At 41.8% G+C, this 109,925-nt stretch overlaps 20 protein-coding genes across 25 annotated transcripts; 9 read left to right on the top strand and 11 right to left on the bottom strand.

Moving 5' to 3' along the window:
* Positions 1 to 369: 369 nt before the first annotated feature.
* On the top strand, positions 370 to 6,290 carry LOC102721149 (probable inactive poly [ADP-ribose] polymerase SRO1). Of its 2 annotated transcripts, XM_015835347.2 has the most exons (8): positions 370 to 620; positions 1,203 to 1,431; positions 2,818 to 4,077; positions 4,182 to 4,423; positions 4,514 to 4,590; positions 5,254 to 5,439; positions 5,530 to 5,625; positions 5,933 to 6,290. In XM_015835347.2, exons 3-8 carry the CDS (start codon positions 2,984 to 2,986, stop codon positions 5,999 to 6,001), a joined length of 1,764 nt encoding a protein of 587 aa, XP_015690833.1. In that variant the 5' UTR covers positions 370 to 620; positions 1,203 to 1,431; positions 2,818 to 2,983; the 3' UTR covers positions 6,002 to 6,290. The 2 variants fall into 2 exon arrangements, with proteins under 2 accessions (XP_015690833.1, XP_006650923.1); XM_006650860.3 differs by lacking the exon at positions 1,203 to 1,431.
* Positions 6,291 to 10,138: 3,848 nt separating this feature from the next.
* Positions 10,139 to 11,539, top strand: LOC102720864 (probable xyloglucan endotransglucosylase/hydrolase protein 30). Its single transcript, XM_006650859.3, has 2 exons — positions 10,139 to 10,685; positions 10,769 to 11,539. Exons 1-2 carry the CDS (start codon positions 10,371 to 10,373, stop codon positions 11,537 to 11,539), a joined length of 1,086 nt encoding a protein of 361 aa, XP_006650922.2. The 5' UTR covers positions 10,139 to 10,370.
* Positions 11,540 to 13,537: 1,998 nt separating this feature from the next.
* Positions 13,538 to 18,054, bottom strand: LOC102712246 (heat stress transcription factor A-1). Its single transcript, XM_006651976.3, has 2 exons — positions 17,420 to 18,054; positions 13,538 to 15,166 (listed from the first exon to the last, which is right to left on the bottom strand). The coding sequence occupies exons 1-2, from the start codon at positions 17,696 to 17,698 to the stop codon at positions 13,934 to 13,936; spliced, it is 1,512 nt and encodes a 503-aa protein (XP_006652039.2). The 5' UTR covers positions 17,699 to 18,054; the 3' UTR covers positions 13,538 to 13,933.
* A 4,461-nt stretch (positions 18,055 to 22,515) lies between these two features.
* LOC121053946 (protein NUCLEAR FUSION DEFECTIVE 2) lies at positions 22,516 to 23,378 on the top strand. Its single transcript, XM_040522617.1, has one exon. The coding sequence runs from the start codon at positions 22,606 to 22,608 to the stop codon at positions 23,152 to 23,154; it is 549 nt and encodes a 182-aa protein (XP_040378551.1). The 5' UTR covers positions 22,516 to 22,605; the 3' UTR covers positions 23,155 to 23,378.
* Positions 23,379 to 23,559: 181 nt separating this feature from the next.
* Positions 23,560 to 27,096, bottom strand: LOC102720588 (RNA-binding protein 34). The gene is made up of 6 exons (XM_006650858.3): positions 26,514 to 27,096; positions 26,367 to 26,425; positions 25,143 to 25,212; positions 24,903 to 25,025; positions 24,661 to 24,789; positions 23,560 to 24,376 (listed from the first exon to the last, which is right to left on the bottom strand). Exons 1-6 carry the CDS (start codon positions 27,030 to 27,032, stop codon positions 23,927 to 23,929), a joined length of 1,350 nt encoding a protein of 449 aa, XP_006650921.1. The 5' UTR covers positions 27,033 to 27,096; the 3' UTR covers positions 23,560 to 23,926.
* Positions 27,097 to 27,234: 138 nt separating this feature from the next.
* LOC102720312 (exosome complex exonuclease RRP46 homolog) lies at positions 27,235 to 30,080 on the top strand. The gene is made up of 7 exons (XM_006650857.3): positions 27,235 to 27,553; positions 27,635 to 27,735; positions 28,085 to 28,105; positions 28,587 to 28,659; positions 28,722 to 28,789; positions 29,256 to 29,385; positions 29,718 to 30,080. Exons 1-7 carry the CDS (start codon positions 27,334 to 27,336, stop codon positions 29,819 to 29,821), a joined length of 717 nt encoding a protein of 238 aa, XP_006650920.1. The 5' UTR covers positions 27,235 to 27,333; the 3' UTR covers positions 29,822 to 30,080.
* A 732-nt stretch (positions 30,081 to 30,812) lies between these two features.
* LOC102711964 (probable ADP-ribosylation factor GTPase-activating protein AGD9) lies at positions 30,813 to 34,567 on the top strand. 2 transcript variants are annotated; one of them, XM_006651975.3, is made up of 7 exons: positions 31,105 to 31,292; positions 31,369 to 31,487; positions 32,060 to 32,510; positions 32,663 to 32,923; positions 33,347 to 33,469; positions 33,672 to 33,776; positions 34,134 to 34,563. In XM_006651975.3, the coding sequence occupies exons 1-7, from the start codon at positions 31,224 to 31,226 to the stop codon at positions 34,236 to 34,238; spliced, it is 1,233 nt and encodes a 410-aa protein (XP_006652038.1). In that variant the 5' UTR covers positions 31,105 to 31,223; the 3' UTR covers positions 34,239 to 34,563. The 2 variants fall into 2 exon arrangements, 1 of the variants encoding a protein (XP_006652038.1); XR_001549939.2 differs by having other exon boundaries at positions 30,813 to 31,292; positions 33,347 to 33,776; positions 34,134 to 34,567.
* Positions 34,568 to 35,952: 1,385 nt separating this feature from the next.
* LOC102711690 (putative gamma-glutamylcyclotransferase At3g02910) lies at positions 35,953 to 36,845 on the bottom strand. The gene has a single exon (XM_006651974.3). The coding sequence runs from the start codon at positions 36,789 to 36,791 to the stop codon at positions 36,237 to 36,239; it is 555 nt and encodes a 184-aa protein (XP_006652037.2). The 5' UTR covers positions 36,792 to 36,845; the 3' UTR covers positions 35,953 to 36,236.
* Positions 36,846 to 37,076: 231 nt separating this feature from the next.
* LOC102720032 (protein BCCIP homolog) lies at positions 37,077 to 40,032 on the top strand. Its single transcript, XM_006650856.3, has 8 exons — positions 37,077 to 37,252; positions 37,345 to 37,463; positions 37,556 to 37,828; positions 38,244 to 38,453; positions 38,581 to 38,646; positions 38,841 to 38,933; positions 39,022 to 39,078; positions 39,700 to 40,032. Exons 1-8 carry the CDS (start codon positions 37,123 to 37,125, stop codon positions 39,793 to 39,795), a joined length of 1,044 nt encoding a protein of 347 aa, XP_006650919.1. The 5' UTR covers positions 37,077 to 37,122; the 3' UTR covers positions 39,796 to 40,032.
* A 680-nt stretch (positions 40,033 to 40,712) lies between these two features.
* On the bottom strand, positions 40,713 to 43,151 carry LOC102719753. The gene is made up of 2 exons (XM_006650855.3): positions 42,975 to 43,151; positions 40,713 to 41,629 (listed from the first exon to the last, which is right to left on the bottom strand). Exons 1-2 carry the CDS (start codon positions 43,078 to 43,080, stop codon positions 40,950 to 40,952), a joined length of 786 nt encoding a protein of 261 aa, XP_006650918.1. The 5' UTR covers positions 43,081 to 43,151; the 3' UTR covers positions 40,713 to 40,949.
* A 137-nt stretch (positions 43,152 to 43,288) lies between these two features.
* Positions 43,289 to 46,528, top strand: LOC102719473 (transcriptional repressor ILP1). 2 transcript variants are annotated; one of them, XM_040521882.1, is made up of 2 exons: positions 43,289 to 43,370; positions 43,471 to 46,528. In XM_040521882.1, the coding sequence occupies exon 2, from the start codon at positions 43,521 to 43,523 to the stop codon at positions 46,398 to 46,400; it is 2,880 nt and encodes a 959-aa protein (XP_040377816.1). In that variant the 5' UTR covers positions 43,289 to 43,370; positions 43,471 to 43,520; the 3' UTR covers positions 46,401 to 46,528. The 2 variants fall into 2 exon arrangements, with proteins under 2 accessions (XP_040377816.1, XP_040377817.1); XM_040521883.1 differs by having other exon boundaries at positions 43,296 to 43,370; positions 43,475 to 46,528.
* A 3,532-nt stretch (positions 46,529 to 50,060) lies between these two features.
* LOC102711420 lies at positions 50,061 to 60,355 on the top strand. Of its 3 annotated transcripts, XR_005811469.1 has the most exons (7): positions 50,061 to 50,852; positions 53,197 to 53,252; positions 53,352 to 53,544; positions 54,331 to 54,739; positions 55,427 to 55,512; positions 57,803 to 57,868; positions 59,649 to 60,355. XR_005811469.1 is itself a non-coding variant. In XM_006651973.3 (4 exons), the coding sequence occupies exons 1-4, from the start codon at positions 50,130 to 50,132 to the stop codon at positions 54,685 to 54,687; spliced, it is 1,329 nt and encodes a 442-aa protein (XP_006652036.3). In that variant the 5' UTR covers positions 50,061 to 50,129; the 3' UTR covers positions 54,688 to 55,333. The 3 variants fall into 3 exon arrangements, 1 of the variants encoding a protein (XP_006652036.3); XR_005811470.1 differs by lacking the exons at positions 57,803 to 57,868; positions 59,649 to 60,355 and adding an exon at positions 55,907 to 56,097; XM_006651973.3 differs by lacking the exons at positions 55,427 to 55,512; positions 57,803 to 57,868; positions 59,649 to 60,355 and having other exon boundaries at positions 54,331 to 55,333.
* LOC102711145 (protein Brevis radix-like 4) lies at positions 55,413 to 61,799 on the bottom strand. Its single transcript, XM_040522771.1, has 4 exons — positions 61,627 to 61,799; positions 56,721 to 57,194; positions 55,964 to 56,397; positions 55,413 to 55,797 (listed from the first exon to the last, which is right to left on the bottom strand). Exons 1-4 carry the CDS (start codon positions 61,750 to 61,752, stop codon positions 55,719 to 55,721), a joined length of 1,113 nt encoding a protein of 370 aa, XP_040378705.1. The 5' UTR covers positions 61,753 to 61,799; the 3' UTR covers positions 55,413 to 55,718.
* Positions 61,800 to 75,455: 13,656 nt separating this feature from the next.
* Positions 75,456 to 76,849, bottom strand: LOC121053848 (tetraspanin-9-like). Its single transcript, XM_040521833.1, has 2 exons — positions 76,316 to 76,849; positions 75,456 to 75,719 (listed from the first exon to the last, which is right to left on the bottom strand). The coding sequence occupies exons 1-2, from the start codon at positions 76,847 to 76,849 to the stop codon at positions 75,456 to 75,458; spliced, it is 798 nt and encodes a 265-aa protein (XP_040377767.1).
* A 2,526-nt stretch (positions 76,850 to 79,375) lies between these two features.
* On the bottom strand, positions 79,376 to 81,131 carry LOC121053847 (tetraspanin-3-like). The gene is made up of 2 exons (XM_040521832.1): positions 80,511 to 81,131; positions 79,376 to 79,651 (listed from the first exon to the last, which is right to left on the bottom strand). The coding sequence occupies exons 1-2, from the start codon at positions 81,129 to 81,131 to the stop codon at positions 79,376 to 79,378; spliced, it is 897 nt and encodes a 298-aa protein (XP_040377766.1).
* Positions 81,132 to 84,147: 3,016 nt separating this feature from the next.
* Positions 84,148 to 85,858, bottom strand: LOC102710292 (tetraspanin-3-like). The gene is made up of 2 exons (XM_040521831.1): positions 85,343 to 85,858; positions 84,148 to 84,432 (listed from the first exon to the last, which is right to left on the bottom strand). Exons 1-2 carry the CDS (start codon positions 85,856 to 85,858, stop codon positions 84,148 to 84,150), a joined length of 801 nt encoding a protein of 266 aa, XP_040377765.1.
* A 2,022-nt stretch (positions 85,859 to 87,880) lies between these two features.
* LOC102710011 (tetraspanin-3-like) lies at positions 87,881 to 88,920 on the bottom strand. The gene is made up of 2 exons (XM_006651968.1): positions 88,282 to 88,920; positions 87,881 to 88,147 (listed from the first exon to the last, which is right to left on the bottom strand). The coding sequence occupies exons 1-2, from the start codon at positions 88,918 to 88,920 to the stop codon at positions 87,881 to 87,883; spliced, it is 906 nt and encodes a 301-aa protein (XP_006652031.1).
* Positions 88,921 to 93,114: 4,194 nt separating this feature from the next.
* Positions 93,115 to 94,098, bottom strand: LOC102709731 (tetraspanin-3-like). Its single transcript, XM_006651967.1, has 2 exons — positions 93,544 to 94,098; positions 93,115 to 93,366 (listed from the first exon to the last, which is right to left on the bottom strand). Exons 1-2 carry the CDS (start codon positions 94,096 to 94,098, stop codon positions 93,115 to 93,117), a joined length of 807 nt encoding a protein of 268 aa, XP_006652030.1.
* Positions 94,099 to 95,088: 990 nt separating this feature from the next.
* Positions 95,089 to 98,105, top strand: LOC102719189 (cleavage and polyadenylation specificity factor subunit 3-I). Its single transcript, XM_006650853.3, has 5 exons — positions 95,089 to 95,268; positions 95,427 to 95,524; positions 95,612 to 95,657; positions 95,752 to 95,901; positions 96,163 to 98,105. Exons 1-5 carry the CDS (start codon positions 95,122 to 95,124, stop codon positions 97,798 to 97,800), a joined length of 2,079 nt encoding a protein of 692 aa, XP_006650916.3. The 5' UTR covers positions 95,089 to 95,121; the 3' UTR covers positions 97,801 to 98,105.
* A 1,572-nt stretch (positions 98,106 to 99,677) lies between these two features.
* On the bottom strand, positions 99,678 to 106,773 carry LOC121053846 (tetraspanin-4-like). The gene is made up of 2 exons (XM_040521830.1): positions 106,360 to 106,773; positions 99,678 to 99,950 (listed from the first exon to the last, which is right to left on the bottom strand). The coding sequence occupies exons 1-2, from the start codon at positions 106,771 to 106,773 to the stop codon at positions 99,678 to 99,680; spliced, it is 687 nt and encodes a 228-aa protein (XP_040377764.1).
* Positions 106,774 to 109,925: the final 3,152 nt, after the last annotated feature.

Below are 109,925 nucleotides of genomic sequence, written 5' to 3'. Positions count from 1 at the left end.
TGTACATAATTTGATAGGTGGTGCGTAGCAGTGATTGTTCGGCGGAGCTATTGTGGACTTCAATTAAGATGGAGCAGCCCAACAGGCCAGGCCTTCTTCACATATGGGCCTATAAGGCCCAATTAGAAAAGACAACAGGCCTACTAGAAAGAAAGACCCGACCGATAAGCTTGGGAGATGCCACGTCACGTCACGTCACGTCACATCACATCGTGCGAGTCCACGGCCCCCTCTGCAAGAAAGAGAAAAAGAAAAAGGCCAAAATTGCTTGACGCACCCGCACCGCCCACAGGATGCGGAACCGACGGTCAGATCTCCATCCCCCGCCTTCCGGCCGCTCGCTATACGTACCCAGCCTCCTCGTACCCAGCTCCTCGTCTCGCCCACCGGAAACGAGCGAGCCCCAGGGAAAGGACAGCCGCCGCCGGAATCTCCCTTACCCCCACCGCCGCCGCCCCCCGCCGGCCCACGGGAATCCTCCCATACCCAGCCTCCTCTTAAGAAGGCCTATCCCTATCTATCTATCTATCTATCTATCTGGTTTCGATTCAACCACAAATCGAATCCGACTGACCGACCGACACATCGATTCGATCTCCACCCGCGATGAGCTGCCACCGGTACTGCATGCTCCCAATTCCTTCTTCCTCTCTGATTACTCCACCTATGCGCTGACTCACCTCGATCCGTGGTTGTTTCTTCGGGGATTGATTAATTTTAGGTTTTTCCTTTTCTTTTCTGCTTGTGCTTGATTGCTGTCATACTTGTGTGCTCAGAAATGATCGGTGTTAGTTGGGGTTAATAACTGTAGGGTGTAGAGGCCTATAGCTCCTGCAATTTTTAATTTCTTGTGTGTACCTTTGATCATTCTTAGTATGACTTGTGGGTCTAGGTGTGCTGCTGCTCTGTTGTTCCTAGTCTGTTCATCCTAAGTAGTTAGTATGATTCACTCCTTACATGTGATCCAACTAATAGATGTTTGTGTAGTTTCAGCGCAATCATATATGCTCAAAGTCATCTTACATGTCCTAAAAATTCTATCTTTTCCCCCCTATGCTAGCCATTTTAGTGCAAGTATTGTACTGCTGGTGTCATAAATAAACCAAGGCCACAATGAACACTTGCTAACCAAACCATTCGCAAAATGATTTATTCAATGCTATTGTGCTTATTTACTTGGCATAACAAGCTTTGTGCGTCAGGGCTCATCGGTCATCATCCAGCTATATCACATCTCATGTGATGGATGCGTTAAGGTGCTTCCAGAGGCATGGGATTATATTGTGGCCTTCGCGTTCGCGTTGATTTCTCCACCACTATGCGTGGGGAGGAACCATGGGGGGCAATGCGATGTTGTTGCTGCAGCAGCGTTGTCTTCTTCTCCCATTATCTTCTGTTGCTGCCTTCTTGTCTGCCCACCAACCACCATCAGTAAGCACAAGTTGGTTGGAGTGATGATGGCAAGCAGAATTGTGCCATTGATTTCAAAGCACGCCGGAAAACCTCCTCTATTCAGATTTATAGTGCCGCCAGCAATGATGAGTACCATATATGCTAATCCTATAGCCCCTCTAATAGCAAGGCACTAACAGAGGAGTTTAATTTAATGCACTCTATGGGTATTATTTTTGAAAGGATTGATTTCATAATTAACATTGTCATTACTCAACCAGGATCCGTGTTTTAAGAAATATAACATGATTGTCATGTTAAACGCTTGATGCATTATTGTCATATTTCTTGATGAGTTGGGTCCTGAAGAGGCCCACACTTTTCTGCCATATTGGCGATTCAGTTAAAATAGCTTTCATAAAATATACCTTTTCTTTTATCAAATAAAAAATGAGCTATGGCTGAGAACATTTCCATGTTCTTAATTGCAGTCTGGAATGCTTTCTTATCTCTTAAGCTAGAGGTGGTCACAGTAGTTTAACATAATGTCCATCTAGTATAACAAGAAGTTCCTTTTTTTTTTTAATAATTGATGTTAAGATTCATATAATTTCTTTTCTTTGTTGTTTTACTTAGGCAGCATTTCTAGCCTTCCAAACTCAGTTCAACGTATCTTACTTCGAAAATAAATGACCTGATATCTGAGGAGGTGTATGGACTGTGAAATTTATTCACCTGTGGTCAATGTTATCTAATCGTCCGATTAATCGCGATTAATCGTGATTAATCGGGCTGATCGGTCCCCTGACCTCGATCAGGGCATTCTAAACGATTAGGTCAATCAGGTTTCTGATCGTCCGATTAATCAGCAATTAGGGGCGATCAATCGGCCGATCAGGATGTTTTGGGCCAGCCTGGAAAATCTTTTGTCACTTAGAATTTTAGTTGGGCCGGCCCATTATTTGTAGGGTTTCTTTCCCTCAAAGGTAAGTACCATCTAACCCTCAAATAATATTTCTATTGTTGCATGTTATGGTGCACACTAAATAGTATATAGAATTATTATGGTCCGGTAAATATACCGCACTACTGTACCGATCAGCCTCGATTAATCGGGCTGATCGACGATTAATCGTCTGATCGACCTGATCGGTGCCATGGCGATCAGGTCCGATCGGCCGATCAGACAACATTGCCTGTGGTACAAAATTTATAGTTAGAATCCTGTGGTTACTGGTTTGGCTATGAATGATGTTGTGCAAAAATATATAATAAATCATGTTCCACACTGTTAAATAATACATAGATTAAATGTTGTCTTTCTCATGTAGTCTCTCTCTCTCTCTCTCTCTATATATATATATATATATATGTATATATACATCTTTATGCCATTTTTATTCTTTTTTTTTCTTCTTGGCTCAGGTCCGTTTCACTTACTCTTTTGGATAGCATGGCTTATATCGGAACTACCTTTATGCTAACATTGTCTAGGTGGCATTAGCTAGACTAACTTTAACTGTTTTCACCTAGTGGTGTTAATCTGTAAAGAAAATGAATACCTGGTCTTAGTTGAGTCTTGTATAAAAAAATGGAACCAAAGAATGCAATGGCCCTGGATGAGCATGTGCTGGAACCTACTATCCGCAAGAGGAAGCGTGTGGGTGCTACTCAATGTACTGAGGCCAATGATGCCCTCAATCTCTCTCGGGATGGTCCAAAACAAAATCTCGCTTTGTTTCATGATTCCACTGGACATAAGAAGCCCAAGATGATGTCCCCTGCTACGGACATTCTAGAGAGGTACAAGAACTTCAAGATAAGTGGTATGCCTGTTCGTGTGCTGTCTTACCAACATGGTGGATGGAGAGACTTCCCAGAGGATGTTGTCAATCTGGTACAGCAGAGCTTCCAGTTCAAGAGGCCAATTACTAGTGCAGTATTCCAGAACCGGCATGTCCTGTTGAACTTTATGGAGATGATTTGTTTAGATTCTGTGATGGCCATAAGCACACCAATTGCTTGGATCGATGATCATGGTAAATCCTTCTCACCGGATTCATGTCCTGGAGTGATACCATCTGAACCTCTGCAGCATGGAAAAAATGAGTTTTTCAAAGGTTCTTGTGGTTTAAACAGTAGTTATGAAGCTCATGAGCATGATGAGATGTCTGCAAGTCCAGCTGAAAGCTCGAGTTCAGCATCTTTTGATGTAGTGCCTTCTGATGTTCAGGAGGTTAATAATGTAGTGGAGGACGAACAAAAGGTACACAATGAAAGCGGTAGAAATATAAAGGGGCATTCAATCGATTTGAATGAAGCTGCTGATGGGACCATGCAAGCTGCTTTTACTAATCAAAGTGGCCAGCGTGCTGATTCAGCAGTTCGGAATTTGTTGTTCCAAGGATCAGGCCATCTATTTACTGAAAAAGACATCATTGGTATTTATAGAACCCCTTTGCTAGATCAACATGGGAGGTCCCGATATAGTCTCTTCCAAAAGGAGGTACAAGCCATCAAAAACCAACGCGGAAATGCAAACGAGCGTTATGCATGGCTTGCTTGCACTAAGGATACTATGGAGGAGATGATGATGCAGGGTGCTCTGGAAATTGCAAAACCTCTGCAGGGGCCAATGTATGGCGTTGGGGCTCATCTTGCTCCAGCAAACTGCTCCAATATCTGGTAAATATTATTTGTTTCTGCCTTCTTTGTTCTATGTGCTCCAAGGAATGCTTTTCTTTTGGACATATAGTAGCCTCTCTGTCTTACTTGAAGTTTATCCACAGTGTTGGCTATTCGGATATCGACGGAAACGCAATCATAAGGATGATGTTGTGTCGTGTTATTATGGGGAATGTTGAGGTGGTTTTCCCTGGATCAAATCAATGTCAGCCAACCAGCAAAAGTTTTGACAGTGGTGTTGATGATCTTCAAAGTCCAAAGCATTACATCATATGGGATGCTAACGTGCATAAGCACATATATGCTGAATATGCTGTTATTGTCAAAGCACCTTCCATGAACAATGGTACTAAACTATGTAGTTATTATTATTCTTTTAGCTTTATGTGCTGTTATTTTAAAATCACCCTATGTAACTTATGTTCTATTACTGCAGGCAATTTGGCTACAGGAGATACTGCATCCAACATATCTGAGATAAGAAATTCCAGTGCACTAGACTATCCGACCAAGGTATGCATACTATGGTTTAGCTGTTGTGCTGTTGTTCAACGAAACATAACTCAGTTTTGTCATGTCGTGTGTTTTGTGCGAAAATATTGGATGTGTGTCTCACCAAGGCTTAATGATCTATTACTAGACTTAAATGCATGCTTTTGTTCATCTCTTTATGGAATTTGCTTGCTTTATTAAAAATTTTGCCTTGGCAGTTAATGTTCCAATTTATTACTCTTTCCGCAGTTAGTGTTCTTTGATCGGAAAAACATAAAGATGCTCATTACTATATCGCTTGATATTTTATGGCCTATGGCAGCTCCTTATTGATTTCCACTTGTGTAATGTTTAGCGGCTTGATGTTGATGACATTTTTTTGGTTAATGAGAACTATTTAGTGTCTGATTGCATATGGTGGCTGTGAACAATAGGGGTGGGAAGATCAAATAACTTTGCTTTGTTATGTGTTTCCTTCTTGCTGATGCTCTTTGGATGTACATGGGGATTACTGAAATGGATTCAGGTTCTGTTAGCCCAATTCCCTTGTTTGGCATAATTTGCAGAAAATAGTTCCTTTTTTTCTAAAAGAAAAACTTAATGACTGAGCTTAGGTCAACCTTGATTTTTATACGACAGTTGCAGGAAAAAAAATCAGCTTATCATTTTTTTCCTTGTGAGCAGGATGATAGTCTCCAGACCATAGCATCGTCAGCTGATCAGCAACAAGCATGTTTGCTTGGGCGTGCTCCAAGTCCAAGGTCTCCTAGTTCACCTTGGATGCCCTTTTCAATGCTTTTTGCTGCCATTTCTGCTAAAGTACCCCATTCCGACATGGATTTGGTGCATAGATATTATGAAGAATTCAAGGTTATTTGCCCTTTCTTTGGAGATTTTCAACTACATGCAATATTTGCTGGCATGCTAACTATGTTATGGCTTTTGATGATGTTAAAATAGAGGAGAAAGATAAGCAGGGCTGACCTAGTGAAGCAGCTGAGACAGATTGTTGGTGACAAGCTATTGGTTTCTACAGTAGTGAGACTTCAGCAGAAGGTATTTCTTTTTGTCTGTGCTAATGCTTTGCATAGTTCTCATAGTATTGCAAGTCCTCGATCCTGCCTCAGTGTGAAGCTCGTTGTGTATAATTGAGGAAGCATAATACACGGAGACAAGGAATTATGCAATCGCCTAATTGATTTTCTTTCCCAAAGGATATGCTTTATTGTGCAACATGGATCCTTAGCATTGTTTATCGTCGTCCAATGCTTGAGTTTGCAATTTACTAGTTTCTCATATATTGTTCATGCTTATTATGTGTGCTTGCTGTAATGTTTTTGCTGACGATTGATGCCTGCTGCAGTTGCCACCAATGGCAGCAACTGAACAAGCACCGAGAGCACATGGAAAGGGAGGAGGTACTAGTCCCTAATTGCATGTCTATTTGCCGACATAACAGGCTGGAGTTGGTTTGAGCAAAAGAGAGCTCAAGGAAGTGTGTTAAATGGCTGTGCTTTAGCTGATGACGAAAGCCAAAACTAGTCTAAACTCCTTCGTTCATAACAAACCTGTTGTTTGGTTGTGTAAACCTTGCATTGTATTCTCGTCTACCGGCTGTAATGGTGTTCGTTGTCGCCCTCAAATGTAGCTGCGGCATGAATTCATCAATATCTCCTGTGGATATTTCTTGCAGCTTGTGTGCATGTTTGCCCTTTGATTCTGATCCTAGTGTGAACTTGTTGGAACGTTGGCTGTGACCTGTGAAGAACCGATTGTCGTTTCAGAAGTTAGCTGGAAGGAATATGTTAGAGTATCTTCAAGAGATGTCTAAAATTTATATCTAAAACTAAATTTTGAGAATTAGACTAGAAAATATATCTTCAACAGATTACCAAATACATTTATAATATTTAGACATGTCTAAAATTAGCTTATTTGTATCTTAAATTTGAGGAAAAATATAAGTTTTTAATACAAGTTATTCATGTTGTGTAAATTTTATATCCAATATTATTTTAGATAAATCTAATACAAGTAAAATATTAGTATTCTCTCGAAAATGCTCTCAATAATCGAAGACCCGGGCATCCATAAATTATCACCTGATACAGTGATATGTCAATGGATACAACTGAAACAACTACTGCTCACATGCTCTGCCGCAGCCAGCCAACAAAAATGTCAATTTTATATGTTCTCAGGGAATGTTTTTTGCAGGAGTACCGTAGTATTAATATTTAATCTTGGTGAGGTGATCAATTTAGAGCTGGATTTGCCTGAACTATTCAACACACTCTACGTATATATCCATCCAAATATGAATGAATGAATGAATGCATATGTATGGGCCAATGACAACCTAGCTTATGTTGTGCAGGTATACCTACCCTAAGCTAATCAGGACGATGGTTGCACCATCACATCCGTAATTATACAGCCACCGTACGTACCATACAACTCTACATATACAGCCTGTTAAACTGTTCATCTTCTGCATGTGAAATGCCAACATACACCTGTACGATCGACCTGCAGCTGCTTCATTTCATAATATACATTTATGCCGGTCTCTACTATTCCACTTTCTCCTTCATATATGTTATTACTTATTAATGGTACTCGTACGTACTAATATATGTGCTGAATGAACTAAATGATGCACAGGAGTTGTGTGATTAATATTAATATTAATATATAGATGGACTAGTGAACTAATCGCACATGCAGCTTAATGATACTTCGCTAGCCAGCTAGTTTGCTACAATATAACAAGTTCACTTCATCATTTGTTCCTTACATACACATATAGATGATGGGGAAACATGTATTGTTATAAGATTATCACTACATGTATCAGGTAATTTTATTTCTGGATATATGCTTAACCAAAATGAAGATACATGGTGGCCAATTAAGCCAGGTGCGTGGATGGATAAGAGAGAGGACATCCTGACAGTGGTAGGGGCCATGCATGAAAATGAAATGCAGAGAGGACATCCTGATAGCTGCAGGGCATATATGCATATGCAATACAATGAAGCAGACACACAAAGAGACAGACAGACAGACAGACAGACAGACATGCATCGATATGGAGGCGCAGAGAGATATAGGATCCATCTGATTCCATTGATCATCATCGATCCCATGTTACACCAAAATTGGTCTCTCTGTCTGAATGTCCTCTACTACAATTGGCACCTTGGCAGGCAACGTTTTCTTTTCTCCAACCACTCTAATAATCTCTCCGTCATCTTTCATGTGGATGTGGTGGTCTGATGAGATGAGCAGCAAGCAGCTGCTGCAGCTTGTTAATAATCAGTTTGCTACCCTGCCGTCAACGGTTGAGATATTATTATTAACTACCATGTTCAGATAACAAGTATGTTGTCCTTGTAGTATATACAGTATAGCCGTGGTATACAAGCTACTAACTGCAGATATATATGGGTAACAACTCTCAAGTCGTGATCAATGCAAGAACAAGCGAGATTAATAATTAGCTTTTATATGTTTGGTACTGGAATTGGAACAGCCGTTTCGTTTACCTCCATCGAATTAATTTTGACAATAATAATAATAATAATAATACACTTAAGGTTGTATCCACTTGGCCGATGAAAGAATATCCGATTTATAGTTATTTAATCCTATAAACGATGAAATTAACTATTATAAAATCAAATGTCCATCTTAAAAATATAATATGATAAACTTTATATAATTTTATATATTTTAGGTAATTCAGAAACATGCACGCAAAAAGGCAATAGTAAATTGGCAACAAAACTTAGCCTTAGTGCTAACAAGATACCATAGGGGTGAATGGGTTATATTTTAATTTTTTCATGTAAAAAGCTGACAACATATTTATATAAAAAATTGATTTGTAAATAAACTTTTATATATGTGTTCTTAGCTATCTAAAAATTCGAGACTAAAAAATAAACTACTATAAAAAATAAATAAACTACTATAAAAAATCTAAATTTAAATTTAAGATTTATAAGCATATGCAAAGCTATCTGGTTGCATGAGTGAGCGAGCGAGCACGTCAGTAGTACGTGAGAGGTGAGGCCCGTGACGGTAGGTAAGGTTCCCTTTCTCGTCAATCACAATAATAATTAAGTTAAACCCAACAAATCAAACAACCTCCCTTCTTTTCAATTTACTTTGCACTGCGTGCTTTCCTTTCTGCCAGGGAATTAATAAGGATCATCCAAGTAATTGCCACTACATTTGGTAGCTACTAGCATGCACTTCTGTTTAATCTACCTGCCCAACTAATTAAATGGTCACACTGTTATTAGGTGATTAACCCAGCTACAATCCAATTCGTTATGCTAATTAAACTCTGTGGTTGAAAGGATATATATTGGCAATAACTAGCTAGAGATTGATGTGTGTTTCGACCATATATCTTGTCTCTGCTTGGATATATCGATTTGTATAGATCAATTAATTAATGTTCACCTTGTTGATTTACCGATGATGAGCAGAGGCAAACCGTGTGCTAAGCTAATAATTAACCATGACGTACTGTATAGTACTATGCATTTTTCTCGTAATAAATATAATAATTATGAATTGGAAAGAAAAGCAGAGGAGCTAGCTAGCTAAGCTGATGGGTAGTACACGTAAGTACGTGACAGGGAACGATGATAAAGGAAAGACGGCGACTGCACAACGGATTAAAATTGATTGATGTATTAAGAAGCCTCGCTGGCGATCGATTGACTCACTACTAATTCCTCTCATCGATCGATTTGAATCAAACGATACGATATGGTCATAGACATTTTGCATACACGGCACCACTCGAAATAATCCTGAGAAAAAGATCAAGAACATTGGTCGTTTCGTTAATTCGTACTACCTACTACAAGGAACATCAACCTGTGACAGAATTAATGTTACTATTGCACCAGTAAATAATTAATACTATGATCTAATTAATTAATTAATTAATTAATTAATTAATCCGGTAGCAAGTGGGTGCCGCCTAGTGCCTACCAGCTTCGGAGCTTCCTATCAGGTACAGTACTCGCTGAAATGGAAATAGGCGACTTACTCCTACCTATAATTCCGGTTGTTTCGAGTAATGATATATTCTTTTAAATCAATGATTTTTTATTAAAATAAAAATAAAAATATATTTATTGAAGTACTCTTTATGACTTGTCCGTATATGCTGTTTTAGTGTTTTTAAGCTAAATATTTTAAAATTATTAATAATAAAAGTTTTAAAAGTTTGATCGTACCTTTTTTTTACCTAAAACGATAAGAATTATGTAACTGGAGAGCATTCATTTTGTCTGAACCAATATATTATGTATAATATATATCGTTCTTGCATGCATCAGCTCACAGATTAACAAAGTAACTAGATTACTAGTTGTTATTAGTATTAATTATTATTCTACTGCTTCCCTCGCACACTCAATGCAAACCTCTAGTGTGCCTATCCATATAGAGTGATATTGTCCTTATTAAGTTGGAGGAATAATATATATAGCGTCGTTTGTTGGATTATATATTCAAGAAATATTACAATATTATGTATAGATAGATAGATAGATATTCGTGTTCCATGCATCACACAGAGACACGTACGTAGGATATATATTCGGATTCCATTTGATGTGTTCGATGAGCTGCTTCTCTTCTGCATCCATCCTTTTCCTCCTCCTCCACTCACCTACTCTTCTTCTTCTTCGATCCTCTTCTTGCCTAACTTTACTCTCCACTCCATTGCTCCACACATTCAGCTCGATCGATCTTCAACTGCGATCCTAATTAGGATGCATCCTCGACGACGACGATCGATGGCGGCAGCGGCGGCGGTGTGGGTGTGGGTGTGCATGAGCATGGTGGCGGTGAGGAGCGCGGCGGATGGGCTGGAGGACGTGCCGACGATCGCCTTCGAGGAGGGGTTCTCGCCGCTTTTCGGGGAGGACAACATGGAGAAGTCGGCGGACGGGCGCACCGTCAGCATCACCCTCAACCGCTACACCGGCTCCGGCTTCATCTCCTCCGACTACTACCACCATGGCTTCTTCAGCGCCTCCATCAAGCTCCCCAAGGACCACACCGCCGGCGTCGTCGTCGCCTTCTACGTACGCATATATACATAGATAGCTAGCTAGCTGGTAGCTGCATGCTGATCAAGTGATGATGGACCAATCAATCGATCTTGCAGCTCTCCAATGGCGACGTGTTCGAGAAGACGCACGACGAGCTGGACTTCGAGTTCTTGGGGAACCGGTACAGGCACGAGTGGAAGATGCAGACGAACGTGTACGGCAACGGCAGCACGGACCGCGGCCGGGAGGAGAGGTACCTGATGCCGTTCGACCCCACCGCCGACGCCCACCGCTTCTCCATCCTCTGGTCCTCCCGCCTCATCGTCTTCTACGTCGACGGCGTCCCCATCCGCGAGGTGCCGCGCTCCCCGGCCATGGGCGCCGACTACCCCTCCAAGCCCATGGCGCTCTACGTCACCATCTGGGACGGCTCCACCTGGGCCACCGACAACGGCAAGTACAAGGTCAACTACAAGCGCGGGCCCTTCACCGCCGTCTTCTCCGACCTCGTCCTCCGCGGCTGCAGGGCCCGCTCCGACATCCGCCTCGCCAGCGTGAGCGCGGACGAGCAGGACAGGTGCGCCGCCGAGGAGGAGGAGGAGCTGATGAGCGCCTCCTACGCCACCATGACGGCGCGGAAGCGACTGGCGATGCGGCGGTTCCGGCAGCGGCAGATGCTGTACACGGTGTGCTACGACACCAACCGGTACCCGGAGCCGTTCCCGGAGTGCGACGTGAACATGGCGGAGCGGCAGATGTACTGGCAGTGGGGCGAGTCCAAGGTTGTCAGGCCGCGCGTCCGCCCCCGCCCCGGCCGCCGCTCCAAGCGCCGCCCTTCCCCATTCCCGCCGCCGCCCGTGCTCGTCTCCTTGCAGCAAGCCGACTAGCTCATCATTCACTCATTCATGCATGCATGAAAAAACTCTAGCTATTCGATTCGAATCGATTCTATTCATTCTTTGATTGCTCGCTCTTGCTTCTTCTTCACGTACATCTCATCTCATAGATTAATTAATTAATATTGTTTGTTGTTAATTACACTCCAATTGCTATGCTTCTTAATTTACGACGGTCAATTAGTGAATTAAGAAATAGCTAGCAAGGCTCAACTAATTGGGATGATTGTTGTTCATGTGGGAGTTGAGGTGAGGTGCAGCCTGCAGGGGGTCGTTGGGGCATCTATCCAATCCAATCCAACTCTCATATCGATCAGATAATGGAGTGAGCGAGCAAGGCAGCAGCAGCAGCAGCAGCAGCAGTTGTTGTGGTTGATGATGATCATGGCATATATAGATAGATTCCATCTATCTATCTGCCCTGTAAAGTAGTACACAATATATGATTATTATGATGATGATGCAATTCATCCATTATTGGCAACCAATGCAAAATAATTAAGGAGCAAGTAATCCCATGCGCTGGCTGTGGCTGGTGCATGCTTTGCTGTATTCCATTTCCTCCTCCTTTCCTTTTTCTTTTCTTTATATTTCTGTTGTTGTTTGGCTCTAGCTAAGCTAAGCCTAATGCGCGTTTCACTTGGTGTTATTATGCGCACCGAAAGCAAAGCTAGCTCATTATTTCATCTTCATGTACACTGATTAAAGACAACGCATACAGACCAGATGCACTAATCCATCCATCCCCATGATCCTTCCTATATGCTATTCCTTCGGTTAAATTCTTCCCAAACACATATGTGCTTTATACTATGATGATTGGCTCTATAATGAAAGTGATGATGGTGATAGCTACCATACATGGGATTTGTAATCTGTGTCCCAGGCATGGCATATTTGACAACACGAGACAGAAATCTGAAACCACTTCCTGTTTAGTTAAAGCCCTGTCTGTCTCTAGCCTGGACCATATGCGTCCTATCCTGAACTACCCTTCCACATATCAATAACCTTCGTTTGTTAAAACTAACATAATGCCACATACAGTTAATTATCTCTCTCTAAATTCTCGCATCCCAAACAGCCTTAATTAAAAAAAACTCATGTTCTAGTAATTGTACCTACCGTCGTTTGTGCGAAGAAATTAAGACCGAAATATGAACTAGTACGCGTTGTCCTGTGAAGAACAGAAGAGAGTCCTTGTATAGGATGTGCACTTGATTCTCCTTTTTTATCTCTGCAGGAAAATGTTGGCCGGAGCGGCACCTAACATCATCCTTTAAGAAAAAAGTTAAACTGGGAGAGACGAGGCGAATTATCAGCAGGGCAGACAAGAAAACAAAGAGCATGTGACGACTGCTTACATTTTCGCGACGAACGTACACCACCTGTGACAACCAACCCAGCATTTCACAAATCATTCAATCAGTTCATGCAGTACCAGACAAACCATCCCACACCTTTACTTACCAATACATTGACTCACGCAAAGCACTTGCTATTAGCAGGTCAAAAAAGAAGGCGATTCCTGATGAATTGTCCATGCTACTTTTCCCAAAGTTTAACCAAAGCACCGGAACAATGACCCTTGGTCATGGAAATGTAGAAATGAGCTCTACATAACTACAAAGACAACGAAAATCGCAGCCACCATGCTACGAGTACCATAAACAGGTGGTTTCCAGAGTAAATACATATTGGCCATGGCCTGAAATCGACCTATACTACCAGGTCAATGCGATGAACAGCATGTGCTACTTAAACATGACATCATCAGTTGAAAAAAATGCATCAATCGTTCAGAAACAAAAAAAGGGAATCAAATGATATCTTATGCAAGTGGGAAATACAGCAGAATAAATGTAAAAGAGTTTTGCAATGACCTGTCTTATTAAGCATATATCATGTAAGTTGCAGAGTTCAGTGAAGTTATGAAAATTGCCCTCACTTTCCCGTTTGGCTACACTGGAATCAATCAATGCCAGAATCTGAAACAGCCAAAGTTACTTATATTTGGAATCAATACAGCGTGGCAGACTGCCAGTCCTACCAGAAGTTAGTTGCAATCAGATAGAGCAGGGTAGAACAAAAAACTATCAGTAGCTACAATACAAGGTAGCTATCATACAGATTTGACAAGTCACCATTGATCCATTCTTACGCCTGCCAAACCTAGATACAAGCAGCTGGTAAACCCCTCAGGCATACCAAGTTCCATAGGTGGAATATTAACATCCTCCCACATATAGGTTGATGTTTCAGTATTCTTTGGGCAAAAGATAGAACGTAACATAGACTTAAGGGTAGGTAATGATGTGCGAGTTTATTACCAAGGTCCCAGGGTACCTTGACAAATGGTGGCTACGTATGTCCTACTGTACCTCATCAGACTATATGGTTTGACGACAGGAGGCCCATTTGTTCTGTAAGGTTAGCCATGTTTTCAGCTTTGGTCCATCCATTCTCCTGTAGTGTTTCCTTCTGGTCTAGTACACCTGAATCGACTTCATCATTATCAACAGATAGAGGACTAGCCACCAGGAACTGTTCCCAGAAAGAATCGATGATAGCAGGAAGTTTCTGGGTGTCATCATTGTAGAAAATCTCATCAGTCTCAATGGGAACACTATCATCACCTTCTTCAGGCAAAGGGAATACACCCTCAGGACCAGGCATTTCAAAGCCCCCTCCAGGCATATTAACATTTTCTCCAGTTACTATATCTTGCAAATCTGGGAATTCCGGAATTTTGATATCACTTGGACCTGGAGCCACAGCCTTTGGAACAGAAGGTACCGCACTCATGTTCGGAAGTTCTTTGGATATGCCACTGTCCAAAACAACCGGGCACTGAATCTGCGGAGTTGAAGATGAACAAATAGCTGAAAGTCCAGAGCTTGTAGCTACATATGGCAAACCTGAGTTAGTTGGGACCTCTGCAAGGGTGACACCAGAATTCCTAGTTGATGAAGAGCTGTCAAAACCTTGACCGGTTGGCATATAATTCTCGAGTAGGAAATTATCTGAATTGCCCATGGATTCAAACCTATGTGAAGGATCTAGCTTTAGGATCTTCCTGAGCATTGCTTTGGCTGCTTCATTGATCATAGGTTGATACTTTACTATTTGCCCATCCAATGAAGCACTTTCAGAGTCAAGGGAGCCATCTTGCTTTGGTAACCTCCTTTTCTTGTTACTAGCAACTATTCTTCTTCTGTTGTTTTCGTTCTGCTGTACAAATTGTGCTAGGAAGCCAGGACTATGCATTGCTTTAGCCAGGAAAGACATCATTTGTTGTTGACGTTGCTCCATACCTTGTAGACGCTTGCCCAAAGTCTGCAGCTGATGATCGGTTGTCTGCTGTTGCTGTCTCAGCCTGACAAGCTCCTGCATTAAAACATTTTTATCCCTTTTAAGCATTTCAATCTCTTCTTCCATCCCAAACTTCCCCACTTCTACACAAGCAGGTACAGGAGCAGTTGGCAACTGGGGCTGCTGCACTTGGCTATTCCCATGAGTTGGTTTCCTTCTGTTAATGGTCTTCAGTAGATGTTTTTGTCCTCTCAGAAAACCCTCGTTTGCAAACTCCCACCTATCTGGATCAACTTTCCTAAATCCCTGCTCATAAGTACACCAATGAGATCATTAGAGAGCTAATGTATAAAGCACAATGTATATGTTTGGGTTAAGTGCTTCTGATTGTTTCAGGATTAGCAGCAACACTAGAGAGCTAATGTACGTAGCCTATCTGCTTGGCTTAAGTGCTCCTGAGCGTTACAGGATTGCAGATTTAGCAGCAGCATTAGAGGCTCGATGTACCTAGCACATTGTATCCATTTGGTTATATACTTCTGAGTGTCACAGAATTAGCAGCATTAAGGAAAGTGGAAGCAAAGAATAAACAGGCTAGCCAACCAATGCAAATTGTCTACGGTTCACTTGGAACCATCTGTAGTTCACAAGGAACCAGCAGGCTGTGCACATTAAGGACAGGAAACTACCACAGGATGCATTAGCAGTATGGATGTAAGAGATATATTTGCAAACGTCATAAAAGCCCCAGCCAACTGAAGAAAAGCAAAATATCAAGTATAAAGTAGCAGATGGCAGACATTAAGTTGCCCTGTTCAATAACCATAAACTGCTAGCTGCATAATTACATATCAATCGTGCACTTGTTAATTCAGCTTTATAAACTTTAATTGGCAAGAAAAAAGTTATCTGTCTTGACTGGTAATAAAGTTAGAAAGATCCCGACTTAACCTCATATAGGCTCACCAATCCAGTAACATGTAATTACATCTGAATCAGCAATCATCAGAATGACATGAAGCTACAAACAATCTCATAAAAACCATCTACCTGTAACAGAAATTCCTTCACAAGAGGTATCACGAATGGTGATTCTGAAGCAGCGGTACTTGGACAATCACTAGTTCAGAAAGTAAAGCTGAAAAAGATAAGTATGCTAAACAACAAATCTAGTGTGTGTTTTTACAGCAATTTTTTTGCTACAATCCACATAGTTATGAAGTGCAAAGAGTTCGCTGGAGCAAAATAATTATTTTAACAGGTTACATCAGTAATCATGCCCTTGGATATGATTAAATGCTTCAGAAACTAACAGCCCATATATCATTTTAATAAAGCATGCAGCTTCATCCTTCACTCCTAGCTATCTGAGGACCTATTCAGATGACAAAACAAGAATATCTATATATGCGTAAAACCATGAGTTTTTAACTAGCATGTGGCACACTGCCACCTGCTTCATGTGAGGATACTATGTTCTCTGTCTACTAAAAACTAACTTCGTTCTGGTTAAAAGAGGACATAAAACAATTAAAAGGTATATGCTGCAATTGTGCATGAGAAAGTCATATACTTCCACACCTCTGCAGAACTAACTGGAATAGATGAGGGCTTCTATTTGGTTCTGACTTCTGAGTATAACATATCTTAACAGTTTATTGTAAATAAATCTGTCGTGTGGTTTGGGGACAAAAGCTTAAAACTCAAACTGAGAAAATATCAACAAAGGTACAATTGCCTGACCAAACAATGATGCATCAATTAATCTAGTATTAGAGACGCATTAAAACTATGCTGGATCTTTTTTTTTTCAAATCCTCTGATCAACCCTTGGCACTGATCAGACGATTAAATCATCAATCAGTCCGATGAATTGACCATACTTGGTCCTATGCTTTTGTAATATTGAATTAATGAAATGATGACAGATTTTATCTATCTTTTAGTATTGTTAGTTTGTTATGTTTCTGCTCTTTTATGTACGTTTACCATGTGCATATAAGATGATCTAGAGATTCAAAAAGGCGCCTTCTTGTAGTATATAGTACAAGTTAAAACAATAATAATTTCCCATCCCTAATTGGAGAATTAATTGGATGATCGAGTTGATTGCACCTCATTGGAGTCAGGGGACCAATCAGGATGGTTAATCGGATGATGAGATAACATTGTGGCGGATTATAGTAGTTATGAATTCCCTAGGCGACTTCCAGATCTAGCGAGTTGTATAGGTAAAGTATAAATCCAGTCGATATGTATTGAACCCCAGACTATGAGTAATGACTAACTGGTATCGAAGTATTGAAGGTAGCAAAGTAAACCAAAGCAGTCTTGTAGAAATTGATGATGAAATCCCCGGTGTTGGATTGTGCGAAGAAGCAAGTGGAAAAGTAAACTAGTGGTATTGTAGAGTACTCCAATTAGGATTAACATGGAAATCCATCCAGGCAGGTCAAACTAAAGTGTTAAACCATTAGTAGCATGGTAGATAGATAGAGCAGGGAGGGAGGGGGATGGAGAAGAATCGGAAGGGGAGAGAGAGAGAGATGGGCGACGCACGTAGGTGTTGAGCTGACGGACGAAGGAGGAGAAGTTGCTGTGCTTGAAGTACTTGGGGAGGAGGTCGCGGGCGAACTCGGGCGTGTTCCAGACAACGAAGCTGTTGTTGCCGGGGCCCCAGGAGACGACGGCGTCGGTGGCCGGGTCGTCCACCATCTCGTACGTCTTCATCAGGAAGGGCGGCGGCGCAGCGCTGACCCCGTTGCTGACCGCCGCAGCCGCAGCCGGAGGCGCGACCGCCATGGTGACCGTCCCCGCCGCCGCGGCCGCGGCCTCCATTAGAGCCGCAGGTAGTCCCGATCCGTACGACGGGGGTGGGTGGGTGGGTCGACAGGGCAGGGCAGGTCAGGGCACCATGCGGGGAGAAGTAGGGTTGGGTTGGGATCGATTGGAGGTGGGGAAATTGGAGTTTGGGATTCGAGGCGGCGCTAGGGCCAGGGCCAGGGCCAGGGCTAGGGCTCGCTCCTCCTCCGTGTCGTGGCGGCGGCGGGCGGGGGTGGTGGTTGCTTTCTCAGCAGCAGGAGGGGATGGGGAGGGAGATGGTAGCAGGCAGCAGGTGAGGCGAGGTGAGGGCGCAGGCAGAGGCAGGAAGGAGGAAAGGGGAACAACCCACCCAACAACAAGAGATAACACACTGCTACAGCCCAGCCGTACTCCTACGGTACCCAACTACTAGTGGAGTAGTAGTATAATACAGCGGCTTTCACCCGGCGTACGACCATGATTGTGTATTCTTTTGCCCGGTTTCTTTTAGTGCGATTGTTACCTTCTTCTTCAAATAAGTCAATTTTTAATATTTATTTTTTACTATAAAGTATGCATTTTTAATCTATTCGGGGATATAGGATTTTTTTTCTTTCTTCTTCTCGTCAGTCATTATTGTATAGAAATATCATATACTCCCTACGTTTTTCTTTGAGTCATTCACTTTTCAATAGTTAACTACTTGGATTATTCAGAAGGTTACATGGTTATCATTATTTTATTATGACTTGTTTTGTCATCAAGTTAATTTAGTCATAACTTATGCTATATTTGTAAAAAAGTAAATAAGAAAAATGATCAAATATCTCTATTCCTTAAAATCAAAGTCGATCGTCCTCCTCTTCATCCATATCTACGCAAAAGTCATCGCTTTAAAAACCAAAAAAATCTAAGTGATTTTAATACATTCATTGCTTTTTCATTGACCATATGTAGTCCATCATAAGTGGTATGGACGGTTTCTTTTCTCTATGAGCATGTATAATTCATTGTCATTTGTTAATTGTATGAACTTGTTGCAATATATAGGCATATTATTAAGTATAGATAAAGGCTAATGGTGTCAATCATTAAGTGAACTTAATCATAGAAAAAAACTAAATGGTTTCTTTAAGAAATTTGTTTTTTATGAACATGTGTAGTCCCCATCATCAATGGTATGGACCATTTTTTTTTCTCTAAGAGTATGCACAATTCATCGTCAATTGTATTTGCAATATACAAGTATATTACTGGTACGAATAAAAGTTAACAGAATACATCTAAGGTAGGACTTGCCTCCAGATATAAGGGATTGACTTATTTTGGGTTAGGGTGAGCAACAACTAGTAGCTTGTTGTAATTTTTTACTGTAAGCATATCTACTGCATCGGTTTGCATATTTGCACCCAGTTAGTCAATCAAAATAGTCTGATTTTAATTGAAAATAAAATGATAACTTGTTGTGAAAGGGCTAAAGAAAATATGAGCTTCTGCAGGGCGGGGAGAGGTTGCATTGCACCAAGGAATGAAAAACGAAAGAGGAACGAGGGAGCCAACCTGACCAGCAAAGCGTATCAGTATGGCCGGGCAGCAGCAGTAGTAGTACGAGTAGTACGCAAGTACTCCGTACGTATTTGTCCTTATTTTTCTTCCTGTAAAAGGGATTTGCCGTATATACCCGCTGCGAGTGATTGTTTGATTTTTTTATAAAAAAATTAAATGATATATTTATAAACAAAAATAATTTATAAATAAAAATTTTATAAATGCATTCTTAGCAAAAGCTAGTGATGAAAAATAACCTCGGTAAAAAAAATCTCAAAATTAACTCTAAATTTAAGATTAAAAATTTTAATTTTAGATATAAGCATAAGCGAACGATGAAGTGCCAGGAAACAGACTCTAGCAACCTTCGATGTGTTCTTTTGTTATATGCAAGAATAATCACTCAAGGAGGTGATTGTTTGGGTTATTCATAGAAAAAACCAAAGAGTGTATTTGAAAATAAAAAATAATTTATAAATAAAACTTATATATACATATTTTTAGTAATCTAAAAGTTGTATATAAAAAAATAAAATATGGTAAAAAAAAACTCTAAAATCAACCCTAAATTTGAGGTTAATTGCTTATATTTTGACTTATAAGTAAAAGTAAAAATGAAAAGATGAGGTATAAATAACCCTATTTTGCACCGAAGAAAAAGTTGATTTTTGGGGCGAAACTTCCAACATCTAGATAGTATAGGAGTAGTCCGTAGTATGCAGCACGTGGGGTGAAACGTCTGATGCGATCGATACATTGCACTGTACTGTACTTGTATGGATATGATGCAGCACTTATTGGAGAGTATAGAGGTAGTAGTAGATGAACCAACATACATACATACATACAGTCCCGAGAAGATGATGATACGTCGTCTTGTAAAGTAGATGATGAGATATGTCAGTGAGCTTCATCTGCCAAAAGCACCACATCCTTGTGAGTTTATACATTTTACATTATTAATTTGTTACTGGTCATCGAGTTGAGTCACGACACAAGAGACCCTAACCCCATCGCCAACTTCTTCGTCTTCCTTGAAGTATAATATACGTCGTTATTTTTTTAATACACTAAATAAATCCTTGAGGTATAATATATACAGAGTAATCATCGTTATAGCTTGTTTACTAGAATCTATGATTCAACACATACACTTGTTGATCAATTACAACCGTAAAACGTCATATCCTTATCATCTTTGTGTCCAATGTCACGCTCCAGAAACAGATTACCTATGACTTTGGCTCCCTATACCTCCTATGTTGCCCCATGACGCCCACCTCCTACTCCCGCAAGAATGGTTGCAACCTCACGATCCTTGAACTCCCTGCCTCGTAGCCCTTCGCCATGCTCTGTGCCCTCACCGCCAACCATGACACATTCGTTATTTCATACCATGCCTATGATACGACTAAGGAGCCACATGCGCCACCACGGTAGCTCACGGCGGCATCCCCTTAATCATGCCGTCACCGCATGGACCAAGGAAATAGAGACACCCGTTGTCTACGACATCCTCTAGGTTCTCATTGATGTCGTCTAGGGACGGGACCAGCTAGGAACCACGCCTAGTACTCAAATCTATTATTTTATCCAAACTCTTTACAATTCATTTCTTTTCTAAAATCTATATGAAATTTTATGTGGGGTTTGGATCCCAGGCCTAGGGCTTGAGCTCTAGCTATCCTAGGCCTGGTTCTGCCCTTAGTGTCATCTTTCTCGACGCCAACAACACACATGCTGACGAGGAGGTCTTCTAGAAGTTGCACATTATCACAATAGTTTGAGTTCACACATCCAAGTGAGAGAATCCAAAATCATACTTGTGTATTAAACCAGGACATTCTACTTATTAGTTACCAAGTAGAATATGAACAAGCATTAGTTGATGTTAACTTTTCTATTAGGTTACACATGTGGGTATTGTCCATTCAATTTTTCAATACACAAATGTGCATCTATCTGTATATTCGGGTTAATAGCTAGAAGCAAATGAGATGGATTATGAGACAAGACTTATCAACTCCTAACTCTTCAACAACTCTTTAGCAGCTCAAAAATAGCCATCGAAACTACATCTTCTATTCCGAATTTGCATATTGTAAAACATACTACCTCTGTCCCAAAATAAATCAACCTTTCAGTTTTAAGATACAATGTTTGACTCTTCTTCTTATTTAAAAAAAGTTTACGATTAATAATTTTATTTTTATTAGATGATAAAACATGAATAGTATTTCATGTGTGACTATTTTTTAAAAAATTGTTGAATTTTTTTCAAATAAGACGGATGGTCAAACGCTCGACACAAAAATCGAAAAGTTAGTTTTTCAAGGACGAAGGGAGTATTCAGCACTCGCTAAAATAGGGGATTGGCATTGTCTCCATAAAATGATGCATATCTTATATATCTAGCATTAAATAATTTGTCGATTCTACTAGAATGATAAGAAAGCTCATATTGAAGCTTCTTCATTTGAAATCTAACTCTATAGCCTTTTCTACCATTTTCGCGCACTCGCATTGGTCTATCTTGCATCACTTCTTTTCTATAAGTTTCCAATTTCACGATGCTCTCAAATATTCATAAATCCATATATCTTCTCACTCATTTAATTGAGGTTGGCAAAAAATGGTTTTACCACGAATACAAGAGTGAGCTTGGTGACCTTTCCATCTCTACTCGACCTCCTGTTAGAACAGACCAGTAGAATTGCCCCGTACTTATATCCCCTTCCCTCCAAATACTTATTAACTAAATCTTAGCACTTAGAGTTCGGAGTCTAGCAGCATATGACTTCATTGAAGACTTTGTGTGTCGCCATAATCATTCTATGTAGCGTTGTCCTCACCTGACGTACTTGTATTCGGTGTTTAGCGATAAATCCTAGATGTCGTGCTGGGGTACATAGAAATTTCAGTTGTTATTTCTTTTGATAGTCATGTTACCGATTTACATGTATTAATACACCGACTTTTCTTTACTTATGTAAATCTCGATGGCACGACCATCCAGAAGCGCATCGAGGAAGTGACAACTGACAAGCCCACTGAGATTGAGGACATCCCTGCACTTTATATGATCTCATGGCCAAAAGACCGAGAGAGTACGTCAATGTAAGTCCCAATATCAGCAAAATAGAACGTAGATACTAAAACATTACATTTAGGCTGTTTTATAATATATATAAAACAATCATTAAGCTCGACGGTAGTTAATTTATTTATTTTACCCTAAATAGATATTATAAAAAAGATAAATAATAGTATAAAAAATCCAAAATCCTTGAGGAAAAGAAAGAGAAGGGCCTTCGTCCATTCTCTTCTTCGTTGTCTTCTTCTTCTTCACTTTACCAATTCGTTGTGATCAGTCACTGCACTAGTAGTAGACGCCCATGGCGATCCCGCCGGCTCAGGCTCACCTCCTCTGCCTCCTCATCCTCGTCGCACTCGCACTTCCCTCCCACCCACACGCCTTGCCGTCCTCATCCCCGTTCGACGCCGCGCTCGCCACGCTCCAGAGCCAGATCGCCTACAACTTCCGCGCCCCGGACCTCCTCCGCCGCGCCATGACGCACGCCTCCTACTCCCGCGAGAACGGCCGGGCCCTCGCCGTCCTCGGCCTCTCCGCCTCCCAGTCCGCCGCCGCGCTCCGCGCCCTCGCCGCCGACCACGACGCCTCCGCCTCCGCCGTCTCCCGCCGCGCCCGCGATGCGTCCGGGGAGGCCGCCTGCGCCGCCGCCGCGGCCCGCATCGGCATCCCCTCGATCGTGCGCGTCGCCTCCGGGACCAAGGCGACGGCGGCACCCGTCGTCTGCGGCGCCCTCCGCGCGCTCTTCGGCGCCGTCGCCGTGGACGCCAACAGCACCCACGCCGCCGAGGAGGTGTTCTGGAAGCTGCACGTCCTCACCACCGCTGAATTAGCCAAAGCCGCAACAATGTGATTCACAAATCACACTCATCGTTAGTAGGAGTACCAAGTATCATCGATCAATCTTACTATTACTAGTGTAGTTAGTACCAGTATCAACTATCGTATCATCGACAAGCCAGGAGGTGTTCTTCTGCCTGCGGCTGTATCAACGTAGTATCAAGTACTAGTATGAACTTAAGTACCAGTTGCTGCTAATTTCCAGTTCGAAGTGCTATGAAATTATGTGTCTTGACATTGCCCATCTAGATATCCAGTCCACGAATGTGCATCTGTTTTGTCTGCAAATTCGATTTACCAACCGGAACCGAATGAGATGGACGATGGAACAAAACTGCATATTTATCAATTGCCGTCATCGCTTTCTGCATGCAGCTCAACCATTGCTTTTCCAAACTTGCAAATCGCAGCACACAGAATGGCGCATGCCTCACATCAAATAATTTGGTGATTACTATAGAAAGCTCATACTCTGGAGCCATGATGCCAGCTGACGAATACAATGAGTGCAAACATTTTGATCAAAAGCAAAATTGAATGATATCAGTGCATGATGTTACAACAGAAAACATCATTAACGTTAGTATACAGGAGTGCAAACTTTAATGTAAGTTCTACCCCAAACTCGTATCAGCCTTGCATTCGCTCTTGTATTTGTTCTTCAAAGCAAAATCAGACATTGCATATGGGGTAGCAATACAGGGAGCTCATTTTATCCAAAAATCTGAGTTTCAACCTCCCAGTCCCACTACAAGGACAGGATGATAATCTGGAATCAGGGATGGTTACTTCTTTGCCTTTTTGCTCCGATGTGTATTTTCAGGAGTTTGAGCATCCAACTTGCGTTTCTTGGCTAGTTGCTTTGCCTTTCTTGCTGCAACAGCAGGGCGCTTGGCTATGCGAGAACTACTATCGTGTCCTGTCTCACTAGTCCTGCCTTGTTGCTTCCCTTGGTTACTTGGACGCTGGCTCACTTTCGCCTTCTTCACGACACCAGATTTGCTTGCTCTAAGGCCTTGGTATGACAAAGCTGACGCCTTCCGTTTGGTCTTGTCACCGCCTTCATGGGATTTGCTGCTTGGTGTCAAAGCTATCTTGTGTTTTGACATACCTTTTGTTTTGCCAGCATCCATGGTCTTCTTTGGTGTCGAATCAGTAGATTTTGCATGGCCAAGCCTCAAAAGGCGATCTCTAATCTTGAGATCCCGTTTTCTTACAACAGTGTTAGCAGCCTCCTGCATGACAGGTATTAAAAATGGTCAACATAAAAAGTGTATAATTAAGTCATCGATTGGCTATCTTGGTTCTGAATATATAATTCAGCATGGAAGTCTTTCCACTACCATTTTCCAATTAGCATTTAATATTATGGCATGACTAGTGCTACCAACTTCAACAAATGATTTCCAAAATCATGTAGTATATGGTAAAACTCACTTCTTAGCATCTTCTGAGTTTTTGACTTATTAAATGGGTCACACTACACCAGAAGAAATAGGACGGTAAAAAGAGTGTATACCCTTGTCTTGAACAAGACATACGCGATACCCTTTCCTAGGCTTGATTCTGGATCTCGAATAACACGTATAGCTTCAACATCAGCTTCTGAACCACTGGAGCCACAGAACTTTTGGTACACCTCTTCATCCTGATGTGCCAGCAAAAAAAAAAAAGTTGACCTCGGTTACTGAAACACATGGTGCTGTAATTTTCTTCAAAAGAACTGCATAGACCATACAATATTGAGCACATAATACACACCTTTATATCAAACGGAAGATTACCAACAAAAACTGTCCTCTTTCTGTCATAAAGAGCCCCTTCTCCTTTAAGTTTTTTGCGAGGTGGACATGCCATATCAACACGGATATGATTGCCATCAAACTAGAAGGAATCAAAATTAAGAAAGGTAAACTATATCAGGCACAACATAGAAGTTTCTGAGTTATATACCAGCTATAAAAACTAATCATGTTTTTAGTTCTAAGAAAGCCAACTCACCAGGCCCATATTATGAGATAAAGCAGCACGCGCACCCTGCTCATCTTTGAACACAATATAGGCATGTACACTGCAAAGGGTGAAAGGTACATAACAAATGAGCCTGAGAAACATTAGGCACACAGTACGTTTGACAATATGCAACTGCTCAGCACAAACAATTACATTTAATATTCGTATAGTTACTGAATTGCTGCATTGAATGGGCTGCATAATGTCCAGGATGTATATGAAATATCAGATCGATGGCAACAAGAACATGAAAAATATGAATTATCCACAGTATCCTCTTCTGAAAAGTGAAAAGAAAGGAATAGTATGAAGTGTTCACTCCTTTCTGGCATCACCACACCATTATACATTAGGGTGTTCACCATTATACTTCAAACGGAAGATAAGGTAGAAACCGATATGGTGTGTGGTGATGTTGGTTGATGAAGGAAAGTATTCCATGCGCACCGAAAGAATTACATAGGCGCATCGGTAAGAACTCTGCAATAATTTAATGAAAGCAATAAAGCATGCCCTATTCAGCAACAACGTTGCAAGAATCTGAGACTCTAAGCTATGCCCAAGTTATTTTTTTATCACGGAATAAAAGCTGTTCCACACTTAAACAGAATTGAGATACAGTAATCAACTATTACTACATCCAACTAGCAATCCAATTATCCAAATAGGACACGAGTTGCTTATATTAATCCAGTTGTTAAAAGAATCTCTCAAAGGTGAAATGTGGTAAAGAAGGGAGTGAAAAACAGGGCATTTGATCATGTACATCAAATACAAATAGCAAACAATTAAATCTGCCTTATACTTATTATAAGCAAAATGGCTTATTAACAATTAAAAAATAATGCGGAGGTAGAACTTTTGTAGACGTGTTATTTGCGATCTAAAAGAAAATGCTGTAAAATAAACTACGATGAGAAAAACAGCAAAATTAAGTTTGGAAATTCAAATCTCCGCTTATGCTTACAAGCTGTTGGCAGCATACAAGCGAATTGTCAAGCTATAGAAAGACAGAAGTGTGGTCAGTGTCTTTTTAATGGGCATGTTAACGCTAATGCCCTTATTGCCATCTCAGCTGTTATCTGTTCAGATGTACTCTATTTGAAATTGCAAGCACAAAGGATAAGGGGAAAATGCATTTGTACATGTCTAGATACACAATAACCATAAACAATAGCAGTTATTAATAGATAGGCAGAGGAATGCACTCACTTGTCGACGGAATCGTTGATTTTCCCCTTTATGACGGCTCCTTTCCTCGGAATCTTGGTCTGCAGCAGCAAAAGCACATTGAGAAAATCAGCACAGATAGGCGTGAAGAAGACGAAGACGAAGCAAGCCAATAGCAATGGTACTCACGTCGGAAAGCGGCACGGAGCGTATCCTGACGGACTCAATCTCGCCGAACGCCGCGAACTCTTTGGTGATTGACTTCCGCTTGGTCCTGAGCGGCAGGTTTCCCACGAAGACCGTCCTGAGCAGCTTGCTCTCGTCGTCGAAAGCCTCCTCTTCCTCCTCCGCCCTCGCCCCCGCCGCCGCCGCTAAATCTTCAGGCACCTTCCTCTTCTCCCCAACGACGGGAGGAGGAGGCGCGGGTTCCTCCCCAGGTGCCCCGAGCCTCCGCCGCTCGTAGCCGGCCTCGACCTCGTCCCGCTTCCGCTTGCGGCGGGCCCCATCCTTGCGCTCCTTCGCGGACGGCCCAGCCTCGGCTTGGGATTCGGGGTCACCAAGCGCCGCCGACACGGCAGCGGTAACGGTGGGCACCGGAGGAGCGGGCTCGTCGTCGGAGGGCTTGCGGCGGAAGGGGTTGTCGGCGGAGAAGAGGGAGCGAATGGCTGCGGCGCCGTCGGACGCGGGCTCCTTGTGCTTCTTCGCCATTCGCGCCGGCGACGCCGAGGCGGTTGCAGCGGCGGCGCGGCGGAGTTGGGGTTGGGGTGGGGAAATTTTTGTTACGCCTACTCGTCCCAGAAATAGAAATAGAAAAAAATAGTGAAAGGGGACAGGCTGGGGCGATCTTGACCGTCGGATCCAGATCGGACGGCCAGGAGTGGTCTGTATCGTTGTCATGAGCTGCCACGGTGGCGTTCCGTTGGGAAGACGGGAAGGGGAGAAGGGTTTATTAGGGTTTTGTGGAGCTCGACGACCGCCGCGCCGCCACCGCCGCGATCGCCAGAGGAGAATGGAGGAGACCCGCGCCGACGGGCGGAACGCAAACCAGCTCCGTCCATTCTCCTGCACGCGCAACCCTCTCGACCGCGCCCATGGCTCCGCGCGCTGGGCACAGGGCGACACCATCGTGCTCGCCGCCGTCTACGGCCCAAAGCCGGGAACCAGGAAGGGGGAGAATCCCGAGAAGGCCTCCATCGAGGTGGTATGGAAGCCCATGACTGGCCAGATTGGTAGCCACCCAGATCTCCACCCCCGCGATCGTTGCTCGCCCAATTGAATCCGCTGAAAATGACATGTTTTTTTTCCTACAGGGAAGCAAGAGAAGGAGTATGAGATGACACTCAAGAGGACTCTGCAGAGCATCTGCTTGCTCACTGTCCATCCAAACACCACCACCTCTGTAATTCTTCAGGTATATATGAATATATGATTGATTGCTCTCTGTCCATTCCATGCTGCTATGGCTTGCAATTGTTCTCCTCTCCTTATGCATTGTTTAGAATCTGTTTAGAATCATTGCTCTTGTGCCCCGCAAGTTGACTGACATAACAAATTTACACTTTGTGCACTCTGTTGACCCTGCTTTTTAGGATGCTGTTGCCTGCAGTGTTACTGTGTTTAGTTTGCTTGCTGATTGAAGCTTGCTATTTTCATATTGACTTAGTGTCAAACTTACTTATTTTGTTTGAGCCTTTAATTTAGTGCATCATGCCACTGTGTGTATCGCTTTGTCTTATTACTAGCCATTCCTCTGTTTGCAGGTTGTAGGCGATGATGGTTCTGTATCCTTTTTCCTTAATGTAGTGGTAATGTTTCTGGCTGCTTCAAGGATTATGATCATTGTACTTGGTATGCTTCGTTCATGGGAAGGACTTCAGAATTTTAGCTAGTAACTGCAGTAAATTAGCATTTCAATTAATTTTCTAATTGCTAATTTCAGCCAGTTGTCCCAGTTAGGAAAGGTGCTTCTTTGTTTTAGGTCTAAATCCTTGCCTCGTGGAATGTTTGTTTTGTCTTTGGCTGATATGAGTTACCCTGGTGAAGAGGAAATGGTCCAGCACTTTATTGATGGAAGTTCCAGGCTTTTGTTGAGTGTTCTTCCAATCAACATACTTTCTACAACATGCTTTCTACAACATGCTTTATATGCATGGCCTATTTCATTAGATATTAAAAATGTAGTGTGTGCTTTGTAAATATTTACATGTCCTGATAGTTTGGTCTTCAAGATTTCAATCAATAAAAACCCTTGACTAAGCCTAGCTTCTTCCATGCGCAATTAATGCTTCCTGCGCAGCCCTTGTATTTGCTGGGATCCCTTTGAAACATCTTGCGGGTAAGTTAGTAATCTCTGCATTCTCATTGGTGAAACGTATCTCACAAGCTTCTGTGATGCAGTTGCAATTGGTTGTGGAGTGTTGGAGGATGGTGAAGTGATTTTGGACACAAGTAAATCAGAAGAACAGGTAGAATTTGCTCATTTATATTAATTCCTCTGCCCTTGGAAAGGAATGGACAATTTTTTATCTCATTTGTACCCTAGAAAACATTTTTGAACTGCTGCCTGATAGTGTGCCCTTTAAACTTCTGAGCGCCAAGAATAGCTTGTTTACTTTTGAAGTACTTAAGTGGCATAAAGTTTGTTTTGAGTTATAGCCTTCTAGGCGAAACTTTAGTGGGTTTCTCTGACTCAAGTCTTCCTAGTGTACATTTGTTATCCCTCTGATGAAGTTGGTAAGATAACATATTTGTTTCCAAAGTTCTTACATCCACTTGGGTGTAGTTGGCAAGTATCATATTCTGAAAGGCTGTGTCAATTGTTTATACTCTTAGCCCTTCAAGATCAAAATAAGTTTATGCTGAGAACATCAATTGTTTTTCACGCTTAAGTCGTTGAGCTGAATTAATGTTACTGTCTGCCCTCACCTGCAGCAATTGAAATCATTTGCTCATTTGGTGTTCCCCAATTCACGCAAGTCTGCTGGTTCAAAAGAAGCAAACCAGAAAGAGGAGGATTCTGAGCGAGGATTGATAACTTCCATCACGCATGGAGTGATGTCCGGTATGGTTATATATATCTTGTGCCTCAGCTCCACGTGTTTTATTCTACTCCCTCCGTTTCGTAATATAAGATGTTTAACCTTTTTGTTTGTAATGTTTGACCATTTGTCTTATTTAAAAAATTACGAAAATATCATTTATTTTACTTTTGACTTACTTTATTATCAAAAGAACTTTAAGCACGACTTATCATTTTTTTTATTTATACTAAATTTTTGAATAAGACGAATAACCAAAAAATCAAATATCTTATGTTATGAAACCGAGGCAGTAGACATTATTGGGGTGCATATATTGTGACCCTGAAGATCTCCCATGTTGCTTTATATCCAGAGGAAGATTATTTCAGCTGCATAGAGAGGGGTCTTGCTGCATCCTCACGGATCTCGGATTTTATGAGGACAACATTGCAGAAGCAGGTACCTGGAGATGTCTGAGAGGCACCATGCAACACAAAGCGCCTCAAATCAAGCAGTTCAGCAGTACAAGGTTGTAGCAGGTCATGTGTTGAAGATGAAACGTGCGTGGTGAGTTTCTCTTTTTAATGTATTGCACTGGCACACAAATGTGCAATCGTGTGGCGCAATCTGGCGGAAACATGATGATATGCAGTGGCTTGTACGCTTATTAGAAGAAAATGGAGAAAACACGTTTTTACAAACGAAAAATAATTTATAGGTAAAATTTTTATATACTGTCCATAGCGACTTGAAAGCGAAAATTATAAAAAAACATGATGAAAAACACAAAATTAAGTTCTAAAATTAAAAATTTGACTTATAAGCCGTAGTAACTCCTAAACGATGGAAGCATATGACCATGTTTAGTTTCCCAAATTTTTTCCAAAAACACAACATATAAATAAAGCATTAAACATAGATGAAGAAAAAAAACTAATTGCACAGTTATGGGAGAAATCATGAGAAATCTTTTGAGCCTAATTCGGACATGATTAGCCATAAGTGCTACAATAAATAACATGTGCTAATGACGGATTAATTAGGCTTAAAAGATTCGTCTTGCAGTTTCTTGACGAAATATGTAATTTGTTTTTTTCATTTATGTCCAAAAACCTCTTCTGACATCTAGTCAAACGTCTAATGTAACATTCGTTTGAAAAATTTTTAGAATCTACACGCACCCTAAGTCTGCTATTCCATGGTAGCATTCACAGTCGGCGTGGAATATACTCTCGAGGAGTAACACTAACTATACCTAACATGGATGAATGAATAATTGAAAGTTTGGTAGCGCGTCGTCGCACGCACCGACCGAGAGAGTCTCTATGACAGGATGATGATTCGGTCGCGCCAGCAACAAGCGAGGCAAAAAGGCAGCTAAAAATAACGTGTGGCTGGAGCGCTGGACAGTGCATCTGCGCTGTTTTACTGCCCCATTTTTTCACTGCGTGTGGTCAAATAAAGTAAAGAGAAAACGGGAAGAAGAAAGAAAGAAACGAGTCGCTCTCGCTCGCCACGGCTAACCAGGAGTATTCACCCTCTTCCTAAAGGCAAAAGAAAGATGCAAGGAAGGAAGCTTCCGTCAGATCCAATCGCCTGTCGGCGCAGCGGAGCGCTGCAAATTTGCAAACTTGCTGCATTTGCAATCGCAGAGGAGGAGGCAAAGGAAAAGGAGGAGGGCTGTTTCTGTTTGTTTGGTCGTCGGCTCGGCTCGGCTCGGCTCCTCCGCCTAATCGTAATTGGTTTGTTGGGCTTGGTCGCGGTCGTATATAGCCCGGCGTCCGTCTACTCAAAGGCGACTCCTTTCCTTACCAAACTGCGATTTTTCTGCAACCTCCTCCTCCTCCCATCGCCCGCCGCCCAGATCTCTGCTGCAGTCATGGCGTTCGACGCCTTCACCGACAAGAACGCCCTCTTCCGCCGCCTCAAGGCCAAGCCCGAGAACAAGGTTCGTCCTCCTCCTGCTTCTGCTTCTTCTTTCTTGTTCTACTCGGAGGCCTCAGATCTCATGTATGGCTTGGCAGATGTGCTTCGACTGCAGCGCCAAGAACCCCACCTGGGCCTCCGTCACCTACGGCATCTTCCTCTGCCTCGACTGCTCCGCCGTCCACCGCAGCCTCGGCGTCCACATCACCTTCGTCAGGTACGTACCCTACCCTTACCCTGCTCTTTTGATTTCTGCGCCTGTTTGCTGATCCACGCCCCTCGCTCACGGAGATCTGCGCTCCGCTTCCTCCTCGTCGATCTCCAGCGACTCTCTGCACGACTCGTAGGAACTGGGGCAGACCACCTCAGCGACCTAGGATTAGGAACCCCCCAAAAAAACTTTTGTTCTCTTACCCGAATAGAGGACATACAGCGCATAGGTGCCTGTGGGTTGGTGGATCTGGCCGAGCCTTTCCAAAAAGAACAGTCCTATTTTTGGTACACCCATCTGTAATGCAGCCGGAGATCTAGGTTCTTGGGCTAACAAGGCCAATACCTGCTTTACAGCTTGACTCATAGCAGCATTTGCATTCAAAAGTTACACATTGGTCTAACAGATTCAGATGCGCGTTTGGAGTAGAATCACCTAGTATTTCATAATATTTTTTTCATTGATCATGGCGACCTTCACTGCCGCTATGTCTATGGCTCTATATACTTTTTGCATTGATCATGGCGAATTTCATAATAACATGCTTCTGATGCATTATGTGTTTGTATCTTCTATAGGTCAACAAACCTAGATTCATGGACTCCAGATCAACTGAAGATGATGGCTTTTGGAGGCAACAATCGTGCACATGCTTTCTTTAAACAGCACGGTTGGACAGATGGTGGCAAGGTCGAGGCAAAGTACACATCAAGGGCTGCTGAATTGTACAGGCAGATACTGCAAAAGGAAGTTGCCAAGAGTTCTGCTGATAATGTCTTGCCATCATCGCCGGTTGCAGCATCTCAACCACAAAATCCATCCGATGACTTTCCTGAATTCAAGTTACCAGATGCACCGGCAGAGAATACCAATGGGAAGCAAGAACCAGATGTCGCCACAAAAGCACCTACCCAGACACCAAAAGCCCCTACGCATCCCACCTTCGCCACTTCTGTAAAGAAACCCATTGGTGCGAAGAAGGTTGGAGGCAAGACTGGAGGGCTTGGTGTTAAAAAACTCACTACAAAGGTAATACTTCAGATCATAGGAGCTATGCTTGAACTTTTACATGGCTTTAAGCTTTTCAGACTAATGCATGTACTCTAAAAATATTATATACCTTCTCTCTTCTATATGATGTGAGCGTTAAGGACTGTTGCCATTTTTCATTTGTGCTGCAGCCAAGTGAAAGCCTGTATGATCAGAAACCTGAAGAGCCAAAACCTGCTGTCCCAGCAATGACTACATCTGCCACGAAAAGCGGCCCATCGTTGCATTCACGTTTTGAATATGTGGAGAATGAGCCAGCAGTTGATTCAAGAAATGGAGGAACTCAATTGTCTGGTCACGTGGCACCACCGAAATCATCAAACTTCTTTCAAGAGTACGGAATGGATAATGGGTTCCAAAAGAAAACTAGCACAGCTGCCTCAAAGACCCAGGTAAATACTGGGTCGATGTTTGTGCTATGCCAAATTGCCAATACGAGAATAATAAATAGATTGATTTTTCTGATCAATAGATAGGTTTGCTTCCATATGTAATATACTAGATTTTGTCATGCGTCCACTAGCTTGACTTGTTTTGAGTTTCACATTGTCATCCTCCCTTTATTTGCTTTACATGTTTGCATATGGCTGTTTAATGGTTTTTGAATATCTTCAAATTCATAGAATAATACCTTGTTAACTTTGATAAGCTTAGGTCTCTCAATCCAAAGCCTTGCTATTACTAGCAGGTTCTTGTTATATCAAATAGTTTTTTTTAAAAAAAAATTGTAGTGAAATACGTTTACCTCTGGTAAATTCTTGCTATATTAGTTTTGTTACTTTTGTTTACTGACTTTGGGTGTGAATAACTTTCAGATTCAGGAGACTGATGAAGCAAGGAAAAAATTCTCCAACGCAAAGGCAATTTCATCATCTCAGTTTTTTGGTAATCAAAGCAGAGAAGAGAAAGAAGCTCAAATGTCACTTCAAAAGTTTGCGGTGCGTGTTGGTTTAGCATCACTTAGTCTGAGGACCATTACATCTCCTCTTTGAACTTTTTGAAGTGAATTCATAATTTCATTGCATTGCAAACCTGAAATTTCCTGTCTACAGCTTATGTGTTTTTGTGCTTAAACTTCATTTGAATATTCTGGAAAAGCTTGCCTTTTTAACTTGCATTTCGCCTGTTGTTTCAATTCAGGGTTCTTCATCCATCTCAAGCGCTGATCTCTTTGGCCGCCGTGACATGGATGATTCGAATCTGGACTTAAGCGCTGCGGATCTCATCAATAGAATATCGTTCCAGGTAGTCATTCTGTAAATCATTGCTGCATTTCCTCACCCTTGCATATGTAACCCTCAAGCAACTGAGCATGTAAATCTTACTCTTTGAGGGGAGCTAATTCTGAGAAGCAACTAGCGAGAATTAGAAAAGCTGGGTTCCCAGCTTCTAGCTTCCAGTTTATTTTCTGGATTCTATAACCACAGATTCTCAGAATCTGATGCCATTTGGGAGAGCTTCTGACTGTTAGAATAGATTATGTGAGAACCTGGAGCTGCTAGAAGCTCTCCCAAACAAGGCCTAAGTCACTAATGAATTAGACAGCACAAAGATTGATCCTTGAAACGCACAAACATCTTACATGCTACCATTGTTGTGCAGGCTACTCAAGATCTGTCGTCCCTCAAGAACATGGCTGGAGAAACTGGAAAGAAGCTGACCTCTATTGCCTCCAATTTCATCAGTGACCTCGACAGAATCCTTTGAGCGGTTGATGGACTGAGATCGTTAGCATTTTTTGTTTTGGCAAACCTGCACAGAATACCGCTTCAAGTTTAAAATTTGGTGCACCTCCGACCATTTCAAAGCATTTGTTGCACAGCTATGTAGAGGATAGTAGATGATTGGCAATTATGCATCTGTAATCTTTTTTCCTTTTTATTATTGTTGAAACCCTGTCCACATGAAGATATTTTTATTCATTTCTTGACAAGATTGAAACATACGATGGTATTCATTCCAGCTAGTCGTATCTGGAAAGAAGAATTGCTTTGATGTGCCTGTGCTAAATGGAAAGAGTCAGGCTATTTCTCACTGTTGCTGTGCCACTGTCAGTCAAAGTTCATCCTCCTATGTTTTGCTGAAGTGCTTTGTCCACTGCCTTGTCAGTAATGTTATAAGGGTATTCCCAACCCATAATACTAGTTAGGTATGGTTTCTGAAACTAGTACTAGACATTACTCTTTCAATGCAAATATCATCATTCTACACTTAAATTTAATGCTATTTATCTTACATGATATTTTGGATGTTGTGTAAAAACCATGTCTCATGCAAGATATGGTATCATTCTCTTTTCTTATTTATTCACCTGTCACATTATTTTTTATTCTAGGTGACAACTTATTTAATGCTATGGACATCATCCTAATCATTGGGTTGGGAATGCTCTAATACACAATCTTGCAGGTGGAAAAAATGGTACTTTGTAAAGGCAAGATTCAGTTAATGGCTCCGCTCGAACCGACATGTTGCAAAATTCAATTAGCCGCACGGAAAACGATAAACGTAATTAGTATATGATTAATTAAGTATTATTCATTAAAAATTTTAAAAATAAATTTATTTAATCTTCTAAAATAATTTCTATATAGAAAATTTTTTCACGAAATACCCTATTTATTAGTTTGAAAAGCGTGCTAACGGAAACCCAGGGGTACTTTAACCGGACAGGCCGGTTCAAATGCACCCAATGGTGTATGAAAGCTGACCAAATGCTGGCGGCTTACTCTTGCAAACTGTCGACTGGCGATGACATCATAGTATATTGCAAGTTCGCAATTGCTTGTTTTGTTGTGAGCCACCAATGATGAACACAATACAAGTGAAGCGTATCGTTGCAGCAGAGCCGTTCAGAGTGACTTGGATTCCAGGCGGCACCACGCAAGACTCGTATATTGTCCCTCTTTTCTTCTCCTTTTGTTTCAGTCAAAAATGCTGGATGGCCCCTCCCGTTTGTGCAAGTGGTTTGACAGCGACAGATTCTTTGCTGTAATCGCATTAGAAGAATCTTGCAGAAAGCAAATTCTCTTTGTTCTTGTTGTTTGTGGCTTGTTATTGTAAGCGGGTGACGGGAGCACCTAGGCTTGTTCTTTTTGCCAATTTGCAATCCACTCAAGGCTTGTCTTACTATCAGATTCATTCGTTCAGTAGTCAGCTAGATCTCGTGAATTGTCTGAACCAATTCAACACAGTTGTAATTAACTATAACGACCGGAAAATTCAGAGCAGACATGTTGAACACATCAATTATTGGAACCTACTGTTGTCTTCTTTGGGTTGAAGAGTTTTACATCATGCAAAAAAAAATTGAGCTAATCTGACAGGCTTGGTAAGATTAGAGAAGAGGTGGCATTCCACTGTAAAGTTGGAGTCTTGATCGAGATAACTGACGAACAAACAAGAAAGTTTCACGGCCGAAGATCACAGTCTGACAGGAAATATTTTTATTTCAGGAAGATGACTGACTCGATTTTTACCCAACCCACGCAGATAAGACAGCCGAACAGACGCTCTCGAGATTACACGATCAGCGATAGCCTGATCTGATAAGGCACATGATCACTCACAAATCCACAAAGAGGAAGAGATAAGCTGAAGCTGCTGCTGCAACATGCATCATGCTTGCTTGTCACATGGCCCACGCAAGCAAATGCTACCACCAATCGTTTTGCTAAGAGACGAGGAGTAAAAAAAAGATCAATTTTACGACTGCGACGACACGAAGACGCGAATCTGCTCCAGGAAGCTCAGCTGCTGCGGCCGATCCTTGCGCCGGATGTACCCGTCGGCGACGGCCGCCGAGTACTCCGGGTACCCCTTCTCGCCGCTGCGCGCCCACAGGTCGTCGGCGTACCCGCGGTGCGCGTAGTAGGCGACGGCGTCGACCTGCGCGCCCTCGGCGAGGAGGACGGAGATGGGGAGGCGCTCGTAGTGCGCGCGGGAGACGCCCTCCAGCTCGTCGAGCCGCTCCAGCCCCCGCGCCGTGACGGCGTAGAGCTCGCCGGCGACGCGGTGGCCGGCGCCCGGGAGGTTGAGGAGGAAGGGGACGCGGTACGGCCCGCAGACGAGAGGGAGGCGCGCCGCGGTGGCGGCGGCGCCCACGAAGGAGGCGTCGCCGTCGCGGGCCAGGTCCTGGAGGAGGCCGTGGTTGGAGAATCCCCGCTTGAGCGTCCCGTACGTGAACACCAGCGTCCGCCCCGCCGCCGCCGCGCTCTTCGTCTCCGGCGCCGCCGCCGCCGGCTGCTCCGCCGCGCCCATGCGCGATCGACAAGATTTTGGTTGGTTCGGTTGGTGTGATGGCCTCTCGTTGCTGGGCTCGCGTATTTATCGAGAGAGGTGGGCCCCACCTTCTCACATCTGTCTCGTTCGCGTCCCGGCCCATTAACACAGATGGGCCTATACGGACGAGGCATCCCCTCCTTTCCGGCCCAACCAATATGGGCCCAGATTCCTATGTGGGCCGCACAACGTTCCGGCCCAACAAAAGCATGGGCCTTGTTCTACTTCCAAGGAATGGAAGGCGGAGGAAGCAGCTTCTCTCTCTCTTCCTCAGTCCGCCGCCGCCGTTGCCGCTTACTGCTCGGCGATCATGGTTGGCGACCGAAAGCGCCCGGCTGCCTTCGCCGGATTCTCCCCGTTCGCCCGCTCCCTTCTCTTCTCCGCCTCCTCCTCGAAACCTCTACCTGCCCCTGTCGACGACGACGACGAAATCCCTTCGGGTACGCCTGCTTACACTTACCAAAAGCTCCCCTGATTTTCAACGCCGTCGCTTGTGCTCGTTGCTCACTTCTCATGGCTCGTTTGTCCTCAGAGAACGCTGCCTCCCATAGCAAAATGCCGCCGCCCAAGCGCGGCAAGCGGGCCGTGCCCTCCAGCGACGAGGACAGCTACAGCTCCGAATCAGACGACGGCGAGGGCTCGTCGGAGGAGGTGAGTGAGTGCCTACCTTTGTTTGGTTCTAGCCTCTTCGGGGCTCCGATTCATGGATTGGTGTGACGCGTTCTTCGGATTGGTGCTCTTAGCTCGACACGGTGCAAGCGGACTTCGCCTTCTACGACCCCAAGCCCAGCGACTTCCATGGCGTCAAGCTGCTGCTCAATACCTATCTCGACTCCAAGCCGTGGGACCTCACTGGCTTCGTCGACCTCATTCTTGAGCAGACCACGGTGGGCACGGTTGTCAAGATTGCCGACGATAACGAGGAGGGAGAAGGAAATGGTGCTGACAAAAGCAGCTCTGGTGACGGTGATGATCTGTTTGGTCTCATCAGCGTGCTTAATCTAGGAAGATACGGTGTATGTTCAACCTACCCGCTTCTTTATCGACAAGATACATGCTATGTTAGTTCATTTCGGGTAGTGATTTGATTGATCTAATAGCAAAAATATTCCAATATCCTTTTTACAGTTTACACTCCATCACTCCCTGCTTCATTTAGTGTTTAGTCCAATAACTTATGCATCTTGCAATAAGTCATCAAATTCAATAAAAAGGGGAAATTTTCAAAAATAAATAGAAAGTGAACGAATTTAGTAGAAAAGCAATTTATTGGATCTGAACCACTGACTCACGTCTTACCACAGTACTACTCTACCACTGAGTGAAAAAGCCCTTTATTAGATTTGAACCGATACTTATGCCTTACCATGGCATTAGATGTTGCTGCTCTGGTGGCTTCTGATTAAACAACGTGCTGGTGTTGTCTTGTAGGAGCAACGCTGTATCAAGGATCTTAAGGATTACCTGCTTGCTGTTTGTGCTGACAAGGATACCAAAAAGAAGCTCAAGCAACTGCTGGAGGAGAAAGCGCCTGATGTGGGTCTGCTTGTGTGCCGCCGCTTTGTGAATTTTCCATATGAACTTGTGCCTAAAATGTATGAATCGCTATTTGACGAGGTTTCATGGGCCACAGAAGATGAGGTGTTTTTTTTTTTCTTTCTTATGTCAAGCACCTCCTTTTATAAACTTCATTCAGACAGTGCCAAATGCCTTCTTTTCTTTATACTTTCCTTATAATATGTTTTCAACTGTCTTCGCATGTCTGAAGCCAACACAAGAACTCCGGGACTCCTTCATATTCAAGCAGTACCTATTGGTTGTCAGAGTACTTGAGGTGAGCAATGTCATTTATTTCCATGTTTATTTTGCCCATGGATATTCAAGTGATATGTTCTGTTGCTCAATATATCCGTGTAAGATGCTGTATAGATAATTTTTCAAGTGCAGTTGCACCTAGTATATGAAAGTTCTAGTCTTGTGGTAACTGCTTCAGCTGTACAAATAACATGTCTTTGTCACTTGGTGTAGAGGAAAACTCCAGCAAAGCAAAAGGCAAAGAACAGCATAGAAGAGGATGAACCTATTATCTATCCGAAGTTAGAAGATGAAATTTTCCGCGAGGTATCAAATAAGACATGCTACAGAGAGTCTGAGATTGTTTTTGTTTGTGTATTTCTGTTGTGTGTGTTAACAAAACTTTCTTCATCAGCTTTCTTCATGGTCGTTCACTTTCCCAATACGTTCTGAACAATCGGCTCAGCAGGAGGTTAGTGTGTACAATTACTTCAAGCTTGATTACTGGTCTTTCATTCAATTTTGTCATACTTCCTTTTAGCATGTTAAACTGTAAACTGGTTCACTTGTGGCATTGGCACTACAAACTCCTTTAGTACCTCGGTTGAGTAACCGTTATCATGTCCAGTTTTATAATTCTTGTTGTTTTAGACTATGTCATGGTCTTCAAAAATCTACCTTTGACTACGATTTTCTACCCAAATATATACAAAAAAGAATAAATGTTTACTTTATTAAAATACTTTTTAAGACTCAGCGATACATGTTGTCCTACTGTTTTTTAATATTTTAAAAGTTATTAATAGTCAAAGTTTTAAAAGTTTTACCATACTCTTACCTGAACTCTTACCCGAAGCGACATGAATTATGGAACTGGAGGAAGTAATGGCCAATTGCCAATCACGTGAAGTAGGAACATTTGTTCGGTTGTTCCATCGTATTTTGCCCTCCTTATATCTGCCGTCTGGTGCAGATTATTAGTTTACCATTTCAAGCGGAAACTGGACGTGCATCATTCTAAGTTTGATATTTTGTACACCTAATTCTGAAAATTGGAACTGCTATTAAACAGACTCCTTGTCTACCCTTTCAGATGAAGAATTACAAGGAGATGGGCCTAGTGATGGCTGTTAAAGCTGAATCAATTCCGAAGTTCCGAAAGAAGTTGGAGGCTCTATTATCTGAATAGTTCTCTTAGGTCTTGTGGAATTTTGCTGCTGTCCACATATTATTAGGACATCCACATCATCTCTTGCTAACGTTGCCTAATAAGGGCGGACGCTGAGTTCTGAGTTTGGGAGTGCAAAAACCTAGCTGAATTGCTAACGTTGCCTAATACAAGTGAAATTCATGTGCAAGAAGAAATCTTTTATGAACATACCATGTACTGATATCAAGAGATATTTGAAAGATTTATTTGGTTGCTCGAACACATGGTCTTTCTCAACCCATAACCACCACATTTTAGATGGGATTTTGTTTGATAGGTATGCATCACTCGGTGTTGATATTTTAACATCAATCTATGACACGACACGGCGTTGTGGTCTAATATGAAATATTTGTAACGGTTTTTGCCATCGTAGAAACGTGTGACGAATATGTGTGTAACAATGGCATCTCTTTCTAAGCTGGTGTGTTTTCTGCAAAGGCATCTGCGTCCTTAAGGTCAGATTGTCAGAGGACACTAGTCATGCTTTGCCAGTCTTGTGAAAACACTTGTACCGATGATCGATCGCTAAGTGATCCAGATGAAACTAATAGGGTTATTATTTGGCTTTTTGAAGGAAAAAGACTCAATGGTATATTTGTAAACGAAAAATAATTTGTGAATAAAACTATTATATAAATTATATACATGTCTTTAACGATCTATCGCTAAAAAACAAAACATAATAAAAAAAACCTAAAATCAACTTTAAATTTAAGATTACAAATTTAAAATTTTAGCTTATAAACACAAACAAAAGCAAAAAGAAGAGGTATAAAACAATACTTGCAAACATATCATAGGTCAAAGGCGAGAGAGAGAGAGAGCAGCATGTTTTAAATTCGCAATCACAGACAGTACATGTCGAAATGCAACTTCGTAATAACAGTATGTCCTAAGAAAAAGCAGCCGCTACTTATTATGAACAGTCTGAGCATCTCATCTCAGTGTCTTGCAACTAAAATCGTCTGATACCAGCATTTGCTGATTTGCACACTGATTGAAAAGGAACACTAATAGCATGTACCACTTCTTCTGGAAGTATTAGCAGGGAAGTATCACATAAAAATTTAAACTGCCAACAAATGTTCACGAATACAAGTGCAGCCATGAGGTCATTGGACAACCTTCAATCACAAGTTCTTGAATGCAGACTCATGGGAATGCTTCTTGGGGGTAAGCCTTGCCAACAGAGCCTTGTTTGAGAAGTGCTCAGCATCAACAAAATAGAAATTCCCGTCAGCCTTAAAGGTGACAAAAGGTCTGTTAGTCTCTGGAGGCCTGACATCGGCAAACTTAACTGTCCTTGTGAGGGGTGTAGCCAGCCATGTCATCGTCTCTGCCTCAAAGCTGTCTGAACCCGGTCGCCACCTGAGCTTGTGAATGTAGGGGCTCACGAACCAGTGCAAGGCCGCAGTTGTGGTAGCACTGAGGAAAATGACTGTGGATGCAACAGCTCCCTTGAGGATTACATTCATATCAGGGGAAGTCATGAATGTTATCACAGGGCCGAGGGACACAGAGAGACAGCAGGTGGATAGAGAAAGAAGCTTCACTTTCTTTATGGTTGATGATATAGGTCCTTGGTAAACTAGTCCTTCATCTTTGTCATCCTCTATGTTCTTCTTGGCTTTGGGACCAATGCTTATCTTGCTGCCACTGGTTTCAGTTTCTTTAACAGCAGCAGCTTGAGAAGCCCATCTTGCTTGACTGTAGAAACAAGAGACTGAGCCCAAGCCATCAACTTTTGCAAGAGCATTAGATTTGCAGGTTGAGAAATGCCTCCATGCAATACATCCAGGAGCCTGAAGATCTGATAATTTAAGGGACAGTTAGCTGACTTTTATCAGTCTTTTGACAGAAGTGCAAAAAAAAAAAAAAAAAAGAAAGAAAGAATGCAAATCAACATATTTCAGTTAACCAAGATATGGATACTGAGGCCATTCTGTCAACATATGGTCGCAACTTAGACTTTCAACACATGCTCTGTTGAATCCCAACACATTTTCCCAACACATGCACCTCATTTCAGTACAGTTAGTCACATGTAATTGCCACAAAATCATGTGATGCAGAAAGAGGTAATGGAGCCCATGAGAACCACTGAACCAACCCAGACCAAACGGCTCCACCAGTTTTGGGCTTGTTTGGTTTACGCTGGGTGGAAACTACTGAACCAGGAAAGTGTTCGCTAAACCTGTTTATGCAGCACTTTCTGGTGAGCAGTGGGTGGCGGCTATCATCAAGCTCAGAGTAGTCACTGGTCAGTGCCTGCTTTTGTCTTCTTCGTGCATGCTAGGGGGACCTTCTATTCCTCTGTACCATCGCCTCCTGCACGCTTCCTGTTCCGCCGCAGTCATGGAGGATGAGCCGTACGAATACCAACTGTAACACCTCACTCCGTAGTAGCTGTGTGGTTTAGACCCATGTGGCCTAGAAATGATTGTTTAGTGGTATTTTAGTACCAATCTGTAAGTTTAGATGGGTAAGGACCTGTTTATTAGCATTAATGCTCCAACCATAGTATCCCCAAAGTGTAAATGTGATACTATGCAACCGTGTGGATTTTGGAGGAGGATCGTTCAACTGTAGCAAGAGCACGAAAAATTGAGCGCTTCTTATCACAACCGTTTTTTGTGGCAAGGGTGTTACACCAACACACGGTGTTATTACACCAACGCCTCATTCAACCCAGTCAATTTGGAACCCGTCAAACCGTTTGACCCAGCCCATTCAACTCAGTCACTTTGGGGCTGGTCCAGGTTTGTAATCTCAAACTGTCAAAACCAGTATAGAATAACAGATAAATCATAAATTTCAAGGTAGAAGCTTAATCACCTAATTATGTGGGCAGAATTAGAAACAATTTCCCCCTTAACTTCACTGACACATGCACTCTTCCAAAGTTTAGCCATTTACTTTACATTCTAACTTGTAAAATTCACAACGCCGAGCCGAAGAACACATAGGCAGTCACTCCTGATAGAGGCACAGCACCGCGACGACCAAATCAAACTATAACCAAACTGCTGCACCATGGAATACTATGGTGTTGTTCTCACAACATTTTCGCCGCTCATAGCTGGGCACTACCACGAGGATCAGATTTAACGGTGGATACGGCTACGGGGAGAGAGATTCGAAGCATGAGACGAAACCTGAGACGCGGGATACGGCTTGCGGGTGCGAGACGGGTCCGACGGAGCAGTGGCGGAGGAGGATCCCGCGGAGAGAGGACGCGGATCGGAGCCTCGCCGTCGCCATGGGTGGTGCTCCCCTTCCGATCGAGGAGGGGGGATTTGCTAGGGTTTTTGCGTGGAGGATGGATGGAGGCGAGCGAAATGGCGTGAAGTGAATGGGCCAAAATTAACATGCGCCAAAATTAACATGGGCCGAAATGGGCCTGGGCTTAACACGTAGGAGTAGTAGGCGGTTTCGAATTGGACCCGGTAACCTCTGTGCTAGTGGTTGGCCTTCTTCGCTTTCACGCGGATCTCCACACTCCGCACCGCCATCCGTCTCGCCGGAACCCTAGCCGCCGCCCGTCGCCGCCGGTGAGATCCCTCCTCCCTCCCTCCTCTTACCTGGTTATCGCACTACTCAAATAGGAGGGTTTCTCTACGTGTGAACCCTAATATAGTTTCCCCAAACTAGACAGATTTTACCCTTTGGCGCCGCTCCGGCGAGGCGAGCGGGCAGGCGGGATGAGCAGCCACCGGAAGAATTTCCGCCGCCGCACGGACGACTCGGAGGACGCCAACGGGGACGACTCCAGCAACGCCAGGCCCGCGGCCACCAAGGCCCAACCCCGTCCCGCCCCCAAGCCCCGGTCGCCGAGACGTCAGGGCGCGAGCCGCCTTAGCTTCGCCGACGACGAGGATGAAGATGATGCCGAGGAGGGCCCTTTATCGCAGCGCCGTCGCCCGGCTGCTACGGTCCGGCAGGCCCGCACCGCCTCGCCAGCTGCGGCGACGCTCCACCGCCTTACACCAGCCAGGGAACGGCTGAGGAGCTCGCCCGCCGTTGCTGCGGCGGTTCCCGCGCCGAAGCCGTCCAACTTCCAGTCGCATGCTGGCGAGTACACGCCAGAGCGCCTCCGTGAGCTCCAGAAGAACGCCCGCCCGCTACCTGGGAGCCTCATGAGGGCACCACCACCTCCTCCTCCATCCGCTGAAGCCCCACGGCAACGGTTGGCTGGAGCTGCCGCCAGTCCTGTTCCTGCGACAAACACCACTGCCGCCGCTGTTGCTGTAGAGCCCATGGTAGTTCTCAAAGGTCTGGTGAAACCAATGTCACAGGCTAGCATTGGACCAAGGAATCCATTGCCCAATGAGGAAAAAGATGAGGATGAGTCAGAGGAGGAGGAGGAGGAGGAGGAGGAGGAGGAAGGGCCAGTCATACCTGACCGGGCAACAATTGAAGCCATCCGAGCAAAGCGGCAGCAGCTTCAACAGCCGAGGCATGCGGCCCCGGATTACATCTCCCTTGATGGTGGTGGTGTGCTCAGCAGCCGTGATGCTGCTGCGGGTTCCAGCGATGAGGAGGATGATGAGACTCGGGGCCGTATTGCAATGTATGCTGAGAAGTCAGATAGCCAGAGGAGCACAAAAGGTGTATTTGCTGCGATCAATAATAGGGGTCCTGCTGCTAGTTTGGGGGTTATCAATGATAGTTTCAGGGAGGTTGAGGATGATAAAGATGATGATGAGGATGAGGAAGAGAGGAGATGGGAGGAGGAACAGTTCAGGAAGGGGCTTGGTAGGAGGGTGGATGATGCTTCTGCTCAGAGAGCAGCGAATGGTGGACCAGCTCCTGTACAGGTTCAACCGCAACCATCTGGATACTCAGTGGATCCTCGTTACCAGCCTTCATTTACTGGAGTTTTGCCTGGGGCATCTGTTTTTGCATCTGGGAGCACAGAGTTCCTGTCAATCGCTCAACAGGCTGATGTAGCAAGCAAAGCCCTGAAGGATAACATCAGAAAGCTTAAGGAGACCCACAAGACAACAGTGGATGCTTTAGTCAAGACTGATACACATCTTAGTGAAGCTCTTTCAGAAATTTCTAACCTTGAGAGCGGTTTGCAAGATGCAGAAAAGAAGTTTGTGTACATGCAGGAGCTCCGAAATTACATTTCTGTCATGTGTGATTTCTTGAATGATAAGGCATTCTATATAGAGGAGTTGGAGGAGCATATGCAGAAACTGCACGAGAATCGAGTGACTGCTGTCTCAGAGAGGAGGGCAGCTGATCTAGCTGATGAGTCAAGTATTATCGAAACCGCGGTGAATGCAGCAGTATCTGTTCTTAGCAAAGGATCGAGCTCAGCCTACCTATCTGCTGCATCAAATGCTGCACAAGCGGCGGCTGCTGCTGCTAAGGAAAGTTCAAACATGCTGCCTGAGCTGGATGAGTTTGGCAGAGATATTAATATGCAGAAGCGAATGGATCTTAAGCGCAGGGAAGAAGACAGGAGGCGAAGAAAAATTCGATCTGAATCAAAAAGACTGCCATCTACAGGGAAGAGTGCAAATGATGAGCATATCGAAGGAGAGCTAAGTACTGATGAGAGTGACAGTGAGAGCAGTGCTTATCTGTCCAGCCGTGATGAGCTGCTTAAGACTGCTGATCTTGTATTCAGTGATGCTGCCGAGGAATACTCAAGCCTTAGGATTGTTAAGGACAAGTTTGAAGGATGGAAAACTCAGTATCCTTTGGCTTACCGAGATGCTCATGTGGCTCTGAGTGCACCATCTGTTTTCACCCCTTATGTGAGGCTGGAGCTGTTGAAGTGGGATCCTCTCCATGAAACAACTGATTTCTTTGACATGGGATGGCACAAGATTCTTTTTGATTATGGTGTGCAAAACAATGAAAGTGCCACTGACCCTAATGATGCAGACATGAACCTCATTCCAGTATTAGTAGAGAAGGTGGCTCTTCCTATTTTGCACCAGCGTATTATGCACTGCTGGGATATTTTAAGCACCCAAAGAACCAAAAATGCTGTAGATGCAGTTAACATGGCTATTAGCTATTTACCAACTTCAAGCAAGGCATTGCATCAACTACTGGCCACAGTCAACAGTCGTCTGACTGAGGCCATTGCTGACATTTCAGTACCAGCTTGGGGATCAATGGTGACAAGGGTTGTTCCAGGTGCTTCGCAGTATGCTGCACATAGATTTGGAGTTGCGGTGCGTCTTCTTAAAAATGTGTGTTTGTGGAAGGATATCTTTGCAAAACCTGTTTTAGAGAAGCTTGCTTTGGAAGACCTATTGAGGGGAAAGATTCTTCCTCATATGAAGAGCATCATTTTAGATGTCCATGATGCAATTGCTAGGGCCGAGCGGATATCTGCATCACTTTCAGGCGTATGGTCTTCACCAAGCCAAAAGTTGCAGCCTTTCATAGATCTCGTGGTAGAACTAGGAAACAAGTTGGAGAGGCGACACATGTCAGGCATAAGTGAGGAAGAAACACGTGGGCTGGCTCGTCGTTTGAAAAACATATTGGTAGAACTGAATGAATATGATAAGGCTAGGGCTATTTTGAAGACTTTCCAGCTCAGAGAAGCTCTTTAGCTCTTACTTGGCATAGCACAAGAATTCCAGTTTTGACTGTGATACAGGTTCTGAATCCTTTTGCTTTAGGGAAATGTTGTAGCTTCAGTTTATCTTGTACATTAAATGATCATGGGTACCTGGTTCAATCCTGCATGATGCTATCCAAGCAAATTTATGGCGCTTCTCAATGCAGAAATTATGGTCATTTTTAATTACCCTTCACCAGCACTAATTATTGTTCTGCAAAAATATCTCTATTCAGCACTTTCCTGTGTTAGACATATTATTTAATGTGTGTATGGCTAATTTTACTAGATTTTCGAGGCTCTGATACATGCCTTTACTGTTTTGCATCAGCAGCTCTTTTTTTACGTTTAGCTGAAAATGCATTTTTTGAAAGATGCAAGGTGTCTAAATTTGCATGAACACTTCTATTTAAAAAATATGTTTGATGTCTACAACTTGGACTATGATTTAATCTTCTCAGCTTTGTTACATTCTTTCTAGTCTGTTTTCTTTGTGTGCAGTTTTGCTATTCTTCCTCCATTATTCCCCAGAGAGCATACAAAATTGATAGGCTGGCTTGATACAAGCATTTAATGCGTTTTAAGGAAGGTGGCAACATGATTGATCTCTGGGATTGTATTCTTTAGGCGATACCAGTACAGCCAGGCCTTTGGAATTATACAACATACTATAATATTGTCTTCCTATCATTCTGACCTAGTGGATTTATGTCAAACAGGAAACATCTTAAGGCATTCTTATGTATGTCTTTTGGATCAATCTTCCGATGCAAAATGTTATATTTGGCTCGCTTGAAACTTTTGATAACAGTTTCCATCAATCCCATAATTAGGACTTTTTGTTAATTGTCTCCATTATACATGTTAGGCTTTTATAGCTGATGTTGCACACATGTCGACTGACGTCCTAGCATTCTATTTCCTGGAGCAGCCGAGAAAGTGAATAGCTTATACTTATTTCTAAATAGTGATGAAATAGTGAATTACCAAGAAAACAATGTAAATATGTGGCCTTTGTGATAAAAAGGAAAAAAAAATCTGAATTTCAGCATCATTTCTGTATTGCACCAAGATTCTGCAGTAATATTCCTTGGATTCGATTAGTGTTCATTTCTGTTGTCCTCGGTTTGGTTTCTAAGAAACACTTTTTGGGCACAAACAACCTTGACTTGGCGAGTTTATACACACACACTATTGTCACCTGCTGAGGATTTTGAAACATGTTAAGAATGTCACTATATGATGTTTCAGTTTAAGCTGAGGGTTTGCGCTCCAAATATATAACTGCCAATATTTTTGCCATATATGCAAACTCCAAAGGCACCGAGGTTCCTGACTGCAGAATCTTCAGAATGTGTGTTTTGTGGTTTGGAAGGTACTATTCAAATAAATAGGGAGGTTTTTTCTTCAATACAACCTGCAAGCATGTCTGATATCTGTTTTTCATGGGTCACTTCCTCACCTCAACTATTTACTGTAAATGTTTTTGCAGTTGGCTGATCAAGTAACATGTAGGAGCCATTCACATTTACTGCAGATGCCATTCTTTCTTTTTGTATTCAGATGCTGCTGCCTATCACGCATTATATGACTTGCCACAATCCACCCTGGGACTTACGTGGAACATAAAACTTTTCGCAATCCTGCTTACTGTTGTTGGAACATTTGATTGGTTCAGTCTCAGATTATTTACCAAGTACTGACGCACAAAACATGACTTGTGCAGACCCCTGGTGTTTATGAAGTCCAGGTGCTGCTGATTATGATTCTGGGGGAACTTGCAATAATATGGTTGTGGCTGTTGTTTTTCTGAAGGCTTTAACACTTGCACTAGAGATGTGCAAGTTGGATCCTGATGTGTATGTGCAAAACAGTGGCTTTTATACCGTTCTCTTGTTCTACAGGAACATGACATAGTAGGTGATAAATGGCCTTTATATTTTCTTTGCTGTACAGGGACATGATACCAGCAGGATCTTTTAGGCGATGTACAATGCATCCTGCATGTTTGATAACTCTGAAAACTTGTGAATGCAAAGTGATTTTGATAGTACTGCCATACCGTATATCTTGATACCTATGTGCATCATATAAATTTGAATAGTCACAACTCCATGTCCTTGATGAATTTGATTATGCACAGCTTTTCCTTCTCGTTTCTGTGTCATGCTGCAAGGCTGGCTGGTGGTGGCCCCCCAGTCCCAGTGAGAGAGGTGGTGGTACAGCACAGCTAGAGAGAGCAGACAGCGTAAGGAGAAGTAATATGCAACGGACAAAGTGTCATCAAGAGCCGTTGGCTGTGTTTGTCTACTGTAGCTAGCACAGCAACTTAGCACTGAACTATATAAAATACTTTAGCATCTTTTACTTTATTAAATCTTAATTCTTAATGTAATTGTCTTTCATTTTATCAATTTATATTTATATTGTATTTAATTTTCTAGTATTTTTATAGACACTAAGGCAATAATTACTCAAAAATAAGTTTATTTTGACACAAACAAAATAAGATAAAGATATAATTATTTTATGGTGAAGGGAGCAAGTATATTATGGGACAGAGGTACTATAATATATGATATTTTGTCTTTTAAATATATCCCACAATGTTAATGGTGATAAAAAGATACATCCTTATTTCCATCATTTGTACTAGTTTATTTCTCCCCTGACAATTTTTCCACCATTTTGTTTACCTTGAACAAACTTTTACACTATTTTATTTCTGTCAACCTTTTTTTGACTTGTATTATTTATATAAAAAAATTTGTAACAGAGGGAATACTACTAGTTATTTTGATGTGCATGGTACACATCATGAGGCGGAGAGTGTGCTTGTGATGGATGCAACAAAGGAGCAGCAAGAGATTTGACAGCGATTGTCACGGGAACTTAAGGCGGGGCCCACAAGTCATTGTCGCATCATCGCACGGTCCGTAAGCTTTTTCGTTGAGCGAGTGATTGCGTTTGCTTTTTGTGTCAGTCAGGAGGAGGAGCAGCCAAAGGGTGGATCATCTCAGCAATCGCATGGCCTGGCCTCCTTTCTATATCCTCGCCCTCGACGCCATCCCACCGCTGATTCCTCTTACTAGTCAATCCATCCTCTTATTAATTATTCACACTCTAGTTTTGATACCATGATTCTTAGGATATTCAGATGATTAAAATAGTGTAGTGTCATGGAATTAAATAATTTGTCATAGAAGATAAAAAATAATGTGCTAAGTAATTAAATAAAAAAAAGAAAATAATGTATTATACTTCCTCCGTTTCATAATGTAAGACGTTTTAGCTATGTTTAGATTTATCTATTAATCAATAAATTAATATATATCGTTTATATATACGTCTATATTCTAAACGCTAGAAAATCTTATATTATAAAACGAAGGTAATATCTTATAGCATATACAATAGGTTCCTATATATAACACATATAACAAGAGATTGGTAACATTAAATTTTTATATAAATTAAATGTGTTTTTATTGTAAAAATGATATCTAGTATTTTTTAATGACACGATGAATATAAAAATAGGATCTTGCATTAGGATTGCGATATGATTAATTACTTCAATAATTATCCTAACCGTTTATAAAGGCCGTGCACATGGCCCAAGGCTCTCTTCCTTTCTCAGCCCCCACCCTCTCACTCTATTCTCCTTCTATCAAGCCTAACCTACTGTAGTAGTAGTGTCATAGTAGAGGGGAGGGGAGAGATGGCGTCCGACCCCGCGCCGCCGCACGAGCCCGCTGCCGCCGCCGATGACGTCCTCGCCACCTACCTCGGCCTCAGCTTCGCCTTCTTCCTCGCCTCCCTGCCCGGCGGCACCCCGGCCGCGCGCCACCTCGCCTCGCTGCAGTCGCGCGGCCGCGTCCTCGCCACGCGCCTCCTCGCCGCCGAGGACCAGCTCCGCCAGCTGCGCGCGCGCCGCCGCGAGGACGCCCGCGCCAATGCCCGCGCCGCCGAGATCTTCGCCGGCCACCGCGCCTCCTGGATGGACAACGAGCGCCGCCTCCTCGCCCGCGCCACCGCCGCCACCGACGAGGCCGCCTCCCTCCGCGCGCGCCTCGCCGAGGCCGAGGCCGAGGCCGCCGCGCTGCGGGCCCGCGTCGACCGCCTCGAGCGCGAGGCCGCCGAGCGCGATGATCTCATCAACGCGCTCCTGGCCGCCACGCGCGCCGCCGATGCCGACCTACGGGCCACCGAGGAGGAGCCCGACCCGCGGGAGGCGGACCACCAGCACCAGCCGGCGGTCCCGGCGTTGGATCCGGTCGAACCCTGCAGTGCTGACGCCGACGCCGACGCCCTGGCTGCAGCCGCGGCTCTCTACGCTCAGCAGCGCCAGCAGCACGAGGGTTTCGGCGACGACTTCTACACGGCGGCGGCGGCGGCCGCCTCGGGAATGCAGCCATGGAGGGAGCGATCAAAAGGCTGGCAGGTGAGACGACAAAAAGTTGGAACCCAGCCCCCTTTCTCCCATTGACCCCTTGTTTTTTTTTCTTCAACCTCTACTAACACAGCATCGCCTTCACTTACTAGTTCTTACTTTGATCTTGCTTCCTCCATCTAATAGATGATCTACTACATTGAGCATTCGTGCTTTAGCTTCCAACGAAGTAAATCTATTGGCGGATTGGCTTTTCTGTTTAATGACTGCTACTGCCAATACTCCTAGATGATTAGCTCGGCTACACATTTGGGAAATTTTGATGCTACTGTTACACCTATACTACTACATCCTTGATGCACAAACTTTGGTTTGTCTGTTCTTGCCAGTGCCTATCAAATTGTTGGCAACAAAAGTTTGCATTCAATTGCATACTCAATCACACATAACTTTGTGGTTGTGTCAGAAATGTCAAAAGCACCTCGATTTACTCCACTTGGTTGTTCCTATTTGTTCTATGCCATGGGTTTTAGTTTGGGTTTAGTAGTAGTCATATTTATGTTTTTGATCCATGTTGTCTGTAATAAAAGATTAAATTTTGATGTAGTTAATGCTAGGGCCTAGGTATTACATCCTGTATTTGCTCTTCATGCACAATTTCCCAGTAGTGATAGTGATACCACCACAAACCTTCATACACCATGTTGCAGAGTAGAACGGACAAACAACCACTTTGATGGTCTTCTGCGTCCACTGGAATCCTGATACAAAACCTGTGGGGTAAACCATGCAAGAAAGCTACCTGTATCTTATCTGCCCCATTTGAAACCTATGAATCACAGGATTCCTGTTGTTGCTCATGGTAACAGTGCCGCAGAAGACTAGTGCTGTACCGAAATAACCAGATAGCATTAGTTACTGTGTAATACCCATCCTTTTCCCCCTAAACATCTTGCCTTGTTATCATGTCCTGTAGTCTTTTAGCCCTGATGGATTGGGCTTCTTTTTCATGGCATATCATTCGATATTTATAGAGCACACATGAATAATCAGTAAATCTTTTGTGCTTTATAACTGAACAAATACGTACTTCTGATTAGCATAAATGGTTAGCTTAGATAAGAACTAGCCACTGGCCTAACATACAGGTGATGCCCGATTGGTTTCTTATATTCATATCCAGTACCGCATTAAGTACACATTTGCTGCTTTGATGCATATGATTGCAGGATGTCGTTTCTCTCTTTTCTTTGAGTTGCTGCCTTAGGATTTGTGGCAGGATGATCAAAGTTGAAGATTATAGTATTTTGTTAGCCCATATTGCTTAAAAAGCACAAGAACTTAAAGACAAGATCAAGTTTTGCATTAAGTAGGAACCAATTTGCATGGGGGTGCCCTTGAACCGATTTGCACAAGGTTGGGGAGATTGATTTTATGGGTTCAAAAATCAAACAATATGTTCTTCATTCTGTGTTATTCTAAAATGGAGAAAGTTTGAAACCATTAGAAACTGTTTGGTTTCAACCAGCACCATTGGCTAGCAATTGCAATGCTTAAGTAGCATCTCCAAGTCATGGGTTTGACTCTCCACGGTAGCGAATTTCAGGCTTGGTTAAAAAAGGTCACTCGTTGACCCCTCGAAAACACGTGTTAAGAACCTATGGAGTGCAGGCCCTCATGTATGGGTGGGGCGGGTTAAGGCCTACCCGTAGGGGGAAGTTCACATGTGGAGGGCCAAGTTTTGTGTTCTTTCTTGACTGGTTAGGTTGAACCTTTATCTTAATGAAAGCACGTCGGTCGAGTTATTTTAAATTGTATAAAGTCTAAACAGCAAATTATGGGAATGATATGGTCCTTTTGGGAGCATCAGTTATTACTTGTACTGTGAACTCATGAATGGATGCTTAACTGAGTCCTTGGGCTGAATGGGAGCTACAGCCTTGTTCATTAGCCCATGGCCGTACACCCATCTGCTGGTGAGTAACAATGTAGCACTTCTATGTGGGAGTCCATGAAGACTAACCAAATAGGTGACGTTGGTGTTGATTTTTCTGAGCATCAAAATATGCTTTTGTCATTGGCACATAAGCAGCCACTAATTTGCGTAAATTTAGTTTTTTTTTTCCTAGATACACAGTGTTACATAAATTGAAACCATGCTTATGCTATTGGCACTTAAAGAAACCACTGATACATTAATATATATATATTTCTCAATACCAGTGGTACATAAACAGCATGTCTAATCTTATTAGTGTTCTGTGTAATTATGTTCATGTCATGGAAACATATCCTAGGTATCAGTGTTTCATGGTTGGTGTCAGTTTGAGCTTTGTTAGGTTGGTACATTTCCTATTTTTATGTTTGTGGCTTAATTTTAACTTCCATCTTGTAGGACCTGAAGTTCGAAGCGGCTGAGCCAATGTATAACACAAAGCATGCTGTACCACGGTAGGTTGGTGCTTTCAATTGAGGCACATGGTTTCCTGAACTAACAAAGGAATAAACAGTAGTTACAATTACTTTATCTAAAACATCTTCCATTAGCAGGAGAGAATCACCTTGGAAGGTGGATGTGGAATCATCAGGAGTTCCTGCAAAGCTTCAACTGCTTGAGCAGGAATTAATTAACCTGGAAAAGATTGGAAATGGAGACCTTTCCAAGATACCACTGGTGATGAGAAAGCAAGTGAAAAGATACCAAACTCTTGCAGGGAAGATTGATGATCTTTGCAAAAGAATGGTAATTATTCTCTTTAGAAATTGCCTCAATTTTTTTACTTGAATTTGCTGATACTACTGCATTGCTTAATTGAAGATGTGATGCATACATTAATGTGGCATTTGAATGTTACGCTACTAAATACATGCTTGTGAATATCTGGGTAGTAGAAAATTCCAAAGATAGGGATGACTTGTGGCTGTTAATAGTGAGGAGGAAATAGGAGCAAGGTTTTCCTATCTACATACATATGTGAAAAGTTAATCTCACAAAGCCACCAGGATGATCCAAGTAATAAGAAAAACAGAGGCCGTCAGATTAAAACAAAAGACAAAATAAGGAGAATGAAATGAGCATCAGCCATCGGATAGAGAAACGAATAATGACTTTAAATGGGGCATCCACATCCCTTGTAAAACCTTCTGGAACGTTCAAGAAATTTCTTTTGCAAAGAATTCCTGCCATGTCCCTGGTAAAAAAAATCGAGATTCCTCCCTGTTACGTTGCCTCCGACTGGTGCCACCACCTTGAGTGATGCCTCGTCTCCCATTTCCAAGCTCGCACTTGCCACGGCATGCCACCACCACCTCCTCCTTGAATTAGTGAAATCGTGCTTTACTTGGTGACATTATGCTGGCTCACTTAGGTGATCCATAAATACTGATGCAAGAATACACTACTTCGCCATTCTGATATTGTTTCCTCTTATGCATGATATTGTTTTTACTCTCCCTGTCCTTATCTGTATTAGACAACCGCAGCAGGAGAGAAATTAACTAACCTCTATTTATTTGTAATTTTGAACAGCAAACAAGTGACCCCTGTGATTCAACACTGAGCTCAGAGTTTAGAACACAAAGGCAAACAGAATACTTGCTGGAAGCATTCCACCTGCAGCACCGAGCAACTGAAACTAGGCAGAAGCTCAGTGCACTGCAAGCAGAGACCGCAAAAGGAAGTTTCGGTGATGAACTGACAGCAGAAGCTAAAATGAGCACAAGAAGAGCACTGAGTTCTGTCCGGAACAACTTCAAGGAAATTCAGCGTAGTTTGGAGATTTGGTTGGCACGAATTCTGGGAGACCTCGAGGGCATGCTGGCAAGGGACGGTGCATCACGCATAAGGGAGTACTTTTTGTCTCCTTATGCTTCAGCTGTTCGATGATTATGTTAACAGATACGAGACTCTGCTCGACACATTAATTCACCTTCATCAGGTAAAGTATAAATGAAGTTCAGCATGTGAAGTCGTAGATCCTCTTGGTCTTAATGGGTATTCTTGCAAAATATTGGAAGGTATGAAGAGAAGTGATCTAAGACCATACTGATCTTTTCACTGGTTTCTTTTTAACCAGAGGAGGAACAACAGATTGGTTTAGGATGTCTATTTTAACTTCCTATCCAGAAAATTTTCTCCTCTCCCTGTCGGTTACATGTGTTGACACAAATTGGTCATGTCCTAGATCACTTCTCTTCACATTTTATCCCAATTGGTGTTCAGAATTCCACTATACAAGGGTGTGCGAGGTTGCATGAAGGCGGAGTACTCACAGTGTGTAGTTGTGTACTACATATGCCCTACATTAGTTTTCACATAGACATTGATCAGTTGGCGGTGTAAGTATGCATTACCGTAGTCAATTTGGTTAGTGGTTGTACAGGTGTATGCTTATGCCTCTGATAAATGCTCTAGTCTTTATTAATCTTGTTAGCTTACATTTACCGATTTATGTAGTACATTGTAAATTTTTTTGATACCTGGGCCAACATGCCATGTAAATGCTGGATCATTTTGTTTGTTGTATCAAACTATCATGTGTGAATCGTACGTGTGACTTCACCATCTCTATATTGCATTTACAGATGTAAATTAAGCAAGGAAATGCACTTTTTTTTCTTCTCAGAAATACAAATGCTAACCATACTTGAAGAGAATATGGATTGAACAAAGCTGAAGGATGTTGATACCAGTCACAGATTACCTGGGCAGGTAATGCCCTAAACTTTTCCTTTCTTTTCCCCTCATCTCCCCCCACCTCGTATCTTTCCCAGCTCCAACTTGGAACACAAACTCTATTTACTTGTAAAATAAAGTAAGATTTGTAGTTTAATTCCCCCCCTTGCACCATGCAAGCGCCAACTTTTACTGCTAGTAATTAATTCCCAGATTTACCAATAGTGCATACTCATCATCATCTACAGGTACTGGGCCTGTATCCTCTCCTTGTTCTCCTCCCACCACAGCTTCGCATTCAGCTCTGCAAACCTCTCCCGGCTGCAAAAAAAAAAAAACATAATAAATCAACACACAACCACTTCAGTTAATCATTTACTAGTGATTAATCATCAAGATCATCTGGCTAATCATGCCTGGAAAATTCTAGGAGTAATTCATCAGGAAGAAGAAGAAGCTAGTTAGGTACTAATTAGGCGCGCGTGACCTGAAGCGGACGCGGCGGAGCTCCCTGCTGCCGTCGGCGAGTTCCCTGACGGTGATGTAGACGCCGGGCTCGTCCTGTATGACCCACTCGGTCACCTCCAGCTCGCTGGCGTTGCTGATGGACACCTCGTCCCTGGACGAGCAGCTCGTCGTCCTCGCCGCGTCCACGCCGTCGGAGGCCGCGGGGCTCTTCCCGGCGCGCTGCTGCTGCTGATGCTGCTGCTGCTGCCAGGCCCGCTCCGACGGGTTGGACGACGACGGCGGCGGCGGAGACAGCGGCCGGAAGCTGTGCTGCTGCTGCTGCTGGCGCGAGGCCGGCGGCGGCCGGACGAATGCGCTCCAGCTGGTGACGCGGTCCGGCGTGAGCGGCGCCGGCGACGGCGTGGCGGCGGGGCTACCCCTCGTAGAGCCCACTTGGGAGTAGAACGATTCCCTCTGCCATAGCAATTAGTTTTAGTGTTCATGCAGACGCTGAGAGAGAAAAAAATTAAATGGCCATATATATCTACTAGTAGTACTATTTTATCTAGAGATCACCAGCTTTAATCGTTGCATGCTCTGCACCATCGTTGCATCTTTTGATGCAAGCAACACGATACGCAATTCTGCAAAAGCATCACTGCAACCAGGCCATGCATGCATGCATGCATGGCGCCAAGAACGGGCCGAGGCAACGTCGCCGTCGTGCTGCCCTTGTCGCTCGCCGGGTCGGCATCACTATCGATCAGCAATTCAGGGAGAAGGCAATTAGCACTGACCTCGCCGTCGTCGGAGCGCGGCGGCGTGGGGAGGACCTGGCGGCTGAAGCGGCGGACGTTGTAGAGCTCCATGATGCGCTCGTTGTTCTCGCCCCACCACTTCTGGGCCTGCCACTTGTCGTACATCTCCCGGCTGAACCGGATGCGCTTCAGGTCGTTGCCGCCGCCGCCGCCGGCGAGCGACACGAACGTGATCTGCACCCCGGGCTCCACCTGCGCCACCCACTCCCTCGCCTCGCCCTCCGGTGGCCGCGCGAAGTCCCACGCCGACGTCGAGCTCGAGCTCGAAGTCCCCCCGCCGCCCAGGTACGTCGCCGGGGGCACCGCCATGTCATCCTGAACCATGCCTGGCCGGTAGTACCCGCTCCGGTACAGCGACGTCGTCCGGCCCCTCGGCGGCGGCGACCCACCGCGCCTCTGGTGGCCGCCGTGATGACGGTGCGTGCCGGACAGCTTCAGCACCATGTCCTTGAGCTGCATACACCAACAATATATTTGATCCATCCATTCATCTCCAATTCTCCATGCATCAGTTGGATCATTACCTAACTAGGATGGTAAATCTATATATCAAAGAGAGACATGCATTTATTGGACAATGAATGTGATCGAGTGCAAGAACACAAGACAGAAATCACAATAGCAGCTCTGTATCAGGGCTTGGATAACTGCATTGATCTGAAATATTTAGCCATTGATGGTTGCATACCAAATGAAATATTTAGCATGCACTTTAGGCAGGCCAGCAAAAGGAATTGCAAACTCTTCCAAATTACAAACAATGCAAATCAAACTAGTGCGGTTGTTCTTTGGTATCTTGAACCATTTTAGTATTCATGAAAAGAAATATTTTTTTCTGAAAGAAAACGTCAATAGCTCTGACTTTCAGTTAAGAAGACTATGAAGAGAGTCATATATAAAGGTTACACATTGAAATAAAAAACAAAGTCATGACTATCCGTCTCTAGTTAATTTTTATGAAATCATATTTGAGGACCCATTTCTGCTGAATCTGAGTTCTTTTCCATTGGGTACCAAGCATCATTGTTTGCTGAATAAGCTACTATATTTTACTCCCACAGGCTGATTTCCAGGGAAGTTCGGTTCTTTGATTTGGACTCATTCATACGACTGCAGCTTTGGGCCAGGTACTACTACCACCTATCACCCTCATCCCTATCTGCATTATCGTCAAGGTCTTTGGTTCTAGTATCAGAATTTCTGGAAACTTGAGCTAATAGCTACTGCTAAGTTATTGCCTAACCCATCATCTTGCAACTATGAGCACTAGAGATTAGTTGTCGACAAATCTGTCGCAGCATTCAACAGGGCGTTTTATATTGGGGTACTATTGGCAGTGGAGATAGTGAATCTATTGATGGCTCCGGTCAAATATGAATGCTAGATAATGAAAATGCTTCCCCTTTAGGGGTCAGAGAATGACATTTTCAAAGACTATCTTACACTCTAGGATCCACTATTTGACCTATAGCCAATCAATTTGTAATCTTTATTCAGTTCAGACTGTACAATGTCATCTTGCATTGCTACCTAGCTCATGACTGAAGAAGAAAATAATTACTACCTGTTCCACACTTCACACTGTACTGTCTATGTGGTAAAACTCTTATTCTACCACGAGGTAAAACAAATTAATCAGCAGAATCTGAAACAAAGGATATATGATTTTTTTGTCTCCAAGTATATATATTACATTATATATTTACTTTATTTTTCTCTCTCTTAACTCCATGCTACTACTACTGTCGATATATATGCTGTTTACTGACCTGTATGTTTCATCTACAGTTAAGTTTTCCCCTTTCATGATATCATGCATCTTTTTAGGACTGCTGGCCTCTTTTATGTATTGTTAAAACATATAGAATGCACATGCCCTCCCCACACATAGATTCTTGCCGTGCTACTGATAACTGAAGCAAGCAGCAATGCTGAATTGCTGATGCAGTGCAACATCCCCATCCATCCATTCCAGGGGGATCTCTTTTGCATTCCAGTGCACTAGTGCACCCTCCCAATCTCTCCTTTTGAGAAAGCATATGTATGCAGGAGCCCATCCTCATATATATCAATTTCATCTGAAGCTCTGAGCATACCTTATACATGCTTTGGTGACAAAAAAGAGAGAAAATAAGAAACAAAAGGCACGGATACATAGCTATAGGAAGTTGGGGCTCAAAGCTTCTTTGTCACAAAAGAACAAGGGAATAGTCCATGGCCACTCTTTGTGGGGGAGGAAAGAAAGAAACAATAGACTACATATACATGACGCATATATGTGCTTTGCTTTTGTTCCAGGGATCTCTCCCCAAGGAAGGGGAGCAAAGGAAACGACACAAAGTGAAAGGTGATATCCACCAACCAGGGCAGCCACAGCCTACACTAACACTACCTGTCCCCTCATTTTGACCATCTTGTTGCCCACTTCAGTTTCAGTTTGAACATCTAACTATTTGCAGTATCTACCCACCCACACACACACACACACACACGCGCGTAAATTAAACCTTTAAACATTAATAATTGTGTTCAGTTAGCTTAAATAGTCTAGAGTGCAGTATGTTTCTTCATCTGGTATTCCAACTTACTGCTACATCTATGTGATAGTTAAAATTTAGTAGCTAGGTGGGAACATTGTATCTAGTCTGGTAACGGTATTATCCTTAAAGACAGTCATGAATGTGACTGAAAAAATTGGTCTAACAATAAATTCTGAATGTGAAAACAGAAGCTGTTCAGGACAAAATAGGGCACCTCTTTTCCTGAATTAAACCATACACAGCTAACTCCCAACATATTTCCTAGTATTGTTTATGCCAAGCGTGGATTAGTGTGGTCGAATCGAATCAGACATAAATTGCAATACAACTTTAAGCACTGCAAGCTAACTTGTGATACTCTGAAAAGTTTCAGATTGGGAGAGCTGGTAAAGCATTGATGAAATGGCAATGGAGCATAGTATGTATGCAAGATGCAAAACAACGGTCGGTCGTGAAGAGGCTGGTGGCAAAAGGCGCGAAATTTGCTTTGAAACTTAAAGGCAGGTACTGGATGATTGATCAGGTGAGGTGAGGAAGCTACAATATTCTTCTTCTGCTTCCATGAGACAAGCATAATAATAACAAAAAGAGAAAAGAGAAAGAAAGAAGCAAGCAGCAGAAGAATTGAACTTTGGCACGCAGCTAGCTGAGCTAAAGCTTTAATTCGCCGAAAGAGATGGAGGGAAGTGAGATGCGTTTCTTTTTGGCAGATGACCACCGGATACAGATGATACCAGTATAGTATTCATCCCGATGGATCGATTAAAGAAGAAAAGAGAAAAAAGTGATGGAGATGTATGCACGATGAACTGATTAGCTAGTGGTAGCTTGGCCTGGCTTGGCACTAGTAACAATTATGAGTAGCAGCTTCTGTCGAAGCTTGCAGACATCCATCTGATCGATCGAGCTGGTGGTGGCCATGGGTCGATGAATTAGCAGGACAGGAGGAGGCAGCAGCTGCTGGGACTGGGAGCATGGAGCCCACGACGGCCATGGCCATGGATGCTGCAGCTGGTGGTACAGTGAACATCTACTGTTACAGCTAGCTAGGTAACAGTAGCTGCCAAGTTAGGTCGATCGATCGATGGATCGGGATTGGCGCCATTGTTGCTTTCCTTCCTTGTTAGTACCACTAGTAATTTGTTACAGTCTCATGCAGCAGCAAGCAAAGCAAAGCAAAGCGATGAGGCTGAGAAGAAAAAAGCAGCAAGCATGCTGTTACTATCAGCCATGATTCCGACACGTGGGCCACACATCCACCGTACACGCCCTCTCGCAGCCATCATCCATGGCCCCCCCCCCCCACGTAAGTACGTAATCCTCGGAAGTCGTGTCTTGTTCCATGCTCTTGTGCCTCTCAGCCATTAATTTCTTCTGGCCTCTGCTCTGCTTCCTTCTTTCTTACACTGTCACTATTATTAACATCCACTAACCATACGAGTCTTTTTTATTTTTTTTAGGTGTATCCATAGCTAATACTGTAATTAATTAGGAGGAGAAGAATATAATTATGGGTAGGTAGGTAGTACTAGATTGCAAGGGAGACATGTCGCTGCCTCTCTCTCTGCGATCTGCATGCGGCTCGAAAGCGACGGCACGGCCACGGCCGCTCTCCGGCAAGCCGACCGGCGGCCACTCGTCGATCATTACTGCTCGCCGCACCACCCTTTGCTTTCTATTATCATTGTTTCCATTCTCTCTTGACCTTATGCAGCATCATCGTCATCATCATATTCGTTAATTGCTAACCTCACTGTCTTTTTCTTAATTACTCCTACAGTGATTTAATTACTGCTACTCTAGCAAAGAATGCAAGGTTAATTTCAAGTCACTCACAACTGGAGTAGCTAGCTAGCTAGAGTGAGTGAGTACCTTGGATTAAACACAGCACGTGCATATATCTATATATACGGCCGATCGAATCGATCTAGTAAATACTATGTACGTACGTATAGACCTGCTATCAGCAGATACTATTATACGTACAATGTTTGATTGGTGAGATCATAGAGTAGTTTATCTGTTAATACTAGCTCGATATATAAAGCTACCGTAATCAACAATATCTCTGAGTACGTTCGATTGAATAGGATCGATGATCGATCGATGTAAAATCTGGCTAATAACTTGCATTTCTGATGATTTATTGCGCAGCTAGCTAATTAATACTATATGGTGGTGCAGATCGATTGAGGAGCACACAGATGATGTCGAAAACGAGATGGGATGGCAAACAACTGAAGATGAGGATGAGGCAGCTAACTGATCGAATGCGAAGAACTGAAGAAGAAGCAACCAAAGAAAGAGACATATGGTAGAGTAGTAGTAGTAGTAGTAGTAGTAACCTGGGAGGTGAGCGTCTTGACGGGGTCCCTGCAGGTAGGCGTGTCGTCGCCGGCGGCGGAGCGCGGCGGGTCCTGGCGCCGGCCGCCGCCATCTTCCTGCTTGACGCAGGCGATGCACGCAAGCATCTCCTCTCGATCTCTCCGGCCGTCGATCGATCTGTGCCTGTGTGTAAGTCTACCTACTGGCTCTCGGCTCGCCGGCTACTAGTGCATATATATATACACAGCACAAGGACAGGAGAGGGAGAGCTACTCGACCGGTGAGTAGGGACGGCAATGGTAAATACCCGTCGGGTATTGGTACCCTATACCTATATCCATCGTTGAAATTTAGATTCATCAAAATTTCATCACGGGTATAAAAAAATTCCCCATATCCTATCCGTCTGGGTAAGCCTCACCCGCGGATCACACATTTATCCGCCAAATTTGACATGACAATAAAAATAACATAAAATGTTTTGATCTAATTGTAGCAACCAGCCAACGACAAGACATCTATATCAGTCACACAATATCATAAATCTCATCAAGTAGTACTTAAGTAGTACTAGGCAGTATATAAATCCATGTAATTTCATATATGGGTTGAGACTTAAATAACTAGGGTTTCATATTGAGCTAGCCTAATTTCATATATGGGCCAGAATGTTTATTTGGGCTTCCGGGTATTTATTACCTACAGGTAAATGAGTATGGATATCATAGGAACATTCTCATACTCACGTACCCGTTGGGTGAAGGCATTTACCCGTTTACTTACTCACGAGTAATACATTTAACCCATACCCATACCCTAATAGAGTAAATACCCATCGGTTCTCGGGTCACGGGTCCTCATTGCCATCTCTATCGGTGAGGGTGAGTTGCAGCTGCAAGGCGTGCTCTTTAAGCTTTTGATTGGAACGACACGAAACGCCTCAGGTATGGTTTTAAAATAATTATTTATATGTTGTTAACTATCTAAAACTAAAAATGAAAATAAACTATTATAAAAAAGCACTAAAATTAGCTGTAAATTTAAGTTTTGACTAAGCATCATAGGATGAAGCCGAGAGAGGAGTTGCGCCCGGCTTACCCAGGTACTCGGGTGATCTAGCTTACATAAGTGAAATACAGTACTATAAGTGGTACTCTCCCCTATCCATGTTATATGAGATTTTGACTTTCTATTTATAATATTTGATCACTCGTCTCATTCAAAAAAATTTAAAGATATTATTTATTTATTTTATTATGTTGTTTATTATTAAAAGTAGTTTAAGTATTAGTTATAAATTTTTATATTTACACTAAATTTTTAAATAAAACGAATAGTTAAAAATTACAAGTGAGTAGTCCGAATCTTCGTTTAATCTGGGACCGAGGGATTAGCTTATTGTGGAGTGGCCGGCCGCTCACCAAAGCAACGCAATGAAGTTTACTGCACTAACAAAACAAATTAAGCTACCTCTGCTCTGCTCTTATCTTCTCTGCTAGCTCCAGGGACTCTGCTTTTTCTACTTCTTTTCTTATCTCGTCACTTCTCCTGTATATCTATTTTTTTCTTAAAAGTTAATTTTACTATTAACTATCACCACGGACTCCATGCTTTCGTTTAATTTTACTATACATAGATCATGTGTATATTTGTTCTTAGAAATTGGTTTTCTTTTGTTGGATGGAGGGTGTATGCCCTCTCCATACATACATGATTTGCATTGTTTTGTTAATTATTCGTCTCACCGTTCAAGGATCTTCTGCCCTGCACTGTATATCTATATCCAGCTTAGATCTTGTGTGTCCATCGATGCACACACAATTTGTGTGCGTTTGTTCTAGCTTTGAGCTTATCTTATAAAGATCTTTATAAAAAAGGAAAGTATTAATTCTCTAGTTTTGTAAGTGCACCAAAGTGATGTTTGTTCCTTCTCTACCCACATATACAATGCAATTCTTTTTTTATATATAAAAAAGTGATGTTTTGTTCAGACTTGAAACATGTACAGATTAGTCATGAATTGAACAGGTATTAGTGGCACTGGCATAGATATTATTATTGCGCACACTCGATAACAGCCTAACATGTGCATGGCTCTTATGATGATGGATCATACTCTAGTGCCTACTCAATTCTCTTCATTTCAATGCAGAGATTAGGGTTCATTTCTCTTATGTAATGAAGGGCCCACCGAGTGCTTAATGATCAGCTGCTATATACTGAATTGTTGATGTTAATGCTTGTCACTAGAGCATAAGAAACCAATTAAGCAACTCTGTCAACACGATCTCCCAAACAGAACCTCAACCTGCAACCAGAGAAGATTAAAGTTAGGGGGCAGATCAAGCGTGGGTGCTGGGGTCGAGCCCTTGAGACAGAATGGAGAGAATTTTCCCAGATGCTTGACACCATTGATTTTTTTTGACACATGTTTGACCGTTCGTTTTATTCATTTTTTTAAAAAATATGTAAAGCCATATAATATGCATAAAAGTATATCTAATAATAAATGAAATGATATAAACATAATGAATAATTATGTAATTTTTTTTAAATAAAACGAATAGTCAAACATACATTAAAAAGTCAACCGCGTCAAACATTTAGGAACAATGGAGTAATAGTATAAGAGCCGCAGGAAGAAGGATGTGAGGAAATTCTCAACGACTCATCCATATTATAATTTAGACGATGATCTAAAATAGTTTTTCTATTACTATCCTGGTAAATTAATATTTATAGTAGACTATAATACTTATAATAGAATATTATTCTAGTACACAGTACGCTGTACATTTAATAATCCAAATATATATAAAAAAGATGTGCTACTTTTTAGTTGAGGAACAGCTAGCATGCGTCGGAGACAATAATCCGAGCACTTATAATTACTCGTGTGTGCACAGTGGCTATCTCGCTGCATGATTTCTTCGAGTGGAGCGTGTGCAGCAGCAGCAGCAGCAGCTAGCTTTGCACTTGCACTTGTCATTGAATATGGCCTAGCTTAGCTAGGTTGCATGCATGGCAGGCATCGATCGAGTAGTTTTGATGTTCTTTTAGCTAGTTTAGTACGATTGATCGGACATTTATTTGAATCATTACTGGCGAATGCACGTAGGCCATTTCACAGTTCGTTCATGCTCGGATTGCAGGGGGCAGTGACACTAAAACTAATCAGCTTTTCCTATATATATATCCATAAGTTGACCAAGATTTGCGGTTAATCTCAGATCGACTGAATGCATGGATGTCGTCGGTTTCAGGTCATATATGTCTCTACACTCAGTATATATATTGATCTTATACGTCTTCGCACTTTGAAAGAAAGAGTTCTGGGATGGGCATGACCTTAGAGGGACGTGTAGGGGCAGAGCTGCATATATTGAGGGGTTCTAACAAAAATTACCTATAATTTATTAATTTTCACTCTGTATGTATTTCTTCGATTTAAGTCTAGTTTAAACCACTGAAAAATAAATAAGTGGCACCCTATCTATTTTGCTCAAGCTCCGCCCCTGGGAACGTGCATGTATTATAATTTTTGCAACCAGAAATTTAGTTACTTTTACCTACGTGACATAGCATGTGGATTGCTAGTGTGGGCCTATATTCTCCTTCCTCCCCACTGTCTGCTCTCTTATGTACGCGACAAAAACAACTAACTCAAGCCCCTTAACCATTGTTGCCAGAATGCCTAAAAAAAAAAAACCATTGTTGCCACAAGCCTTATCAGCTCGCCATCGCAAGCCTCTTTCACGTGCCAACTCCACTTGCCTACAGTGCTGTCGTACATGGGTTGCACCTTACGGTTGGTTAACCATGCATGCCCAGGACTCATCCATGGTGGTGTACAAGGATGCCCCGAGCTCCTCCTTGTTGCAAGCGGCGTCCCCCATTTCTCTTTCGGTTTGGAAAAATAGTTAAGAGAGACATTAGTAAGAGTGATGAATACTTGACCTTCATATTTGTCCTAAAATAATTTTATTTTTATGAACCATTGTATTAAAATTTGTGAAAGTAGGAAAACGTACGAATGTATTGAAATAAGTAGATAAAATGAAAAACGTGGACACCGAAATTTAACAAAACATAATTAAGTCCTTTTGTTTGTATAATTATAATTACATACGCGGGCGGGATGCGTGAAAAAAAAAACGAGTGTTGTTTTGGGAGGGTGGCAATATATATGGCGTAGGTAGCATGCGACGGAGGGAGGGACGGGTGGCGGAGGGCTGCAGCTAGAGGAGGAGGTCGATGGCAGCGTGCGTCGCAGGTTAGGTTGGGTCGACGAGAAGAAGAAGAAGATACGGATGGTCGGACTCGCGCGGGCGACCGATCGACGACGGTACGCATGCACGGCTTGCCTGCTACTGCTAGTGGTCCTGCCTGCATCTGCATTGCGGTCTGCTTGCTGCTTCCGACATAATCATGCATCATGCATGCCGATCGATCGATCGAGGGAGGGAGGGACTCTCTCCTCTCGCTCGCTCGCTGCTTCTTTCTTTCTCAGCTCCGGCCGGCACAGGTAGGCCGGCGTGATCGATGATGGCCGGCGATCGATCGATCCACACGGATACCGATGCCAACACGCACGCACGCTCGCACTCCCATCGATGTCATGTCGTCGTATATATATGGACCATAGACTAGCTGGGCTGCAGTGCACTCTTGCAGGCATGGCTGGCTGGCTGGCCGGCCGGCCCATAGGAGGCACCCCTGCCTTGCTCACTGCTGCCATGCCAATCGTACTACTACTACTACTACTAGCTTGTGTTGGTGTACCAGCTAGTACTCCGGCCTACTCCTACACGATCGATGAAGCAAAGCCAAAGTGGTAGGATCATCATCAACTTGCTTTGCATTTGCTGTGTGAGTGTGATAGATAAGATAGTGGTAGCATGCACGACCTGTACATGTCTGCATGCCTGCAGTGTCCTCGCTCGCGGCCGCGGCTACCTGCATACATACTTTCCATGGATTCGATTTGATACAATCTACGAGTGTTCGTAGGCACACGTACGCATGCAATCCTTACTTTTTGACGTATGATCGCCCGTTTTAATTAAATTATTTCATAAAATATGTAAAGCTATATATATATACATAAAAGTATATATTTAACAATAAATAAAATAATATAAAAATAATTAAATTATATAAATCTTTTGAATAGACAGAAAATCAAAACGTATATTAAAAGATCAACGACCTCGAATATATAGTGAACTAGCAGTAATGCGGCAACATCATCCATCGATACAGACAGAGACAGCGAACGTAGTACGTACATCTTTTTTTTTTTGCAATCGTACGTCCCGCATGCATATATTTACTGTCCTCCACCATTTCTATTTCTAGTGCCTGTTTGGAGCAGCTTTTTCTAGCTGCAGCTTTTTCTAAAACTGTGCTTCTGCCAGAAGTTGTCTCAAACGATCCACAGCCTCTGAAAATCTGTATTTTGAAAAATGACCTTAGAATCCAGAAGCTGGAGAAGTAGGTTTATGAGCTTTTCTAAATTATCAGAAGCTGGCTTCTCAGAATCTAAAGCTTCTCAAATATTCCTCTAAGCTTCCTCCCAACCCAAACCCACGAAACGGGACACCTTAGCTTTCTCTTCATCTACAGATGCATGGTCATTCTGTTATTTCAATTAATTCGGTATTCAACTAAATTTTGGTCACTATATAAACTCGGGACCAGACAATTCGGTAACGTCTTTTGGTCTCAATTATAACTGAAATTTGGCAACAACTTTATATATGCAAATAAAACATATATTTTCAACACAAAGATCACAACAAAAAAAATCGGCAGCACGTGCGAGTACGTAAAGACTTGTTGGATTGAATGGCTAGAAAACTTTTAGGGATATAAAACTTAGAGTTAAATCCTACTGAGCTTAGTGGATAGTAGATTACATTTGGACATTTTTTTTAACCGAGAAGACTAATCGAATTGACCAAACAAAATTTATTCTTTCACTATCTAGGACCAAATTAGTAACCGAATGTTTTGGTCTCGGTCCTTTTGGTCTTTTTATATCTACCTCTTCTTTCGTCTGTCTCTATCCTCAACTCAACCGATCACATCCCATCCCATACGCTTGTACCATCTCATCCATCGGAAGTTTTAGGCCCAGGCAAAAAGGACCTGCATTGTAGTTATAGTGGGCTGCAATGCAGCTCAAGCCCAACTCTACAGTGGGCCCCACTTACGCCACAATCTGAAAAGGCCCTACCGTCTCCATGATCTCTCCCGAAGCCGGCTGAGTAGAGTAGGCTTTTGGACGACCTCCACTCACGTAGGCCTCAAAATCCACAACGGTGTTTTCTTCTTTCTAATTTGCTTTTTGTTCAAATAAATGTTTCCATTCACAAAGTTTAAATGTATAAAGCTGCTATGTATGAAATTAATATAAAAACAGTTTATATATATAAAGTTGCTATCGATGAAGTTTAATAGTTTATATATGCAAAATTTGCATGTATAAGATTTTCATGTATAAAGTTTCTATCTATAAAGTTGATAGGTGTTAAATTCTAGGGTTAATTAGATCCATGCCATTATAAATTTGCTAGTTTTAAAATATACCATTACAATTCGACTAATGTAAGGATGTCACTATAATTTCAGAACTATTAGAAACATACCACTTCATACCCTTTCAGTGTATTTTTTGGACCATATTGTCCATCTACTATTTACTGTGACTTTGGTATGTGCAAAGGGCAATTTGGTCCAAAAATGATATATCTGAAATAGTTCTAAAATTATAATGGTATATTCACAATTAGTCGAATTGTAATGGTATATTTTAAAATTGGCAAAATTTTATCGTAATAACTGTTGTATTGCTGATTATATGATCCTTCAAGCCAAAGCATTGAGGAGTACTCGGCACCCTGCCTTCTGACCAACATCTCGCAGAAATTCCTAGCAAAACTGATATTACATCTAGATTAGAGACATAATCAGTATCCCTATTAACAATATTCTTCTCATATGTGTGTATAGGCCACACATACATCTAACGTCATGCAGAGCTATCACCATGGTGAGGAGTTTAACACTGCCAGATAAAGGAGTCCCCGTTGGAGACGACCACCGCAGGGGAGTTAGAGGATCAATAGCAATCGATCAAGGTGGATGAACTCAAAGCCTTACGTACGTGATGCTTGGGTTGAGTTTAGGACAATACCAACATGGTGATGTGGCTAGTGGTTAGAGCTCACCGGAGCTGTTGTGGTCGTGGGGACTATGGTCTCGGAGCTCTGCAAAGGTCCTATGGCTCAAGCTCATCTCAGGTGGGGAACATGGTTCCGTAGCTCAACTCCGAGCGTTGGGCGAGGCGTGGCCTCGTAGGTGGCCCGAGATACGGCCAGATTCCCCATCCCACCCTCCTCTCTAGCAAGAACACCCAAAGAATAATAGCAATAACAGCACCTTGACGTTGTAGGACCATCGCCGTCCTCCACCACGCCCCCTTTGCCGTCGTTGCGCTTCACCACTCATGCCAACAGATTGGGCCTAGACCACTACAACGTGATGTGCCCTTGACTTGTTCGTTGTTGCCACTCTTTGCTGTTTGCGCTGATGGATCTAACCTCCTTGGCCTCGACCCCTTCATCGGCGATGCTAGAGAGGCAATGAGAAAGAGGAGAGGAGAAGAGGGGGACCATGGCCGGTGACGCGAGCGTGGTGTCATTGGGAGGAAGAAGAAGACAAAGATAGTGAGGGGAAAGATGGATGAGTAAACGCATGGGTATTATAGACTTTATGACCATGGCTATGTGGCTTGGGCCCATGCGTTGTGGGTTGCAGTGTCTTCGACCTATTGCTCCAGATTTGATTGGACCCATCTGAAACCACGCTAGGTTGTGGGCCTCATAGTGACCAGGCCTACTAAGGTCACTAGTTGATACTACTTAGATTGGGTATGCCTCGAGAGTACTTCACAGTGGACCGATAGCTTGAACATAGTACATTACATATAGCTGGACAAGCACAAATTAAGACTCAACGAGTAGTGTACCCTATATTGTGGACTTAAACACACAAAGCATTTGCAAGAGAAAAAATGGTCAAAAGAAAAGTAAAGCGTGTAAATTGCCTCATGATATGAAGAAATCATGTCAATTCATCATATCTAGACTTTCTTTGAGTATCGAAGAAAATACCAATAGCTAGCTAGGTAATTCAACATTAATTTGAGTTAAAACATAGGCCACCGGCCGCGGCCTTCTTTGGTACAGTCGAAGGCCAGCTAGTTAGTCATCATCAATCATCCCGCTACTGCACACTAGCATGAAAAAGCTGAAAATATGAAGACGTAGATGAGGAAAAAGACAGCGAGACTCCAGGCCCTCTTGGTGTTGTTGAGGAAGCCTGAATCGCACTGGAAGCACAGCGTGGCTCCACCTGATGCAGTCATCGTCTGTTGGGGCATCTGCCCCTGGCGTCCTTGTCCACGTCGTCCCATTCACATATGTAAATGCACACCATGATGGTGGCTTGCAGCATCCATACTGCAATACATATATATTTTGTTAATTGTTATAAGCTGAGGTTCCATGTCATAGATCGATGAATGGAATCAATACATAAGTAGAAGCCATACATACGGATCTTTAAATTATTTTATGCTGATTTGATTAATTAGTGTCATGTTAGTACCACATATGCATGCCAACTTAGGTCAAATTAATCCTCCAACAACACTGTCTAATTAAAGGGTCCCTTGTGTAAGTTGAGAGGAAAAATGTTTTGTTTTATAGCTCAGAAGGGTATTCTGGATTGTTGGAATAGATCGAGGGAGTAATACACACTTTATTCTAGAAAATTTTATTTTTCACTGCTATATACCATAAAGAGGATTTTAATGGTTATTAGGGATGTGATGATTCAGATGCAATTCTTACCAAACCACCATTGTGAGGACATATACAATTGTTCACCCCATCTTTTGGCGTTGGGTTATATACCTAAAATTTAAATTTTTAACTTTAAATTTTGAGTTGATTTGAGATTTTTTCATCGAAGTTGATTTTTCAGTTTTTACTTTTAAAGCGCTATGAACATGTATATAAATATTTTATTCAAAAATTATTATCTGTTTACAAATATGTCATTTTTTTTCTTTTTACGACCCTAACAGAGGGATCTTTGTCCCGCCCCTTTCGGGTCACATCTTCTCCCAACTTTTGAGAGATTAGGCAATTTTTGCTGTTCTTCTGGATACAGGAAGTTGGTCTCTTCCTTTGTTGTACGATACAGGAACTTGGTCGGAGCACGGATAGGCTATGCATATGATGGTGGATACAGTTAAGTTATTCGCTGATTAAGGCAACATTGGTTTTGGGGATGTAGGGATGGCTTTTTCACAGCAAGACAAAGAAGGTGAATCATTAGCATTTTGATTAATTAACTATTAGCTATAGCAAATTAGAAAAATAAAGTTGCTAGGCACAGTTTTGAGCTGTCTCGGTTTGATCCGATCTTCTACAATTATTCCTACTAAGCTAGGCTAGATATTTTATAGACCTTGATTGATCGTCAGTTGTTTATAGCCGATGATCTTTGCCTATCTACATGCCTGTTATCCACTAAGTAGTCGATTGTTTTACTTTACTGCTCTTACACCAATCGACTTGATTTATTTAGATCGGTAGTTATTTACGTTACATAGGTTATGAGAATTACATGCTAGTTGGTTTTAGCCGATCATAACACACTATTCATTGTTTATTTAACTATTTAAGTTTATTCGCATAGGATTTCTAGCCGATCAAACTTTCAACAACCGATTGTTCAGCCTATCGGCTAAACACTACTACATCAACATCCGATCGGCTGGTTTGTCAGTTCCCTGCTGGCTTGATAGCCGTTCGCTTGTTTTACTCTTAATCTTGTTAGTTGCAGGATCAAACTGTCTGGCACGTCCGCGCATTCTAAGAATTTAGGTTCTGCACTGGAGCGTTCTAAGAAAAGACTCACAGGCCTTCGTGTGTGACACGCCATCGGGTTAACTTTTGACGTCAACAGATATACAAGATGCTACAAACTTTCTAACATGTAGCAAACACCAGAAGTGTCGAATCTCCTCTTAATTTTCCTCTTTTCTACACCCAACCATTGCTCTTAAACATTGGACCCTGGTTACTGTTTGAACATTATAAGAAATGAATAAAGTGATAAGTAAGGGGTCTTGCTACCTACTTTACTAATGTGAAGGTGGATGGTAAGATCATCTAGCGACAAGACTAATACAAGGTAACAAGAACTAAAAAAGATAGTAAAACTCTCTCCTCTCTTCATTCTTACCCAACTATTGCTATTGAATACGAGGTACAAGAAGTAATAGGTAAGATCCACCTTATTACCAAATACATTCATTGCTATCTTTGTCCTAACATGAGTTTAGTTGATGAAAGGAAAACCAGAAGAAGAAGCGAACGATTTCAAGGGTGATTGTTTATATTTTTCATGGAAAAGCCAAACGACGTATTTGTAAACGAAAAGTAATTTATGATAAAAGTTTTATATACATTTTCTTATTGATCTAAAAACAAGACTACCCAAAATTAGCTCTAAATTTAAAGCTAAAATTTAAAATTTGACTATAAGTAAAAGAAAAAGACGAAAAGATAGGGATAGCAGAAGCGGTTACGTACCTCGATAGGCGAGATTCCGTGATTGTCGTGATTTTTGTTGAGATAGCAGACATCTCTATGGCGGAGGCAGGCGGCGGTTCTTGCCCAGTAGCTCGGGTTAGCGAGACGAGCGCTAAGCCAGCCGCCGCGGTGGACGGCGACGTAACCGAAGACGATGAGGGCGAGAAGGGCGAGGGTTACGATGAACTGGCCGAAGACGAAGAGGCCGTAAACGGCATCCAAGTTGTTGCGGCCGCAGAAGGCGATGGAGAAGAGGAGGTAGAAGAGGGCGATGGCGATCATGGACCCCAGGAAGACGCCGCGAGTGCAGCGAAAGCCGGAGGCCGTTATGAGGCAACCGATGAGTAGCAGGAGCGACAGCTTGAACGCCGCCACAACCGCCACGGCCTTTTTGTGCCTCGCTAATTCTTGTGCCGTTCATTAATTAATGTAAATTTGCTATTTCACCGGCGATCATGTTGGACTTTGCATATGGTGGGTGGCTGTACTTACCGAGATCCAGCTTCCGCTCGAGATCCGATCCTCACGTGCCTTGCTTGGACTTGCACCAACATCAACATATGCGTTGGCTCCAGTTACTGATCCATTTTACGGACTGGGGCTAGCTAGTACTCAGAGTTTACTTAATAGCAAGAGCACGATGGGAAACAAGGTCGAGCGAGCGGTTACTCAATCTTTGGCTGTTCTTATCCTGTCGTCCCACTTCCAATTTCATTCCTTCATGCCGGCCCTGTCATAGAAGGAAAATAGATTGAAAACAAACAAAAATACTACCTCTATTTATCTCATATACTGTGCTTAGTGAGGTATTGAAGGTGCCCCTAGGTGAAGCTTTCTCCTTGTTTCAGCATATGTTTTAGATTATTTTGACGTTTTAATTCGTGGTTAAGCAAGGGTAGAGGAGTCAGGTGTTCTGATTCGGATAGGTATGTAGTTCTGCACGTTGGCACACAGTCACCGTTATTTTTTTAGTTTTGTTTATACTTATAAATCAAATTTGCACATAGATATCGTTATCTTTTTGGTTCTGTTTATACTTATAAGTCCAATTTTAAATTTTCAATCTTGAATTTGAAGTTGATTTTGAGATTTTTTTTATTATAGTTTATTTTTTATCTTGGCTTTTAGATTGGTAAGAACACGTATATGAAATTTTTGTTCACAAATTATTTTTTATTTGTAAATATGTCGTACAATCAACCTCACTATTTTGTCTGGTATTGGGTTTGACCCCTCGGGGCATACCATCTATTGAATTTTAGACATGTTTAGCCAGTTTAGGTGTGTATTATGAGGTTTTCCTTATGAATAGGCAGTGGTGCCTCGGACTGGGCTTAACACCGTGTCGTCTTCTTTGTCGGAGGCAAGTGAATGTAGCGGTGGATTGCTACAGCTTTAACTTGTTATTTATTTTTATCTCCACTTTGAGTCTCATATTTTTTGCTTCTTCTTGTTCTTACAAGCAAAAAATTTAAAATTTTAACATTAAATTTGGAGCACATTTTGGGGGTTTCACCGTAGTTTATTTTGACTTCGATTTTAGATTGCTAAGAACACGTATAAAATATTTATTTGTAAAATATTTTGTATTTAAAAATATGTCATTTGGCTTTTCCCCTAAACTAGCAAAATACTCATACTTTGCTATGAAAATATATTACAAAATATCGTAGATTTTCTCATCAACTATACTGATATCACTTGTTTAAATCAAATCTAAATTATTCTATAATATCAAAAAAAACAGGGATGTCAGGCCTACATTGCAACTGTACCAGTATAGCATGGTGTCGACGCCAAAACTCATTTCTGACGTGTCACACACGAAGACCTACAAGACTCTATATCGCTTCAGTCCAGGACCTAAAATTTGAGAATCTCAACTGAAAATAGGCGTGCCAGTTAGTTTGACCCTACAACTGACAATATATGAAACCCAGAAAAAGATTAACCCCTAGAACGTCCTATCAGCTTATCGACTGATAGCACTTTTAGGACCCTAAAACCATTTTATCAAATAGTTTTTATCAAGTTGATAAGCTTTGGTAATGTTTCATTGGAGTTCTAAGTTATCTCATTATTAATAATAAATATCGGCCATCGGCTTGCTAGGTTAATAGTTGGTTCCAATGTACTAACCGTTTGGATCTTATATTGTCTCAATTAGATCTGATATATTAAGATCATTATTAATAAGCTTGATTGAATATTTTGGTTTGGTCTATATTTGCTATTATATATCTAGTCATAGTCGATTGTCTTTCTAGATTAGTCTATCATTCAATTATTACATATTAATATTAATATTAATATTGACTCGCTTATTAATAATTTTGCATTGACCAACTTAGTTGCTTGATTTATTCTTATTAATTATAATCTTATATTGTCTTGGTTGAGTTCGATAATTCAGAATTATTCTTAATAAGTTAGATTAAGCATTTTAGTTTGTCTTTGTTCGTCTTCAGTTAGTCATAGTTGATAGTCTTTATTGATTTCATATGTTTATCGTATTTAAACTGAAAATATAGTTGATTGTCTCAAAACTCTATTTCTTGGTCAATCGTCATTATCGGCTGGCCTTGACAGCTCCCATCGACTGATCGGTCGCTCGATCTAATCATACTCTTTCTGTCATACTTGTCAATGGAAGAGTCAAATTGTCTGGAACGCTATGAATTAACCTCAAAGTTTAGAACCACGATAAAGCTAAGCAGAAATCTTAGACCTTTTACATCTAAAAAAAACTATGATTAAAACAACCATAATAAACTTTACATTTAAGTTTTAAATTTAAATTTAGATTATAAATATTACTGCCTCCGTTAATTTTTGGTTTCTGTGTCTAGCGTTTGACCATCCGTCTTATTTAAAAATTTTATCATATAATAAAAAGAGTATTATTCGTGTTTTATTATCTAATAAAAATAAAAATATTAATCGCAAAAAATTACAAATATGACGAAGAGTCAAACGTTGTATTCAAAAATTTAAAAACGAACTTATTTTGGGACGGATGAAGTAACATAAACGAAAGAACAATTTTACCATCAGGAGGTACCAAGAGGTACAAAACAGTGGTACCTCTTGGTATCTCCTCAAGAATAAAAAAATGCTCTAAACGAAAACACGTTGACCTTCATATTTAACACCCATAATGGGTACCCAGTTGTTACTGACTAATCATCACCAGAGAACAAACAAGAGCATGCACAGATGAGAAAGACCAATGTGACAATGGGAAATATGACAGCAGGACCCCATGCCCTCTTGGTGTGGTGGAGGAAGCCTGCCTTGCATGAGTCGCACTGAAAGCACAGTGTTTCTTTGTCATTGCCCCACCTGCTGCAGTCGGCGTTGGCGGGGGCATCTGGTGTTGGTGTCCATGTCGTTCCATTCACATATGTAAATGCACACCATGATGGTGGCTTGCAGCAACCAGACTGCAGTGGTAGAGGAATGAAATGAAAAAAACGTACAAATAATCACCACTGAAAAAAAATTAAAGCAGGGAATGAAAAAGGAAAGAAAAAAGGAATGCAAGCTAGCTAACCTCGGTAGTCAGTTTCCAGTTAGTAGATCCTGACGTGATATTTTGTTTGATATATATATATATTATATATATATATATATATCGTCTAATGCTTATTACCTCTGTTTTCAAATAACTGTTACTAGTTACTTTTTATTTATTTATTTATTTATGAGCAGTGTTATACAGACGTTCGTCGAACGTACGATTCAACTGCACACAGCGATGGCATAGCAGCGGGCGTATCGACGCGTAATGGAGCGGCAAACAAATCACAGCGACGGTGGCGGAAATCGTACGCTTCTCGTACGCAAAGCAATTCCAATTTATTTATTATTTTTGATTATTTAGTTTTTTTCCTTAAAACAAGTTATGTATGTCTAAAAATATATTATATTAGTAATGTATGACGTAATAAATTTTAGATCTCCCTTGTGTTACCTATTGTACTAGCTCACATGTTTTAGTATAATAACACTATCAGTAAAATATAACGTTCATACGTACCTCAATAGGTGACATTTGGTGCACGTCCGCCCCGCGGTCCTGCTCCCATCTTTGGTCGGATGACAGCCAGGGCACGAAGGCACCGGTGTCCGGGTCGCGCATCAGCTGCGCCATGCCATTGCACACATCTCCGCGGCGGAGGCACGCGCTGGCTGTTTCCCAGTACCGCCGATCGGCCACACGGTCCCTGAGCCACCCGCTGTACTCCTCCAGCTTGTACTCCTCGCCGACTCGTGATCCGCCGGAGCCGGCGATGCCTCCGACGGCGACGAAACCGAAGATAGTGAAGACGAGGAGGGCGAGGATTACGATGGAGACGCCGACGAGATAGCAGACGTAGAGGTCGGAGAACTTGAGGCGGGCGGCGACGATCATCGAGATGCATACGAGCATGAGGAAGAGGGCGATGGCGAGCATGGGTCCCCAGAAGACCCCGCCGGTGCAAAGCTTGGGGGCCTCAGCGATGCCGCACAGCAGGTTGATCGCCGCAAACATCTGAAAAAATATGGCGCAGCCTAGCATTGTCTTGTTCATCAAAACCGATCGATCGAATCCGACGACTCAAATAATATTTGGCCCAAAATGCAATCTCTCCCTCTCTCTGTTTCTCGCTAGCTAGCTGCTAAGAATTTGAGAGCTAGCTAGTTTTCCTATGAATTGATGGGTGAGGGATTTTGAGATCGTGTACGTTGCCTAATTGCGCTGCGCAGAAGATATATAGCTAACTAATTAATTAAGCTGCTCTCTCTCTTTCTCACTCTCTGTACATGCTTATGTAATGCTTTTGGGAAGAGTCATACATAAATGTAGGAGTAGCAAGCATATCATTGCATGATGAAGAATTGAAGCTGGCCTGGCCTACATCCCAGCTCCGTGGAGACACATCTACTTTCTTTTTTTCTCTGTACGTACGTTCTAGAAAGAAAAAAAAACAAAGACCTAGATAGAAAGACTTGGAATTAATAGTCATCATAGTTTAATTAGTGGCGGCATCACGTGAAGGGGCCTGGAGATGAGCGCCCAATTAAAGTCCCCGTTCTTAATGTAGGGAACGCGCCTGACTTTAGAGTATCCCCAACAGCTCATCTATCCTAGAAATAGATTCTAGAAATAGAGAATGAAGAATAAAAGTTGAGCTCCAGCAGAACATCTATCTCATCATCTATTTTTAGATGTCATCCATATTAGGAGAGAACATTTATATTTAGATGTTCTCTCTCCAATCCTCCAAATAGATATAGAGAATATCATATATAGATGATCTGCTGAAATACAAAAGGATACGAAGGATAAAAGTGTTTTAGATGATCATCCAAATGAAGATATAGATGACCAAATTTGGATGCTCTTCAACCGCTCCTTATCGGTGGCCGAGCACTGTCTGCGAATCTGCGATTGTCGCGCGTATCTGATGATAGTTTTTTTTTCTTTTTTTTAAACAACTGATGATATAGTGGTGAATATTTTTTACAAGGACGTGAATTAATCAAAAGAGGCCTCGGAGTGATTTGACGTGATTTAAATTGGAAAAAATTATTAGATAGCATGTTGCGCGATAAGGGGTTATTATTCCGATTATCATGCATGTTCTCATATGTAAAATCGTTCCTGATTATCGTAGGAAATTGTATGATTATCATGCTAAATTCGCATTATTTTTGCATGATTATCCCTACGGAAATTGTGACGCTTTTCTTAAAGAAAAAAATGAGATTCAAATTCGCACGATTTTCACATGATTATCGATCGCTGATAATCGCGCTGCTCCTCTGGGATAAATGAAACCTCGTGGCCAACTGGCTGCTCCTCTCTGGGAGTTTTGTTTTAATTTTCTTCTTTTTCAGAAAAAAGAAACTAGCTAGCCAACCAATGACGTAGTTAGATGAGACCGGAGGCAGCAGCCAAGGTACGTACGTATGCCGGCGAATTCGAAAAGCACGACGGCCTGGACTACCCGAGGCAGTAGCAAGCATGAAGCTATCATCTTCATGTAGCTAAGTGGTACTTTCTAAACTGACGGAGTTGATTTTCCATGCTTTTAAGTCAGACCAGTAATATATAAATTTTTAACTTTAAATTTAAAGTTTATTTTATGTTTTTAATCACATTTTTTTTCTATCATTTGCTTTTAAATCGCTAAGAACACGTATATAAAAATTTTATCACATATTATTTCCGTTTGCAAATATATCATTTGTTTGTTTTTTATAAAAAAAAACAAACAATGACCCCTGAGGCTCATCCGAATTTGGTCTCATTAAAACATACAAAATATTTTCAAAAGAAAATTGCAAAAAGAAAAAGTAAAGCATGTCCACGATGTGTGAATGAAATCATGATCATTTAACATGCGTAGACCCTCTTTCAATATTGTCAACATCAAAACAGTAGGTGATTCAACACTTGAGTTAACAGCATTTTTTCCATCCTTGAGGAGTTATCATGAGGTACCACTGTTTTCTATATAAAATTTGGTACCTTCTAGTATCTAAGGTACCAAATTTTGAGTTTTACTCTCATCTTTCCTTTTGTACCGCCAGTACCTCGAGGTAATAATATCCTCACTCGTGCTGTCACCCCACGATCAAGCTGGTACCTCGAGGAACCATACAATTGTGACCGTTCGATCTATCATCACCAACAGTCAGGATTTTAGTATCAACTTGATCGTGGAGTGGATAGCACAAGTAAGAATTTTAGTACCTCACGGTACAAAATAAAGGATGAGAGTAAAGCTCCCAAATTTTGAGTTTTACTCCCATCCTTTCTTTTGTACCGTGAGGTGCCGGTATCTCGCGGTACCAAATTGTTTCTGATCGTTGGATCCAAGAGTGCACATCCTACTTAGCTAGATCCAACGGTAAGAAATGATTTTGTACCTTGAGGCACCGGTACCTTGAGGTAAAAAAGAAGGATGGAAATAAAACTCCTAAATTTTACATAGAAAACAGTGATACCTCATGGTACTTCTTTTAAGGATGGAACAACTGCTCTTGAGTTAAACAAACGAAACAAGGGAACCAACTGCGGTGGATTTAGGTACATGGAATGGCTCAGATTTCATGTCCATAATGGGTATTTGATATTCCAATAGCATGCAACAATGAGCAGCATCAAACCGATAATGGGAATCTTGGCAAAGCCATTCCACGCCTTCTTGGTGTCGTCGAGGAAGCCTGCCTTGCATGAGTCGCATTGGAAGCACAGCGTTTCTTCGTCGTTGCTCCATTTGCTGCAGTCGGCGTTGGTTACCATGGCAGAGGCAGCTGGTGTTGTTGCCGTGCCATTCGCATATGTGAATGCAGCACATGATGATGGTGGCTTGCAGCATCCAGACTGCAATATTAACTTATAATTTGAGGTTACAAGTGATAGAGGAATCCAATGAACAAAGAAAGAAGTGAACTAAATATCAATGAATCATCACTGCCAAATACATTAAGCAGGGGAATAAAAAGAAAAGCAATCTGGCAGCTCTAGAACTAAAACAAATGGAGTGCATGCATGCTTCATCACGTACCTACTACATAAAGCAGATCACGTACCTACTACATAAAGCAGATATAAACTGATCTAATTTTACCATCTTTCATGTGTATGGCCCAAAATTTGAATAGGATCAATTTGGGGCATGGTAAAATGTTGTGTCTGTCCCTGAGTGGTGGAGGCTTAGATCCCCAGTCGTTTCATTACGGACATCTATATATATGCCTCACATTTCTACCGGCCCATATGTTAGTGGTTGTAACGATAATGTCATTATGGTAGAGGATATGAGTTGTAGGTGATGAGGATTTGAAAAATCAAAGTGTTCCTTATTGTTAAGAAAACAGTACCGTGAAGCATGTAGATTAAGATATTCTAAAGATACATTTTTTTTCTCGATATGAGGATTAGAAATGGGCAAAGGACTAAGAAATAGAATCTATCTTTGTGTAATAAAAAGAAAAGACGTACGTGGTATGCATTTACTACCTCCGTCTCTAAATATTTGACGCCGTTGACTTTTTTATGCAAGTCTGATCATTCGTCTTATTCAAAAAATTTAATTATTTTTATATCATTTTATTTATTGTTAAATATACTTTTATGCGTATATATAGCTTTACATATTTTTTTAAAAGAAAATTAAATAAGACAAATAGCCAAACATATATAAAAAGTCAACGGCGGACCGGAGGCAGTACGTACATACCTGGATAGGCGACATTACAGGGCGTTCGTTCTCCTGGAGGCCTTGGTAGGAGGATAGCTGACGGCGGAGGAGGAAGATGCTGCTGTCGTCTTCCCTCACGACGAAGCAGGTGTTTCTGTCGCGGATGCACGCGCTCGTCGTTCCCCAGTAGCGCGGGTCAGCGACGCGAGCCCTCAGCCACCCGCCGTAGTCGTCGAGGCTGTACTCGCGCTCCTTCACCGCGGTCAGGTCGATGCCTCCGACGGCGACGTAGGCCAAGATCAGGTAGCCGAGGAGGGCCACGACGGCGACGAGCACGCCGGCGCGGTAGCAGTCGTAGAGGCCCTCTCTGTCGTGCTTGAGGCCGCCGCAGCCGAGGATGAGGCTGATCGTGAGGAGCACACCCACGGCGACCATGGGCCCCCAGATGATGCCGCGGCTGCAAGCAGTGAGCCCTACAATGGCGCCGGCCACCAGGAAGACGACTGACACCTTGAACGTGATCACGAAGGCGAAACGGAGTTTCCACACCATCCTCTGCATCGGCGGCATCCTCTTGACCTCCGCCGCCTCTTCAACTGCTTCCGCTAGTGTCTCCAGGCCGTCCGCTGCTGCATCCAGCCCATTCTCTACCGCCTCCATCGATCGACAAAACTGCTGCTTAATTAATTAGCCACAGGGATGAGATTAAGAGACGAGGCAACTGCGAATTTTGAGAGAGATCGAGTAGTACTATACGTTGCTCACAAGCTAGCTTTATAGCAGCAAGTATTTTGCTTTTGGGAACCACCTCGAAGCTAGAGTCATCTCTCTCCTAGCTCCGTGGAGCCATCTCTATTTTTGTTTTGTTTCTTCCTTTTCGAAGAAAAGAACACTTCATACTAAGACTTTGAACCAGTCACTACAGTTTAGTCACACCATCACGTGAAGACTAAGAGACCATTTTTCGCTTCTGTTTATGGTTGTAAGCTAAAATTTGAATTTTTAATCTTAAATTTCTAGTTGATTTTGAGGATTTTTCTTCGTAGTTTATTTTTCATCGTTGACTTTTAGATCGGTAAAGATACATATATAAAAGTTTTATTCACATATTATTTTTCTTTTGCAAATATCGTTCACCCTCCAATGTTATGTTTTTTTCATATTATTCTTAGTTTTTTCTCAACTTTTACACGTACACTTGCCTATGTGCTAAACAGTGTATTTCTTTTGTAAAAGAATTTTTTACATATAATTTCATTATCTAAGGTTTTAAAAATAGATTTTTAATTTCGTCGTTTACATTATTATATACTTATCATAATAATATTTTATCTCAAATAGGACTTTCAAAACAACCGGTTACCATTCATTCTCTGGTGGAGGGTAGGGAAAGCCCTAATCTAAATGTCAACAACTGAAGTTGTCATTTGAAATGGGGTTTATTAGACAGGTCTGTAGGAACGTCTGACTCGCCTACTCGACAGCCATGCATGAGGCCAATAATTTTTAGTTTTGAGAGAGAGAGAGAGAGAGAGGCCATCTGTTTTAAAAGAAAATACAAAGACTTGATACCAGTCGTCATAGTTTAGTTGTCACCGCCGGTAACCACGGTGCGTACGTACTTGCATTGCACGTCGGAGATAAGAGTCGCCATGACGTCATCTCCCCGTGCATGCATGGTTGCTTAATTTACTCGAACTCCCTCTCTTTTTCTTTTGACTTTTGACTTTTGTATCGTAATGTTATGGCACTTAATTTACACCGGTGGCGGCCTAGCGGTAGTAACGTAGTAAATATAAATCTAACTATATATTCTTAATAAGTATATTAAATATTTTATTAAAACCTTTGATAATATATGCTTCCTTTGTTACGTCATAACGTAAGATGTTTGATTTTTTTCTTGTAATATTTAACCATTTATCTTATTCAAAAAGTTATGAAAATATCATTTATTTTATATGTGACTTACTTTATTATCAAAAGAATTTTACGTATGACTTATTATTTTTTCTATTTGTACTAAATTTTTTTGAATAAGATGAATGGTGTAATGTTGCAACTAAAAAAGTCAAACATCTTACATTATGAAACGGAGATAGTGTTTACCAATCCATCTATTTTAGCATAATATATGACACACAAATTATCGTAATGTTATAATTTTAGTTTTAATTTTATCTTATAAAATTTCTACTGCACCTAAGTATAATAAAATTAGATCTTTTGGATCTAAAGCAACAAACGGCTCATAATAAAATCCAAATTTAAATATTTATCTTATTAAAAAATATATAATTATTAACTATTTTATTTTAATTTAAATTATTACTAAAGATTCTTTAAGTATACCTTATAATTTATATAAATTTTTAAATAAAACGAATAATTAAATTTAAAAGTCAACCCTGTTAAAAGAAAGAAAACGGAGTGGGTAATATTTTACGGGCAACTGAAAGCTTGGACGATGCGTACCGGAGGCAGCAGCGATCGTGCTAATTTGCGGCGGCTCTCCTCCAGATCCGATCGATGCCTCTCACGTGCATGCACGTGCTTGTTGGTTCGATCTACGATGGCAGGCAGGTTCGTGTGATTAAATCTTGAGAATGCGTTCATTCTTCTCTGTTTTTTTTTCTTTGGCTTTTGCACGTAATTAAAATTTTCAAACTGCTCTAAATTATACTCCACACTTTTTGATCCAATGGATCAAACGTGGGACATGAAACATCGGTTATAAAATGTATGTTGCAGAAGGGATACAGCTCTTCAGAACATTGCTTTCAAGGACAGAACATGTTCCATGAATTTTTGGAACGACGATAGACCACTTTAGGACTTGTAGGAAAGAAATCAATTCAACGAAGAATTTTGGTAGCTTTAGTGTGATGAAAGTAGGCAGAGCACAATGAGCCCGGGCAGAGCTAGCCCTGTTCGTTGTGCTCAAAAGACCTCGATAAAATTACTAAAATCTTTACTAAAACACTATTTCAAACCATAATTTATCATGCTATGCGATAGAGATAAGCCTGGTCATATTTTCGACTAGCGTTGCCTCTAACACTGAGGGAGCAACAATGTGTCATGATAAGGTCGGACCGACACCTAAATGGTTTCTCATTTTGGAACGACGGATTCTCCATTTTTGGGACGAATTTCCAAATAGTTCCTTTTTTTTATTTCTGGACGAAGTTTTGGAAACAATGAACTCATCTACATTCCATGTTTCCAGTGACGTAACTGCTAAGTTGTCTATTATTTTAAGTTACTGTATAGAAGTTCATCGACTTATCTTATCTTTCTAGATTGATTTTTTAACTTTATAGTAGTTAATTAGTTCGTCATTTTTAAATAGCTATAAAAAAATCAGATATTCATTCAACTTTTATTTTCCATCTTATTTCAACAAAAGAACAAGCATCGGTCTCACCAAAATTATTTATGGTGGTTCAAAGTGCAACAAACATAAACTTAACTAGTTCAAACGATTGGGCAAAGATGGTCTACAACGAAACGTTGATAATGGAAAATGATCCAAACTACAATTTACTTGTTTAAAATAGGAACGGCGTGTTTTAATAATTAGGAAACAGTGGTGCAGTCTTGGCAAAATACAGTTTTACAAAATAATGAAAAGATAATCTCCAACTCCAAGACGGACTACAATATATATATATCATTAATCCAGATTCCTAGGACAACATGAACATGTACAAATGAGGATGATCAAACAGATAATGGGAATCCCAGCAAAGGCATTCCAGGCCTTCTTGGTGTCGTCGAGGAAGACTGCCTTGCATGAGTCACACTGGAAGCAGAGTGTTTCTTCGTCGTTGCTCCACCTGCTGCAGTCATCGTTGGTTACCATGGCGGCAGGGGCGACGCTTGGGCTTGGTGTTGCTGTCTGCGCCGTCCCATTCATATATGTGGATGCACATGATCGTGGTGGCATGCAGCATCCAACCTGCGGTATTCAGTTTACTCGTGGTGAGGTTCCAAGTACGTGATAGATGAATGAAATCAATTGAGATTCTTTACCGTATTGCACACTCACAGGTAACCTTATTGCAGTGATTTGCGATTGGAGAGTGCCACATTTTCCTAGAGGGAGGGAGGACATACTACTGCCTCTGTTCCATAATAAGTTTATTTTTTAGTTTTTACATACAATATTTTGACTCTTCATCTTATTTGAGTTTTTTTGTGATTAATGTTTTTTATTGTTACTAGATGGTAAAACATGAATAGTACTTTAGGCGTGACTAATTTTTTTAAAGTTTTATATAAATTTTTTAAATAAGACGAATCGTCAAACGTTGGACACAAAAAATTGAAAAATAAAGTTATTATGGGACGAAGATAGTACTCAACATAACGAACCACGTACAGGAAGAGTATAGGAATGGAAAATATTACATCCGTTCTATATTGTAAGATTTTTTGAGATCGTCTAAATTTATCCATATATAAATATGTATATATGTTTAGTATAGAGATATGTCTCAATTCATTAGCACATATATAAATCTAGTCAAGATCAGACAGTCTTATAATATAGAATGAAGAGAAAAATTTGTACTACCTCCGTTTCATAATATAAGATGTTTGACTTTGTTGGTTGTAATATTTAACCATTCGTCTTATTCAAAAGTTTAGTACAAATATAATAAGTTGTAGTTAAAATTCTTTTGATAATAAAGTAAGTCACAAGCAAAATAAATGATATTTTCATAATTCTTTTAATAAGTCAAATAGTCAAACATTATAGACAAAAAAAAATCAAACACATTACATTATGAAACGGAGGTACTTTTTAAGGATGATAAAAAAGCCGTGGAATTAAAGTGCGGGCTAGTAGCTAGGAGAGTGTGTACCTCGATTGGCAACATTACACGGTATTCCTTCACCGGGCCTTGATAGGAGGATAGCTCGCGGACGAGCATGCCGGATCTTGGGTTGTGTAGTATCACCGGCTGCCTCACCCTCACGCCATCGCATACATGTTTATCGTCACGGAGGCACGCACTGGTTGTTGCCCAGTACCGCGGGTCGTCCACGCGACCCCTGAGCCACCCACCGTAGTCATCGAGTTTGTAGGTGCGGACCGTCAGAGAGCCGAGGTCGATGCCTCCGACGGCAACATAGCCGAAGACGACGAAGCCGACGATGGCGAGGATCGCAATGGACGAGCCGACGGAGTGGCAGCCGTGGAGGGTGCCCTCGCCGTGCTTCCGGCAGCAGAAACCCAAGATGTTGATGGCCAGGAGGAAGAGGCCGATTGCGATGGTTGGCCCCGAAAAGACGCCGCGGTTGCAAACCTCGGGAGTGTTCTTGGTGCCAACCAGCAGCAGTGCCAGCGGTACCCCTAGCACCGTTGTAATGGTGGCCATCACATTTGTCGCCCGCTCTTGTGATGACTGACGACGACGACGTCGTGACGGCATTCTGATCAACTTCGTCTCCGACGACACAGCTCTCTCGCTCGCTCGCTCCAAAACTGAGGCCGGGATGAAAGAAGTGAGCTAGCTAGCTAGGATTTTTCAGAGTTGCTGGCCTAGAAGAAGCTAGCTAGAGCTGCTCTGCTTATATATTTCTTTCGGGAACTAATTAATTAACAGTCGTGTAGCTCAAGTGGCCGGATCTGCATCAATCCTAGTTGTTTGGACTTTGGAGTCGTCTTTACTATTTTTCTGTTGAGACAAGAAAAACAATGACTTGATACAAAGACTGTGAACCAGTCACCATAGTTTAGTTGCGGCATCGCGTCAAGAAGTCTAGGGTTAGCACCTGTTTAATTTCCTGTAACTGTGCTTATCCGATGCCATCTTAGTGCTCCTGAAGTCATCTATTTCTTTCGTTAAAATATAATGTATCTGTTATAAAATAAATCATTTCTATATTTATTTATAAGGATTAAAAAATACGTGAGAATGATTAGAGAAATGTTGTAGTTGTTTGAGAGAAGACCCGTAGATGAGAAAATTAAACGGGGAATGCTTGTGATTAGTTAAAATGATGATGTAGCTAAAAACATTTGTTTTTGGATGGAGGGAGCAATACTTTAATGGTGCATATGTAAGTATTAATTAAGTTACAAATATTTTAGTATCAAATGGAGTATGTTATTTTTCTTTCTTAAAAGAAAGACTTGACTTATTAAGGCTTTAGATCAGCTAGGAGTAGTTTAGTGAGCCGGTGGATCCGAAGAGCACGCCGAAGATGGGGGCTCTTTCTTTTCGGTCTTTTAGACTTAACCAATTCTTTATTTTCGTTAATATGTGTTTTTAAACTGCTATTTCATATGATTTTTTTCACATGAAAGTTATTTTTAAAATAAATCAAACATCAATTTTTTAAATTTTTAATATTTATTAATCATATATTAATCATCTTTATTGTTTTACGTAGGGCTAATTGGCTTATCTAAAGCTCACTTTAGAAAGGCCTGCAACTATATATGTACAGTGCGTAGTAATTAGAGTTTTTTTCTCATCCTTGAGAAGGTACCGTGAGGTACCACTCTTTTCTATGTAAAATTTGCTACCTTCTGATACTTAACGTATTAAGAGGTACTAAATTTTACGTAGAAAATAGTGATACCTCTGGTACCTTCTCGAGATGGTACAATTGCTCTAGTAATTAACTACGTACAGGAGATTGAGGAAGCTCTATCTACTCGAGCCGATCCTCGCGTAACATGTATCCCAAAATTTTGCTCTTAATTTTCAAAAACTTTTTTTTAAAAAATAAACCGTGTCAAAAAATTATTATAAAAATCATTCGGAAGCTGAACGTCAGAACGTACCTGTCACGCTGGGTTATAATGTCGTTTCAGTGTCACAAACATTGACAGTAAGCTTTTATCCGAGACGGTTGTTACCAGGTCATCCGAGCCAGGGGCGTAGCTAGAGGGTACGGTATGTCCCGGCATATCATGCGCTTCATGTTCGATATATATAAGTGTGTGTTTATCTCTAAAAAAACTCATATGAATATAAAGTGTGTTATTTAGTGTATATATATCGTATCATATTGTCAATTTTATAATTATTATAAATTTTCTTAAATGGATTTATCAAACTGTATTTAATATTTTTTAGACGGGCATACCCTTAGCTAAAATCCTACATTGGACATTGGTACCAGACCACCTGACCAGGTTCGGCATGGCAAAATTTGGGGTTAGTTATCCGGCACGAAAAACGTAGCAATATATTAGTACATAATTAATTAATTTTTAATTATTAAAAAATATAAAATAGATTAATATACTCTCTTTGAGTGTCCATGAAAATAGTGGGTGATTCAACATTTGAGTTACAACATAACAAATACCATTCCTTGGATTGACCACAAGCAGATGTCTTTTGGTACATGCAACGGCTTCAAATAATTTCATATCCCATAACGGGTCATTCCATCCGCCAACAGTATGTAGCAATGAGCATGATGAAGCCGATAATGGGAATCCAGGCAAAGTTATTCCATGCTTTCTTGGTGTCGTCGAGGAAGCTTGCCTTGCATGAGTCACACCGGAAGCAGAGCGTTTCCTCGTCGTCGCTCCACCTGCTGCAATCCCCGTTGGTTACAACGGCAGGGTCAGCAGGTGTTGATGTGGGTGTCGTCGTCCCATTCACAGATGTGAATGCACATGATGATGGTGGCTTGCAGCATCCATACTGCAGCAGTATTCAGTTATAATTAAGGCGAGGTTACAATTGACAGAGGAATGCCAATGGAGTAAAAAAGAGATTTTGCTTAGGCTGACTATAAGTTGTAAAATTAATATTCATAACCCGAGAAAAAGCGGTACCTCAATTGGCGACATTTGTTGAAGGCCGGCATGGATCCGGCGTTCCTTGGCCGGCCCTTGGTACGACGATAGCTGGCGGAGGACGAACACGCCGGTCTTTGGGCCGTGCACCATGGCTGCTGGTTGCTTCACGGCGAAACAGACATTCCTATCGCGGATGCACGCACTGGTTGCCGCCCAGTAACGCGGGTCAGCCACACGATCCCTGAGCCACCCGCTGTAGTCCTCGAGCCTGTACTCGAGGACCTTTCGTGAGCCAAGGTCGACGCCTCCAACGGCGACGTAGCCGAAGATGACGAAGCCGAGGAGGGCGACGATGGCGATGAACACGCCGAGAAGATGACAGCCGCAGAGGCAGACGTTGTCGAGCATGTGGCCCAGGCAGCCGAGGACGAGGACGAGCATGAGGAAGAGGGCGATGGCGATCATGGGCCACAGAAAGATGCCATGGGTGCAGACGATGGGGGCCATGAAGAGGCCGGCCACTAGGAAGATGGCCGACAGTTTCAACGTCAGTAAAAATGCGAAGAAATTTTTCCGGGACATACTTTGTGTCGTCGGCATTCCCTCGAGCTCATCTCCGGTCTCTCTCGCCGATTCCAGTATTGACGACAGGCCGTCCTTCACGAATGCCGCCATCTCCCTCTCTCTCCCTCTCTCTCTCTCTCCTTCACACAACGATATGATAGAGGGATCGATCGATCGATGAAACAGATGAGCTAGGATATGATCAAGCTAGGCAGGCAACTACTGTGAGTTTGCATGCTCTCCGATCTTCTCCTGCAGTATATTAGTGTGATCGAGATAGATAGATATATATAGGGGTTTGAGAGCTTGCTCAGAATTGGAGCTATACCTGGTGGTCTGCTTATATAGTGCTAGCTTTTGGGAATTGGGATGCATATCCATCCATCCTGTTTGTTAATTCTTCTTTCTGAAAAGAGAAAAACTAAGACTTCAAACCAGTCACATAGTTTAGTGGCACCATCTGCATCTGCATCGATCGTGCATGATGTGAAGAGAAAGTCAGCCAAGAAAGAAGGAATTATGAAGCTAGCTAGCTAGCAAGACATCTTCCAAGCTGAGTATATATTCAAGTAGGAATATTAATCAGTTTGTTGTTTGAACTCTTGCGCCGATACTGTATTAATTCGATCAACTCTTAACTCACCTCGACATCCGATCGATCCTCTCTCGATCTCTCACGTGCATGCATGCTAGCTCCTTTCTTGGTTCCACGATGGCCGGCGCGGCTGCATGCTAGTTCCTTTTTTTTTTTTGAGAGAGAGAGAGACTTCGATTAAAGAAAAACGACTATGATATCGGTGCTCTTTTATTAGTGCCAGTGGATGCATGCACTAAGTTGACATTGCTAAATTGATAGAGTTCTTCCTAAAAATATTTAAAAATAGCTAAACTTATGCAGGATATTTTTAAGTACATCTACCAGCAGCTGGCTGCATCAACGGAGGAGCGTGATATATACTATATATGCGCAGTAATAATGCATGATTATGCTTTAATTTTGATGGAAAACATCAAAAAAAAAATTTGCAGCGCTACAAGCAGCCCTGCTTGACTCAAAGTCCATCATAGCACCGGTGAACAAGGGCTGCCGCAAGATCATGAAGCTCAAGGGCGGGTAGGAGGATGAAGGCCATCGTACGTACGTGGCGCCGGGCCGGGCAGAAGCAGTGGCATCATATCACCAAAAACAAGAGGACCATCCGTGATCCCCATGCAGTTACCAAATAAAGGTGGAAGTTGTCATGTTCGATCATAGCAGATTAAGCAGCTATAGAAAGATGTCATTCGTCATTTCGTACATCTCGCGTGCATTTTGAATGTCTTAGTTATACTTATTCATGGTCCTCCTGTCCTCGTGGATTGGTTCGAACATAGCAGACACAACACGCTTTAAGTTTCCAGTCACAAGTGCAGAATGCAGATTCTTCGGGAAGATGGCATCCAACATTAGGGCTTTTCCAACCCATAACACTAGATATAGTTTCTATCAGCTCCACATCATCAAAAAACTAGTGCTAGACGCTACTCTTCCAATGCAAACACCACTATTCCATACTTCAATTTAATGCTACTTATCTCACATGATATCTTAAATGTTGTGTAGAAACCATGTCTCATGCAAGACATGGTTTCATTTTCTTTTCTCATTTATTCACTTGCCACATCATTTTTCATTCTAGATGGCAACTTATTTAATGTTATGGACACCATCCTAGTCATTGGGTTGGGAATGCCCTTATGGCGTGGAGAGTCCATACGTCTACTACTCCGTCCCAAAAAAAGAGGATTTCTGAGTTTTGTAGATCGAACGTTTGACCATCCGTCTTATTTTAAAAATTTATTAAAAAATTGAAAAAAATTAGTCACACATAAAGTACTATCCATGTTTTATCATGTAGTAACAATAAAAATATTAATCATAAAAAAATTTCAAATAAAACGAAGAGTCAAAAATTCTAAACAAAAACGCAGAAATTCGTTTATTTTAGGACGGAGGTTGTATTGTATAGGCATAGTTGAAGATGATTGTCGCACATGATAATTCAAGAAGGACATATTTATTATTTTTGAGAAAGTACCTCTACATAACAAAATTTATGGTCAAAATTATAGTAAATTGGTATCTTGAGTTACAGAGGAACTGAAAATATTAAATTTTACAATAGAAGATATGGTACCTCTATACACTTTTTTAAAAATGGTAAAATTGGCCATTCAAGAAATAGCAAGGTTAATTACAATGGGCTCCGAAAGTCAAATGAACCCAATGCTGCTACAGCCTACGGCAAAAGATAAAATGAAATTAATTCAACGTCATTATCAGAATCAACCAACCATGGCTATGTCATTTGAATGCTTATATATTGATAGCTTTTGGGATGCATGCATCCATCCATCCTGTTTGTTAATTCTTCTTTCTGAAAAGAGAGAAAAACTAAGACTTCAAACCAGTCACCATAGTTTAGTGGCACCATCAATCTGCATCGATCATATGCATGATGTGAAGAGAAAGTCAGCCAAGAAAGAAGGAATTATGAAGCTAGCTAGCTAGCTAGCCATCTTCCAGTTGAGTATATATTCAAGTAGGAATGTTAATTAGTATGTTGTTTGAACTCTTGCGCCGTTACTGTATTAATTCGATCAACTCTTAACTTACCTCGAGATCCGATCGATCCTCTCTCTCTCACATGCATGCATGCTAGTTCCTTTCTTGGTTCCACGATGGCCGGCGCGGCTGCATGCTAGCTAGTTCTTTTTTTTTTTTTTGAGAGAGAGAGACTTCGATTAAAGAAAAACGACTATGATATCGGTGCTCTTTTATTAGTGCCAGTGGATGCATGCACTAAGAGCAAGTATAATAGCTGACTATAAGCGAGCTAAGAAGAGATGAGAGAGGAGAAGCTGGCTATTATAGCCAGCTCAGGCACAAGAATCAAGATACCATGTGAGAGAGACATGTGGATCATGTATTAGAGATGAAGAGCTAACCATTAAATGAGTGGGCTATAAAAAAACTATAAAGAGTCTTATAGCGAGCTTGTTAGTTATATTATTAGTCTTGCTCTAAGTTGACATTGCTAAATTGATAAAGTTCTTCTTAAGATATTTAAACAATGGCTAATCTTATGCAGGACGTTATTTTTACCTACATCTACCAGCTGGCTGCATCAACGGAGGAGCGTGATACTATATATGCGCAGTAATAATGATTCTGCTTTAATTTTGATGGAAAATATTAAAAACAAAATAGAAAACCTACCGAACGGCGCCGTTCGGACGGTGCGGCATGTTACGGCAAGAGCGCGTGGAGACAGACAATGTCCAGACGCTGACAGATATGTGGATGACGATCTGTTTTAATTATCCTGTACTGCAGCGGAATTCCGTACGGTAGTCGTTCTCCATAAAAAATATTTGCAGCGCTACAAGCAGGCAAGCAGAGCCATTGTCACCTGCTTCACTCAGGTCCATAATGGCACCGGTGGACAAGGGCTGCTGCAAGATCATGAGGGTCAAGGGTAGCAAGACGAAGGCCATCGTAAGCAGTGGCATCACCAAAAACAAGAGGACCATCCGTGATCCCCGTGAAGTTACCAAATAAAGGTGGAAGTTGTCATGTACGTAGCAGATTAAGCAGTTAGAAAGCAGGGGCGAAGCTAAACGAAATAGAGAGGGGTGCCACTCACTTTTTCTTCGTACTTTGAACCATGTGATTATGTCATATGCTTTTGTTTGGATTAGAGAGGCGTATATATGGTGCAAATAAATGAACTTTAGGTAAAAAGTTTTCTAGATAGGGTTCCTGGGAGCCCCCACAAACAAATTAGCTCCGCCCCTGCTAGCAAGATATCATTCGTCCAATTTTCTTGGCCCAGGATAACAGCTAAAGGTACTCTTTTGAGTCCCAACATGGACTCGCCCGCCATATCCTTGTGCCACCCCTCTACCGAGGCTATTGTGCCCTTCAGAAGTCAAGTGTGGTCTGATGATGCTATTCGCTCCCGCTCTTTTTTTCTCCATAGTTTATTTTTCAGTTTTTACTTTTAAATCGCTAAGAATATGATTATAAAAGTTTTATACATAAATTATTTTTTATTTATAAATATGTCATTTGGATTTTTCCCTAGAAACACCAATCAATCATCCCATCGTCTTCTATTTGAAATACACGACAAACTGAATGGAACATCACAATTTATTTGAATTCATATGGGCGGGCCCGGCACTCAATATTATTTGGCGAAAAACTAGTGCCCAATTACTTTTACATGTTTAGATAATATAATTCTGGTACACAAACATTCATCAAGCAAATAGCTCCCTCTGGCATCTACAAACGAGAGCGATCAAAGCGAGAGTGGGAGCCCAAACAAAGGCAGTCCAGGCCTTCTTGGTGTTGTCGAGGAAGACTGCCTTGCATGAGTCGCACTGGAAGCACAGCGTCTCCTCGTCGTTGCTCCACCTGCCGCAGTCAGCGTTTCGTGTCAGCGTCGTCGTCGTCCCATTCGTATCATCCCTGATCATTGCACATGATCGTGGTGGCGTGCAGCATCCAGCCTGCAACAGTATTTAGAGAAGGAAATTATGATCTTTTCTTTCAATATTGGCACGATTAGACATAACGACACGGATGATATATAGGAGAGAAACGTAACGACGCGGATGATAGGAGAGAAACGTAACGGAGCTGTGCAGAGGAATGCATGGGATTGCAGGAAATGGCTGGTTAATTACCTCGATGGGCGGCATTTTGTGCAGGCTAGTCATAGCATCGATCCGGTGTTCATAGGAGTATAGCTCGCGGACGACGTCGGAGACGACGCCGGTCTTGGGGTCCTCCTGCCGCCGCCGCGTGACGCCGGCGCCATCGCCGCGGCAGACGTACTCCTCGTCACGGAGGCAGGCGGCGGTTGCTGCCCAGTACTGCGGGTCAGCCACGCGGCCCTTGAGCCAGCCGCCGTAGTCCTCAAGCTTGTACGTGTGGGCCGTCAGTTGGCCGAGGTCGACCCCGCCGACGGCGACGAAGCCGAAGACGACGAAGCCGAGGAGGGCGATGACGGCGACGGAGACGCCGACGAGGTAGCACCTGAAGAGGCTGTTAATGCTGTTGTCCTGTTCGCGGGAGCAGCAGCGCAGGATGAAGACGAGCATGACGAAGATGCCGATGCCGACCGTCGGCCGCAAGAACACGCCGTGGGTGCAAACATCGGGAGCCTGCAAGGGGCCAACCACCAGCAGGAACAGCGGTGTCGCGAACTCTTTCACTAGCGATAACAGAATGAACAACATAACCTAATTTAATTTTTATCTCCCAAACTATATGTCTCTCTCTCGATATGTATATATAGATGGAAGGAAGAAGTGAGCAGCTGAGAACTTGAGATCGAGTTGCTATAGCTAGCTAGCTCCGATGATGATATGATTTGCTTGCTTATATATTGGTTAATTTTCTCCTAGATCTGGAGTGATCCCAGCTCCCAGCTGGAGTCATCTTTCTTCTCCTTCTTCTTGGCCAGAAATACAAAGACTTGAAGCTAGTCATCATATTTTAGTCGCGGCATCACGTCGAGCACATGCTGTTCTTGAAATGGGGCTTATCCGATGCCATCTCGTTGGTCGTGATGCCATACAAGTATTTTTCCTTTTCCATTTATGTTTTATAAAAGAGGAGGAAGTCTGCAAGTCAGCGCCTGACGCTACACTGCCGTTGTACTAGTAGTAGTCACGGCACATACGACAGACAAATGGCGGTGAATCCGAGCACCATGCCGGAGATAGATCGGAGACTTCGCGGTGGCTGCTTCTTTGTTTACCGAGTTGTTTGCTATACATAACGAGCTAAGACGTTGGCTCAGCTGATGATGAATATTATTCTTAAAGAGTCAAGCCGAGTCGAGCGAACTAGTGGGACAGTTTTTGGCCCAGATCCAGGTGAAAACCTGGAAGCCAGTAAGAAGCATGAAATAATTAGTCATATTTTGTGACTAAACATCATATTTGCAAACAAAAATTATTTGTAAATAAAATTTTTATATACATATTTATAATGATCTAAGAGCTAAATCTAAAAAAAAAAATTCGATAAAAAAAACCAGAAGCCTAACCCAAAACCAAAAAACGAGGTGATGCGATTAGCATAGGGTTTACACCATTGGAAGGAGACATTGGCCCATGAAAGTCCAGCTCCGACCAAATTTTGATGGGCCGCATTCCATCTACAGCCCAACCTTGATAGGTCTCCATCGCCCGCGGAAAAGCCCTAACCCCTCTTCTCCTCCTCCTCCTCGGAAGCGTCTCCGGACTCGGGTGGAAATGGCGTCCCTCGCCGCCGCGCCGCCGGGGAAGCGTCAGGCCTCCGGCGGCCGCGAGGGAGACCAGCTCCTCATCACGCCGCTGGGCGCGGGCAACGAGGTCGGCCGCTCCTGCGTCTACATGTCATTCAAGGGCCGCACCGTCCTCGTGAGCATCCATCCCTTCCGTTCCCTTCCCTCCAAACCCTAGCTGCACCTTCTCTTCCACACCACTCCGCACTCCCTTGCTGCTGATGTAAATTTCTTCCTTTCTTTTTGTTTGTCATGTGCTGTGGTGTGGTGTGGTGTGGTTGGATGCTTGGATAGTTCGATTGCGGCATCCACCCTGCTTACTCCGGCATGGCGGCTCTCCCCTACTTCGACGAGATCGATCCCTCCACCATCGATGTCCTACTAGTCACCCAGTACTCATTCTCCCCTCTTTGGAGCCTTTTTGTTTTTCACTTCCTGTCTGCGGGCCTCTTGTTTAACTTCTGAGCTTAAAATTGCAGCTTTCACTTGGACCATGCTGCCTCGCTGCCCTACTTCTTGGAGAAGGTAATGCTCAGATGTTTTTGCATCGACGGTGAGTGCAGAGAGATGGTTCTGATACCATTCCATGTCCTGAATTTGCTTCGTTTTTATTTGGCAGACGACATTCAAGGGGCGAGTGTTCATGACCCATGCGACAAAGGCCATCTACAGGTTGCTCCTTTCTGATTATGTCAAAGTGAGCAAAGTTTCTGTGGAGGATATGTTGTTTGATGAGCAGGACATTCTGCGTTCCATGGATAAAATTGAGGTATATATCTCTGAATGGACTTAAATTGTCTACATGCACTTGGATGACCCCTTCCAAATGCCTATTCTAGCACAATCTTGAATGGCCAGAAATCCTTTTAGTGATCTGTAATTAATTAAACAACCTATAGCACCTGGGTGTTGCTCGCTAAACATCACCAATTTCCTTCCGTGCAGAAAATTCAAATTATTCTTATGATGATTGAAATCTTCTATGTACCACTGGGAATGGATATTTTGTTAACATAAAAATATCTTGCAGGTCATAGACTTCCACCAGACATTGGAAGTTAATGGCATACGCTTCTGGTGTTATACTGCTGGCCATGTACTTGGTGCTGCAATGTTCATGGTGGACATTGCTGGGGTTCGCATTCTTTACACTGGTGACTACTCCCGTGAAGAAGATCGCCACCTCAAAGCCGCTGAACTCCCCCAGTTCTCCCCTGATATTTGCATTATCGAGTCAACTTATGGTGTGCAGCAGCACCAACCTCGCCATGTACGAGAGAAGCGCTTCACTGATGTGATACACACAACTGTTTCACAGGGTGGGCGTGTTCTTATCCCAGCCTTTGCTCTTGGAAGAGCTCAAGAGCTGCTACTTATACTGGATGAGTATTGGGCCAACCACCCAGAGCTCCATAAGATTCCAATCTATTATGCCTCCCCTCTTGCCAAGAAATGTATGGCTGTCTACCAGACATACATCAACTCCATGAATGAAAGGATTAGGAACCAGTTTGCACAATCTAATCCCTTCCATTTCAAGCACATTGAGGCTTTGAATAGCATAGATAACTTTCACGATGTGGGTCCATCAGTGGTTATGGCAAGCCCAGGTGGTCTCCAGAGTGGTCTCTCCAGGCAGCTCTTTGATAAATGGTGCACAGATAAGAAGAATTCATGTGTTATTCCAGGTTATGTTGTGGAAGGCACCCTTGCAAAGACCATTATTAACGAGCCAAGAGAAGTGACACTTGCTAATGGGCTCACTGCACCGCTTCATATGCAGGTCCACTATATCTCCTTTTCTGCTCATGCTGATTTCCCTCAGACAAGCACCTTCTTGGATGAGCTCCGGCCACCCAACATCGTTCTTGTACACGGAGAAGCAAATGAGATGTCAAGGCTTAAGCAAAAGCTTATTTCTCAGTTTGATGGGACAAATATAAAGGTTGTTAACCCAAAGAATTGCCAATCAGTAGAGATGTATTTCAGTTCTGAGAAAATGGCCAAGACTATTGGCAGGTTGGCTGAAAAGGTACCAGAAGTTGGAGAATCAGTTAGTGGCTTACTTGTAAAGAAGGGATTCACATATCAAATTATGGCTCCTGAGGATCTCCGTGTGTATACGCAGCTGTCTACAGCTAACATTACCCAAAGAATTGCTGTCCCATATTCTGGTTCTTTTGAAGTCATAAAATACAGACTGAAGCAAATCTATGAGAGTGTGGAGTCATCAACAGAGGAGTCTGATGTTCCATCATTAATTGTACATGAGAGGGTAACCATTCGCCTAGAATCAGAAAGCTATGTTACGCTTCAGTGGTCGTCTGATCCCATCAGTGATATGGTGTCTGATTCTGTGGTGGCCATGGTGTTGAACATAGGCCGTGAAGGTCCAAAGGTTGTTCCAGTTGAGGAAGCAGTGAAGACTCAGGAAGAGACAGAAAGGGTGGCCCAGAAGGTAGTTTATGCTCTTATGGTGTCGCTTTTTGGTGATGTCAAAGTTGCAGAGGAAGGGAAGCTTGTTATATCTGTGGATGGACAAGTAGCACACTTGGATGGGAGGAGTGGTGATGTTGAATGTGAAAATGCTTCCCTGAAAGAAAGGATCAAGACTGCATTCCGTCGTATACAGGGTGCTGTCAGACCAATTCCGCTTGCATCATCTTGAGCTGAAGGCGTTAAAATTGCACTAAATCTTAAATGCGTCCAATGATTCCTAGTTGAACAAATTAGCATTATCTGTATGTCTGCACATAGCGAGCAGGCATTTTTATCTGGCTCCAGATGTCCAATACTGCAATGTGTTATAGATTATCACTGCTCTGGGCCATCTTAGTACCATTGAAACTTGAAACACCAGCTGTAACATTCTGTAACCATTTCTAACTGTTATCTGCAATTTTACTCCTTTCCTGCGAAATTGATCTTAGCTTCCCTGTTCTTTTCTTTTCCCAGATACTATTCTGATTTGCCCATTTTTCATTAGTCCAGCTCGTAATGTACTAATTAGTCTTAATTGAAGAGTATTTTCATCCTCAAGGTACTAGTGCTAGGAGGTGCCACGGGTAGAAACGGCATTTTCAATATTTCTCCCCTTGAGCTTTTTCTTCCCTTTCAACTTCTCCAATAACTTACCGTGCCGGTGACGGCTTCTTCCGCCTCATCTCCGTGCAGAGTCGTCCCCGGTCGAACTCCACTGGAGACTTATATATATTCCCTCCGTCTGTAAATGTTTAACACGGTTGTTTTTTTATACATATTTGATCATTTATCTTATTTAAAAAATTTACATAATTATTAATTTTTTATATCATTTTATTTATTGTTAAATATACTTTTATGCATATATATAACTTTACGTATTTTTTGAAAAAATTGAATAGGACGAATGATCAAACATGTATAAAAAAGTCAACGGCGTCAAATATTTAGGGACAGAGGTAGTATATCGTTTGGTGTCTTAATTTGTGTGTGTAGAGACTTATATATTTATATTTAACAAATTCTCATAAATGTCTCAAATGTCCTCCAGTGGAGACAAACGCTATATAATAGTTGTACCCCACTATGACATCAATAAATTTAGTTGATCACATTTTCGTAAAGTAATCTAGAGCGTCAAATAGGTATGACTAATTTCACAGGGCCTAAATGTAAATACAACTACTTTTTTTTTGGAAGAATGGTTTTACTGTTACAAAACTAGTTGTGCATATTCGATAGTATAAATAATATGAAATGATCTACCAGAAAGCTATATGGACAACATATTTATAAATGAAAAATAATTTGTAAATAAAAAAATTATATTCTTATTTTTAGCGATCTAAAAGTTAAGGTTGGAAAATAAATTTCGATAAAAAAACCTAAAATTAACTCCAAATTTAATATTAAAAATTCAAATTTTGACTAACGAACATAAGCATAAGCAAAAAGACAGAGGTGATAGAGTCGTAGATCTCGTCGAGCTATATAATTTGGATGCAAAGTTTGACTTTATCTAGCTTCGTATAACCAAATTTACAATGAATTTCCTCACTGTGCTTTGATAAAAAAATTACAATGAACTATAAAGGCCCTCCACATAAAAAAATTCAAAAATTTGAAATATATAAATAGAAAAAAATACTTTTGTAAAATATATAAATAGAAAAAATTTTCAAAATGTGTGTGCTCCACGTGCTACGGCAAGCGCGGGAGAAGCACATGATAACCTCGAAAGACTAGTGTTGAGCCCAATTTTAGCTAGCCATCCAGCATGTCTGCATATGTAGGTTTTTGTTTGGGCTTTCTTCTTCCAAAAGCCGGGTTGTTATCAATATAATGATCTTTGCTCTAAAAAATAAACTATCATAACACATGAGAACTGTGCACAGCAATATCTAAAAGACGATAACAAAATCATGGCAATTTATCATATGCAGAGAGTTCTTCGAGTGTCCAAGGAAACAGTAGCTAGGGTGATTCAACATTTTCAGTAAGAACATAACACGAGTGTCGCCCTGTCATCGTCTTTGGTACAGCAAAAGGCTTCAGGTGTCACCGTTAATTCTTGGCGAGTGTCCAGCATGAACCTATGACTTTGATCATCAAGCCGACAAGGGGAAAGAGGGCAGCTTTAGTCCATTTCTTCCTGGTGTCGTCGAGGAAGCCAGCCTTGCAGGAGTCGCACTCGAAGCAAAGCTTTTGTGGGTCGTTGCTCCACCTGCTGCAGTCGACGACTTTAGCTCCTAGGTCAGCGTCCCCTGTTTTGGGTGCCCACGTCGTGTCATTCATGTATGTGAATGCACACGATGACGGTGGCTTGCAGCATCCAGACTGCAATGACAAGAGGAATGAAATAAAACAAGAGAACCAAGGGAACAACATAATCACCACTGAAAAAAAAATAAAGGAAGAACAGTAAATTACATTGGTGGCATACTAAGTTATCAGGTAGATGCAATCTAAGTACATAAACTTGTAAAATGTTCACCATGTATGATACACAAACTTATGTAATTCATGTGAATCATGTCCAAGACAACATATTACAACTAATCATACTGAGTTAGAGTCTGATTAAGATATCACATGCACACGTGAGGACATAAAAATGTCACATATGCAAATAACTTTTATATATACTTTGTATTTATTTTGGTCCTCCACTATATTATCTCCACTGGAGGCTTGTTTTATATTTATATATCTTTTATATGTACAATCAACATAACTTATTCTATTGTTTATATGGGTTGATTGAACACATGCATATCACTTGATATGCAACCTTAGAGCATTCCTGACGGTACATCTATCTTATCCTCCATGCTGAAAATAGAGGATAAAGGGTAAAAATTGAGCTCTAACAAAACATCCATCCCATCCTCTATTTTTGAATGTTATCCATATTAGGAGAGAGAAACTCTATATTTAGACGTTCTCTCTCCATCCTCTAAAAAGATATAGAGGATGTCATATATAGATGATCTACTGGAGTACAAAGAGATATGAAAGATAAAACTGTTCTAGATAATCATTCAAATAAAAATATGGATAACCAAATTTATATGAGTTATTGGGGATGCTCTTACATGACATCTTTAGTCCGTGTCCAAAATAGTGAAGTTACTCATGACGTGTCTTTCTGTCGTTGGTGTGTATGCTCTGTATAAGTTTGTATATTAAAACAAGCGATCTTTATGTAGTAAATTACAGCCATCTCATAAATTTACGTACCAATAGTGCAATTTACTCAAGAAATAAAAAAAGGAAAAACAAATAATGCAAACTGACTACGTCTACCAGTACAAGAACCAAGAGGCAAAGCTACAGTTAAAACTTTGGGGGGGGGGGGGGGGGGGGGGGCACCGCTTCATCATGTGTATAGAAACCATCGAAATTGCATATTGAGAAAATTCATTGCATATCCCTAAAGTTTCATCATATATCCAATATCCATGAGTTTTGCCTCCTCCTTTATATACATTTAAATTTTGGTTTTAAAACCTTCCATACCCATACCATTAGTTGGCAACGTGGCCATTTAATTCATACAATAAGGTTTGTTTTGAACTTAGGCAATTGAAAAACCATAGAAATTTATGGAGTTTATTTTTAAAAAATTTATTGTGTATCTCTATAGGATAACTATTCTATATCTCCTCCCTCCCAAGGCCCCAAAACCAATTTCCACTTTAACCAAAGGTTGGTCAAAGGGCCTCCCTCACGGGTTAACCCTTTTTTGGGTTTCCCCCATGTTGGAGCATGAGCTCGAGCAGGGGACCATCGGGACTCCTTTTTGAATTCGGTCCAGGGGTGCAAGCTAGTTAGGGCCCGAAAGCCTGTCAATGGGAGCAGATAGAAAACAGAGAGAATTGAGGGGGGTCGGGCCCCTCAATGGACGCAAGAGAAATTATACAGGTTCAAGCCACCGTGAGGCGTAACACCCTACTCCTGTCGCTTGTGAACTATAAGAGTAAATGTTACAAGCTTATGTGAGAATGTTCCACTTATCTTCTTCGGTTCTCGGTCCCTTTTTTCATTGGGCAAGGACCTCCATTTATACTGCAAGGGGACACCACAGGGGCCACGGTTTTCCCTACTTGCTACGCACATAGATTTATTCTTTTCAAGATTGCTGCGGAGGTCGTGGATAGTCAACATGTCACCATGCTGCCATCGTCTGGTCCCATCGACCAGTGAGTGAAGGAGGGGGTAATCCCTTGGACTGGCGGTCCGAATGGGAGGCCGTTCCTCCTCTCATGCGGTCGTCGTCACATTTAATGCGATGGTGATGCGAGGGAGATATGCCATCCCTGTAGCAAAATGGTTGTAACTAGACGGTCAGAGATAGTATGACTCCCCTCCCGTGGCTTTTCTTAGGGAGAGGCATGGGCAGGAGGCGTGCGCCTGTAGCCACATTTAATGCGGCGAGGTGCGCCCCTGCAACTGCATTAAATGCGGCGTCACATGCACCAGACGCCCTTCCATCGCCATAAATACGATAGTTGGGTGCTAGAGACACGCTGCGCCCGCACATGTGGTGGGGCCCGCATGCGCCATCCTAGGCCGCGGGGGTCGGGGGCGGCCCGACCCCTCCCAACCACAACCGCCTAGTGGCCTTCTAGGCACGATCCCCTAGAGGCGCACGGATTGCTAGGGCCCGACCCCCTTTTTAGGGGTGCAAGCATGTGGGCCCACAGAGTCACGCGCCACACACATGCAGAGGATACCCCGGGGCCATATCTTCAATACCCTATGTCCACCTAAGCTCACCCTTAGCTCATAGGAACTGTGTAGTAATAGTACGGTTATCATGTAGTAACAACATTGCTTATATGCAGTAATAATATTAAAACATTGCCATGACGGATCTACTTTTTAAGCATTTTTTCTAATAATAAGGTACAAACGTTTTTTAAAAAATAATATATGAAATGATAGATAAAGTTGTTTAAAGTTTGGAATCTTAATAATCATTCCTCGCCTCATAGGAACTGTGCAGTAACAACACAACTTATATGTAGTAACAATGTCAAAACATAGCCATAAAAGATCTATTTTTTAAAAACATTCTTTTCCTAACAATAAGGTCAAATGTTTTTTAAAAATAATATATGAGTGAGAGATAAATTTGTTTAAAGTCTGAAATCTTAATAATATCTATAGAAATTGTACAAGTATACACTAATGCTATGGTAAATAGTTACGCGTAACATTGCAACTTCTACATAATAACACTCACATGTCCTTGCAATCTATTGAAGCATGGTTTCGTATAGATTATAGTTGCACATACTAAATTAAGAATATAGTTGCTTACATGTAATAGCACATTATACTAACATTATTATGGATGATAGTACCACGTTATGTTGCTATAAAATATGTGCATTGTTACTATACAATTGCAGTAACATTGTAATAGAAACGCAGTAACACAAAAATTATGACCATAAGTATGACTCGTTGCTAATAATTTATTTTCTTGCACCATATGTTAGTGCAAAACTTGTAGGTTATTACAATTTTGCAGTAACACGGAGTGTGACGATGCTACTAGTACGTATGGAGAACTAAAATAGTGTATTCTCAATCTTTAGAGAGCAATATCTAGCGTGTCCTATATTATTTTTAAAAACCATTTTTACCACAATGCTTAAAAGGTTATTTAATAAACTAGATCTGCCATGACTATATTTTGATGTTGTTACTGTAAATTTGTTGTTATATTACTATACTTTAGCTTTCATGTTATTGCACTATTCCAGATATGCGGAAGTGGCAAAAGGTGGAGGGCGTTAATGGACGGGTTTGACTGGTAGAAGAGCACTTTGACCAGAGTGGGAGGGGGTTTTGGGCCCTTAGAAGAGGGTGGGAGATGGATTTGTGCCATGAGAGGGGAGGATATTGTTAACTCCAAAATTTGACAAATTTCCGTGTTGAATTCGGATATGGAAATGTGCAATCGCCGATAGAAAGTTTATCCGAAAGAGTTCGAATTCAATAGGGAATCATGAATACCATGGCATGGTGGCATAAATTTATTTATTAATTAGAGTTATTTAGGATTTTTATTTTATCTCTAAGAGAGTTAGAGTCCAATCGGGACTTATGTGTTAGAGATAGAGTCTACATATGAGTTTGTTATTTCTTTTTATTTATTAGGAGTCGTATGTCGTGTCCAACATAAACTAGCATCCACCCGAGGGTATAAATATGTATGCCTAGAGTTATTGCAAACCATCTACATCATAATTTAGATCGACTACTTTTGGCGCATCGCCACCCTCTTCACTGAGGTTTCAACTCTAGCGGAATTTGGCACCTGACGTGGGCTGCATCATCTCGATCTCTGGCGGAGGGGCAAGTCCTACATTCCGTCGGACCACGGACTGTCTCGGTTCAGTCCGATCTTCTAATCTAGTTGTGCGATTGCTAGTTACTGCATCAGTTTCATTTTGAGTTACCTTTGTATCTTGAGTTGATCTGGTCGACCACTTTGGACGATCTACGTTGGTTTGATATTTTCTATTTGACATATTCAATCTAATACTATCTCAATTCGATCTGATCTAGTAGATTGTGTTTATCAGATGGTTTATATCAGATCAATGTATTTTGTTTATTGTTTTATAGGAGTACCAGCCGATAAGTTATCAGTCATCGGCTCACTAGCTTGAACTGTCTCGGTTGGGTCCGATCTTCTATGATTATTCTTAGTAATTTGGGCTAGATATTTTATAGATCTTAGTCGTTTGTCAGTCATTTATAGCCAATGATCTTTGCCGATCTACATGTTCATTATATTTATATCAATAGAATAGTCGATTGCCTTATTGCACTATTTTTACACCAATCTGCTTGACTTAGATAGATCAACAGTTATTTATGTTGCATCGACTTATGATAATTACATGCAAGTTGGGTTTAGCCGATCGTAACACATGATTCATTGTTTATTCTAAGTAATTCGCCAGTTTATTTATTAGCCTTATCGATCTTCATGTTTTCTATAATTATATCGTGCTTGACTGCATACTGTCTTGGTTAAGTCCGATCTATCTATATTTGGTTCGTTCTGGTTATAGGGGTTCGTCCGATTGACTAAGATTTATAAACAATTTGGCGGGTTACGTTGGTCTAATATTTAATTCCAATATATTTCTGTTAAGTTTCTAGCCGATCCAAGTTTTCAGCAGCCGATCGTTTATCCTATCAGCTAACCGTTGTAGCACCAACATCTAATCGGCTAGATTATTAGTTACATATCGGCTCGATAGCCGATCGGCTTGTTTTATTTTTCATCTTGTCAATTGCAGGATCAAACTAACTGGCACGTCATTCTAAGAATTTAGTTCCTACACTGGAGCTGTCTAAGATTGACACTCAATCCTGCGTGTGTGACACGTCAACGTTCACATTTTGACGTCAACAGATATGTATATGTATAGAGCAATTTTTACCATCCTTGAGGAGGAACTAAGAGGTATCACTGTTTTGTATGTAAAATTTGATACCTTCTAGTATCTAAGGTATCAAGAGGTATCAAATTTTACATAGAAAACAGTGTACCACTTAGTACCTTATAAGAATGGGAAAATGCTCATATATATATAGAGAGAGAGCAAGATTAATACGTGCACCCCCTTAGTATAAGTTATTCTACACCCCACCCTTCCAAGGCCTCTTAAGGTCCATCCCACCTCTCACCCTTCTCTCAAGGCCAAAAACCACCTCTATCTTATTTAAAGCCTGGTCAAATGATTAACCCCATCGGTCAACCCCTTTATGAGCTTCCCCTCATGTCTATCTAAGCTCACCTCTCGTCTCATAGGAATTGTGCAGTAACACGACGATAAAAATACAGTAACACGACGACTAATTTACAGTAACAACGTCGAAACATACCCATGAGGGATCTACTTTTTTAGAACAATTTTTTAAACAATATGATACAAAAGTTCTTAAAAAATAATATATGAGGTGAGAGATAAAGTTGTTTAAAGTTCGAAATCTTAAGAAATATCTATAAGGGCAGTAATCTATGCATTAATAACACTATGTTGTTATAAAATATGTGTCATGTTACTGCAACGTTGTGATAGAAGTGCAATAACATCGTGATATATATGCAGTGACATGTGTGTCGCACAATTACAGTAACATTGTGATAGAAATACAGTAACATCATAGAAGAAGTACAGTAACATCATGATTGTGTACCGTTTCTACAGTACAACTAATGCATGTGAGAAAACTAAAAATACTGTATTTTCAATCTTTAGAGAGCAATATCTCATGTGTTCTATATTATTTTTTAAACCGTTTTCATCACATTGGTTAAAAAATTATGATTTAAAAAACTAGATCTGTCATGAATATATTTTAACGTTGTTACTGCATTTTATAAGATATGTTATTATAGTTTTGTCTTCGTGTTACTGCACTTTTCAGATAGACATGAGTTGGCAAAGGTGAGGCGTGGAGAAAAGTCAAATGACAAGTTTGACCGGTAGGATTTAGTTTTGTGCTGGCTAGAAAAGTGGTTTTGGGCCTTTGGAAAGGGTGAAAGTAGGTTTGGGCCTTACAAGGGAAGGGGGCATAGTAGTTTTGCTATATTATATATATATATGTGTGTGTGGGGGGGGGGGAGAGATATGATTTATATTGTATTGGTGAGCCTGTCACACAAATGCATGGAGAGAACCAATGAAACGGGAGATGAAGTTGGTAGTAGTACCTCGATAGGCGACATTTGATGCTGGGACATCCCGTGTTTGTTCGTCCACCGTTCGTCCGAGGATAGCTTGGGGACAAACATACCTGACTGTGGGTCGCGTTCCAGTTGCCTCATGCCACTACAGACGTCCATGTCGCGAAGGCACACGCTGGTTGTTGACCAGTAGTTGGGGTCGGCCACACGACCCTTGAGCCACCCTCCATAGCTGTCAAGATTGTACTCGTGGATTTTGTTGGATCGATGGAAGTCCATCCCTCCGACTGCTATGTAACCGAAGATGAGGAAGACGAGAAGGAAGAGGAATGGGATGAACAAGCCGAAGCAGCAGCACATGAAGCAACCCTCCTCATCGAGCAACTGGCCGCAGCAGGCCGAGATGGAGATGATCATGAATAAGAGGCCGATAGCGAGCATGGGTCCCCAAAAGATGCCATGGTTGCAAACCTTGGGGACCTTAGAGAGTCCGCATAGTAGGACAATCGACCCTATAAATATTGCCACAATGGCATTTAGGCTTTTCTGCTTTTCTTCTCGTGTCATTCTCTCCCTCCCTCGATCCCTCTCGACTACACGACACAACACAAAGAGACGAGGAGATTGCGAACGTGGGAGTTGCTGGTAAGCTACCTACCTGGTTTGCTTATATATGTGCTTAATGCTCTTTGGGAACAGTCGTGGGCAGCGGCTCGAGTCGAGTGGACTTCCTCACTCCAGTCATCCATCCCAACTCATTTTTTTTTTCCTTCTTATGACTTGGAAGAAAAACAATGACCTGGATGCGAAGACTTGAAACAAGTCACCATAGTTTAGTGGCGCCATCACGTGGACGAGCGTGGACCTGACCGCCTTGCCGTCTTATTAGTATTAGTATATATAGGAGTAGTACGTAATTCACTCGATCTATCTATTCCACGCCGCTGACTTTCCTCCTCGGTGGCCGTGGCAACTGCCAAACAACAAAAATTAAGACTTCGATATAAACACCCTAAACCAGTCACGGTATAGTTTAGTGACCCAGTCACGTGGAGGAGCCAGCAGCCATGTCTCTTCTTTTTATTTAAAATTTAAATTTTTAATCTTAAATTTATTCATGAATTTTAGAGTTTTTTCATCGTATTTTATTTTTAGTTCGCTAAAAACATATATATAAAAGTTTTATCATAAATTATTATTATTTTTATTTGTAAATACGTTGTTTCATCTTTTGTTCACCGGAGAATCGAAAAATATGATTCCATATGACACGCACGCCAGTCGCATGCGTGCACATGAGTCTGACAAGAGATTTTACTCAAGTTTTTATTTTAATCCTCTCAGCCATTCTATTTGTAGATAAATCTAAAATTATATGAAAAAAATATTACATTTGACCAGTTTTTTCTTACTGTTCTTGTTCCCATCCATCGAGTTGGCTTCCCAGTGGAGTTGACTCAAAAGCTCAGTTAGCCGTGGATCTGATCTGCCCGCGGCGGCAGCCTCGGCAATGGACTAACGGAGAAGAAGGCACCCTCGTAGCATGAGGCGTCGTCCTCCGTATTCTACGACTTCTTCGGATCCTAGCAATTTTACAGAAATTTTAGAGAAAATAGTTTAATTCCTTCAAAATTCTTGTAGAAATCTTCCAAACCAAAGAGAGCCTTAAACGAATTGACGGTCTCAAGGTATGCCATCTTTTCCATGAAAGCAAAGCCTAGTCATACACACGCATGCATGCAGAAGTTTTGGTTCGAAAAATTTAGTTATTTGTCACCTACAAGAATGACACATCTTTAAATATTATTATTAAAGTTATCCTTACACAGTTACCAGTCGAGATAAGACTTTTTAATAATTTATCATTTTGTAAACGTGATGTACCAACTCGCACAAGAAACGTGAATCGGAATACAAATATCCATTTTACCTCCCCTCATCTCTCTTTCTCTCTTCCCCAAAGAGCCTGCACCCGTTAGCACGAGCAATCAAAGCTCGAAGCCATCGTTTTCTTCCCGAACCCCAAGCCCCCACCGGCCGGTGATGGGTGGATCTCCCCTCCCTCAAGCTTGAATTCAGTCGGACCTTCTCCGTTGTAACAGCCTGAGTTTTTTTCAAGCCTAAATCATAAGCTAAAAGGACATAAGTAAATTATTTTTGCTTAACGCAAGAGTTAACTAAGTGAAAATAAAATCATTTAATTAATTGGACCAAAAGACCACAAATATTTTTGTTATAGTTGTTGTGCCGAAATTGATTAACAGGGTATACATTGAAAATTTTAGACAAAACAGATTAAATTTTCAACAAATAAAAATCATCTAAAATTTAATTAAATCTTGGCGATTGTTTTTACCTTATCCCTTGAACGAGGTCCTTTCTTCCTTTTAGAGCCAAAGTCGGTTTTCACGCGTGTTGAGCCAAGCCCAAGCCGCCGCGACCGTGGCCGCAGCCGCCCTCTCTCTCCCTCCTTTCTTTTTTCTATCGTGTAAGATTTCTTGTTTCGTACTCTCCTTTTTGTTTTTTATTCATATGTTTCCTTTCGTCTGGGGAAGGTTTTTAAAGTTTGTTAAAATTTGTTGATGCAAAATTCGCATCAACATGTGAAGGTTTAGAAGATCTGCTTAACTCTTGTACAGGTTCTATCAAATCAGGTTCAAGGCATGCCGGTTAATTTAACGTCTGTAATTAATAAGGAACATATAATTAAATCAAATAACCGATCGGTCGATTGGTATAGAGGCACTGTAGTAGTGTAATCTGCTATGTTATTGATATAAAAGAAATAAGTGTGCAGACAAGCAAGGATTATCTGGTACAACCAAGTGATGATCCACCAATCTACCAATCTGATGGGCCAATAGCTCATAACGTATTGGATAGAATCTTATAAGACAGTGAGCACTATACATCGATCTGATATAAATTAGTTGGTAAACGTAATTTAATAAATCGGACCGAACCGAGATAGTGTTAGACCGAAGACATCAAAAAATGAGGCTAGATGCACTATTATTTCACATATATCTTTATCTCACTTATATATTTACTGTATCTATATATTTGATCACATGTAGAGTTCTTGTGATAGCCAATAACTCTCCTTATTTTTATTTTTTTTCTCTTCTCCACGTGTATTTATGGATAGCGTGTAGTCTAGATTTTCTAGCGTATCCTAGATTCATATAGATGCCAATGAATCTAGAACACACACACACATATATATATATATATATATATATCCTACTACCAGGTGTAGCTACTCCCTTCACGTCTAAGGTGCAGAAACACTTCTATACATATTTCTTCTCTAAAATTAAAAACTTTATACATGTAGTTGTATCATTTACATGAGATTTAATAGTGTCTATACTTTCTGTTGGGTGGGAGCAGAAACAGTTATGAAAATATTTTTCATCATGGACGTGCAGGAAGTAGCTACACCTGGTAGTAGGATCTAATTTTCATATATATATATATACACACACACACATTAGTGTTGACGTCGAAAATACGATCCAACGTGTCACACACGAAGGCCTAGGAGTCAATCTTAGACAGCTCCAGTGCAGGACCTAAATTCTTAGAAAGAT

The sequence above is a fragment of the Oryza brachyantha genome, chromosome 3 (assembly GCF_000231095.2).
Source record: "Oryza brachyantha chromosome 3, ObraRS2, whole genome shotgun sequence".
Lineage (NCBI taxonomy): Eukaryota > Viridiplantae > Streptophyta > Magnoliopsida > Poales > Poaceae > Oryza > Oryza brachyantha.
The sequence above is the reverse complement of the archived record's forward strand: the minus strand, read 5'-3'. Positions and strand labels throughout refer to the sequence as shown.

Excerpts from the sequence above, each read along its gene's own strand:
- LOC102719753 (XM_006650855.3), bottom strand. The coding sequence starts at position 43,080 with ATGGCGACGGCGAGGCTCCGATCCGCGTCCTCTCTCCGCGGGATCCTC. Across the intron at positions 41,630-42,974 it reads AGCCGTATCCCGCGTCTCAG|ATCTTCAGGCTCCTGGATGT; the intron begins GTTTCGTCTCAT and ends TTAAATTATCAG.
- LOC121053847 (XM_040521832.1), bottom strand. The coding sequence starts at position 81,131 with ATGGAGGCGGTAGAGAATGGGCTGGATGCAGCAGCGGACGGCCTGGAG. Across the intron at positions 79,652-80,510 it reads CTGTAATGTCGCCTATCCAG|TCTGGATGCTGCAAGCCACC; the intron begins GTATGTACGTAC and ends TTAATATTGCAG.
- LOC121053846 (XM_040521830.1), bottom strand. The coding sequence starts at position 106,773 with ATGCTCGCTATCGGCCTCTTATTCATGATCATCTCCATCTCGGCCTGC. Across the intron at positions 99,951-106,359 it reads ATCAAATGTCGCCTATCGAG|TCTGGATGCTGCAAGCCACC; the intron begins GTACTACTACCA and ends TTGTCATTGCAG.
- LOC102721149 (XM_006650860.3), top strand. The coding sequence starts at position 2,984 with ATGGAACCAAAGAATGCAATGGCCCTGGATGAGCATGTGCTGGAACCT. Across the intron at positions 4,591-5,253 it reads CACTAGACTATCCGACCAAG|GATGATAGTCTCCAGACCAT; the intron begins GTATGCATACTA and ends CCTTGTGAGCAG. Across the intron at positions 5,626-5,932 it reads TAGTGAGACTTCAGCAGAAG|TTGCCACCAATGGCAGCAAC; the intron begins GTATTTCTTTTT and ends TGCCTGCTGCAG.
- LOC102719189 (XM_006650853.3), top strand. The coding sequence starts at position 95,122 with ATGGCGTCCCTCGCCGCCGCGCCGCCGGGGAAGCGTCAGGCCTCCGGC. Across the intron at positions 95,525-95,611 it reads GATGTCCTACTAGTCACCCA|CTTTCACTTGGACCATGCTG; the intron begins GTACTCATTCTC and ends TTAAAATTGCAG. Across the intron at positions 95,658-95,751 it reads TGCCCTACTTCTTGGAGAAG|ACGACATTCAAGGGGCGAGT; the intron begins GTAATGCTCAGA and ends TTTATTTGGCAG.
- LOC102720864 (XM_006650859.3), top strand. The coding sequence starts at position 10,371 with ATGCATCCTCGACGACGACGATCGATGGCGGCAGCGGCGGCGGTGTGG. Across the intron at positions 10,686-10,768 it reads GCGTCGTCGTCGCCTTCTAC|CTCTCCAATGGCGACGTGTT; the intron begins GTACGCATATAT and ends TCGATCTTGCAG.
- LOC102710011 (XM_006651968.1), bottom strand. The coding sequence starts at position 88,920 with ATGGCGGCATTCGTGAAGGACGGCCTGTCGTCAATACTGGAATCGGCG. Across the intron at positions 88,148-88,281 it reads AACAAATGTCGCCAATTGAG|TATGGATGCTGCAAGCCACC; the intron begins GTACCGCTTTTT and ends ATACTGCTGCAG.
- LOC102712246 (XM_006651976.3), bottom strand. The coding sequence starts at position 17,698 with ATGGAGGCCGCGGCCGCGGCGGCGGGGACGGTCACCATGGCGGTCGCG. Across the intron at positions 15,167-17,419 it reads TCCGTCAGCTCAACACCTAC|GGATTTAGGAAAGTTGATCC; the intron begins GTGCGTCGCCCA and ends ACTTATGAGCAG.
- LOC102710292 (XM_040521831.1), bottom strand. The coding sequence starts at position 85,858 with ATGGCCACCATTACAACGGTGCTAGGGGTACCGCTGGCACTGCTGCTG. Across the intron at positions 84,433-85,342 it reads GTGTAATGTTGCCAATCGAG|GTTGGATGCTGCATGCCACC; the intron begins GTACACACTCTC and ends TGAATACCGCAG.
- LOC102711690 (XM_006651974.3), bottom strand. The coding sequence starts at position 36,791 with ATGGGCGCGGCGGAGCAGCCGGCGGCGGCGGCGCCGGAGACGAAGAGC.
- LOC102709731 (XM_006651967.1), bottom strand. The coding sequence starts at position 94,098 with ATGTTGTTCATTCTGTTATCGCTAGTGAAAGAGTTCGCGACACCGCTG. Across the intron at positions 93,367-93,543 it reads ACAAAATGCCGCCCATCGAG|GCTGGATGCTGCACGCCACC; the intron begins GTAATTAACCAG and ends ATACTGTTGCAG.
- LOC102711964 (XM_006651975.3), top strand. The coding sequence starts at position 31,224 with ATGGCGTTCGACGCCTTCACCGACAAGAACGCCCTCTTCCGCCGCCTC. Across the intron at positions 31,488-32,059 it reads GTCCACATCACCTTCGTCAG|GTCAACAAACCTAGATTCAT; the intron begins GTACGTACCCTA and ends TATCTTCTATAG. Across the intron at positions 32,511-32,662 it reads TTAAAAAACTCACTACAAAG|CCAAGTGAAAGCCTGTATGA; the intron begins GTAATACTTCAG and ends TTTGTGCTGCAG.
- LOC102711420 (XM_006651973.3), top strand. The coding sequence starts at position 50,130 with ATGGCGTCCGACCCCGCGCCGCCGCACGAGCCCGCTGCCGCCGCCGAT. Across the intron at positions 53,253-53,351 it reads ACAAAGCATGCTGTACCACG|GAGAGAATCACCTTGGAAGG; the intron begins GTAGGTTGGTGC and ends TTCCATTAGCAG. Across the intron at positions 53,545-54,330 it reads ATGATCTTTGCAAAAGAATG|CAAACAAGTGACCCCTGTGA; the intron begins GTAATTATTCTC and ends AATTTTGAACAG.
- LOC102711145 (XM_040522771.1), bottom strand. The coding sequence starts at position 61,752 with ATGCTTGCGTGCATCGCCTGCGTCAAGCAGGAAGATGGCGGCGGCCGG. Across the intron at positions 57,195-61,626 it reads TCAAGACGCTCACCTCCCAG|CTCAAGGACATGGTGCTGAA; the intron begins GTTACTACTACT and ends TGGTGTATGCAG. Across the intron at positions 55,798-55,963 it reads CTCCGCCGCGTCCGCTTCAG|CCGGGAGAGGTTTGCAGAGC; the intron begins GTCACGCGCGCC and ends TTTTTTTTGCAG.
- LOC121053848 (XM_040521833.1), bottom strand. The coding sequence starts at position 76,849 with ATGAACAAGACAATGCTAGGCTGCGCCATATTTTTTCAGATGTTTGCG. Across the intron at positions 75,720-76,315 it reads ACCAAATGTCACCTATTGAG|TCTGGTTGCTGCAAGCCACC; the intron begins GTACGTATGAAC and ends CTACCACTGCAG.
- LOC102720588 (XM_006650858.3), bottom strand. The coding sequence starts at position 27,032 with ATGGCGAAGAAGCACAAGGAGCCCGCGTCCGACGGCGCCGCAGCCATT. Across the intron at positions 26,426-26,513 it reads GCTCCGTGCCGCTTTCCGAC|ACCAAGATTCCGAGGAAAGG; the intron begins GTGAGTACCATT and ends TTGCTGCTGCAG. Across the intron at positions 24,377-24,660 it reads ATGTCTTGTTCAAGACAAGG|GAGGCTGCTAACACTGTTGT; the intron begins GTATACACTCTT and ends CCTGTCATGCAG.
- LOC121053946 (XM_040522617.1), top strand. The coding sequence starts at position 22,606 with ATGGCGATCCCGCCGGCTCAGGCTCACCTCCTCTGCCTCCTCATCCTC.
- LOC102719473 (XM_040521882.1), top strand. The coding sequence starts at position 43,521 with ATGAGCAGCCACCGGAAGAATTTCCGCCGCCGCACGGACGACTCGGAG.
- LOC102720032 (XM_006650856.3), top strand. The coding sequence starts at position 37,123 with ATGGTTGGCGACCGAAAGCGCCCGGCTGCCTTCGCCGGATTCTCCCCG. Across the intron at positions 37,253-37,344 it reads CGACGACGAAATCCCTTCGG|AGAACGCTGCCTCCCATAGC; the intron begins GTACGCCTGCTT and ends GTTTGTCCTCAG. Across the intron at positions 37,464-37,555 it reads GCGAGGGCTCGTCGGAGGAG|CTCGACACGGTGCAAGCGGA; the intron begins GTGAGTGAGTGC and ends TGGTGCTCTTAG.
- LOC102720312 (XM_006650857.3), top strand. The coding sequence starts at position 27,334 with ATGGAGGAGACCCGCGCCGACGGGCGGAACGCAAACCAGCTCCGTCCA. Across the intron at positions 28,106-28,586 it reads TTGTAGGCGATGATGGTTCT|CTTCTTCCATGCGCAATTAA; the intron begins GTATCCTTTTTC and ends GACTAAGCCTAG. Across the intron at positions 28,660-28,721 it reads CCCTTTGAAACATCTTGCGG|TTGCAATTGGTTGTGGAGTG; the intron begins GTAAGTTAGTAA and ends TCTGTGATGCAG.